At 43.0% G+C, this 128,928-nt stretch overlaps 3 protein-coding genes across 3 annotated transcripts; 1 reads left to right on the top strand and 2 right to left on the bottom strand.

Annotated features, from left to right (window-relative positions):
• The first annotated feature begins 14,108 nt into the window (after nt 1-14,108).
• LOC147893399 (RNA polymerase sigma factor sigE, chloroplastic/mitochondrial-like) lies at nt 14,109-17,098 on the top strand. Its single transcript, XM_087386513.1, has 5 exons — nt 14,109-15,014; nt 15,092-15,238; nt 15,332-15,568; nt 15,674-15,976; nt 16,586-17,098. The coding sequence occupies exons 1-5, from the start codon at nt 14,301-14,303 to the stop codon at nt 16,811-16,813; spliced, it is 1,629 nt and encodes a 542-aa protein (XP_087242639.1). The 5' UTR covers nt 14,109-14,300; the 3' UTR covers nt 16,814-17,098.
• Nucleotides 17,099-24,341: 7,243 nt separating this feature from the next.
• On the bottom strand, nt 24,342-98,372 carry LOC147893398 (NADP-dependent malic enzyme 1-like). Its single transcript, XM_087385529.1, has 18 exons — nt 98,097-98,372; nt 88,910-89,030; nt 71,665-71,739; nt 71,099-71,356; nt 70,949-71,014; nt 70,735-70,830; nt 70,576-70,647; nt 70,295-70,378; nt 70,050-70,148; nt 63,558-63,605; nt 49,129-49,182; nt 33,513-33,611; nt 33,252-33,341; nt 25,787-25,861; nt 25,589-25,663; nt 25,409-25,499; nt 25,160-25,288; nt 24,342-24,801 (listed from the first exon to the last, which is right to left on the bottom strand). The coding sequence occupies exons 1-18, from the start codon at nt 98,273-98,275 to the stop codon at nt 24,713-24,715; spliced, it is 1,800 nt and encodes a 599-aa protein (XP_087241655.1). The 5' UTR covers nt 98,276-98,372; the 3' UTR covers nt 24,342-24,712.
• A 25,873-nt stretch (nt 98,373-124,245) lies between these two features.
• On the bottom strand, nt 124,246-125,666 carry LOC147893397 (uncharacterized). Its single transcript, XM_087386464.1, has 2 exons — nt 124,696-125,666; nt 124,246-124,292 (listed from the first exon to the last, which is right to left on the bottom strand). Exon 1 carries the CDS (start codon nt 125,599-125,601, stop codon nt 124,969-124,971), a length of 633 nt encoding a protein of 210 aa, XP_087242590.1. The 5' UTR covers nt 125,602-125,666; the 3' UTR covers nt 124,246-124,292; nt 124,696-124,968.
• Between the last annotated feature and the right edge of the window lie 3,262 nt (nt 125,667-128,928).

Below are 128,928 nucleotides of genomic sequence, written 5' to 3'. Positions count from 1 at the left end.
AGCTAGCAACATGCTCTTATTTCCATCAAATAGCTAGATTGTTGGTCTATCACATTTCACTTTTATGCATGTCTTACTTTTTGTGTGACATGGAATTCGTAAGGCACCATATATTTTTAGTCCATATATTCCTATGTAAAATTTCAATATTGAGTTACACACCATGAAGTCCAATCAACAAGTTCATCGATAAAGTTCACAACACATTGATTCATGCTAGGTGTCAAAATTCAATTACCAAGCTATCAAAAATTTATGAAATGTCTTACCAACATTAAGTTATGGGTCCAAGCTAATTTGACAACCAATGAGCTGACCTTTTTTTTATAAAAAGTTTGGACCAATTGATTTACCCACTAAGGGGATTTTCTTTTGCCACTATAGGAAAATTTGCCATGCCAGAATAGTGGAAATCTATGTAGTAACTCCCAAGTATTTGGACAAAATTACTTTTTTAAAGGGGGGGCAAATAAAATTTGATTATATTCTGATCATATGATTTGTACAATGTTGTCAAAACTTGACAAAATGTTCCCCTCTATAGAGGGAAATCTGCATACAAAATGTCCTCTTTCTTGTAGTAAGAGAAAGCAAAACCAGTAATATATACTTAAAACGAGGAGGCTATGCCTTATAATGTGATCCCAAGTTGACTCCTTGCCTAACCAAGAGAGAGACAGTGTGCTATAATTAACACAGAGATCCAAAAGAGAGTTGCTGATCTGGCATCTTTCAAGGTAGCAATATTCAATAGTATCCTGTGCACAGAGGATCAGTAGCAGAGAAACAGTAGCTAGTTGAGGTACTCTAGTCTCTAGGTTCTTCTTTGACTGGAAAGAGTAAAGGGAGGAGTTGGGCCTGCATGTCCACTTTTGAATTAGAACCTATAAATTGGAAGGCCATTCTATTGGGGGATGCTCTCAAAATACCTTATGCCACATGGACACATATCATAGCATATGCACTATGGTTTATATGGATTTCTAGGAATGCTTTTTAATTCAGTGATGAGATCATGCATGTTGATCAGCTCTTTATTAATTGGTATGAATGCTTTATGCTTACTAATAACTGATCATTCTCTACTGTGCCCCAGGCTAAGTTCCTTTTGGACCAAGAATACCATAACTACAATGACCAAGTATCCCAAGTGCAAACAGAATTGGAAGAGCACATCCAAGTGACAAGATTACTTCTTGTGCATGAATAGTTAATACAAAGATTAATAATAGATTCACAGTCCATTGTCAACATTTATAGGCATTTAATTTTAAGCCACTAGTGTAGGGCATATGCAATAACTCCTAGCTAGCTAGACTCATGCATGAATGTTCTCAAGACTTAGTAGATCCACAAGAAAATCCTTTGTATACATCTTGCATTCAATTTTGAGAACCTATGCCAACCATTGGTGCTCATTAAGCTCTTTCTACTACTCAACTAACTCACATGTTTTTAGCATCCCTTGAGAAGGCTCCCAAAGCTGGTTCTTCTAAGAACCATTCAACAAGACATGCTTAGTGGGGAGGGAAAAATCTACCAAATCACATTTTTATTGGTCCTTTTTAGTTCTCTTACTATACACAAGCACTTGATTGAAGAGGTAGCCTCAGGTTTAATTTTTCTTATTGCTATGTACAAGTAAGAGCACAATGGTAGACTAGTCATGGCATTCCTTGATAGGTCCCCATATTTTTTTAAAGAATCGGTGGAAGAAATAGGATCCACTTGGAACATATGGAGAAACCTTTCCTATTATATAGCCTAATTCCTATTGTGGTTTTGTTACCCTTTTGTTACAATGATGTAAAATATTTGTTACATACTTTTTGTGCAAAATTCGTAGCATAATTTCCATATTATGTTAATCTGATATTAATTAGATCAAGTAATGAATTAGACATGCATGGGTCTCACTTTTGAATGTAATTATTAATTGTTATTCCCTCAAAGGTTATCCTACACATTTTGATCCAAGCTAGTTGGTTCATATATTATTATACACTTTATATATGCATCTTGGCCCCCCAATCATATTGCAATTTCCAATGATGTCACTTTATGTTTAAGCTGTATAAGTCTTATTTCCAGCTTAATTGCAAACTCTTAAGTTCAAGTATATGTGTTTGGCAACTCGCAATCATTTCATTCAAACGCCTCTACAAAATCCATTGTCTTAATTGATAGAAAGCACCGAGCAATGTCTTCTGGCAATACCAACTAATTAGCTTGTTTGATTTTGTGGATATGTGAACATTATATTTTTAATGGTAAGTATATAACAAAATACATTGATCCAAAATTTTTCCCACAAATATGTATAAAGGGTGCATAACTACAATGCAAACTATAGAAAAAACCTAAACAAAGAACACAAATTCTAGCCATGGAATCCTAAGAACAAAATTGTAAGGATAATTTACAATTCATGGCATGATGAATATCCTTATAAATTTTGTCGATTCCATCCAACCTTAGTTATGTTATTCGCAATCAAAAGCCAAGGGAAAGCTTGAAGCTCTCGTTATCTTCCTCATGATCCTACAAGCGTATCTATCCCATGTGTCAATAGGTGTGATCCAATTTGTATATACAGATGAGTCGATCACCATATTGTAGACTTGCAAATTTTGTTACTATCTAGGGAAATTTATTCTCACAAATTTACACAAGGTATCTATCACTCATCATTTCTCACATGGGGGATGGTACAAGTAAACTTTTCTTCCAAGGTCATGACACTTTTCCTAGCACTAACATGTATGCTAGACCATCCATGACACTTTGAATTGAGTAATCATATGTAGGGATCGAGGAGGATGGAAGGAGTAGGTTGGAAACGATTCACCAACACTCCTTTATACTTGGAGAAGGTAAGCATTGATTTCAACTAGGTGTGACACTTTTAAGCTCTATGGAACAAAAACTATAGTGATAATTCAAACAAATGGAGGTGTTTGAGTAAAATCATTGTGTGTATCTCTCCATCATTCGTCCTCCTCCCTAAATTGTAAAATGGAGAGTGCAAGTAGTTTGACCCATGTCTTGTTCAATAGAAGTGCCATCATGGAAGAATCTCGTCCAAAGTATGAGGCCAAAATACAAGAAGATAAAAAGGTAGTCCATCATTTCAATGCACAAGGGTGATACCAACAAGTACAATATTGTTTCTAGGCTCAAGATGTGATATTAGCAAGCTAGAGCAACAAGTTATGGATATGGCCTCCAGTCACCTAAGTAGACACTCATGGGATAAAATATAGTCAATTAAACACCATGTAAACTCCTTGTCAATTTTGTACACTAAATTTCACACACACTAATTTTCTTGTGGAGGGCATTCCCAACTTGTTGGAGTAAATTACACTTGTGCATGAGTGAATATTCGAAAGACTAAGGTAATTGGTGATTGCAAGCCTTTAAAATAATTTATAAGCCTTTGATTCTTGTAGGGAACATGTACTAACTTCCAACTGCTTCAAATGATACTTGCAATACTTAGAGGACTTACTATGATCTACATAAAAATTAATATTCAATTCCCTTCCTAATCACGAATACCCAGACTTGTAAAGCTCACAACACCTAGTGGCTCCTCTTTGTCCTCTCTATAATGCCTTATGTATTCTTTCTCAATTCTTTTTGTTAGCAAATTTACTTGAGGCACACAAGACTAAGGATGTTCTTGGCATCCATCAACAATACTACCAGTCAGCTTTTAAGAATCCATGGAACAATTAAGATGTACTCATTCAAAGAAGAATAATGTTTATTATGGTTTTATGATAGTGACATAAAATTTGAAATCTTCATAATATTTCTATGCATTGTGCTTTGGTATAGTATCATGATGTTACAAACCCATGTAAATTGTAGATTCCTTTGAATGCAAAGTCTTGTTCACAAATACTATTATGATATCAAGAAATATGCTTCTATCATGGGGGAGTCACTATACGTAAAGCCTATATGTCACATGTATTCAAGGCCTATTTTTTAAACCCCTTATTTGTGATATTATATGATTAAAAGAATCATTTTTCTATAAAAATATGCAAATTTTTTCCAAAATGTTTTTTGATACCCTTTTGCAATTGTATTTCTATTAAAAATATGATTAAAAAATGTCTTTCTATTGAACACACATGATAGTTACATTTTTTCTATGTGCCCCTCGAGGCTTCTATGTTCTTTCTATGTAGGCTCAAAGCAATCAAACTGGTCTAGTTGTAACTATTATTAGGACTATCCTACTTTTTTGGCATATGTAGAGAAGTGATACTATATTTATCCACCAATGAAGACTATATATATCCACCAATGAAGAGTAATACTAATGATTAATGACATGAATGGAACCCACTTTACCACCCTAATAGTCTTTCCTTTATTCATATAAACATTAGATTCTCTCTTCTTTTAGTCTGGACTCTTTTCATGCTACCATCTAGCCTTGTCATGCTTTAGAGGAGACTCAAAGATAACGACATTTTTGTTGGATCCATGACTACAAGGCTTTCCTCTTTAAAATCTTTACTCCAAACATGAGTATGCATTAGGCAACAACTCTACCATTTCCCCAAGAGTTGCAAGGCAAACAGATTATACTCTATAAGTTGAGAAATGACTAATGCAATGTGACTGAGTGGCACTTGGAGTGCATAGTGTGGATCAACTATCTAAAAAGAAGGAAACATTAGCTATGGTTTCCTCCTTTGGAACAAATAAAAATTGCACAACATCAATGATGTCCATCAGAAGGACCAATGTGACTCTTGCAATTGGCCATAGAGTGGAAATTATGTCGTTAAATGCAAGAGTCCTTGGGGAATCATAGAATGCACAAAAAAAAGGAATAGATCGAGTGACAAATGTTGAGGATGGTGTAAATTGCACCATGCCTCTAAGGGCATTAGGGGCAAACCCTAGTCGCAACCCTAATAGTTTCACATGTATATCTTCAAGTTCATGTTCAATACAACTTATTGTACAAGTAGCCATATAGTGTGCACTCCTCTCTCTCTCTCTCTCTCCCTCTCTCACTTTTGCTATTTATGATGCACAACCTTTTACACTATTCTCATGGGTAGACACTCTCACTAGTACACAGGTAATCCTCTTGCATAGAGCACTAGATCGTCTCCATCATGGAGTTATCCACATCACACAGTTGATGATACACCAATCATGACTTTGGATGAGATCCATGAGTGGAAAGAGAACCTTCTTTGACCATTCATTGTCATAGGGTATGTACCAGTTTACGATGTAGACGATATGTGGTGTGGAATATGCACATGCAATCATCCTACAAATGAGTTCCCTTATCTATGAGCAAGGCTAGTACTTCACTATGCCCATTGTTCTAGATGGGGAAACCATGACACTTCACAATGTAGATACCACAAGTCAATGCCTCCGCCCATGTACCAGCAAAGGCGAATTGAGCCTCATTGGTCTTGCAAGATTGGATGCAAATGTTCAATTGCTAGCATGGATTAGCCTACACATTTTGATCAGGCACATTTCTCGGTAAGCCCTTAGCATGAGGCAAATTTGATGGTAAGTCCTCAGCATGAGGTAGTCTCATCAACATCAGCACAGTTTGATTCTAGTGATGTACATCCATCACTTTCATGCATGGATTTGACTCCATCTACTATCACATCACATGCATATACTCAGCAGGAGTTCAGTTATGATCATGTAGTTATTCAGCAGGTAAGTCCTTAGTATGAGGCACTCACATCTCCAGCCGCATGTGAAGATACATGCAACAGTGCATTTAGCTCTTTAGATGATTCCATTCCAGCATTCATCATCACTGATGCTTTCACCTCTAACAAAGAGCATACCTTGGACACAGTTCCCTTCAATTCAGATCAGGACATCAGTCTACAAGACATTATAGCATTGGCTCAATTATGCCGCATTGCACTGTCCTTGGATCCAGTTATCACCACCATTGATCAACAAATCATTCCTCAGTATGAGGAAATTTATGCATCAGTGCAGTCCTGCCCCAGTGTAGTGGACCTCATCAAGTTCAGCCATAGTGCAACCCGGGGAGACTCAGTGTTTCAGCATGGACTTATGGCTGTAGAAATACAATCCTTACTTGATGCATATTAGTGCTTGGATCTAAGACTACAAATCGATGCCTTCATCAGCATTCGACACCTCATATGCCTTGGGCACATCTTATGCATTCTTAGTAGTATTTCAGGCTTTTAGGCCTTTATACTATTAGCTCCTTCTTGACGAGCCTACAACAGATGCTACATCCCATGCCGATGGATGTTTAACCATGCACACATCAGATCACCTTTAGCTCAAACCTTCAGCTCAAGACAATTGAGCGTACAGGTTTGATAGTCCACCATGCCTTGTCAATTTTACGAGGCTCTTCATCAACAAAGCAGTGTATCATACTTGCACCTTTGGCCCTGGATTTTCAGCCCTTGGATCACTCTGTCCATACTGACTATGCAGTCTTCTTTGATCCCGCATCATTTGATAGAGATGATTTTACTGCATCATACCTTTGCCATTACTGTCAGTTCTTTTTGGTCGGTGACACCCTTGTATGTCACAACCTATCGGATCCATCGCTACATCGACTAGCCTGACATTCAGATGCCTCTTCTATAGAGTAGTTGCATAGTCCACGGTGACTTATGACATGTTCAGCCTTGACATGTTGAACACGCAGCCATACACATAGTTCTACATGCAGTCATCTTTCAATCAACCAATCTTTGATCCAGGTGGACTTTACTTTTTGCATAATTCCTTCCTCTTCCATTCGGTCTTTCGTTTGGGCTTTGTTCCCAAAGTGAAGGATGACCCACAACTTAAGAGGGGGAAATGCACGATATGTACAGGATCATATGTTGTACTCATTGTACATGCTTCCGCTTCATAGTAGTCACTGTGCTCACATACACACACTCTGATTTCTTTCAATTTTCTTTTTACTTTTGGATGCTATCATATGCATCAAACAAAATCCACAAAAAGATATTGTACATGTACCATGTACTCACCCAATGCAATTTAAGAGGGGGTGTCGAGGGTGGCGTAGATTGCACCACACCTCTAAGGGCATTAGGGGCAAACCCTAACCCTAACCCTAACCCTAAGGGGTTCACATGTATATCTTCACGTTCATGTTCAATACAACTTAGTATGCAGGTAGCTATATCGTGTGCACTCCTTGCTCTCTCCCTCTTTCACTTCCGCTACTATCAACAAAGTCATCATAACAATGAATTTATTTTGGTGCAATACCATGCGACTTTATCCATATTATTTTAGAACAATGCTATGAGAGTTTCTAAGGACATATGTAAGTTATGGATGGATGCAAGTAACATCATATAGATTCTTGGCACACATAGGCTAAGTGAAATACTCATGCCTGGAGTCACCACCGAGGGAACAGTCTATAAAAACCTCAACTCAGCTCTATCTCTCTCAAGTGTAATAGGGTCTATTGTGAGAAGGTAAGCATAGTGATCAGTGGAAAACGTGCATGATAGTCTGTGGATAGTATTAGTGAAAATCATGGATGTTCGATATGGAGATCTCTTTTTGAGATATCCACCTATTTCACATGCCCATGTAAGATATATTCATAATCCTAAAGTCTACAGATTATTCAGCTTAAATTGAAGAAAATGCAATCAATGCAATTTGATAGTAAGCATACCTCACAATACCACTGACCTTGAATATAGCATTTCTAACATCTTCTTGTAAGCACCCTTTTACTATAATTGGGAGGATGAACTATCAAAGCAACAAAGAAGTCATGTCAATAATAGAACATAATCATAATTACACTAATGCATCATGATTATCAGTACACTAATCCTACACCTTAGAATACATGTAAGACCTTGTGCCAATCATGGGACTTGAGCCCACTAAGCTTATTGTCCTTTGAAAATGCTCCTTTCAAGGAACACATGTACCCTGTGAGTGTTCGAATCCGCCTTGACCGCTGCTGCCTCCTCTCTCTTGGAGAGGATCCATGTTGCTTTCGGGAAGACAACTTTTCCCGAAGCACACACTTGAGGCCACAAACGAGACATCCTATTCATAGCACGCAAGTCTTCTTGCACTCCTCTTGAGTCTTTGGAACCAACCAAGTGTGCCCAAATAGTAGCGCCCACATTCTTGAAGATATGCATGGGATCCAAGAGATGATTGATTTGTAACTAACCCCAATAAGGAAGCTCATGAAAGATGGATAGCCTCTTCATACCACGAGGAGGTTCCTCTCCATTCACCCTCCAAGCATGAATCCAGTCACTTGCTTTCAAATATGGTGGTGGTGGATTAAGCTAACCTCCACGCGCGAGATGGTCCAGCGGAAGCTATCAAGCATGACCTTCATAAACATTTTTCCTCATATGTTTGGAGTATCGTGCAAGCGGTTTCAAACCCGGTCCACAAACATGACAAGCATAGTACCCACTTGTAACAAGTCTTGCACGTGTGCATGAATGTGTTAGTATAAGACATGCATGCAAAAGAGAGTCATAAAAGCATAATCCTATATTATACATGTAAAGACACAACCACATACCTGGGTAGTCATGCATGGTCCACATCAAGACACTCCTGACCAAAATATCATTGGTATGTCTAGGAGCTCTGGAAATATCAAAGACCCGCACTCCTCTCCATAAAATATGTAACTCCTCTATCAAAGGTGCCATGTACACACCCAGATTTGCTTTTTGCCATCATCACAAGACCTCTTCTATAGTTGATTGAATTTCATGTGCAAAGTGGATTTCTGTAAGGGCTAAAATTACCTGACAATTCCCAATTTGTTTCACAATTCTTAATGTTGCAATTCTTGAAGTTGAACAGTCAAATGTTGACAAAATACTGGGAATCTTTTTTGCCTTTGCCATGGCATTTGATTATTTGATCAATGTGTCCAAAACTATAGTGCTCAGTTTCGGTGGGGGATTGCCGCTCAAGTTGTTCAACCATTACCAATTCAAGTAGATCCCTCATGGTATCATCTCTAGATACCTTGGCTGCTTGGTTGGTCACAAGGTGTCTAGGACACAACGTCTAGGCTAGTGTCTCTCTAAGGTGTGTGCTACATCTCATAAATGGAAGGAGAAGCCCTTATCTTTGTTGGGAAATCTTATAGACCTCAAGCATTTTATATACCTAGCCATGGTTTATGTTTCTTCAGTGTTGCCTTTCTCTTAGTGGATAAAATGGCATGAGATTTCATTTAGAAGGATAAATGGCACACCTTCCTGTGGGATTTTGTCATGATGGTCAAGTATCGCTTTAACACTTACCATGGATACGGTCACATCCCATTCTCCATACTTTGAGATGTGACTAAGTGTAATTCTACATGCACAATACATGTTTCTCCTTGACATCGATCACACAAACATTTGATTTTTTTCTCCAACCACATTTCTTGACGGTGGATATGAAGGGATTCATCCTCACTAGAGGTACTTGTTGAAGATGAAGACATCCTACAAATAAACAACCCAAAAAATGTGTTTGTGCTTGCAAATTTAATGAAAAAACTGTGTAGCGCATCTAAAAGTGCATCTATAGGTGTGCTTGTACTGTGAAACGCATCTATAGATGCATCTAAAACATAGTGTAGATGTGCTGTTAGATGCATGGACTTGTTTTAAACCTACATTTCACTCATTTCCTCACTCCGCCGTGCTTGCTTTCCTTTTAACACACTCATCTCCAGGCATACACACTCATCTCCAGGCATACACACTCATCCCCAAGCATACAAGAGAAGAGGGTGAAGAAGAAAGCCACAAGAGAAAAAGGAGAGGAAGCTTTGAAGAAAGACAAGAAGCTTTCCATACCTCTATCCAAGGTAAGTCTCTTGTCAGTTGCTCTTCTTACTCAATCTATGATGCTTCTTGTACACTCAGAAAGTTGTCCTCTTTAGATTCATCCTTTGTCGCATGTAAGAAAGAATGTTTTTGGGTACTTTTGTTCTTTTTGGGGTCTGGCCTTTGTTGTTGTCAAACTTGTTGTCTAGATTCTTTGATCGGAGCGCGTCTAAAAGCACATCTAACAACGTGTCAAATGTTTTTTAAAACTATGCAGTCGTGCCTATAGACACACTGTTAGCCATGTTTATAGATGTGCTACAACAATTTTGCATATAGCTCATGCATACCTTCTCCTTGTCCTTGTCCTTGTCCTTCCCCTTCCCCTTCCCCTTCCCATCTCCCTTCTCCTTAATCCATTCTCCCTTCTCCTTCCATTCTCCCATCTCCCTTCTCCTTCCATTCTTCCTTCTCTTTCTCCTCTCTTTCTTAATCCTTCCTTTCTCCTTTCCCTTGCATGCATGTTTAAGTCGATTTTTCAATGCCTTAAGCATTCATGAGGAAATAAGGGATTGCATGAATGATGGAAACAAGGGATTGCATGAGGGAAATTGGACTGCAACATGAGGGCCGGATAAAGAAAGAGGGCATGCATGATGGAAATCATGGGATTGCATGAGGAAAATTGGAAAATTGGCATAACTCTTCTATATATGCATATGGATGATGGGCATCTTCTTCACTTCTTCTCTTCTTTTCTTCTCTTCTCCTTTCATTCTTCCTTCTCTTTCTCTTCTCTTTCTTGATCCTTTCCTTCTTCTTTCCCTTGCATGCATGTTTAAGTCGAAATTTCAATGCCTTAAGCATTCATGAGGAAATATGGGATTGCATGCATGATGAGGGAAATTGGACTGCATCATGAGGGCGGGATAAAGAAAGAGGGCATGCATGATGGAAATCACGCGATTGCATGAGGAAATTGGGAAATTGGCATAATTCTTTTTATATATGCATATGGAAAGAGGGCATGCATGATGTAAATCTTCTTCTCTTCTTTTCTGTAGTTCATCATGTGGCCAAGAAGCTCTTCTCATGAGCCGAGCCTGACCCTCAAGATGCCTTATTACAACATTTGTATAACATTTTAGAGCACCCTCCCACTTCATAGGAGTTATACACATACATGAAGAGCACTCAAAGCACCCCCCATGAGTTAAGAGTACAGACTCCAAACCACCCCACACCCACACCAGCTGAGATTACTCATGTGGAGTCGAGACATCCCAGTAGGTGGCGAAGGCGCCAGCCTTCTCCCCAATCATCAGAAGTCCCTTCTCCCCTACAGTTTGGAGTCTCTTCTCCCCTATGGTCAAGAGGCACTTCTAGATTGTAGAGCCACTAGCGTACTCCCGTGCAGTCAGGAGTCCCTTCTCCAAAGGTGAGTGACCATCGTAGTAGCTCATCAGCAAGCATAGTAGTAGGGAGAGCTCTGACACAGGATGCATGGCACAGTGCTTTGGGGGTAATGATGGGGGCAGGGAGGATTCAGATGATGCAGACATGCCAGAGGGTGATGGTACGATCTTCTGTGACATCATTGAGACGGGCGACATCTTGTATACGGGGGAAGGACATCATGGCCTTCATGCGCTCTGTAGTTCATAACAACTACAAAGATCGTTTTATTCCATTCAAAGAGTAGAAAAAAAGTTTGGCTGATGATACCATCAATGCTATATGCTCTAGGTATCCCAATCCATCCAATGTTGAGTTCACAGACAAATGGGCAAAGTCAAAGATTACCATTATTCTTGCCAATAAGAGATCTTTGCTTAAGAGGCGAGCACTAGCCAAGATTGCCAGGAGAGAGGGAGGTCAACTACCAAGGGGCTAGCCCCACACCATTGATAAGTGCGAGTGGAAGAAGGTGATGAAGGCAGCAAAGGTGGACCCCAGTCTACCCCAGTATGTAGCACGGGGAGGCACGAAGGATCCAGATGGAGCAATATGGAAACATGCATTTTGGAGCAGGGGGTATTGCATCATGGGAGGCCCAATTTGTAAGTATCGATCTCAAATTAAATTGTATTTATATGGTTTATTAGGAGGTTGTTCCTTTGCACTAACCCCTCTGCAAATTGTGTCATCTTGCGGCTTGATATTGTGGGGAGATACCCTACTCCTGCTGAGATAGCCTACCATCATGGGGGACATCGCTAAGGGGTTGATTATTGAGGAGTAGTATATTCGGGCTACTGGAGCGCCCTTGCATGTATTTAAAAGTGCTTAAAAAATGTCAATGCTGTAAATAAAGATTTGATTTTTTATACATTGATACATGTTGTCCCTCATTTACAGGCCCCCAGGGATATTGAGGAGGCAGAAGGCGAGGATACTGAGGAGGAAGAAGGCGATGAAAGAAAGCGATGAAGAAGGCAATAAAGATGGGAGCGAGGATGTGGATGACTTAGATTAGTCATAGAAGTAGTGCTAGCTACTCTTTTTTGTACTTGAAGCCATTGGCTTGGCTTCGTGCCTCTCTTGTATATACACTCCTCTTATTTTTTGTACTTGAAGCCACAAGTGCCTTGGCTTCGTGCTATATGTACATACAAGCACTTTTCGGGCTATGAATTAATATACACTCCTCTTATTTTTTTGGCATTCAATTTCCTTGTGCAATGTTCTATCAATGAATGCCTTGTGATCTAAACATTTTGGAGTTATAATGTTTTATACAGAATTGTAATCATCAATTATAGACATGCGTGGAATTGTGCAAATTAAAATGCGGTTAGCTGTAAGAATTGAATTACACACTGTAGAAATGGGATTCTTGCAACCACACAGCATACACAACATTCTATTCAACCACACATATTTCTGTTTTTTTTTTAAATTCTGGCGCATCTTTTTGTTTTTTTTTTTAAATTTTGAAGAGCATCTAATAATGCGTCTATAGGCGTGTCTCTCTGATATATAAATACACCTATAGATGCGGGTCTATAGACGCACAAATAGACATGCCCATTACTTTTTTTTAAAATTCAAGAAACGTCTCTGTACACTCGTCTATGGATGCTTTGTGTTGTTGTGCTTGCAAATGTACACTCCATGGTAGATGATATAGTAGCATATCAAGAATGACGAATGATAGAATAGGCTCGTGAATTCAATTCTAGTGACACACATACACACATGATTTGAATAACTTGCAAAATCTTTAATGAGTTGCTCCAATCGGTTTGCTTGTTGCTTCACATTTGGTGGGTGTTGAAATGGGTTTGCTTGTTGCACAATTAGGTGTAGCTTTAAGATAGCATTTTAAGAGTTAGAACTTGAAATATGTTGTGAGAGCAAACGTGAAGTTTGGAGTGGATGACTGTTGGTGTGTGACGTTCACACAAGGTGGCACAATAATATAGCCATTTATTGCCAAGCACTTTTCATAGCCCTATTGTGTGCCTTCTTGGTTATGTGAAAATGTTATTGGATGTTCTTAAGCCACATAGGTTCCAAGCTTGACCAGTCTTTTTGATTGGATAGAGAGAGGATGGATGGTGCTTGGGCAAAGGGGATAGTGCCAGACACACCTTGGCCATGTTTACGAACCGATCACCCTGGTAAGTAGTGCCCCTTTTGGATGGTGTTGATGCAGAAGGACGTGTGATTGCACAAGTCGCTCAGTCCTCAAGCAATTGCTCATGTTACTCAGGGCAATTACACACCTACCAACTATTTTTTGGTTGGCGGTGGGTAGGGTTCACATGGCCATGGGCTTGGTAGGAGGTCACGTGTTCCAAGCCCACCAAGAGCAAGGTATAAGAAATGTTGCTGAGAACAAATCCCTTGCTCCAACTTGTGCTTGAGCAGGGAGTCTCACTCACCCGAACCCCACCCAAGCCATGGGGTAGGGTTCACATGGCCATGGGCTTGGTGGACATGTCTCGTGTTATGTGGCAGGAGGTCACGTGTTCCAAGCCCACCAAGAGCAAGGTATAAGAAATGTTGCCGAGAAGAAATCCCTCGCCCCAAGTTGTGCTTGAGCAGCGAAAGTAGCGGTCCGAATGGGGATGCTCCACGTGGCTCTACTACAATGGTGGTGGCCGTAGGTGAGCATCTAGTGGTGGCCGTAGGCTAATATGCCAAGGTGGTCAAAGAGGTGACCATGGAGTCGAGAGAGGAGGGTATCTAACCTTTTTGCCAAGTGGCAAGAGTATTATGTGGAGGGGGTTAGAGGATGGGTGGAAGGCACAAAGACACACAAAACTTAACTTGTCACTTTGCTCCAAAGCCTATCTACTTTTCGTGGTGCTCGCTCGTGCCCCTTCTACTTCCTCATTGCTCTTCCTGTGCCAATTTTCAAAGCTGCCATTAGCATCCTTCTCCTCTCAACCTTGCTATTCGCACCTCCACATCTCTTAGCTTCTTCTTCCTTCACGTAATTTGGGCATGGGCGTCGTCGTGATCGCAGATCCAAAATGCATTCCTGCCTCCCTCTCCTTGAATAGCCGTCCTTGGATTGTAAACTCTAAAGCTTCTGGTCAGCCTCCCCTACTCCCCGGTCCTCCCATTCGCAGCCTTTTGCAGCTTGAACAGAAACCAGGAGATGTGCAGCTGACCGCAGAATCTGCGCGATCGTCGAGGAATGGAACGGTGCAAAAATCGGATCAAAAAGCGCCCAGGAAGAAGCGCACTGCTAGCTCTAAGGGTTCAGAACTAGACTACGGAGAAGCTGCTGTTGTTCTTGAACAAATCTTCACAAGACGTCCATCTCTTAGTCCCGCGGTTCTGGCCTCCAACGACTCCGATTTCCAGGTGGCGCCTGCTGATCTGTCTCCCCGAGTTGAAGGTCGTCTCGACCTCGCAACAAGTATTGCAGGTGAAACAAGTACTGCAGGTGAAAGGTGTAGGCGACGGAAAGACTTGAAGATGCGAGTATCCTTGCGAAGGAAGAGATTTGACAAGATTGGCATCGAGTCTCAATATCATGTGATGGGTGAGAGTGATCCGCCAGATCTGTTCTCAGCCTGTGTAAGTCAATTGGTGCGTCAATACGGTGGAACCTCGGCCAATCTCATGGCACAGAATTGGAACAAGCTCCGGAGGGAGTTGCTGAGCGCAGAGGAAGAACGATGGTTAGCCTCCATCATGAAACCATTTAAGGTGAGTTAGAACTTTTCTGTTACAATGGAATTAGTTGAGTCGCCTTTCAGTCGTGTTGACCACTTCTTCAATCACAGGCGTTGCAGAGGCTTAAGGTGCGTATGCAGGAGCAGCTCGTGAGAGAACCTACGGATGATCAGTTTGCGCGAGCAGCCAGGATGGACTTGCGTACGTTGAGAAGGCATATAGCCGTGGGCGAAGCCGCACGAAACAAGCTTGTTCAGGTTTCGTGTTACCCTCCAATCCTGATCTATTTAACACTGTAATATGATACGTTATGATCAAGTAGTATATTAACTAGCTGGTTTCACCTACAGCTCAATCTGAGGCTGGTGCTCTACCTAGCGCGTCGATATCACTGGGAAAGAAGCAGCTTGTCGATCTCCGACCTTTGCCAGGAAGGTGTGAAAGGTCTGATCGTTGCAGTGGAGAGATTCGAACCTAACAAAGGTGTCCGTTTTTCTACCTATGCGATCTTTTGGATCCGCAACTCAATGTTGCGTGCACAAACGAGGTCGGGGCATCCCGTGAGGTCCCCTTTTAATGTAGCTGAGGTGAGTAGCGGCTATGAATTCTTCGTTGACAGTGCTGAACTTAGCTAGTTTCAAGCATGCATTCGTGCAGTCTACAGATTCCAATCGTGATATTATGTCGCGCAGCTCAAGTTGAACATTAAAAGAATGACGTTGGAATTGCTGTGGGAACTGGGAAGAGCTCCGGCTGCAGAGGAAATTATGGAACGTGTCGGCATAGATAAGCAGAGGTACATGACAGTAATGCGGTCGGGCCAGAAACTGACTTCGCTGCATGCGAGAGATCGAGTGACTGGCTCAGAGATGATTCACAATTTAGAGGATCCGCAGCAGCTTCAGGATGTGTCTCTACAATTTCCCAGGTTGTTGTTGGGCGGAACTCATGCGGCCATAGCAGATATGATGCTGCGGCTTGGCCTGGACGACGTGGTAAGCACAAGTAGTGAATCTAATAGATTGGCTTGGTGAGGAGATAGAGATAGAGATGGATGAATGGAATTGTTGTGTCCACTCTGAATGGATGATTTCTTGTGACTAGATTGGATTGCTGAGGAGATATGGATGAATGGAATTGTGTGCATGGATGATTTCTTAATTAGTGATGTAGGTGTGATTGGATTGGAAATTGGGATGAATGGAATTTTTCTCTCCAATCGAATCTCTTCATGTTACTTTCGTTACAAGTAAAACTTTTTATTTTGGTGTGAGTTTGTATTCCCCAATCAACATGCATGCAATCTCTCCACACCAATATAAAAGCTACTAAACTTATGTGGCAATAGTAGTGTTAGGGCTTGGACTGCACGACATGGTAGCCATGTAGGTGAGTAGGTCGGATTGGTGAGGAGATAGAGATATAGAGATGGATGAATGGAATTGTTGTGTGCACTTTGCATGGATGATTTCTTTCAAAATTTGATAGAAAATATGTAAAACCATTGCTATATTTTGTCATTTAGCTTGGCTAACTTTCCACAGTATTTTATATAATTATATAAGTATACCTTTTCTAAAAACATCCATTGTGCCACTGTGCAGCTTGATTCGCTTAAGCCCAAGGAGAGTCTGGTGCTGAGGCAGCGGTTCGGATTGGATGGCAAGGGTGAACGGTCACTAGGGGAAGTAGGGCGCAATTTAAGGATGTCAAGGGAGATGGCTCGCAAGTATGAAGCTCTAGGCTTGCTAAAGCTCAAGCACCCCGCTCGACTTGCCTACCTTCGCTCTTACCTCACGTCTCCCTCTGCTCTTAGCCCAATCCCCATTTGATTTCTATCTTCTTGAGCAAATATTCTCTGTTAGATAATATGTTAGATATCCATTGAAAATTATTTTTAAGAGTCTATGGCAAGGAGCTAGTATTGTTGGGAGCCTCTTGCATGATTATAAAAGAATGAAACAACAATCGGTTGATGTTATAGGATGTAGTGGGAAAATTGGACCAATGACTCAATTTGTAAATGGTGAATAAAGCAAACTTGCATAGACATCCACATGAGGAAATATGTGGGGTCTATATAAGACTTTTTTTTCCCTTGCTAAGGGCCAGCATTCATCATATCAATAAAAATTTTATGGTGGAGATTGTGCAACCTAGTACAAATTTTTGGACCCACTTTTAGGAGAATATGCACATTTATTACCGACATCACCTCTCTTTCCCCCCCCCAAGCCCACCACACAACTCCGTTCAAATTTATATTCTAGAGAGTAAGGCCTACGAGGGCATGTTTATCTTTTTAAAGAGCATAAAAGGGTTTGTCCTCCTCCTCCAAAGGGACTCATAGGCACTTGTCAAAGGCCTTAGAGCCATATTTCACTCATGTGGCCATATTGTCATGCAAATCACAGAATAGAAAGCTAACGTGCTTGAGAGATGATACTCACTTTACACATGAAAGATGATTACTCATTCACACTTACATCAAACACTAAGACCTGGACATATGAATTGTAGACAATTAGATGTGGATGTTTGTTTTGGGATTCTACTTTGATTGTTGTTGACATAATGAAAGTTGGTGCTCTTCAAATTCTCCCTAGGAACTATAGAGCAAAGCACCACTATTTCAGCTAAGGGAGGAAATTTTAGAGATTTTAAAGTCATTCATCATTTAATATAGTAGAAAGTAAAGAGTTTTGATTACTCATTGTACATATTAGTTTATGTGCTAAGTAAATGAAGACATGCATTCACAATAATAACACCAACGAAACAAACAGGTGCTCTCAATAGAAAATAATTTAAATTTGCATAAATTAGTGGAATATTAGGAGGGGAGGGGTGTAAATGCAAGTGTGAAAGGTAAAGAAGAGAAAAATGAACTTGGACATCTCTCTATTTTTGAAGGAAGAGGCTCACTCCAGTCTTATTCATGAGGGTGGGACTTTGAAATTCTCATACTCTACTTTTACATCTCTTCTTCAAGTAGCCTAATAGTAAGACCTTGTGCTTGGATTATTGATATATCTTCAGTACCAATCCCCCCTTAGGGTGAAATTTTGAATCTTATTGGAGTATCTCATCTTTTCACCTGAGGATTTTTCAATTATCTTTCTACTTTCTAGGTTACGTTATTTACATAGAATATTGCCTTTGTACGTAAACAAAGAAGTCGAGAACCCAATGGGGATATAACTACTATAGGCATGTCATGCCACAAAAGTCCCTTTGGTTATAGGTCTTTGCATTATCGCAAAATGAGATTGGGTATGTGGTGGTAACACGATCTCTCTTTGTATTGAACGGACTTTTTGCTAGTAAATTTAGTTAACCCATCCTTTTTATGGATAAGTTTCTTTCTATGGATAAGTTTCTTTCTAGTATTGCACTCCATTGGCTTATAATAAAAAATTTAGCGCTTAGCTCTAAAAGAATGTATGCATGCAATAACAAGCCGTTTATGTAATTGACTTCCAATAAACATCTGAAAATCAATAAGGTTTTCCCTCCAAAGTTTTCAAAAATTGAGAAGTAGAAAGAAATTACAATCTAATGTTATTGTCATGTTGTGTTCATACTACAATTTCTAATGATCCCCATCTCCCATTTATTTCAACATTAAACAAGAAGTACATTTCTTAACAAACTAAGGGGAGCTCAATCAAAATATTATGCTCACATTATCAATATTAATGCATTTGAGAGCAAAATATTAATGAATTTGAGAGAAAATTTTGAGAGAAACTCTGCGAAAATGTACATAAATTTTGAGTCTCATATGTGGTAAAACATTAGTGAGAGCAACATGTATGATACCTAAAAGTACAATGAGAATACACCAGCAATATTTTCATGCTCCTCCATTGTTCAGTAGAAGACAAAAGTAGGCTATGGGTCAGGATCACCCTTTTTGTGCCTCTACAAAGGCTCAACTAGTATATGAGGTGATGCACGAGGGGTTTGAAGATACTTGAACAAAAGCTGGAAAGATCCGGTTCCCACCACAAGCATCATGGTGGAAGTGGATGATATTTTTTATCCAATCAAAGAATATGCCAAGCATGCCATCATTATCTTTTTTCCAGGACGTATGCCTGCTGCTGCAGATGTTGGTAACTGGTTGATTAGAACCCTGGGTGGTTGCTATGTCAAAAAAATTCACTATGTAGCAAGAGACTTTTTTGAAGTGATCATGGTAGATGAAGAGCACAGGTAGATTTTATTGGAGCACTCTCCTCTTTTCTATGGACAGCAAATGGTTCATGTGTTGCCCTGGTCTTCCAGTAGAGATTATCAGGCTTTGATTCGACACAGATGCCCTGTCTGGGTGAAAGTGGTGGACTTTCCTCAATGTTTAGCTTCTCTTTTACCAGAAATTGCAGCATCTCTTGGCAAAGTGGTTTGTCCACCATGGGCTAATGGCAATTCAAACAAATTTTGTATTTTGTGGGACACAGATAATCCAACCCCAGACTCTTATTCGAATACAGTGAATAATGTTTCGATGGGCAGTGCCTTCTATAAACTGAAATGGGGTCTCTTTGCAGGTGCTTGCTTTGAATGCAAGAAGTTTGGGAATATGGCTTCGCAATGCCCCTCACATACTCCAAAAATGCCAGTGTAGGCTGATTTGTCACCGCCTCCGAGCAAGACTTCTACTGCCCCCTCTTTGATGAAGACTAAGGGGGTGAAACAATTTTTTGCTGTCCAGGACAAAGGGAAAGCATTAGTTGCTTTGAATGGTGAAGTTCCTCCTTCTGTGCCTTCAGTCTCTCATCCTCCAGCAAAGGAAAAAACTTTGAATGATGCTTGGCAAATCCCAAGAGAAGTCTTCTCACCTAGGAGACCTTTGCCCTCACGGACTTGTAATGGTGCTTCCTCTCAGGGCAAAACACCGGCTAAATATTTTGGTATTGGCTTGACTTGGGCTAAGGTGACTACTAATCGTACCCTCTTTTCAGAAGAGGAAGTTGCTGCATTATTGTCTTCTCCTGAGGTTGAGTTTTCTTCTCAGGGCCGAGGCCCGAATACTGAGGTGGAAATGTAGACATAGAAAGCATTTTTGCTGTTGTACATACCTGTCCTATATCTGTAAATATGCTTGATCATCTCAAATGTGTCACTTTGAATGTACAGGGTTTGTGTGATGCTCGAAAATGAAAAATGGTATGGTTGTATATAAACCGATTGCAGCCTGATATAGTGGCTCTACAAGAGCATAATCAGCATATGTATGTTGGAAGAAATCAACCAAAACTACAGTTCTTGCATGTTGCTTTGGTAAACAAAGAGAATCGACATTTCGCTGGTTATGAAATTTTTTATGCTAGAGAGCACTCTTTCTTCGCGATAGCTTTTTTGGTTAAGCATGATCTTCACCCTATTGTGGCCTTCAATGATAACCATGGTCGATGGATGATCATACAATGCCTTGTTCAAGGCGACATCTTTGAATTTGCATTAGTATATGCTTCTCAATCTTTCAGGAATCGAGCTTTGATTTGGGATGCTATGCATAAATATCCCTGGCGGCATTATGCTTTTATCTGTGGTGATTTCAATAATGCCCCACAACCGAGAGATAATACCTCAGGCCACACTCACATCTTGGCTTCTGAAAAGTAGGCATGGTCTAATTTTTTGCTTCAGTTGTCTCACGTTGATCTCTGGAAGGAATTGCATCCCATGCTTCCAAGCTATACCTTTCAGCATAATTCTCAATCTTCATATCAGGCACACTTCTCAACGGATGGCATCGGGTTGATCTCCGCAACATTCTGATGCCTTCACTTGTCAGCTTTGGATAGACCATGCTTTCACATACTTTGATCATGCTCCTCTTTGGCTGAGGCTCTCTTTGCATGACTTTCCAGATGATAGATTGGCTTGCAAATGCCTTTTACTGATAAATAATGGTTACCTTGACCATGCTGATTTTAAAGCCATGGTTTCTCATGCCATTCAGCCTCTTTCTCACCACATGCACATTGATCTGGATTATGCATGGTAGGCTTTTGTTGCAAGAATGCAAGCTGTTATTTGAGATTATGGTAAATCTTACATGCAAGCCACACGGTAGACCGTAAAGCATGCCAAACACACTTGCCAGATTCTGATTGACCTTAGTCATCTTCGGCCCTTGTCTTGAGAAGAAAGCATGCTTTTACGTCAGGCTAAATTTTGTCTCCAATTGAATGATCGAAGAAAGCTTGCTAAATGGGAGACTCGATCTCGGCAAAGGGCTTTTTTGGATAAAGGTTACTCTTCCAAGCAATTCTTTAAAAGTTTGCATTACAAAAGACAGGCTACCAATATTTATCGGATCCAGATGCCTCATGGTTCTTAGTCCTCATCCTGCTCAAAGCTTGCTGCTTTTTGTGTGCATCACTTTTCATCTCACTTTGGGCATATGGTCATTCTTTCTTCTCAGGTTGTCTCTGCCCATCAACTTCTTTTACAGCATGTTCATCCCATCCTGTCTGATGCCCAGGCTTTGGAATTGGAAATTCCTTTCACTGAAAGAGAATTGTCAGATGCTGTTAAATCCTGTGGTAGATGGAAATCTCCAGGATGGGATGGTCTCACTGTGGAATTTTTTCTTGCCTTCTGGGATATCCTCAAGCAAACTTTGCTACAAATGCTTAATTCAGCTTGGGAAAATCAGCAAATGCTTGTCATGGAAAAAAGGACTTGTCAAGCTCCTTCCCAAAAATAGCTATGTGATTCGCTCACTGATTGGAGACCAATAATGCTCATGTCAGTCAATTATAAGACGTCCTACTACTACAAAAGCCAGTCTCGCCTCTACGACCACCTTGCGCTTAGCTTACATTCCCTTCTCGGCCTCTTTGCTTTGCACTATATATATATATATATAGAGAGAGAGAGAGAGAGAGAGAGAGAGAGAGAGAGAGAGAGAGAGAGAGTGAAACCACACACACCTTTATATAGTGAAATAATTACAAACGTGCATTTGTTTATATGATATAATTTAGTTAAATGTGATTTTTTAGGTGCTATGTATTTTTATTGAGCTACTATTTCTTTAAATATAAGTTCCTTCTTTCTATTGTTTACTTCTTTCCTTCTGTAGCTTTCTTTAAAGAAATTTCTTGGAATTTTCTTTATATATATATGATTTGTTGCTTGCTTATGGTGCAGGCCGATGCGACACCTGACTAGGGCAGGGATACCCCTCAGCTGTGCTGCCAAGACCAGAGGGCTACTCGCCTAGAAAGAGCGCAAGGGGGCCAGATCAGCGGATGAAGTCCCAGACACACTCATCCCACATCTTGAATTTCTAATTGGCCGAGATGAAGTAGGCTGCAATATTTTCCTTTAGTTCTTTCCAATCTCGAAGATTGTTGCATGCATCCTTTGAGATGAACCATGAGTGTGCTTGTCATTGGCGAGCTCCTTTGATTTTTTCTTGAGGGGGGGGGCTTAGTCATTACAAACAAGTCCCTCCATGCCTTAGATCCACTCTCTACAACAACCAAGTCCCTCTGCCTTGTGTACCTGACTGATTTAAACTTACCGTACTCGTTCGAGGGCTTGCAAGATGATGCCTCTCTTCTCCCTCTCCGTTTTACCTGTCTTAATCAAGACCTCGTACAATTTGCCAACATAGTACTCCTTGATTTGAGCTCCACTTGAAACTTGTTTCATGCCACGTTCAATTTTCTTGTTCATGAGCTCCCACATGGCCCGCCTTCTTTCTTTTTCTTTGACCTTTGTGAAAGCCTTTTGGAAGACCGCTTCCATCTCGGGCTTGTCCATCACTATATCGTAGTGCTTACCATCCTAGTTGCCTCCCGATTGAGCATGCTTTGCTTCGGCAATTTTTCTTTTGTGGAGGATGCTATTGGTAACGTGCACTCCATGAAACATACATACGTACATACACACTTTTTTTTGGGGGGTGAGAACTTTGAATGATCTTTATTACCCGAGAGCTAACCCATGAAAATGGAAAGCTTAAAATATACATCAGCAAAAGATTTCTATGTATATACATCATGCTCTATGAAACCAGTCTGCTACAGAGAATGTCGAAAGAATATCCCAATTGAGAAAGTAGGATCACCAAAGACTTTGTGGTTGCGAGCTTTCCAAAGAACCCATAGTGCCCAGTAGCAAACCCAGGTGAAGAAGAGGCCAAAATTAGATTTGGCGCTTACAGCCCCCTGCGCTAAATGGTGGACTCAGCGACTAACCATCGTTTGGCATTTCAAGGTCCCTCTTTGACAACAAGTTTTCTTTTGGCAGATTTTATTAGGGGTTTTTTCGTCCGTGCAGTTTTTATTAACCAGACGCATTGCTCCAGCTGTCTTTCACCGGTGTTTGGTTCTAAGGGAGCCTATATCACATCTTTTTTGGGGTGCACTAATACTCGAGACTTCCTCGGTTTTCTTCATCAATGCTTACAGATGAGATTTCCTCGAGCAACTTTTGGAAGATATTTTTGGATTTTTGGTACACATTTTTTTTAAAAGTGAACTTTTATTCGATTATATTACAAGAGTAGCGACCTCAAATACGAGGTAGCCAAAAGTACATCAACTGAAAATCTCAGTATATGCTAGATATACATCATGATCTATGCAGTGCATTTGCAAGCAATCAAAGAAAGATAGTTGCAGAGAACGCATAAAAAACCCAAACAGGAAAAATTTGGGATCACCAAAGACTTTACAGTTCCTGTCTGTCCATAAAGTTGAGAGTGCCCAATAGCAAACCCAAACAAAGAAAAGATGAAACTCCGATCTGGGTGGATGAAAATCAAAGAGCCAGAAAAACTTCTTAAAAGGAACAGTCGGGAATCTCACTCGCAGGCACTGTTGAAGAAGATCAATGAACTCACGAGAACATGGACAAAACCAGAATAAATGAGGCACAGTCTCCTGAGAACTCTGGCAACGAGCAAAAGCAATATGTCTACAAGCCAACATCTGTCCAGATGGAAAAATGCCCAAAAGCACTCGCCAGAAGAAAACCTATGGTATTCAACAAGAGGATCCAACATCCAATGTCTTCTAACAGGCAACAGGCTCATGGCAGTCACAGGTGGATGTACTAGTGTTAGTGCTCACTCCACAACCTTGACAGACGTGTCTTCAAAGGGTACACTCAAGGTTCACGGATGGGGTCGGGTCAAGTTAGGGCACGCACGTTGGGCAAGTCGTCATTGTGACAGAGGAGACTTGCTTCGGACAACTTCTACTCGAGACAAAAGAATCATGGTTGTAATCGAACGGTATCTCATACACGTTCTTAATAGGGATACAAGTCGCTAAAATGAGTGGTCGGTGATTAATGATTTCAGAGAAGCCATTTCAGAAAGTATACCTCAAAGTTTGAGCAATCACTCCAAGTGATTGATTGGTGATCAATTATTTCAGAGAAGCCATTTAAGTACGTATGCCTCAACACAACTTATCAAATACCACCCAATAAATAATCCAGAAATAAAAGTTTAGGCTAGCAAAGAAGTACGGTGCCTCTGCTTTGGGCCCCCATGATGAGACTTCAACAGTTTGTCTTATCTCTATTCTTGCATGAATTTTCAAGTTCTAAGGTGTTCTTTTTGAAACCTCTAACTCTGTAAAGTGCATAATAAGATGGATTTTAAAGGACCATCAACAAACCATTTCAAGAACAAGTTAATACAATGAATTCAGCATGCTTATTATAGCTCTTAGAACAAGTCCCCTGGTGGTATGGCATCAACTATAGCATCGATATGATGGACTCCACATTTGTACTTTTGCAACTTTCAGCAAATCATGCGGTTTGGGCAAATTGGTGGCAAGTCCTGCATAGACATTACCAATGTCACCATTAATTGTGGTTAGAATCCTGCTTCTGACATTAACAATGTCAAAGCACGTAAATGCCTGTACAGACAAGAGGTTTCACACAAATTTCTTTCCAGATTTAAACAATATCAAACTGGATCCCCCCACTTTTTTATTATATACATGCTTTTCTACCGCTTCAGCACAGTCATGGTTAAGTAAAACATTTCTGCATGAACAGGCAGCAACAAATGATTTTAAGAAAGTCAGATTGCTAGTTGGGTCTAAAGACGCAGAGCTCCACATTGTCATCTAGTCAGCAATCATTTGAATGGTCGAGGTTTCTTTTTCTTTTTTGGTGACAACAATAATTACCAAGCTTATAAGCCATGTTTGCGACAGCCTTGGCAACATGGGCAGAAGTTTCACGAATCCTGTACAATGGGGGGTAGACGAGTCCCAAATCCCGGTCTTTCTCAGTGACTTGAGATGCTAGAGCTTCAGCTGCAAAAACACCTTAATGAGATACAGCTTTGTCTTGCTTTCATTATCTTTCACTGGTTTACAAACCTAGAATGCATATCCTACACAACTATGTGAAGAATAAACTAATTGTAACAGAACCTGCTGCTAGAAACATCTCATCTCGTATGCGAGTTGCTCCAGCCACAACACAACCTAAGCCAATCCCAGGGAATATGAAAGCACTGTTGCCCTGAACAATCACCAAAATTTGTGCTATTATGGTTATTGCCTGACATGAAAACATAATAAGATAAGGCAGTAATTTGCTGATGAATGCACCTGTCCTGCGTGAAATGATTTCCCATGGACCTCAACTGGTTGACTATGACTGCCACTTGCAAAAATACAGCATCCCTGAATTTTGATTACCTGGTTAGTGAGCACTGAGCACATATAGAATGATTTTCTATTTTTCTGTTTAGATTCTAGAAATTCAGCTGTCAATTCACACAGAAGAGCTCTACAGGTAATGTATACCTGGGTCCAAGTGTATGCCTGCTCTGCTGTACACTCCGGTGTAGTAGGATGTGAAAGAGCAAATATGATTGGCCTCTAAAAGCACATGAATCAAGTAAGAATGCAACCCGACACACTTGGACACAAATTTTTTATTAGATACCTGCTTGAGGGCCAAGATTAGGCCTGCAGATACAAAATGGCAATAGCACTACACTTTCTCTGAAAAACCCCCATTGCTGGTTCTTTCTTTGTACTGGTCCTAGAAATTGAATCTTATGGAAGTTTGATGCCAAAAACCCAGAATTAAAATGGAGAAAATATATCTTTCAGGAAAGAAAAGCACTAGAACAACCCCAAATAATCCACCTGCTATAAGAAAGATTTGCATGGCAAAAAGGAATTGAACATTGTGAAATCCCGAGAGAGAGAGAGAGAGAGAGATTACCATCTTCAGGAGGCCTCATGCGCCTATGAGACGAAAGCACAATCCAATGATAACTCATACAAGCCACTTTGGGCTGAAGAAAAGGGCTCGCTAAAGCCCTTGCTGACTGATATGCTGCGAAAATTCAAAAGCTCAAAAAACTAGTACTCAAAGCTAGTTACTCAACACACATAGCCGGGTGCCATGGTGGCTATCCTGGTGGCTGCAAAGATATCTCGTATCTGCGGAGAGAGAGAGAGAGAGAGAGAGAGAGAGAGAGAGAGAGAGAGAGGGAGGGGGGGGGGATTAAATGCTCTAATAATTCCTTGTGACCAGCATGATGTATGGGAAGAACTAGACAAACCAATTCATATAATCACCAGCTGCAGCTCTAAATAGCTACACCACTCTTATCATGGGTCACACATTCTTCATGAAAATAAGTGAAAATCTACATTCATAATATTTGTTTTCTAATCTTAAAAAGGGTGTCCAACAAATTCTTCCTGTGCTACCAAACAATGTAGCTGTCAGTCTCCTTAGGTTCAATTCAGAAATATTGTGAGAAGAAGCTGCAGCTTAGTCAAAACTCCTTATCGCATGGTTAAAATTTTTAATAGAGGCATGCATGAGCTTGCTCCTCTGCAATTTCTCTTAAGCAGGCTTCTGCTTGGCTTGTGGATCTCCATTGGCCACTTTCCATCTCACGAAATTGTACTTCTCCCATAAAATAAGAGCTTCTTATCGACTTTGGTAAAAGACAGCTGTCTTTGGTTGACTAGAGCAAGTTTATTTTCCTTTGTTATACATTGGTTAGTCAGCATTGTAGGGACTAGGATTAGTCCAAGAACTAGAGTGCATGCATTAACTAACCTCTAATGGGTTAAAGTGTTGCATATTGCTTATTGGTTGTGTAGGACCTTAGAAATTGCTAAAACTGTTGGGTGGATAGCAGACTCCTAGTAGAGTCCATCAAACACGTGTTGCATGAAATTACTTTGCGATCTGTAGGCAGCTCCTCAGCAAAGGTTTTGGAGCTCATTTCTCCCTTGAATTCTGGCAAGGTCTACTCGGCCGAGTGTCTCCTGTCCGTCATTGATGCTCGTGGGTATTTCGTGCTCTTTATCTTCGGCACATTGTTGTAAGCTGAGATGCGTGAAGTTTTCAAGATGTAGTCATTATTCCTTTTTTTGCAGCACAGTTCTCTTTTCTATGTATTCTTTCCGCATACTCTTGTGCAATTTCTTTTGAGTGAGAATTTATTAGTTTATGTAATACTGATTCTGGATTCAATAGTAGGTATTAGAGCAGGTGACACCATGGAATCAAACGGAGAGTCTGTAGAGTCTGTGAAGCTCGTGAATTTCAATGGTGTGAACTTCCCTGCATGGCAGTCATGTCTTCGTCTCTACTAAGGGGAGAAGGCTTGTCGTCCATTATTTTAGGGACAGAGAAGAAACCGTCCAGCAAAGCTACGCAAGTCATCTCAATAAGACAAGCCAGTGGGAGACTAAACATGAAAGAGCTCTCAGAATTTGGCAACGCATTGGGGGGCAAGTATCATCATCATTTGGACTCTGCAAAATCAGTTTATGAGAATTAGGTCAAATTGAAACACTATTCGGCTCTCGATTGAAGAACTTGAAGGTATTATTGAAGCAGGAGTTCTTCAGTCTTAAGATGACTGACAATCATTGCTAGGTGAACACTTAAACAAGATGCGTTTAATTTTAAGACAACTGGTTGATCTTGGAGTTCGTGTGGAAGATGACGATTCAAAGGCCGTGCTTCTTTCCAGCTTAACTCCAGCCTTTGATAATATAGTATAAAATCTTACGGGTCAACAGTGAGATCACCCTGGCCGAGATGATTGCCACCCTGATGGATGAAGAACATTGGCTGGTATGGAGTGTTGGTGTGGAGCAAGCATATGCATGCAAAACTGCAAAAGAAAAAGGAAGGCAACTGGCATGTGGCTATCGGGGGAAGCCAAGGCACATGGATTAGTTCTACTTCAAAAAGAAGACGACATAAAAAAAAAGAACGAGGAAGCCGACAAACCAAAAGAAGATGCTCGTGTTGCTGTGACTCAAGAGTTCGCTGAGCTGTGTGTTGTAGCAGATGAGTCGACTTACGTTGAGGCTCAAAATAATGTTGTTTTTGATAGCTAAGGTCCAAATAACGGTTTGTCTATTCAACTCTGATCGACTATGAGTCTTGTTGGCAAGATATCTTTGATGTCTCTCATTTTCTCACTTATGTTTTTGCGTCAACTTTTAAAGCAATGCTCTTTGTCTTGGGCATTAGTCGGTTTGTTGACAGCAGGTCCTTTCTCATAGGAGATCTTAAGACAACACCCCATCCTCCATTTGAGGGGGATGTTGGGTGGATAGCAAATTGTAGATAGGGTCCCCTAGTAGATCCATCAAACTGGCCAATTGCATGGAAATGCCACATTAAGTGTTGCATGGAATTAGGTGGTGATGCAAGGCGAATCTGTAGGCAGCTCCTTGGCAACAATTTTGGAGATCCTTAAATTCTGGCGAGATCTACTCAACTGTATGCTGCCTGTCCGTGATTGATGCTCGTGGCATTTACGTGCTCTTTATCTATGGCACGTTGTTGTAAGCAGATATGTGTGAATTTTTCAAGATGTAGTCAGTTCTCTTTCTCTGTTATCGTTCCACGTATTCTTGTGGTTTGAGTGAGACTTTATTATTTTATGTAGTTCTAGTTATGGATTCAAGTGCGCCAGGGAGTAAAAGCACCAACTACAGCTTATGGGCGTATTTTTCCAAAAGACTAGCTCAGCCAGCTTTCCCTAAATGAAAAGCTCCCAGCTCTTAGGGGCAAAATGGCTGCCCCTAATTCTATAAATAAGAGAGTTTCCAAGCTCCTGGAACCAAAATTCGAGGCTTCTTGCTCCTCTGTGAGCTAGTTGTAAAAGAGTTCGTGGTGCAATAAAGACCTTCGGGGGAGGCGAGCCCTTATTTCTAGTGCTGTGTTTTCTCTCTCTCCTCCCTTCTTCCACGCCTTTACTCTTTTGTGATGATGCATCTAGTTGGATCGCTGCCTTCCCTTCTCCTTTTTCAATTGCACATGATTTAACGTTGCTGCCCACAGCCAGTTTGAGGTTTTCAGACAGCTTGTGACGTTGTCTCTTTTATCGCATGTGTCCTAGACCCAGTTTGGCACGTCTGTTGGAGACTTGCAGGTCATGTGCTGTTGTTTATTGTGAATTCTATGTAGTCTATCATTATGCTTTTTAGACCTCAAGAGGACATCCGAGAAGAAGTGATGACAATCTCTACAACCACTCACTCTCTCCTTTACACCAATATTTCCCTGTCAATGCTTCTAGAGCCTTTAGTGGTCGCCTATTTGCCCGCGGCCAATATTCTTTAACCAAGCAGAGCGACGCCAAGAGAGTCGATGGTTGCTGCAGATTTTTAATACACAGGTTGACTGTGGTGGGAGAGGCAGTTCTAATAGACACCACAAAGAAGAAACACCTCCTGGAAGCTTCAAGAGACTGCAACTCGAAATAAGACTGCAAGGCGTCAACCGGTCAAGCCGAGAGTCGACAAGTACCTCCTTCTAACATAGAATCTCTTTTAGCAATAGAAGACAACGATATAGTGCTGCTGGATACAAATCTGAAGAATAAGCCAGCTCTGTACACTGAACGAGCTGCTGTAATGAAGAATACTACATAAAAGCAATGAATCATCTCTCAAGCACTTAACCGGTACTGTATTGTTAAAGAAGCGCCCCAAAGAAAGAGATTGAACTACGATGATAAATCCTAGCAATGAAACCTCTCCGTGGGAAAAAAACTAGCAGCCATTATAGACATCAATTAAATCGGTGCTGCTTTCAACACGCAGAGCTGCCTCTTAAAAAGAGTGGTGACTTGTCAATTGTCTTTGATACAGAGGCGCCTCATATATACTTAGCCAGTAGCATAGATAGAAACCCAAATCAACGTTTAGAGGCAACCAGTCTCAGATATTGAATTCACAATGCTTAGAACAGTAGTCGACCAACTTCAGCAACAATGACACTCCTTCCATTAAGGACTAATGGGCAGCAAGAGAGTACTGCAATAGTAAAGTCACGCAACAAGGAAGATGACCAACTAGATGAAGGAAGAGGACTGCATAGGATGGCAAGTGAAAGTGAAGAAAGAAGAACCTAGAGCTCTAATACCATGTCAAGAAATGGACGAAGGAGGAGAGAGCTAGAACCACACGTGGGATGAGGGATAAGAGAAGAATGAAGAACCACAAGATTAGAGCCAAAGCTTTGTAAGTGACTGCATTGACTATCAGCTTCACATACAAAGATCCTTGTGATCCACACCTAGAGCCACAAGGTACCACCTATCATATAGGCACCCAAGCCTCCATCGTCCAATCCAAATCCTATCCAAGATCTACAACAGCCAATCAAGCTGATGGAGACTACTACCCCTCTAGACACCATGATGGAATAATCTCAACATAGTCTGGGCTTCCAATCTTCACGTTAGGGTCTACTTGCCCCCATATCCCCCACTCCGGGCTTGTTTAGACAGCCACTCGGCCTGCTAATCGCAGCCCATCTTCAGGGTCAGTGACACCACGTCCAAGCCTTAAGGGTTGGCGCAATCTGACCATATGCAAAGCAAAGAGGCTTGCCAAAAGCCCCCCCTCCCCCCCCGCCGGGGCGCGAAAACAGATAATAAGGGCAAGGCAAACACACAACTTCATAAGGAGCAATTTTTTTGAAAAAAAGGCATTACAAAATTCTGTCCATGAAACTGACAGGAGTCAATGACTTCGTTGACAATGAACACTGAGCCGAAAAATAACATAATGCATTTTGCTTTGGGTTGCTTTTATGCACATTGGGGATCATTATTTTCACCTATAAGATGACACGCAATGGTGAACTTGAAGAGGTTCAAGACAATGCCCAAACCGGATGACATTGGTCAGAGCAAAAGAATGCATTATCTTGTGAATGGATAAAATGGCTAGCTTCATAGATTTGCATGGGAAAGAAACTTCAATCCCTCAGGAAGATGATAAAAAAGCAAGACTCTTACGATCACATCAGTTAGAGGTGCAAGAACTCCACAAAGAAGGGGCGGAACTCCCCACAATAAGCATTGCATGTCTTGATGCAAGAGAGTGCTACCTTGAAGAAAAGCTTTGGAAGGTGATGGAAGAATCCAAGCAGATGGAAACTAAAATAGGATCCAAGCTGAAAGCATATGCCAAGGAAGCACAAACAATGTTTGAAGAAGAGAGTACAAGAAAGAATAAAGCTCTCAACCTTAAAATGCTAGGGCGAAAGAGGATGCAATCAGCCCATTGGATACAACAAGCAATTTCACGCATAAGAAATTCGAATGGATAAAGGGCAGATTGAAGAGTACATGGAGAGTTGGAAGAGATTGCTACTTGGGAAAAACCCTTGATCAATTCAGAGATGCTAAGATAAGACAAGAAGTCCTAACAAAAAGGCTAATTTGAAGGGTAAACCCATTTTTCATAACAAAATTTTCTTGTTCAAGAAAGGAACTGCAATAGATTGCTATGGTTTTGATCCAACATTCTGCAGCCAAGGTGCATGGTTGAGTAAAAATAATGTTATAAAGTCCTATTCTGAATATACCAAGGTGTATGTTAGCTTGAATCAGCGCTTTAAGCATAATAAAGAGCACTATCTAGTAGGACTGATAGGTTTAGTTGAAGAGTTGGTCGACTCCACTACATTGGCCAGATGGCATCTGGCATTGAATTGGATCCATCAACCAATGTATTCCTACCTTTCTTATGGAGTATTTGGAACATCAACTTACATCAAAATTTGGATCCATCAACCCTGAATTTGGATCCAAGGCTTTGGCCTTTGAAAGACCTATACCAACAACCTACATGATGTCCCCAACCAGTCCCGACCAAAGGTCTCAAGTATATCGGCTGTCCCACTAGTTTTCAGCTCTTCAACACCTCCTGATTGAAGGAAGCAATAAAATGGCAAGTCCAAGGATCATAAAGGTTTGCAAGACTCATGGTTGGGAGATACTTGCACCAATCCAATTTAACAAAGCCGACTTTAAGATATTCCTTCCCTAGAGCGTCAACACCATCAATCTACAAAGTGGGAGAGACACTAGTAAATGTCAAACTATCATTGTTGGTCATCTGATGGCCAAGGTGTATGGATCAGCGCTTTAGATACATTGAGCAAACTCGGTGGGCAGGCATGCATGTAGAGGATTAGGTTGGGTTTAGGCAGGACCAAGTTACTTTGGACCATATCTTCATGCTTGTGCAAATAATGATCCTCTATGGATGCCTAACTTAGGCACCCGGGATCTCTAGAACTTACTGGAGAAGAATAGAGACACTATGTAAACGCTTTCTCATAGGAGAACTATGGGGTCAAAGTACAAACACGATGGCCACCAATCCCATAGATCCTGAAGGGTCTCAAGAGGACTTTAATACAATCATATCATCTCTCTCTCTCTCTCTCTCTCTCTCTCTCTCTCTCTCTCTCCATCCATCCATCCATCCATGAACTCAACAAATCATTTAGTCTATATGTTACCCTTTCTGTATTTATGTTAGCAGCATTTTATTTTATTTCATCAAAATTTTAAGCATCATGGAACACCCAATCTCTTCAGCCACAGAAATGGGCATTCTTCTCAAGATTGAGATATATTGTGCCTTCCCATGGTTACTTATGCGTGAATGATTCTAACTAGCCTACAAGGATAGTACTTTGAACTGTAGTTTTTGCATTGTGTTTCTAAACTGTGGTTTTTACATACGTTTGTTTGATTAGGAATCAATAATGTGGAAAATCTTTTACAATGTTTGAAGCCTTGGGTGCAGAAAAGGCAATTGCCTCTGGAAAGAATTGTATGTATATCAAGTTTGAATGAAACATGACCTCCTAAACAAGATTCATTGAAGGGCACTGATATTCATCAATGGTCAATGATTGAAGATTGATTATCGAAGAAACATGGTGAAAAACCCTGACATCTTGACAACTCACCTTGTTGAAACTCGTCATTGTCTGACATACTTCCTGTGTGAAGCAATTCGCTTGACCTGAAAACCCTAAAAGAGCAGTAGGGCGAACAGCCTGCAAGAAACGTCTAATCTTCAACTATGAGCTACATAAAATTAAGTCTACCATACCCACCAAGCATGCCCATACCTCTCCGCTTTCGCTATCCATAATAATATAAGACAAGCTAGGAACCAAAGAATGGAATTTGATTGAAGGAATGATAATGGGAGAATAAATGTTTACCTTTACTGAACTGATCAGGTCACATTGCTGAGGAAAATCTTTAGCAAAGGGTAGCTTATGATTTTCCAAAGAATCCATTCGTGATTTGACAACAAGACCCTATCACAGAATTTGTCAAGTTGCCTACTTGAGACAAGAAACTTCAATTTAATTTTCAAAACATGTCATCGAAACTGTAAAAAGAAATGACATGCATTCTTCAAAAGATTTACGCCAAATTATTTCTTCCAACACATACAACATAACAACTAGAGTTCTGATTGTGCTCGTTGCTCATCAAGAACTCATTTCCTTTGTTCTTGTCTCTTGTCTTTTTGTTATAATTTTTAGAGTAGTTCTTATATGGACTTTTCATTATTGTCATTTTTCTTGCCCTTGCTGTACCTGCAATCCTCTAAGAGGCTATGAACTTGCATTTGATATCAAATGTATAAATCGTTTGACTAGCCAATCAATCATGTTTGTGTGCAGCCTTCTGTACAGCTACAGCTGCAATTGGGCACTGGGGTTGCAGATCTACAGCTACGGCAGTCCAGCTCAGCTGCAACTAGTTGCATTGCAATTGAAGTTGTAGCTCAGAACTTGGGTTGCGACTACAGCATTGAAGTTGTGGGTGTGACTGGTTGTGGCTACATCAGTGAGCTTGCAGCTGCAACATGAGATGACACAGTGGCAACTTGGCAGTACAACTTGGATCCACACATGCACCTTTCCACAATGTTTGAATACATTCAAGTGTTGGCGGTGTCATATCTGATAGGGCCTCGCCAAGCAAGGCACAGATGGATAACTTATTGGTGATGGTACCAGGTTAGGAAGAAAAGGTAGTAGAGAAGGGGAGGATTCAAGGGAGAAAGTCAATAAAAGTACACCAAGCCACCATCCCCCAGGTGTAGTCTCTATGAAGACTCTGCATACATGGCATGATCATGAGGGCTCAGATCCAGATCCTCGCTGCGCTACGACAGCTCCACAGGCAATGCGGGATAGTCTCCAGGGCACCATCGGAGCAACAATGGCACTGCCTGTCCACTCGCATCTGCTCCAACCACGGTCCGATGGGCAAGCCTCCGTGGGCGGCCAGCCAGAAGAAATAAGAGTGATCGGCCTCCACTGTCGGATGTTTGACCTATCTCCCCCTTTCCACCCCCTGCTGAAAGACTGAGGGGGAAGGCCTGTGTCAAAAATCTCCTAGCAAGCTAGATGGAAAGGGGTGGAGATAATCTCCCAGAAGTTCCGGAAGAAGGCCCGAGTCAAGCCATGCACTTCTAGGTCGGGAGAGCCTTGAGGGCTTCCCAGAGCTCCTTATCTGTGAAAGGCTCCTCAAGTCTGTTGCATTAGTCCTGCGAGACTACTGGCGGACGTGATCCCAAACTAGCTCTCGGGCCACAAGACCAGCTAGGATCATCCTCTCCATCTGAAAGAGCTGGCTGTAGAAACCCGTGGTCATGTCCAGAATCTCCTGCGGGTCAATGTGCATGATGCCCTGCGAGTCCCGGAGATGTTGTAGCTGTGTGCCTGCCGAACGGGACCCAATGGTCTAAAAAAACTGCTTCGTCATCCTGTCCCCCTGCTGCACCCATCGGGCCCGAGAGAAATGATAGGAGAACTCAACCCTCCGCACCTCCGTGTCCTCGAGCTCGTGACGAGCGCTCTCAAATCTATCACTAAGCCACTAAGACACTGGGTCCTACTCCCTGAGCCTCTCGATGGATGCGAGGTCTCTCCTCAAAGCCCGCTCTCGCTCTTGAAGGGTACTCCTCTGCTGAAGGGTGTGAGCCTGCAGCTCCTCACAGCTCCTCTGAATCGCATCGGCCACCCACGTAGCCCAACCCTCACAGGGTGCCATCTCCTACTGCTCCCAAATCCCTGCCATGACCTGCTAAATCTCCTCGTCCTGCAGGAGGTCCTCTGGAATGCGGACCTCCTTCTGGGGGAGACCTCGGCGGGACTGATCCAAGTGAAGTACCATTAGAGAGTTGTCTGACATTGTGGTACCTTCGTGAATCCCAGTAGATCCGCCTCTATGTAGTGTCCAGTCCCCAACATAGATACGGTCTAGTCTCTCTAGCAATCCATCATGTCTCCTCTGTCCAAAGGAGAAGAGAAGGCTGCCACGTGTCCTGCTGAAATCTGGCTCTCTCCACGGGTCTCTGCCACTGACCATGAAAATGAACAGCTCCCAAGTGCTACGCTCTGTTGCTGGCAACTCAGAAAAAGAGGCTCCGCCCTGCTTGTCTTCCCCAAACTCCAGGTTGTTGAAGTCACCTCCAACAATCCAGGAGTCTACATCCGAACGACACTCTGACGGCCTCCTCCAAAAGGCCGGGCGGTGCTGTCTGCACACTGGGGCATACACGTTCAGGATCCCGCTGGACTCTCCCGTCCGAACTCCCATCCAAACTGCACGTCCTGGAATGAGCTCGCCCTGGTCGTAGACTTCTGGGGAAAAAGTCTGTGAGACTGAGATGCAGACCTCTCCACTCCCTCCTACCGCAGGGGACCACTCCTCTTGACCTCTCCCTGGGAGAAGGTGATGGCATCGTCTGATGTCTGAAGTTGAAAACATGTGTTCCTGAATCATAAGGATGTCCACTGCCCGTCCTACCACTGCCCTTTGCAACTCCTGTCGGAGTATTAGGTACTCCGACTAGCTACGAGCATAGTCGTGGAGCCCGTGTACGTTCCAACTCACTATGTTCCAGCTCATGAGGGTGGGGGAGTTGGGAACAAGGCTCTCTTGTGAGTGGGTGCCTGTCCCAGAAAGACTGCTTTGTGTGATTTTGTTGGGGGTTTAGAGGGCGAGTAGTCAGTATCTGTGTGTCGTCGTACTAGTGTGGATACCGGCTCAATACCGATCTTCCATGCCCACTTCATCATGAAGGAGGCTTCCACCCCAAACAGCTCCACACACTTCTGGAGGGGCCAGAAGTGTGCCTGCTCCACCTTTGCCTTCAGCGGCAATCTGATAACTCCTACCGCCAAAAACCACACCGGCTCCTCGCACGTGAAGCTCAACTAAAAGTTCACCTCCGCACCATGGACGTACCAAAGGTCTAGTCCACGTGGCCCCATCCACTCATCCATCATGAGTGTAATTTGATTCCCCAAAATAGCATCGAACACCTCCGAGGACCATTTCTCCACCCCTGTGGAGGCAAACGGAAATCCCCAAACGGGGTGTGTCAGAGATTTCACTGCACTGATCAAACCCCCCTTTCGGGGCTGAAGGACCATCAGCATTACCTCCAAAGGTAGAGGATAAGAGTCCAAAACCTCCAATCCAAAACCTCCAAGTAGTTACAGGGTCCTAACCTCTAGAAGTCCCACGGTAAGGGATGCCCAGGCTGGAGGTTAAGGGCCGCTGATTGGGAAGACGAGCCTCGTCCCTCAAGATCCCTCCTTAAACAGGCATGTTGCTGCGATGAGGAGGCAGAAGGGGGCATCATTGTTCCCTTGCCAACTGGTAGGTGTTTCGAAGCGGAAGAACCTGCTGCTGAAGTGGAGAGGGGGACAGTAGGAGAGGGAGCGGTGGGGACGCGGGGGATAGAGGGAGGGGGGCGGGTGGTGAGGGTGACTATAGGAGGAGGGGCTGAGGGTAGGGGGAGGGGGCAAGGGGAACCCTAGAGGGGGAGGGGGAAGTGAAGAAGAAGAGGGGGAAGGGTCTGGGGGGGGAGGGAGAGGAGGGGGAGGAGGAGGGACAAGGACCACAGGGCCCCTCTGCTGGTCAGGCTCGTCGGGCTCTGGATCAGCTCCTCTGCGGCCCCCATCGGGCTAGCGTATGTGGCTTCCGCCATCACAGCATCTGGAGCTCCTGGGGCTCGCTGCTACTGCAAGGGTGGAATCAGAGACTGAACCTCCGAAGCTGAGCACCGTCAGGACGGGCGGTGGCCCCTGCCGCTGGAGGAGGTGGCTCCTGCTATTCCTCCTTCGGGGCCTCTTGGTCAATCCTGTCCCTCTCTCTACAATTGGCCCTCTGCTTGCGGCGCTCGCGGGCCTACTTGCTTGGGTTCTTTTTCTTTTTAACTTAGGTCCAGTCCCCTTCTGAGGGGGTAACACAAGGGGTCTGAGACTCCTGTTGCTTCTGCCTGAGAGGACACTGGGCCCGAGCCTGCTGACTCTATGTACTCTGCGGATGGGGGAGGGAGGTGCACGAGGGAGGCCACGAGGGCAATCTCTGGCGAGGTGGCCCATTTGTCTGCACTGAAGACACTGGCCTGGTAACCCAAAAATATCCACCCTCTAGCGAAGTGTGCCTCCTTCAAGGGTCTCGAGAAGAATCAACTCTGGGAGGGACTCTAGGCTCTCAACCACCAGTCTGATCCTAGGGACTCCATCATCTACTAAAACTAAGGCGGCCAACTCTGGCGGGGACTCAAGCACTGTGCCAAATGCCCGACCAATGGAAGGGAGGATGGCTCGATACTCCTTGGGGAGCCCTGGAAAGCGAAGTGTAACCGAGAAACGTGGAACATGGTGTGTCTTATCCATGTCCTCCACTATAAACCCATGATACCAAGGAAAGAGGTGAACAAGATGTGGGCCAAGGAAGATGGGGCTCTGCTCCACAAGTGTCGAGGCAGTGTCGGGGGAGCTCAGTTGAATGAGGAAAACGCCTCATCCATAGATGGTGACCTCCTGGATGTAGTCTCCTTCTAATGCCAAGCTCACCTGGATCCACTCTCACACTTGTCTCCATGTAGGCATGAGGCCCACAATTCTACCTACAAGCGCCTTGTCCTGGGGGGAGTGAACTGCCTGTTGTACCTGTTGCTTGTCAGCTGGGGAAAGAAGAATCTTAACGGCCATGGGGTTCGAGGGTGCTGCCATAAAGCCCCTCTGGCCAGACCAAGGGTCACCACCAAGGTTTTCTTTCGCCTTAACAAGCGCAAATGCTCCTGCTACAAGGAGGAAGAAGAAAAGGGAGAAAAACGTCAGAGGGGGAGGCGGAGATGAGGCGGCATGAGGGGGGTTAAGAATGGAAGAGGAAGGAGGGAGGCAAGGAGGGCGGAAGGCAGAGAAGGAGGGGGGGAGGAGAAGGCGAGGAGGGAGAGAAGACGAAGGCAAGAGACGAAGAGGAGGCGGAGGGGAGGTGGTAGAGGGGAGAAGGCGGGGAAGGCGGCGAGGGGGGAGGAGGTAGGGGCGGCAGGTTGCAGGAGAAGGCGGCGGGGGGAGGAGGTAGAGGTGGAGGCGAAAGGCGGCGGGGGGTAGAGGCGGGGGGAGGCAGGAGGGGAGGTGGTAGAGGCGGGGGGAGGCGGCAGGAGGCGGAGAAGGCAACAGGGCGAGGAGGTAGAGGCGGCAGAAGGAGGCAGGCAGGGGCAACAGGGGAGGCGGAAGAAGCAGCGGCGAGGGGGAGGAGGAGGGGGAGCGGGGAAGCGGAGAGGGGAGGCGGGAGGGGGCAGCGCGGGGAGGCGGGGAAGGTAGGCGAGGGGAGACGGGGAGGGGGGAGCAGAGAGGTAGCGGAGGACATAGAGGGAAGAGGCAGAGAGGGGGAGCAGGAAGGAGGAGTCGGGAGGGGGGCAGCGGGAGCAGCCTGGTTCAGCTCGCTCTCAGTTCCCACACTCGAGGAGGCAGATGGCACACTCTAAGCACTAGCAGTCCACTTTCCTCTGAGGAGTCTTACTAATTAGAGTCTACGATCATCTGGAAGGTTTTTAAAATCCTTCCAAGAGTCCACAAGGGAAGCGAGACCTCTCTCTCATTTAGACCATTGCATATAATGAGAAGTGCCAAGAGCTCATAAAGTATACTTTCATTCCACCTGATATGCTGCCTATCAATCTCTCTTGAGAGAAGTGGTAAACTCTCCAAAGAGTACTCTTGAAGCTAACCCAAGCTTTTAGAATGGCTACTGTGAAGAGAGCCCTGAGGTAAAAATCCACCTAGTTCTGTCCATCCAATCCTCACCCATGAAAGGAGATCAAGATTGAATGCATCGCATGAAACAAATCCTTGTCTTGGCAGAAGCCCCTTGACGGCAACCTTGCCTAATAAGGCCATGCTCCGCAAGTCTCGTTCTATGATATTGAGACCCCCTTCCCTCATGGGGAGGATCAAGGTCTCCCAAGCCACCCTAGCTCTAGTGTCTGCCGAACCATCTAGTCCACTTCAAGGAAAATATCTTATCAGCCTTTTGAGCTATCTGATGCGATCCCTAGAATGGCACCAACAAGAGCAAACAAACCATGTCGTGGCCAAAGTACCTAGTTGACCATAACCACCCTGGAAGCAAGGTTACGCTTGGCTGAACTCCAAAAAAGGAGGTTTCTCCTAATACTTTCCAACAAAAGAGTAAATTCCTGCAAAGGGGAGGTGCCCACGCCAACCTAGCGGCCTAAGTACCTGACAGAAACACCTCTCAAAATCTAAGTGAAATTGAAGTAAACCCCCCAATCTAGAGTGTCTTTGTCCTTAATCCAAAAGCGATTGGATTTATGCCAATTAATATGTGCACCTACTACAAAGTAAAATAAATCCAAGGCATCCAAAAAAAATAGCAGTGTCATCCACCAACTCACTGTCCAAAATCTCCTCATTCTATCTCAGGGGGAGTCTTAGCCCAATAATGTATGCCTGAGATCTCAAGAAAATACTCATTGCTTCAGTCACAATAAATACAAGAAGGAGCAGGAGGGCATCCTTGTCGGACTGATGTAGAGATCTGAAACCTCTCTTTCCTATCTCCTCTCATAAGCACCTAGCTGAGGGTTGCTAGGTGCTTATCTTTTCTTTTGAGAAACCCCTATGATCCAAGCTTCTAAAAATCTAAAGCATAGAAGCGTACCCTCCAAAAAACCCCAATCTAATCTGTCATAAGCTTTCTTGAAATCCAATAATAAAATGGCAAGCCATTGGCCACTCTGCACATCCTAATGTACAGCCTCCTAAAATGAGAAGATATTATCAAAGATGCTTTGGCCATGCATGAAGCCCATTTATTTATCATGGATGAGATCTAGAAGAATGGGCTGCAAGCGAAGACTAATAGCTTTGGCCAAAATCTTATAAAATGTGCCCAAAAGAATATTGGCCTGCATTGAGAAATCAAATTCTACAACCCTTTTTGGGATAAGATAAATGACACCCTTTGTTAGTGAATTAGGCATAACACCACAATCCCCAACAGCCTACATGACTGAGGTAACATGGTCCCCAATTATGTCCCAAAAAGCAATAAAAAACGAGGATGTCAACCCATCCGAGCCCACATACTTGCCTTTGTGAAGGGAAAGAGTGCAGTCCTATATTCTAGATTGCTAAAAGGAGAATGCAGAATGTAGAAAGAGCATGAGAGAAAGATGTCACCAAGCAACACAATTTTTTAATCACCAAGAGGATACAAGATTGGCTTCATGGTTGGACGATGATTAAGCACCTTGTCTCGTTGCTTCTTGCGAGAGTCCTTAATGACATGCCCAGGTCACTTGCAATAGTAGCATATGCGTGGCTTCATCACAAGGAGAGCTTGCTCACCCGGACATTTACTTTCTTCGTCTTTTCAAGAGGTTGCATCTTTCTCGTGATCACTTCCTGAGAGTTTTGGAGAACTAAGTGATTATCAAACCCCTAGTATTTGCAGGATAGAGAGTCTCACATGCTCTGAGGATCACCATCGGATAGATGCGGGTCTAGTCCCATCAGCCGAGGATTGAGGCAGGGAGAGCCACCGGTACGCCCAGAGAGCAGTAAATTTGTAGACTATGCACACTAGAGGTGGAGATAAAGAAGCACGTCCTATGTACTTGCCCCGTTTACTATGAGATCGGAGGGCAATACCATTTGCCTGTTCAAGAGGGATTTGGTTTTGGGCCTCTCTCCCGTCTGATCCACTTCCAAGACCAAGTCTATGTTGGTCTCTATCTTGATGGAGATGCGATACTATGTTGCACCAGATCAGAGAGCAAGAGGAGGCACTGACACATGAGATTGTCATAGATTGAGCTTAGAGACAGAGACACAGCCAGAGATGCAGAGACGGACTGGGACACGCATGATGAAGGTTCAACCCATCACAACTCTACTTGGAGGGGATAAGGAGGCTTTGTCCTCCTACTTCTGATCATCATGTCATTAATATCATGTAGTGACGATGGAGAAGCTTTGTTGGAACAATAGCAAATAGGATTGAGAATAATAAGGATATCGTAGCAACCTTGAATGAAGGAGCTATGAGTGGGAGAAGGAGGCTTTGTCCTCCTACTTCTGATCATCATGTCATTAATATAATGTAGTGACGATGGAGAGGATTTGTTGGCATCCAAAAGTAGAGACCCTCCTCCAACTAAGCTTATTTTAAATGGAGAAAATGCAGGTTTTTCCTATGATATCCTTTGACATTGTCCATGTTTGTGTAATGACTTTGTAGTGAAAACAGCCCAGATATCCCATCAATGCTTCCTCTATGTGAGCACACTGCTTCCTAGGAACTTCTCAATCTTCATCAAAATGTTGGAATTTTCCTATTTCAATACAATGGTTCTTGTGAGGTATTTGAATGCTTGTAAGCTTCCACACGCTTCTTTGCATGCTTCCCCTTTCCCTTTCCTTGTCGTTAAGATGAAATGCCCATAGAAAGCTCGCTCCCACTCACCAGAGACATCACTCTCAACATGGCCCACCAAATATAGAGATCACGGAGACTGTGTCCCCTGCCACAGAGAGAAATAACCAAGCAGACACTTTGTGCATGGGCAAGAGATCTTGACTTCGATCCTAGCACAGTTGTTCAACCATGTCGTATGCCATGGCTTCCTGCCTACCTAGAGCACCACCACCATAGTACCGATATGCAAGGCAGGTGATCCCATGGACACAGGGAACTATTGCACTCTTTTGATTGGACACACTTTGGCTAAGATATATGGGTCAGTACTAGAGAGGGCGATTAGCAGCCACACAGAGGGTCACGAACAGCTAGCTCTTGGGTAGGCAGGTTTTCGAAGACAACACTCCAACCCATTTTCACCTTGAGGGCTATTATTGAGGAGGCAAATCGAGGCATCAAAAAATCTACACTTGCTTAATAGACTTTCATAGGGCATTTGATACTATCCCACGTTCTTGCCTGATCAGGAGTTTATAGGAGCTGCAACTCCCAGAGATCATGATTTGTGGGGTCATGAGTCTATATGAATCCGTCAAAGGGAAGGTATGTGCCTCAAGAGGCCTATCAGATTGGGTTAAGAGCACTATCGGAGTGAAACAAGGCTGCTCCCTCTCACCGACTATTTTCAGGCTCTATATCGACGAGATCACTTCTTTTGACGATCGCCTAGGTAGAGAGGGTTCACTTCTTGCTAACCTGATGGTGCAGATATTGCTGTACGCAGATGACATAGTCCTCATACTATCCTCAACAGAGGGACTATAGAAACATCTAGAGGCTCTAGAGATGTTCTGCAGAGAGAGAGATTTGACAGCTGACCTTGGGAAAACCAAGGTTATGATCTTCAACACCTCACAAGCAGTGTTCCGTCGCCATAGCTTCACATACCGTGACGAGCTTGTGGAGATAGTGCAGTCTTACACATATTTGGGGATAGTGTTTACCAAACCAAGTTTCACGATGACCCATGCAGGTATGGCACAACTCACACGAGGACGGGGTGCTCTAGCCTGACTAGAGAGGTGATGCTTCCAAGAACACTTCTAGGATCCTCCGACGAAGGGTTGGCTTTTTGACATACTGGTGAGACCGACTGCCATGTATGCAGCACCATTCTGGGGAAGTGATATTTCAGCGACATAGTGGAGGAGATTTGAGAGGCTACAGGTGATTATGGGATCCAGGATGATTTGGAGTAAGCCCTTAGTCCCCCATCGAATTATACAGGTAGAGTTCGGCATGACCCCTCTCCAAGTTGATGCCATCTTTAAGACAGTGACGCTCCTCCACAGAGTCTAGGCCTTACCCCAGTGGAGATTACCGAGGTTAGCATTGGAGTCCTCCAGATGACTAGTAGAGAGCGGTGTTGATATAGCATGATATGCACAAGTATCCACATGGTTTGTTAGTCACGGCATTTAGATGGACAGACTTCCCCCCTTTCAGTACAATTTGGATGCACCACCTAAGATGATCCCACGAGATGAGATCAACCGTATCGTACGATTGGACCTCCTCCAACTCCATACATCTAGGGTTTGGGGGGAAGAGGAGTTCTCCACCAAGATCCAATTCTACCATGACCACTTCATGAGGGTCTCGGAGCACGGTCTTGTCATCAGACCTCAGTATCTTGAGGATAGGAGAGTCTCACATGCATTGAGAATTGCCATCGATCAGTTGCGAGTCTTGTCACATCAATTGAGGATTGAGGCAGGGAGAGCTGCGGGTATACCCCGAGAGCAAAGGACTTGCACACTATTCCAGATGGAGGAGATTGAGACAGAGGAGCACTTTCTATGTGTCTGCCCAGTCTATTATGAGATCCGAGGATGATATCGATGCCTCTTTCAGGAGGGGCATGGCTTGTGTTTCTCAATCAACAAATGCTAAATCAGGTCCCGATTAGGATTGTGTTGGGCTCTATCTGATTGAGATGCAAGGATAGAGAGATATACTGATGCGACAGACCAGAGAGCAGCAGGGACTAATGCCACAGGTAACCGAGATCAACAGAGCACAGACACTTGTTACAGACTTCTATGCATATGAGTTAGCTGTCGGTGAGGCTCAGGACGAGGATCTTGATGAGATGAGAGCATCATGGATTAACAGTGGGAGTGTCCACCACGATGCTGCCAGATGAGAGACACACTCCACGTGCGACACGGGGAGGGACCAGAGCACGCACGATCGAGGTTCGGTCTATTTCAGCCCTCCTCAGAGGTGACCGCCAGAGATGAGGCATCACCCTTGACATAGCCCACCGGATCCAGAGACCGAGGAGACCACGCCCTCCACCGAATCGAGAGACAGCTCAACAGAGACAAATATGAGAGCTCCTCACATCTCATCAGAGAACCACCAGGTAACCTAGATATATCGAACCTGAGCATATACTAGGAGTGCTAGCTCTGAGCACCCGATACTCTTCTGTTATTTTGCTACTCTGGTATTTTGTTCACTAGTTTAGCACTTTAGCTTTCAGCAAGGGTCTTAGTGAACCCTTTGCTTCAGCACTCAGTGGCTTGTATGAGTTACCTTTTGGTTTTGCACTTTGTCTCATAGGCCTGCGAGGCCTCTTGCACACGTTAATACATCTTTCTTTTCTTTCTTTTTCTCTCTATCTTGTCTCATAGGCCCACGAGGCCTCCCAAAAACGGTAAAGCATCTCTCTCTCTCTCTCTCTCTCTCTCTCTCTCCCCTCAGCATCTTCACCCCCTTATCAGCCTCGTTGACCCCTCCCTTACTGTCACGATCGCCAACCAGCTCCCCTTGGAGGGTCCCTTGCTGTCGCGTCTGCGAACCAGCCCCCCTCTACATAGTCGATGGGACTCTCTTGCCGCAGTGTCTTCCAACTCCCAATCGAGGAGCCTCGTGCCACAGGCCCACCTCTACAAGGCAGAGCTTTTCTCCCCCTCCCTCAGCACTGTGTGGGGCTATAGTTGCCCCCGCCTCCACTTGTGGGATGCTCACATACCCCCTGCCAATATGTGGGCTGTGTTGACCCGTACCACTGCTCTATGGGGGCTCTATAGCCACCCACCTCTATTCTGGGTACTGCCAGCACTACCCCCAGTGCCAACTATCACCTCCTCAACACTTAGGCTCAAATTGCCCAAGTGAACTGCCTCTCACACCTGCAAACAGCAAGGACAGAAGAAAATCAGTCAAGAAAGCTAGAAAAGCTGGAGCATTGCAATCCACAGCCACCAGTATTGCTATAGTTCTCTAAGGACTTGTCAAAGATGTAAGTACAGTGCATACAGCTTCAGTTTCAGTTTCGCAGAGTTCTCTCACATACAACAATAATAACCTTGGATCCCAAGTTTGAAGATGGAAAACTCACCGGGAGAAACAACAAAAATATAGTGTCATTGGGGCAAACATATAGAAGGTCAATGATGCAAATGCCAAGACTTGTGTATCAGCAACTAAGGACATTCTTAAAATGCAAGATGCAGAAAATTGAGTCATTACCAATGAAATTATGCACAAGTTAAGAAATCATATGCAGAGGATTTGAACAAGTGGAAAGAGGAAATGTAAACAGAATGGAAAGATCAGCTAAAACAAATGCAAGAAGATATGGCTCAGGTTAATTGAGGAAAAAGCCAGCTACCATGCCTCACTCATCAAGGATTTAGAAGGACAAGTTACCATCCTCAAAACAGAAAATGACGCATTGAAAGTGACACGTGCAGACAACAGGAAGAAGGTGAATTCTAGCCACCTCTAAATGAAGAGTTGAAAACCATCAAGGAGAAGACCCTCAAGACACAAGAAGAAGAGACAAACAAAGCATTGGAAGAGCTCAAATCCGCAAATGAAACTTTTAGAAAGGAAATGATGGCTACTATTCAAGGCAATATACAGGGCAAACACCAGAGTTCACACAGCAAATAAAAGAGGGAAAAGAAAAAATCCTAGAATGGAAAGAAGTAGTCAAGAAAAGTACATCAGCCCAAGAAGGCCTTTATCTCCGATGTGCTAGAGGAGGAGAAAAGATGACGCAACAAAGCCCTTAATGTGTTGGTAAGAGGTTTGGCAATGGGTGATTCCCCAATGGCAGATACAAAGGCGCTTGTGACCAAGATGAATGTCAACCTCACCTCTGAGGCTGCATGGCAAGTAGGAAGGAATGAAGCACCCACGAGGCTGCTCATTATTAAATTCAAGACTGTCACAGATAGATCCACTTTCATGAGTATGAGAACCACGTTGAAAGGGACCAGGACGTACTTGGATGATAATCTTACCCTTTTGCAGCAGCAGGAGCATGGAAAAGAGGGTATGATTCGTGTAATGGCATCTAGAGGAGGAAAATGGGCTGTCTATAGAGATGGAAAAGTGATAATCGGAGAAAGGAAAGAAAAAAGAGAGGAAATAGGTAGAGACAGCACATGGCGGTGTCCACGCCTTGGGGTGAGGGGTCAACATGGATTTAAGATAGCAATATGGAATTGTAAGGCAACCTATGGTCAAACCCACGGGGCTTCTCAGAGACTAACACCAGTAGAGAGATGATATTCTACACTGAGACGCATGAGAATCCCAAAAGAGGACTACCCACAATCACAGGATATACCTAGAAGTTAGACTTTAGACAAGAGACGAGGAGGGATAGTGGGATATGAGGCTCTGGAGGGATAGCACTCATGTTTAGATCACATCTGAGGTCACTTATATCTGTGATGCGGAAGGAGGAGCATGCAGGGCATATGTAGGTCCGATTCCAACCACCTGACACACAACCGCTCTTTATCACAGTGTGCTATTTTCCTCCAGACACATTATCCTACGCATGTGGGGTCACTAAAAATGGTCATACGATCTATGAGGATACCGTAAAGATTTTTCCAAGCAGGGAGAGGTACTCCTTGAGAAATAGACAGGTGGAGCTACTTGATTTTGAGTCAGACCTCCTCGAGTGGCAGAGGTAGTCCCAGTTGAGAGCTTGGGATAGAGAGACATTCAGAGGATGCACCACATGTGACAAGGTATGGGAGACACTTACTGGAGATGGGAGCGATACATGACCTAATCGTATACAATAATCTTAAGCGATGGCCGTTCCCACATGGAGGGGGCAGCAGCATCATTGACTACTTGATGGACTCCCCACTTGTATTAGATGTGCCATCAGAAGTACACAATAAGTGGTGGATGGGGACTTAATATAGTCCCTCCACATTCTCACCTAAAGGGTCACTAAAGTAGCCCTTTTCCCCCTTCATTACAGTAATGACACATTGTTGGTGGTGAGCCTAATCAATCAGTCTAGGTCTCTCCCTCCTCCTCTATAATCTCCAAGAGGTAGCCTCGAATGGCTTGTTGTTTCACAAGTGCAATCGTCACCCAAATGGTTTGTCTGCCCAAGTCAAATAGTATAGAGATATCAAATAGTGCTATCGCGTTGATTCTCCTTGAGGAAAGTAACCATGCATTGCTCGTGCAATTGGGACAAGAAATCTCTAAGTGGACCAAAATTGTTCTTGACTATACGATGGTATTGTCCACAAATCTCATAGTACACATAGTGCAGATCCATCTGTCACTATAGTGCCCTCTGCCCATCCTGTCCAATATGTAGCCAATGAGAAGATACTCGGAACTGACCAATGCATGTGGAAGACGGAACTGAGTATAGCCCGGGGGTTCAATAAAACCTTATTTGAGATCCGCACACAATGATCTCTATAGAAGCTGCATTTTACCAAAAGCTCATGAGGTGCTAGCCAAGTCCTGTATGTGCGGAGTATGATTATAGAGATAAACCGACACTTCTTTTGGTCAATTCCATATTTTTTTATCTTACAAGAAGTAGTTTCCAAAGAGGGAACATGCCATTATAAACATCAGAAGATTTCAACATAAGACAAGTACATAGAGGAATCTATCTGACGAGCACTGAGGCAATCATAAAGAGATTGCCTTAGTGATATCCGCAAATAGGAAAACTTGCAAAAAGTGGAATCTCCAAACACTATGATTTCTGTCCTTCCATAGAGTCTAGAGGCCCTCAAACCCATGTGAACAAAATATGAAACTCCAGCCTCAGTGGATAAATGCCAAACAACCAGGAAGAGCTTGCCAAAGAAAGCAGTACGAAATCTAGCTCAGAGAACCTACTGTAAAAGAAGCAAGAAGTCACAAGTGACAGGGTACTGCCAAAAAAGACGGATCAAAGATTCCCCTAGGAGCCAGAGATCTGTAACAAACAACACGAGCAATATGTCGTCATGCTAGGAGTTGACCAAATGGAATAACCCCTAACATCACCCGCAATAGAAACACTTGTTGCAATTTACAGCACCAAAGCTGTCGAATCTTTTGTGCCACCACTTGGTACGATGATTCATAGACCAAATCCGCAATCTGAAATCCAAGGTGGGGGCATCAAAACCCTAAACAAATTGGCCACTGTTACATTAGCCCATAGCAGAGGATGAGTGCCTGGATCCTGGCAATGCAGAGCCCGATCCGTGAGATGATAAGAGAGCTCTAACTTTGGTACTGGTAAGAAATATTGAAGCATCTGAGAAAGAGAATGCGAAAACTGTCTATAATGTAGCCCTAAACCATACTGTCACCGCCAATGGAAAAGAGATCAATGTAGAGAGAGAGAGAGACACACACACACAGGGGAAAGGGGGGGGCGGGCGGGCAGCACGGAAGATGCCAATATTAACTCTTCACATTTCCATTCTCTAGACTCAAAGAAGTTTACACATGATCTCACCAAGCATCAAGACATATAACAAGAAGGGGATGTAGTTACTGTTGTTGCCACTTTCTGATTTTGATCCCATAGGTTTCTATTTATAAAGCTATACATAGACATGCATGAGAGTTGAACTGTTATGCTTTCTACATTTGTAAACTTGACAAATCATCATGTATCAGCCTTTTGTTTGACCATTAACAAAGCTAGTTTAAAGTAGATTCATGCTCCCTCACACTAATTAAATAATAAAATTTCATCATAATGCATACAGCCAAGTTATGTACCTTGGAGTCAACAAGCCATATGCGTTCGCGTGCCTCTTGAATTGATATATTTCCCTGCAAGCACAGACTGTAGATTATTTTCTCATATGCTTCGAAAAACAAAGTAATCCAACAATAAGTGCTAATTGAAACCCATGCCAGCTATATTACAAAAGAACACACTTTTACACCAGTAGAGATTTAAAGGATAGAATGCAACAGAAACAATAGATGATTAAATTGGTTTTGGTGCATAATAAAATATATATCAGTCCTTTCTCCGCAAAAATTCAAAAGAAGATGTGGGCAAATGATCATGACAATATCAAATGAAGCCTAAACAGTGTATAGAACAAAAACAATGGACTGTCAAGCAAACTCACAGCACAGATTATAATTCACAAAGCATGAACTCAGAAACCTCACCAACAAGATAGAAAAAAATTTAGCTCTATTAGAAAAAAAAACAGTGGATCAGGTTGGGTGGTTAGAGATAACTAACGAATATTTTTGGTAATACCGCCCATATACTGACAGAGATCTGATGTACAAGTAGAGTTTTTTGTATGGCAAGCAAACAACCTGTCTAATATACTGTTGTTTAATACATTTTGAAAATGATGGTAAGGAAAACCCCGTACAAGATACAACAGTAATAGGGTCAAAATGAAAGCAAGGTAATTTAATTTTAAAAACAAGTTCCTATTGTACAAGCAGAATAGCACCGATAGAATCAAAGCTGAGCCAAATGCCACGATATACAGAACTAAGTAAGATCCTTGGTATCATAATGGAGAACAGCCTCCATCCTATGACTTTAACGAAATTTTACTTGCTTGCACCAGTATGGTCAAGGCAACCTTTAAGAAAACACTATGAAAGATAGAACTTGATTGCACAAAACTCTATAGGCCAAAGCAACCTATGGAAGTAAAAAACAGCCAGAGGTCTCAAAAAGCTCCGACCATTTCTACAAGATCCGTGACTAAGAGTTCACAACCTAAGGATCAGGCATTAGGGCCATTGACCCACAGAACGTTGAGTTATACTCACGCTGAGGGTTTAGGGTTACCTAGAGCATCGAATAGGAAGCCACAGCGTCCCATAGGACCATGACACAGCCAAGGGTGTCTTGTTGAAGTCTTGGTTGTGTCGAGTTGAAGTCTATTTGAATGGGCTAACAGTAAGGAGATCGACAGCCAAAAAATGAGGGTCAAACCACCCAAAATAGCTTCAGCCCATACGGACTATATTTAATAGCTTCCCTAAAGCTTGCCTTATATGTTGGTTGACTGATGCTTAACCTCAGGGGTTATTCACCTTGACAATGATTGATAGCCAAATAGAGAGGTCAAGCCACTCAAAATAGCCTCAACTCCTCTCCTATGGCTATATTTAGCGAGGCTTTAATAACTTCTCTAAACCTTCCTCTAGACGCTTATTAACCCAATCCTTACCAAAGGGTTATTCACCTTAACAATTACCCATTGCGCCTACGTGAATATGTCACCTATGCGGTACAAGTTTACTAGGGTTAGCTCAAGACAAAATTATTCCCCCCTTAAAAGTATTAGATTAGCAGTTGAGAAGAGAACATCAAAATGTGGAGCTGTATTGAGAATGCAAGGTTGTGTTACAAAGAATAGCCAAAATGAGGAATATAGCCTCTACAAGGGAGCTAACCCTAACACTAACCCTACGAAAAAAAAAATCCAACCAAAGAAAAAGAGCCCAAAGGCTGAGTTCACACCACACTACTCATAATCTAACAAATCCTCCTTGTAGGCCAACATGTACAGAGACATGAATCAATCATCAAAAGGAAATAAGCCTAAAAAGCTTTGTGGAAAACTTCGAACTTTTCTCTAGGTATTGTCTTGGTAAACAAATCAGCAGCACGGTCTGGTGTAGAGCAGAAGATCAATGTGATCTCCCCTGCACGAAGCCTCTCTCTAGAATAATGATATTGAATTTCAATGTATTTGGTATGGGCATGAAAAACTGGATTCCTTGCCACAGCCATAGTACTCTGACTGTCAATGAGAATGGTAGTAGATGTCTGCTGACACTCACAAGATTAACCTCCTTGGCCATGCACGATCTACCTTTCCAGGGGAGGCTACCTTGTACTCAGCCTCATAGGTAGACGTGACAACAATAGGTAGACGTGCTTGGCCTTGATCGAAAAGGTCGATAGCCTCGAGACCACTAATGTGGCATTGATGGCTGAAAAGACACATATTGACAAGACCCTAAATGAGATCAAGAAGCAAGGGGGGCATATGCAAGAAGAATGGCAGAAGGAGAAAGGGAAAAAGGACGAATGGGAAAAGGAGAAGGAGACATGGGAAGATGAGAAGGTCAACCTCAAGGACAAAATGCAGGCCATGGGGACAAAATCACAGCAATTGAGGGATATGCAGAGGGTACTAGAAGGTACGTGCAAGGGAGAGCCGAGAATGAGATGCTTAAGAAGGAGATCGCAGCGTTACAGACAACCATACAAGGAAAGCATGCTGAGTTCACACAACAAATCACTAAAGGTAATACAGATATACTAGAATGGAAGAATGTGGTTAAGAAGGGTACTGCGGCCCCCAAGAAAGAGATCACCTCCAAAGCCCTTGAGGAAGAGAAAAGGAGCAGCAGCAAGGCCTTGAATGTCTTGGTAAGAGGCCTAACAGTTGGACACACCCCTATGTCCGATGCCAAGACCTTGTTCACCAAAATGGGAGTCAACCTCACATGCGAGACAGCATGGAGGGTTGGTAAAGCTGAAGCTCCAACAAGACCACTTGTAATGAAACTGCGAACAGCTATGGACAGGTCCACTCTCATGAGCATGAGGGCAGCCCTGAAAGGGACCAGAGTATTTTTGGATGACGATCTTACGCTGTTGCAGCAGGAGCATCGGAGAGAAGGGATGATACAGGTTATGGCAGCAAGAGAGGCAGGGAAATGCGCTGCCTACAGAGATGGCAAAGTGATTATTCAAGAAAGAGTCGACAGAGGAGACAAGGGAGAAGGGGAGAAGGAAGAGGGTGAACTATGACGGTGCTGGAGCCGGGAGAAGAGTGTACAAAACAAGCTGAGTATGGCTGTATGGAACTGTAATGGCACACTTTGGTCCGACCCAGGTGGCTTCTCGGAGACATACACAGGCAGAGACATCATCTTCTACACTGAGACACATGAGAGCCCAGAGAGGCCTGCCCACAGTGACAAGCTACACCTGGGAGTCTGCTCATAGGAAAGAAATGAGGAGAGATAGTGGGGTGTGAGGCTCTGGAGGAGTAGCTGTCCTTACACTTGAGAGCACTTGTATCTGTGGTATGGAGAGAGGAACATGCACGTCACATGTGGATACGAGTGCAGCCACTAGATGCCCGACCTATCTTCATTGCAGTATGCTATTTCCCCCCACACACGTCATCATATGCCCATGATGTCACTTCAGAGGGGCACAGCCCTTATGAGACGATACATGAGGATATCATAGAGTTCTCCAGACAGGGGGACACCCTCCTTTTGGGGGATTTCAATGCAAGGACGAGGGACAGGCAAGTGGGCTTACTTGACTTCACATATGAGAGAGATCCCCACATGATGCCAAAGTTAGATGCAGTAGAACTTGGGATTCAGACTCTTTGCACATACTTCACATGTGACAGCATATGGGCGACACCTGCTTGAGTTGGGAGCTGTCCACAACCTCATCATCTACAATGGCCTTCAGACATGGCCATCATCTGAGGGATTCAGATGCTTCCCACATGGAGGCGGGACTAGCACAATGGACTACTTACTGGGCCCACTGGCTTTTGTCTCATGGATACATGACCTCACTGTACCCCCCCCTCCACTTGGTGCCGACCACTCATATCTGGCCTTCGATGTTCTTGCTACTACACCAGGCACAGGGAGAGTCCCTATCGCTAAACGTACCCAGATCCACTTTGATCGTGCCCTGGATCCAATGTGTATGTGTGTCACTTAGCCAGAGAGCTTCCGGCCTTATTGGAGGTTGATCTAGACCTTGCCCATGCCTCAGCTACCCTTGTCACAGTGATACAAGATGCTACCACCAGATCCTTTCCTACGACCCGATCTTCACGGGTACGAGATGGGAAGATGCCTCAAAACCCCTGGTTTGATGATGAGTGCAGAGAAATGCGAGCCCACCTCACACGGGAGCGAGTCTTGGGTCAGTTGACGCCACACGAGGCACACATGATCTTTCAGCGGCGACTGACAGGCTGCAAGAGACGAGCCTTCCTCACACAGGATGGATGACATCATCAGATCATTCTGCAGAGGAGACCCAACCACTGGGTGGGGATTCCTCGCGGAGGGAAAGCCACCATCCCCATCACCGATACGGGCGTGTGGCACACTTACGCATGCTCCTTATATGATGTACTGAGGCAGACACTGCCAGATATGTCCACTATGCCCAGACCCACTACTTGTCATCTATTCACTACGCAAAATGTGCGGGCTGCACTTTGCCGGCCCCACAACCGGAAAGCATTGAATCACGAAGGCCTTCGGAAAAGAGCACTTCACACATGGGCAAGAGGTTCTAGCACCGATCCTTGCACATATGTTTAACCTTGCAGTTTGCCACGGCTTCCCACCGGCGTGGAGCACCACTACTATCATACCGATACACAAAGCACGAGACCCCATGGACACCAAGAACTATCGTACCCTCATGATTGGCCACACACTGGCCAAGATCTATGGATCAGTACTAGAGAGAGAGATCAGCATTCATACAAAGGCATGGGGGCAATGAGCACTAGGGCAGGCAAGATTCAGGAGGCAGCACTCTACTCTAGACCACATTTTCACTTTGAGGGCTATCATTGAGGAGGCGAGGTCCGGACATCAGAAAGTCTACACATGCTTCGTAGACTTTCGAAAGGCCTTCGACACTGTTCCATGATACCACATGATCAGGAGACTACAAGAGATGCAGATACCAGAGATGCTAATTTGGGGTGTGATGAGCTTATATGAGCTAGTCAGAGGCAGGGTCCGTGCCCCAGCAGGCGGCCTATCAGATTGGGTTGAGAGCACCATTGGGGTGAAGCAGGGATGCCCTCTCTCACCGACTCTTTTTGGACTCTACATTGATGAGATCACATCTTTCATAGATCGCCTAGGTGGCGAGGGCTCATCACTAGGGGATCTCCTCATATAGATACTCTTATATGCTGATGATATAGTCCTTATATCCTCTTCAGCGGAGGGATTACAGAGAGATCTGGAGGCTTTAGAGGTATTTTGCAAAGAGAGAGATCTGACGATCAACCTTGGAAAAACTAAGGTTATGGTCTTCAGCATCTCACGAGCAGTGACTAACCGACTCACTTTCCCCTATAGTGGTGAACCAGTGGAGATAGTGCACTCATACACATATTTGGGAGCAGTCTTCACAGGATCCATCTTCATGATGAAGCATGCAGCCCAGGCACGATTCACACGAGGGCGTAGTGCTTTGGCTAGGCTAGAGCGGCAGTGTTTCCAGGCGCACTTCCAGGATCCAACAACAAAGGGCTGGCCTTTCGAGACACTAGTGCAACCGACTGTCATGGATGCAGCACCTTTCTGGTGGTGCGATCTCCCGAGGACAGATTGGAGGAGCTTTGAGCGGCTACAGGTGACAATGGGATTTAGGATGATCCGATGTAAGCCCTCAGTTCCACATGAGATAGTACAAGCAGAGTTCGCCATGACACCTCTCCAGGTTGATGCCATCATTCAGACGGTGACTTTCATCCACAAGGTGTGGGACTCACCCCATTGGAGACGTCTGAGGTTGGCCCTAGAGTCATCCAAATGACTCGTAGAGAGCGGGGCAGAGACACATGGTATGCATGTATATCTACATGGCTTGCCAGGCACGGTATCCAAATGGATAGGCTTCCTCCCTTTCAGTACAGCATGGATGCACCCCCTAAGTTGATCCCACGAGATAAGATCAACCGTATTATACGGTTAGACCTCCTCCAACTTCACACATCCCGGACTTGGGGGGAGGACCAAGAACTCCCCACCAAGACCCAGTTCTACCACGACCACTTCTTGACAATATCAGAAAAGGGATTCATTATCAGACCCCAGTATCTCGAGGATAGAGGAGTATCTCATGCACTGAGGATTGCCATTGGTCAGATGTGGGTTTCATCCCATCAGCTGAGGATTGAGGCAGGGAGAGCAGCGGGTATACCTAGAGAGTAGCGGATCTGCACACTATGTACGCTAGGGGCGGTTGAGATAGAGGAGCATCTTCTCTGTGTTTGCCTAGCCTACTACAAGATTCGAGGACGCTACCACTGCCTCTACCTAGAGGGGAATGGCTTCGGTCCGGCTTTGGTCCTTTGTCACGACTGATCCATTTCCATGACCAGGTCTGTATTAGACTCTATCTAATGGAGATGCGGCGACACAGGGAGGCACTTCTACGATAGATCAGAGAGCAGCAGGGGGTGGTCAGACCACTACAGGACATAGAGGATGATCGGACACAATGGCACGTCACAGACTTCTATACATTTGAGTCAGCCCCCGGACACAGTGGAGTGGAGGTAGAGGAGCTAGCCGGTATGAGAGCAGTCTGGATGAGCAGCCGACACAGTACCGCCGAGAGAGGGACGCAAAGGCCACATGTGCGACAAAGAGTCCCCAGAGCACACTCTATTGAGATCCGACCTATCACAACTTTCCTCAAAGGAGACCGACAGAGACGAGGGATCACTCTAGACATAGCCTAGAGAGTCCAGAGAGCGAGGAGACCGCGCCCCCCACCGCAACGCGAGATAGCTCGACAAACGCAGATACGAGATATTTTCGCAGCCCACCAGAGAGCCATCACTGTACCAGGCTTCGGTTTCATCTCAACGCCTGGATAGATTGATTGATATGATATGATATGATTATGGTTATGGTTATGATTATGATTCTATTAGCATAGATTAGTACTCACCAAGGGTCCTAGGGTACCCTTTGCTCCAGCCCACTGAGGCTTGCATGAGTTCGCTTTTCTGTGTACTTTGTCCCATAGGCCCGCGAGGTCTCCCGTGGACGTTAATATATCTTTCTTTCTTTCTGTCTTTCTCACTTAATCATGATATCCATGACTTGCCATGAAGAAAACAATTCCCACTAGTGGACTGTCAAGTATTGTAATCACTTGCCCAGTCTAAATCATTGAAAGCATATAACTGCATGCTGTCCACCTTGAATAAAACACTCTAAGATCCTGTGTATCTGGTCTTTGATGAGTCTTTGAGGACAAACTGGTCCGATTGGTGGATCGAACCATCTATATTCCATTAGAATGCAAATTTGTTCTATGATTTAAGACAACACCATCTTTATGATACGACATCTTTATAACTAAATACTTGATCTGATGGAAAGATAGGTTGGATGACGATGGATAGTCTCAAGAATGTTGACACTTGCCCTGGTATGGCCTTGTAGGCTAGTTAGGGCGCTTATTCCAAGGACACTTAATCCTATTCAGACACATAATACACTTAGGACATTTTAGCCCTAGCTTGACTTTGGTTGACTTTGGGCCTTATATTGGCCATCTCTTGTACTTTCACATTATCCAATTGCAAGTACACCTCCATTGCTTGCTTGCATTCTAGCCTTGTTCGATTGCTCCCGCATCCAAGAGTGGTATCAGAGTATGATCTCTTGCTCCTACTTGCCTCCCTGTGCTCATTGCTCAGCCCACCTTCCTCTCAAGGAATTGAATACTCGGGTGAAGATGGGAGCCAACCCGATGCACAAAAGAGTAAGCGTGTCAGTGCTTCTAGTTATATTGTTCAAGAATCAGTCCAAGGTCAAGAATGTAAAATATCAAGCTCACAAGCAACTACATTAGTCCAGGGTTGGGAACGAAAAATATAGAGCTCACAAGAAACTCGACCACTTCCCACGACTCGTTGCCTACCTGCCGCACCTACCGCAACCTTCTCTGCATAGCCATTGTCCCTGTTCTTCCAGTTCTTGCTATCACCATTTAGTACTTCTCCCAAGAAAAAGTATAATCTTTATTACTTCGGTCAAAGAATCAACTTTGGTTAACTAAGAATAATTGTTTTCTTTGCATTGGTAAAAGAGAACAGGAGGGACGCCCACAAGGGACTAGGATTAGTCCAAGAACTAGAAATGCATGCATTTCGCTAACCAAGTGTTGGAATTTGTTTGTGCAATGTGTAGGACCCAAGAGAGGGCAAAAAGGACCCAAGATTGGGGAGAAAAGCACAAAAAGCAGGTCCCACGAGGCTCTAAAGAAAGAACAAGGGGGCTCCTCTTTAAAAAGAGGGCCCAAAAGACTAAAAACGCGCCTAAAGCCTCCACTTTAGGAAGAAAAGCCTAAAATCTTGTCTTTTATGTAGAAGGAGCTTTTAGAAGCAAGCCCTCGCTTTTTGCTAGGTCTAGTGTATAAAAGAAAGGCCCCAAGCCTCCCAGATGTATTCAGAATTATACTCATCTTCATGCTCTCCTCAGAGCCAGTTGTACAAAGTATTTTCTATTGCAATAAAGACCTTCGGGGGGATCCAGCCCTTATTTATGTGCCCTAGTGCTATGTTTTGTTCTCTATCTCCCCCTTCCAAAGCTCTTTCTATTGTGTCTTCTCCTTCTAGATCAAATTGTGCTTTGTTCCAACTTCATAGTCTTGCAAGGATCGCATGTGTGAGTGTCCACAGAGAGAGAGAGAGAGATTCTGCTGCAATTTCTGTTCTGGCCACCTGAATCTACTGCGATGAGGGTTTCCAGGCCTTCTGGGAGCCCTAGAGTACAAACAATTTGCTCTAGATGGCTGATCTTGGTATTGATAAAGGTTTCAGTGGTATCAGAGCGCGGTTTTGCTACTTTCCTTGGTGGCAACGGTCCAAAGACTTTCCTGGGAAGAGACCTTGGTAGAGACTTCCGTCAGGCGCATGATAGCTGCGTGGGATAGCAGCGAGCTTGAAGGCACATGATAGCTGCATGGGATAGTAGCGAGCCTGAAGAAGCCACATCGGGCAAAATCGGGGCCATACTCTGGACTAGTGGTTGAACCATACAACCAAAAGCCACACCCACCCATACTTTATCGCGCAACGGGCCAGCTCCCATCTTCACCCGTAAGCGTTTATTTCCTTGGAAGGAATAGGGGCTTTGCAGTTGATTGCTTTAGGCCTAGTCAAGTTTATTTCAGTGGGTTCAATTTTCCATCTCTCACATCATGGTTTCACAACAAGGCAGCTCAGCTACAAGACAACCTGGTAAGAGACACCCTATTGCGCCCAATGATGATCTAGATGAAGAATTCATAAGGGAAGAATCGAAGAGTTCCAGCCCCTGAGAAAGATACCTAGATTTCAGCAATTGTTCGAAAAGATGATGTTTCAGCACGTTCCACCTTCCCACAGAGAAGGAATTAATCGAATATCTCCCTTAGTTTCTAAAGAATCTCCTAGACAACATCGTGCCTCAAGAAAGCATTCCCGAAGTTATCCTTCAGTTCAAAGGTATTCAGATTCGAGGGAAAGAGGAAGGAGTCTAAAGCCTCACGGAAGACGAAGCAGAAAGCACCGACAGAGATCTCCCAGCTCTAGCCCATCTTCATCCAGTTCCTCTTCTTCTTCTTCTTCCCTAGAGCATTCATCTTTTGGGTGCAAAAGGAGAAAGACTAGATCAAGACGAAAGGAATTCAAAGGAGGTAAGTCTATCATATTTTCTACTTTTGATGGAAAGTACGGTGCAAGTGAGAAAGCTCTGGACTTCCTAGAGTTCGACATAGCTTTCCAAACAGGAAATTATCATGAGAAGTCAAAATTGAAGATTGTAAGTCTCCATCTTACAAGCAATGCCAGAGCATGGCGGAGAGCTCTTTTAGTGGCCAATGAAGCACCCAAGAAGTGGAAGAGTTTCAAGAAGCAAATTTTTTAGCAATTTTTGCCAAATAATTTTTATGATGATGTTCATACAACTTGGGAGAGTATATCCATGACAGCTATGGATACCGTCGAGACTTATAATCACAAGTTCTTTTCAGCATTCCAACAGATTACTCCCTTCAAGGAAATTTCAGAGAAGACAAAGAGTATCGGGCTGGTTTGCATCCAAGTATTTGCACCTAAGTGAGCATTGAACGCAAGACAAAGCTGCGAGATCTGATGCACTCAGCCTAGTGGTTGAGGAAATGAAGAAAGATTTGCTACGGACAATGGCTGCCTCAAAAGGCAAAGATGGAGACACCTACAAAAGGAACATAACCCCGACAGTTCAGGGACAAAGACAACTCTAGTTTTAGAAGCCAAGGGGTCCATAGTTTTCACTAGAGCAAATAGAGGCCTTCCGAAAGGAGGGAAAGTGTTTCCATTGTGGAAAAGAGGGGCATTTGGCTGCCCATTGCCCCGATAATACTCCCGGTTTGAGGGAGCAAAAAACGCCAAAAGATCTGTCAAAGCCTTTGCTGGGAGGAATCCTTGATATGTTGGGAAGAGCTATTAATCCAGAAGCTCAAGAACTTTGCTTCTCATGGAGTAAAGTAAGAGACCAGAATGCTTTGATCTTCTTCGATCTAGGAGCTACAGATAATTTCATCTCAGAAGACCTAGCTTCAAGCCTAGGAATCAAGGCTGAAGAGTTGGGACTAGCTTTAGATACAAAACAAGTTTTTGAAGGAAACCCAGTTAAAGTTACTCCATTGATTGGAAAACTCAGACTTCATATTCAGGACTATGTGGACCATGAGGAATTCTATGTTTCACCCCTCAAACATCATGATGTCATTTTGGGTATGCCATGGTTCCATAGAAAGGAAGTAAATTTAGACACCAAGGCAAGAACACTTAGTTTCAAGCACAAAATCAAAGAGCATAAAATTTTTGCCAAAGAAAGAGGCAAGACAATCCCAATTGTATCTAATGTTTCTATTGCTAAGTCAATAAAATCAGCTATTTCTGCATACTTAGTTTTCGTAGGGTGAACCCCAAGTAAAAGTGAATCCTATGGAGAAAGACAAATTTCAGTTTCTTGATTCTTTCAAAGATTGTTTTCTAGATTCTCTTCCAGGAGACCTTCCTCCTGAGCGACCGGAAGATCATGCCATAGAGCTTCTTCTAGAAACTGAGCCTCTAAATCAATCACCTTATCGCGTGAGTGCAGCACAGACCGAAGAAATTATGACACGGGTACAAGATCTACTTGCTAAGGGACTTATCAAACCCAGTTCCTCACCCTTCTGTTAACCCGTGCTCCTAGTTCAAAAGAAAGATGCCTTCTATCGTATGTGTGTGGATTATAGAGCTCTCAACAAAATGACGGTCAAAAATAGGTTTTTGATCCCTCGCATAGATGATATCTTGGACAGATTAAAAGGAGCCACAATCTTTAGTCGCATTGATTTGAAAAGTAGGTACCATCAGATAAGAATCCATCCTCAGGATGTTCATAAGACAGCTTTTCGGGCCACTTTCGGATTGTACGAGTTCTTGGTGATGCCCTTCGGTTTAACCAATGCACCAGCCACTTTTAATTGCAAGATGGACAGGATTTTCAGACCATACAGGCATTTCACATGTACTTTCTTCGATGACATGCTGGTCTTTTCATAGACAGAAGGAGAACATAAGGAGCACTTGGCCATCGTGTTCCAGGACCTTCAAAATCACAAGCTTTTTGTAAATGGTTTTTCCTTGATGAGATTCATTACCTTGGGCACATTATCGGATGGATCCCACAAAGATAAAAGCTATACAAGAATGGCAGAGCTTACCTCGGTACATGACATATGTAGCTTCCTCGGTCTTTGCTCCTAATACAAACACTTCATCAGACACTTTGCTGATAAAGCAGCCCCATTACATGATTTGACCACGAAATCGGTAGTTTTCACATGGGGAGAATGGCAAAGAACAGCTTTTAATACTCTTAAAGAGAAGTTAACAACCGAGCCGATTCTAGTTTTTCCAAATCTACACAAGTAGTTTGATGTGGATTGTGATGCATGTGGAGAGTGTGTAGGAGCTGCCCTTCACCAGGATGGTCAAGTGATAGCTTATGAGAGTAGAAGGCTGCGTGCCATAGAAAGATTTATGGGTGTGTACGAAAAAGAGATGCTAGCAGTCATTCATGCTTTAACCATCTGGAAGCATTATCTTCTTGGAGCTGACTTTACAGTCCCGACCGACCATCAAAGCTTTAGGTATTTCTTGACCCAAACAGATCTTTGAAAAGCAAATGAAGTGGACAAATTTCTTGTCCATGTTCCATTTCTACTCTAGGAGCCAGGAACAGCGTAGCAGATGCATTATCGAGAAGGCCCCATGTGAACAATGCTACCATAGCTCATCACAGGGATCTCGAGGCCGTGAAAGAATTCTATCTTCAAGATCTAGATTTCGGAGAAATTGTGAGGAATATTCAATAGGGGCAATCATCTAGTCAGTACTCATTGAAAGATGGTTTCCTCATGAAGCATGATCACCTTTGTGTGACTCAAGATATGAGAGCAAAAGTATTGGAAAAATGTCTTCCCCCTCCTTATGCAGGACATCGAGGTATCTCTTCTACTACGCAAACCATTGAAAGATATTTCTTTTGGCCAAGAACATGGAATGATATACACAAGTTTGTGACAGAATGTCTCATGTGCCAAAAGGTGAAGTATGATCAGCACACAAGACCCCAAGACTTCTTATGCCATTGCCCATACCACTTGGACCATGGGAGAGTATTACTATGGATTTCATCTTTGATCTTCCCAGATTCAGATATAGGAATGATGAGATATGGACCATAATTGACACATTCAGTAGGCAGGCCCACTTCATAATCATTAAGGCAAACACCATGGCAAGATTGTTTCTAGTACAGATCTTCAAGCATCATGGGATGCCTAAGTCGATTGTCAACGATCTCGAGACCCCAGGATGAGCGAGCATTGTTTGAAAGCATGGGTACAAAGTTGGATTTCTCATCTTCTTTTCACCCTTAGACAGACGAACAAAGTGAAAATGCCAATTCTACGGAATTAAATCTGCTTTCCTCTTGGGGATACAATCATCACGTTCAACAACAGGCATCCTTTTCTACCATCCATTTGAAATAATTATGCATCCTATGTTATGTAAGAGCTGAAAAATACCATGCGTGATGTGATCTTTCTACTTCGCATATTCCTTGTCTAGTATGTATAGTTGTATCGAAGGCATTACAACTAGAGGTCTGAAACCTACACCGTACTGCACAATGCAATTCCATCCATCTTGCTTGTCAACATTATTAACCATGATACTGAATGGATAACCAATGTAAAATTAATTGAGTAAGAATGATTGAGCCATCATCCAAGTGTTATGTGTCCGAACAAAAGGCCGAATGGGAAAGGTATCTTCCTCTTGTGAGATTTGCATACAATAATACTATACACAGCTCAACAGGAAAGGCCCCATTCGAAGTCATTTATGGAAAGGTGATTTTGCCACCTATCCTCAGAACTAAGGACGAGATATTTGCAGATCAGTATATTCGAGACTTGGATACAGCCTTTTCCCAGTTCGGATAGCAATTGAAAGATCTCAAGAAGCAAAAGAAGGCTGCAGATAAGCATAGGAGAGAGATGAACCTCCAAAAGGAGACTAGGTGTTACTTAAGTTTGAAAAAGCACATTTAAGAAAGATGAAAGGCAAGGAAAAAGTATACCCAAAGCTGTCTCCTAGATATTATGGGCCTTTCTGAGTTACTGAGCCCATAAATGAAGTCAAGTATCGACTAGAATTACCTGAGACTTGGAAGATTCAGAATGCTTTTCATGTGAGTCTTCTTAAGAAGTACCAAGAACCAAAGCCCACGGAACGAGTACAAGAAGAGCCACCAAAGGTGGAAGAGACGGAGGAGATGATGCAGGAGAAGTACGACAGATACAGCTTTAAAATAATTTCAAAATCTATCCCTACAACTTTAAACTACTCCAAAATTCAAGATCTATCCCTACAAACTTACTCCAAATGACGCACACAAATAAAAATTAATCACTCCCACATAAGCTTGGAAAGTATAGAAAAGAAGAGTGCCAAACTTCTGGTAATATGCACAACATTGAAAAAATATCCTCTTTCATCTAATTTCCTAGGAGGGCTTCTCAGTATATACAACCGGATTCATCACAGTTCGTTCACCCACTTTAAAGGCAGAGGACTCATCATAGCACTCAGACAAATCATCTGCCTTTTATACCTGACAATTCAGTTTATGTGAGACAACAAGCTCTATACAAACTGTAGAAATCGTTGTAAAGCAACAACTTCAACCACACAGGCAAATGGTTAGATACAACAGCCTTGCAAGATCTATATTTAATTTATCTTACAAAATTTCAAGCCATGAAACAAGGAAACATGCATGAGATATCTTTGTAATAGAAAGCTGCAAACCTCTTTGCTGATGTACATAGCCAACAATTCAGCTATTCCTATGGCTGTCTGCATCAAACACCCAACCAAGAGAATGATCAGTTTGATCTAGGGCTGGACAGAAAATTTTAGCACTCCAAAGCAATAACTAATCAGATCTGTCGAACAAACACGAGCTCCTTAAAGCCCCCTTGGTGATCCTGCCTCCTGATTTCAACCCTACTCTCTGTACCTGCCATGCAGAAACATGCATGCCCGACACCCCCCAAGTGCACTCTCAATTGAAACCACCTTTTCCCCCCACTTCCCTCTATTAGGTCTCAGCACCTCTCTCTCGACCCTCCACCCTCTGCTACAAATTAACATATACCCCTCCCCTCACATCAACCTCCCAACTCTCCCTTGTGTAGCTCTTCCCAGTCCCTGTACGCTCCCCACCTTCCGCACTCTATCCTATCTGCCAATACTCCTTTGTAAATACCCTTCCTCCACAATGACACAAAGGAGAAAAAAGAAAACAAAAATAGAAACATCTCAACTACCCGCCGCCATGCCATTCTTTTGCCTCATTTCCACTGTCAACAACAATTTAGTGCGCAGAATCTGATCAAGAACTCTTCTTCCCTCCTCTCCTCCTCACCCCATGTATGCTTTCCCCATCCTTTCTACTGCCTTTCATCCACTGTGCAGAAAGATCTTTCTTCTGCAGATATCCATTTGCTAGCACGCATGAAACATATTACATTTTACAAAATATATCTGAATGTGGGAGGATTGAGGCAAGGGGTCCAGACTTATTCAGCCTGTTTAAGACCAGAAACTACCTAAACATACATACAGCAAAACAAGAATCATGGTAAATTAGGTGGTAGGACAAGAAAAACACAAATCTTAAGCTTCGGATACTGCAATCCGGGTGATATCTCCACTCTATCTCCGGCCACACGGAGTCGCTTGACCACATATCCTGCTGGCTCCTTGGGGTGTGGATGATCTGCAACCAAATATGTGACCACTGACAAGGTCTCCCTATTTCAGAGTGGGTATAGATTATGTATATTCTCCAAAGGGTGATATTAGAGATGGCCTTAGGGTAGGTAATGGTGGTCCACTATGATGATACCAATAGACAATCTCTTCTATGGATGTAATAATCTATCCAATAAGAAAGACTATTGGGATTGTTGTTAAAATATATTTTGAACTCTTGAATCCAGAGAGCTGAGCAGCATTCCTAAGGAACTCTGCACGTCCATCTCCACTATAATGGATCTGCAAGAGAGTCTTTCTTCGTCCATCTTTAAGCTTGATTCTCTTTAAGCTGCCTCTATGGTGGAACAGTTCTTCGGAGCTTCCCTAAACAGTTACATACCCTAGCTTCGTGCCATTGAATGAGATAAACATCCACAAATACACATGTGATGATACGGTATTTGATCCCTTGGCTTCGAAAACATCACAGCTTGAGGCGAAGTCTAATAAATGTAGGTAAAATGGGAAGGTAGTAGACTAAGCAGGATGATTGTCTTGAGCAAAAAGCATCTGTTGATAAGTGGAATGAATCCGTCTAAGAAGTGTGCAGGAAAGGGATAGCTCATAATCATGACAGATGATGCAGTTTGGAACAGCCCCCCAGCATAGAAAATCTTCATTAGAAACAGCAATGCATCTATCCATTGAGCCCATCCCTTAGTAGCCAAGTGGCCACCAAAAAAATGTGGAGGCCCCTGCCTCAATATTTCAGTCCTACTATGAATGCAAACAGATTAGCATCATCCTCATCTGCTTTCAATGGAAGCACAAAGCCATGGAGATCCTGGTGAGCAAGGATTTACATAGTAATGCCATAAAGGAGGAATGCTTCCAAAAAAAAATCTTTATAGGAAACCTCTACCTACAAGCTTGCTCGGCAAAGCCTTACTTTATTGTTCGGAATCCACAAAGCCTTACTTTGTTGTTCGAATCCAACATAGAAACCCTCATGACTTGAGATCCCTATACAAGGCATGAACCCCAACCAAACTGCTTGGCCCATAATCAGCTCACTCTAGTCAGATACGTCTGCAGCCAAGGCTTGGCTAACCAAGATGCAAATGCCCCCACGACTACATGCATACACCACAGGCAGCTCTAGAGTCCCAAAGGGGCACATGCAGGAGGAAGGAGGGGCAAAAACAAAGCCCAAGAGGCTGAATAAGTGGGGGAAGAAGCTAGCCCTAGGAAGAGGACAATCTGGACTCTTCAAGGATCCCGCAGTTTGTTCTAGAGCTTGTAGAAAGGGCCAAATCAAGCAAAAGAAGAAAACCAATCCCAAGGGACTAGGAGAAGGGGGCTGTAGAGCAGACCTATAGGTGAGGAAAAGGGTCTGTGACCTTGAGGTCGGTAAAAGGGCCAAGTAGGTATGGGTGAGGAAATGGGGGACACAAAAATATGACTGGGGTGTTGTGTATGTATTGGGAAGTGGGTGAGTAACCATGATCCACTTCTTCCACAACTGAGGCTTCATTATTCATAGCTATATTGTTAATGGCCTGAATGATCAAAACTCAGATTTGAGTGCTTCAGACACATCTTCCCAATCTGCTCTCTTCCAATTTAGCCCATATTATATCAATCATATTATGTTGTACTAGTTCCCTTATTGATAGTTCTTCATCCAATATATCATGTACATCCATTCATCATTTCTCCAACCATTTGCACCCCATCCTCTCCCTCGTGACTCAGAGAGAGAGAAAGAAAGAAAGAAAGAAAGTTTATTAAAATCTTTGGAAGACCGATGGGTTTATGAGACTGTGAAAAACCTGATACAATGAGCTGTGGTAGTGGAGCTACTAAACGAGCATCCATACCAATGCAAAATGCAAAAAATGCAGAATGGCAGTACTAAGTCCTAAGTACAACATAGTCATGTCGATGGTCAACTATATATCAATCTCAGCATCATCATCAACATCATCAACAGTAGGACATCAGGATGGATGAGGTAGTGGAGGCATGAAGTCGGCAATAGAGTGCTATCGGCCACTCAAGGGTGCAGTCCTAGCACGTCTCCTGGTCGTAGCTCTGCGTCTAACCAGGGCTACTATGACCCCCGTCGGTCGGGCTCCAACTCTAAACAAGGAGGGGATGTCCCCAAGTGTGATCTGTGTGTCAACCCTCTGTCTGAGCTGTCGGGTCACAGGCTCCAGGTCAAGGTCATGTCGAGGCCTCGTCTCGTGGGGGTCCATGTGATCTGTCTGAAAGAACTCTGTGATAAAGCTCCGAGAGGGATCAACAGAGGAAGAAGGCTGCTCCTGTCTCCGTGCTCGGAGTATCCTCTCACGGTGTCTAAGTACCTCATGAATGAAACCTGCCAAACACCGCTGGTCTAGGTAGAAGAGGAAACGGGCCAAAATCCCATAGCTATCTCTGAAGAGGCAGTAGAAACGCCCTCGGATCTCATAGTAAACAGAAAATTTGAAGATGAAATGCTCCTCTGTCTCAACCTCCTGCATGTCACATAGTGTGCATATGCGTCTCTCCCTGGGTAGTCGCTCTGCTCTGCCGCTCTCAATATGAAGTCTGTTTGAAGAGACTTGAAACTGCCCAAGAGAGATCCTCAGTGGGTAGGTGAATTTGCGTGTATCCTGGTGGGTCAATGAAAGCCTCCGCTGTGATATGTAAGAAGTGATCTCTGTAGAAGCTAAGCTTCACTAGGAGTTCACTCGATCCCAACCAGGTCCAAAATGTGTGTAGTTGTAATAGATCCTCACAGATAACTTGGTTGACCTCATGTGGTAGGAGGGGAGAAAACGGAGCATCCATGCTGTACTGGAAGGGAGGTAGTCTATCCATGAGAGAGAGAGAGAGAAAGAGAGAGATGATATGAAATGATCGTATGATAGTCCGCTTGAGAACCTTCGAGATCTATGGGACTGGCAGTGATTCTTTTACATCCGAAAATTCAACAAGAATCTTTACAAAGCTTGTTGTTGTGAGTAGTTGCATGGCTAACTAGTGTGCCAGCCCAAGAGCTTTGTTGTGATGTCTATTTGGCTGGTTATGCCAAAAGGGTATTTAGGTTGTCACTGTTGCTGCTCTTTTTTTCCTGATGTGTGCATAGGCTCGACACTGTAGGAGCACATGTTGCTCTCTTGGAATCCTAGGTACTGCCCACTTGCTCTTTTCCACCTCTAGGTCATGGGAGCTAGTACTTATTTTGCAGATTAAATGGCTTTTGAACAGTGATATATCCACCCCAAGGTATTTTTGCATTTCACATCTGTCTATCCGAACGGCTCTCTTTGTTGGCAAAGAGTTGAGATTGCAAGCAAGCAGGATCAGTGTCAGATTTGCAGGGCCTTTGAGCAGTTTGTTAAGTTTGTCCAAGGAAGAAGAAAAGTCCCACGATGCCTTTTGGTGCAGCTCCCTCTCGTCAGAGCACTTCTCCAGCACCTATTGCCGCCCATTTGGGTTGCGATTAGAGTTGTGTTACTCCACCATCTGCAGATCAAGAGGCCCCTTCTCTTGTTCTTGACCCTGTTTTGGTTTGCGGCCATTGATGGCGTTCTTTCAGCTCCTTCTCCGGAGTCCGGATACAGGCCCTTCTTCTCCTTCCAAGCAGCCCCCTTCTACTTCAAGTAATTATTCGAGAAAGGGATGTGGCCCCTAGCTTTGCTGCTCGCATACAAGCAGGGATTTTGCGAACTCCGGCAGTGTGTTTGGTTAAGACGAACTCTGGCTGCTTTTAGAGAGGCAGTGTTTGTGCCCTCCACTTTTGGTGATATTATTCTTCCATTCCTACCAATAGAGCGTCCACTTACATAGGTGTGGGGGTCCTTTCCCTCGTGGACTTTCCTCCTCTCCATTACTCCAAGAGATCTTCATCACAAGAGAGAGGTACTTCTGCACCAAATCGAGTAAGGTTTTCTACTCTACTTCCTCCCATCGATGAGGATTGTTAGCTCGAATATTAAAGGCCTTGTGGTGTTACTCATCCCCACCAAAGGCCGCTGATCTGTAATCATCTCCATGTGCACATACTTTCTCACTAGGCAATGGCCGGAATAGATGGAACGTTGGAGAATAGGCACGTTAGACTCTTTGACAAAGGCATTGTCATCAGAGAGCTAGTGGCATAATAATTTGTAAAGAAGCTGTAAAGAAGCTATGGCATGAACCGAAGGAGAAGGTGGACTTCTCTGAAAGAGTAATATTGACTTGTGAAAGATAATAATATCTCATTGAGAACACCTCTCTTTTCAAGAGATCGCTAATAAAATGCCGGTAGCATGTTGGCATCCACACAAACACACACACTTTTCTTTGTGAAGATGTTGATGTGTTGATGCTTTATATTACATAGTAGCTTCGCCTGAATGGGGAGCTCAAAAGTACATCAGCTGAAAATCTCATTATATGACAAGTATACATTATAGTCTATGTAATGAGTCTGCAAACAATCAAAAAAAGATTGCTGCAGAGAGAGTCTGAAAAAAGGAGAAGTGGAAAAAGTAGGATCACCAAAGACTCTATGATTTCGATCCTTCCATAGAGTCCAAAGTGCCCGGTAACAAACCCAAAAGAAAAATAACTCAAACCCTGTGGGTGAATCCCAAAAAGCCAGAAATGCTTGCCAAAGGTTGCAATAGAAAATCTAGCTCTCATATGCTGCCAAAGAAGACCCAAAAATCTTAAAGTTACAAACTCCCCTATGCACCATCTTTTCCTCTTTTACACAGTTTCAGATGCCATCTTTGCACTCACCCTTTGGTCCCGTGAGACACCTATACATATTCTATTTTCTCTTGCAACGTGTTTCAAACTGACAAATGGCTGCTGCATCATTCATAGTAAGCCCTTGTTTCCACATCAAATTGTCCAGTTAAGGGACGTGGCTTTCTAGACCACATACATACATACATACATACATGCATGCATATGTGTGTGTGTGTGTGCGCACACTAAGAAAGCTTATCATCTTTTACTACCACAACCATAAATTCAAGAGCATGCACATTGTTTATGCTTCCCTTGCTTTGGAAGGATTGTCTTCGACAGATCTGGGCCAGTAAGCTTCCTTTTAAGCAGGGGGCTGTGTAGGGAGACTAAGAGGAGAGTTGCATAAGGGATTTTGTACAGCTGTATAGCCTGCGCCCAGGGTTTGGCTTGGAATATTAGAGGCTGCAAAGGGGTCTGCATAGGGAGGTTTTAGGGACTGTATGAAGCAATAAAGGAAGCCAAAGGGTGCCTAAAGATCCTCTTTACAAGGGACGACAGAAAGGAGGCTGTTTCCCTATCTTATTTCCCATCTCTTCTTCAGCTTGTGATGGACTGCAGGCTGAAAGAAAACACACATCTCAATGAGACGCTGAGTGCACTGTCGACGAATGACTACAATACAAAATCAGTTTGCTGTTCAGGACCACCAATTTGATTACAAATGGATGCACAAAAAGGAATGCATATATAATGAGAAAAATTCCATGGAATATAAAGTATAATTATGATAAGGAAATTTCAAGAACTCACCTCACCGGCCCCTCTGAAAAGGAATGTATGATCTGATACTCTACCCCCAGTCAAGGGCAAGGAAGCAATAATACCTCCTAAGGCAACTGCTCCAACTGCCTAAAGAAAAAGATGGCATAATCAAACTCCTCAACAACTAAAACTGAGCACTTCGACAGCAATCCTGATGAACGAAGAAGATTTCCAGTTGCATTAATTCAGAAAGATTCCAGTAAGTAAAAACATTCTAACTAAAGAATGCTGACCTGAATGTCACCATTAAAAACGAGATGAGTACCACGGTACTGGAGAAGTAAACGGAAAGCATTCTTGTTGGCAAAGTCCTCAAACTGTCCAAATGGCCCAAATCAAATCAAAAAAGCACAAAATTTCAAAGATGTAGAAAAATGATTATGAAAAGAGACAAAAAAGTAAGCAAATTTAATACCACACCGATGAAATGTTTCAGACTTCTTAACAATTTGTCATAAAACTACATTGTAGAATGAAGTAACAATTCCAAAATAATTTTATTTTGGACAACCACCTGAACAAGAACTTTGTCACCGTACCGTGTCTTGACAGCATCCATGAATTCATCAATCAGTTCATTATACATCTGTACAAAGAAAAGACCATCCAAGTTCATATCTATTTGACTTGTCTATCTGCTAATATGACGGGCATTCTTTCTGAACAGGATCACCTCTTCTTCAACTCGCCGCCGACGAATGCCAGGATAATACGGATCTTTCATCAATGCATCATTATTTGTTCCCATATCTATCATCACTGGCAAGCACTAAAAGAGAATAACCCTTTATAGAGATAACCTTAGACAAGATCCAGCACAACCAAAACATTTAAAGTCTGATTATAGAAGCTGATGATAGGAGATATCAATTAGATACACAATATACCTCCTCAGGAGGAATACCACCGCAAGCCGTATATAAAGTTATTTTGCCCACAGGAATCCCCATTCCCTGTGATGATTAAAGCAGAGTGATGGTCAGCAGGAACATCAAAGACAATAAAATCACCATCCACACTACAAGCCCATTATCTACCTGGACACCAACATCACCCAGCCCAAGAACACGCTCTCCATCAGTAACAACAATGACACGAAGGTGTCTCTCAGGCCAATTCTTTAGAAGCTCAAGCACTTGTCCTTTGTCATTAATGCTTATAAAGAGACCCCTTGGTCTTCGGAATAAAAGCCCATATTTTTGGCATACGATACCGACAGTCGGAGTGTAAACAATGGGAAGAAGCTCTTCAATATTGCCCAAAAGAACCCTGAAAAACAGCTTTTCATTCCGTTCCTGTAGGAAAAGGGCCCCAGTATTTGTGAGTATGTCTGCACAACTTCATTCTAGTCCTGAAGGCTATTCCTTTAAGATTCATTTTCCAGTCTCTTTTATACTTCTTTAGTGTCAGAGAAAAATAGTTAAAACAGCTTTCAGACAGATGTGTATCTCTTCAGGTTTTGATAAGAGTTGTCAGGTTCTAAATCAGCTGACACCATAAAGGACAGTAATCTGAAAGAATATTATGACTATGTACAGCAATGCAGCAATTCACAAGACAAGCACAAGGATTGTCATTAGCATTTATTATAAATAAGTTTCACCTGTAGACCCATCAGGAAAATGTATTTCTGCAGATTTGTCTCAGTGTCCCTTATATTTGACATGACACGTTCCACCTGCATCAATAAATAATCAGATTGTCAGATATGAATTATTTAAACTGCCTCATAAGATGTTTGGTATCATATTTCTTATGATTTGCATTTCTTAAACCTCTTTCACAACTTTTCGGCTAAGCCAATATGGTAGATCTTTCCTCACTGGCTTACATGTTCCCCTAGCAATCTTGCCAGTTGTCATTTGCATCTTTTGAACCCAACATGGACAACCTTAAACAATACCAGATACTTCAGATATGATCTTGCCAAGAATATGGATTGGTCAAGGATTTAGCTGTGGACTCTTTGACGACCAGAGTCCGACACAACTAGAAGGCTCTAGGACATCCATGCAAATAATACGGGTTAATTAGTTATCCATGCACCTAGGGGTAAGTGCTAAGTCCCATGATGACATGTGGTACTCACACATGACTCACACACATAGACTAGTACTAGATCACCTAGTACCACACACCAACACTTCACACCAACACTCTTTGGCTATGATATCTCCAACAGTATCAGCCTTGAAGAATGAGCCCAAGCAGTCTGTGCAGCAGCAGCAGCAACAAAATCATCCATACAGCAAAAGACTTGCCTCAAAAAAGGTGCCAACAAAGTCCGTACAACAGCCTAGAGGCCTTAAAATGCATGTAGAAATACCAGTACAGCAAAGGAATCAGTCCGTACTGCAGGTAATCAAGCCCATACAGCAGCAAAGGGTTCGTACAATCCTCACGGGGTACCTTGGGAGTCGCTCTCAGCCCGTACAGCCAGCAATTAATGCTTCCGTACAGCTGTACGGAAGCCTTGGAGAATGAGCCTTAGAGAGAGAGGACCTCGGGATGAGTGACAAATGCGAGCAAGAAGAAGGAAACGTCAAAAATCCGTACCTTTTGCCTTGGAAGAAAAGAAAGGGATAAGTGAGTATGCACGAGGGGTCGCCACGTGGCCCCTTCATTAAAGCTCTACCCCACCCAAACCAATGAAACATTGGTTTTCCCCCCACATTAAAATCCTAACCCTCTACACCAATGAAACATTGGTTTCTCTTGGGCCTAACATTTAGACCCCTCAACCCCTAGCATTTGGGGCTAGTAGGTGCACTGAAAATTGGACTAGGGACTTCTAGGAAGTGGGTGCTTCCTCTAGGCCAGCCCCCTAGGCCAAAGTGACCACGGAAGTTGCCACGGGGTTAGCTACACATGAAATTCACGTCCCCGTGACACTGATTTGAGAAATGGATGATCATAGCATCCATCTCTATGTGTGACTAGGTGAAGTGGGCTGTCTAAGGTTCTAGGTGTGCAAGGCTATTGACATGTCAATGCATAGGTGGCCATGTTGTGTGGCAATCAGCCGTAATCACCTCCTTGATTTGAGGCACTGATTTAGGAATGGTGGATTTCAGCTAGGAAAAGTGGAGTTAATTAATTGAAAGGTCAGTGGATTTCTCTCCTTGGCTGTGAGTAGGCCCGCAGCTTTGCATTTGTATTCTCTTAGTGATTAATAGAAGCTTGGTTTACTATGTGATATCTTGTCTCTCTCATTCCACATGCTTGCTGCTGTGCCTTGAGTGCTTTTCTCCAGCTACTAGATTTCTACGTTTTAACAAGGTATCAGAGCCCCTTCATTGGGCTGAGGGCTGGGCTGGTTCTCCTCTTAATTGAGATCTTCCACTATAAATAGATAGATAGATAAAGAGAGAGAGAGAGACTTAGAGAGGCTCCATTCTCTGCTGTGATCAATTGCAAAGGCAAACTCAGTGTGGCACGTCCAAAGTAGACAATGTGAATCACTACGTGGCACTTTCTTTGGTTCACTGACAAAAAGCGACATTGAAGAGTTAATTTCATTTGTTGGTTCGCAAAAGTTTTCACGTCGCCTTATTCAGTGTTTTTTCAGTGAAGTTAAGTAAATGCCTGCTGCTGCCAGCAGCTCTCTGAGAACCCAAATGAGTCTACTGAAAGTCTATTCAAGGCAGCTACCCCTACATGGTTGCAATCGTTACATTTAAGACTCGTGGCCTAATCCTGAGAGATCTTCCTTCTCTTTCATTAAACATATGTTACTATGTGGTGCACAAATTACAGAGAAAAGAAAGACCTCCCAATCACCTTCTCTTATAATTCACCCCGGTACTATTGCAAGTCATTCTGAACCTTTGCATCTAAGGACGTCTTGTTGGAATTGAGTCCCTACACCTGAGAAGACCTTATTCTCGTGTGAAGACTTGCTTCTGGACTTCTACAAGCTCTCAACGCTCCGCTCAGCTCTCCCGATCACCTCTCTACTCACTAGAGGGGCATAGACAGTAGGACCGCCAGGCTCCATCCGGTCCTTATTTGAAGAGAGCACCCCTAGCTAGGTTCAACCCCCAGCCCAACTAGGGGGTAGCACAACGAGGGGGTAGCAAGAGAATGGCCAGCAAAGAGTGGCCCAGCCTCACTTCCTCTTCCTCAAAAACCCCCTCAACCCTAGCAGAGCCAGATATGCCACAATTGCAACTTGAACACTCTCTGTATGCATAGGTCTATGAATGAGTAGGTCTTTTTGACCGACCCATCATTGGGTATCATGAACATATTTTGTTCCTACAAGATCAGGTGAGAGTTGAGGATGCATGCAATAACTAGAATCCACGTGCTTGAAGGACATGGTAAGCAAGAAGTAATAGGTGAGGTTGTAAAGTCTTGCAAAGCTCCCCCCCCCTTTCCATCAAGTTAGTCTCCACAGTCAAAGATTCAGTTCATACTGAAGTACAGACAGCCAAGCAGGAGGTCATTGTGGAGTTTGAAGCAAAGGCAAACAAAGTTGATATTCAAGAAGAGACCAAAGAACATGAAGCCAGACAATATAATGCATTAAAAATCAGAATTGGGGGACTTCCAAATGGATGGTACAATGAGGAGGACTCATTAGAGGATACCTTAGCACATGTCAAAGTAGCCATGCCTAACATCGACTAGACAGCAAACGAGGACGACAAGCCTGACAACCCTAATGAAGATGGGGAAGCTAGAGCAGTCCGTATTGGTCAATGTAAAGGACATGCTGTCATTACATTCAATTCACAAGATTTACGATTCAAAGCTCTACGACAGCCTTACAAGCTGAAAGGGACCAAGTTATGGATAGCCGAGGAACTCACAATAGCTCAGCTGCAAGCTAAAGCAACAGAATTTACCAAAGTTAAGGCTGCCAAGAAGGATGGAAAGTGGGCAGTGTATCGTGGAGGAATATTAGGGAGTTCAAATCTAAACCAAAAGACTCTCAGTCTTAAAATAATGTATGGCCGATTATATCTCAGTCTTAAAATAATGTATGGCCGATTATATTTCTTTTAGGATTTAACCTAGGTACTCTAATTGGAGTTGCTTTCTGCACTACTTGGAAGCTGCCATGTGCCGTCCCTAAGCTGATGTACTAGATGGTTTTTCTATTGTCTCATAGACCTTTGGTCTCCCATGGACGTTGATAGACTTTCTTTCTTTCTTTCTTTCTTTCTCTTGATACTGCTTCAACTCGGCGGTGGTCCTCTTGGTCGTTCCTTGAATCGATGGCTGGGTTTCTATTATTTGGTTAGTACAATAATGCCCTCTCCATAAGGCGAAACTTCCTGAGCGCATTTTGGGCTGAATATATGTTCCTTGGTCGATAAAACGAGTTCTATCATAATCTTGCAACAAATGGATAGTGTTGCCGCTTTGTCAAAGTCTTTCAGGGAACCATTTACGTCAATCATGCATCTCTATGTGATGCCTCTCTGTGTCAAGTTTGCGCTATGATACCTGCAAAATGTGGTTTCATATGTGGTTATACTTTACTTATGTTCACTCTGAGATCGGTGTTTCTATTGTGACAACTCCAAGGCAATTTAGTGGAGCATGAAAACATTCAAGTGGGGTTAAGGTTCATGGCTCTAGAAGGGAATACTTTGATAGAAGGATCCGTGAGTACCATAAATGGTCTGTGAAGATGTAGATGGGCTTGATCGAGCGAGATATGTGGGCGATAGTATCCAGAGTTGACAAAAAGCCATCACCATGTCAAAAAAAATTATATCATCTTGAAATGAATGAAGAAACAAAGGTAGCAGAACATCTTGGCAACCTTCATGCCTTGGTGGATCAACTTGCTAGTATATACCTAGATGAATCCAGGAACATTCCCAAACTCATCCTCTAAAAACACAACATAGTGCAGTTTCAATCTCATGATAGTCACTCACAAGGTTGAAAACCATAAACTCCATCATGCATAGCAGGGACTAGCTACTATGACATCCCCACTGACGTCATCAGCGCCCAACAGTGGGTGTAGACCATAGTATAAAAATATGCTCTCACACATACAAATCCACACACCCACACATACTTGAGCATCCATTTATACAAAGTCTTCGTACTGAGTTTCTATCGGCACTCCGGAGGTGAAGGGCAGACTCAGCCATAATGAAGGCTAGCACTAAAGGAGAAGGCTAATCAAAAGGTAGTCCAAAATCTCTTCATTCAAGCTACAACTGCCTGTGAAGTCTAAACATTTTCATTTTAGTCTCTCCCCAACGAGCATCTAAATCTAAATCTAGCTGATAGGGCAACGCACCATTTAAGATAGAAAGAATTATCACAATACCAGCAGGCCGCAACTTGGACGAAAACTTCACAAGGTGAAATTTGCATGTCCGCTAATACGGCAGAAGCATATACCTAGATGAATCCAGGAACATTCCCAAACTCATCCTCTAAAAACACAACATAGTGCAGTTTCAATCTCATGATAGTCACTCACAAGGTTGAAAACCATAAACTCCATCATGCATAGCAGGGACTAGCTACTATGACATCCCCACTGATGTCATCAGCGCCCAACAGTGGGTGTAGACCATAGTATAAAAATATGCTCTCACACATACAAATCCACACACCCACACATACTTGAGCATCCATTTATACAAAGTCTTCGTATTGAGTTTCTGTCGGCACTCCGGAGGTGAAGGGCAGACTCAGCCATGATGAAGGCTAGCACTAAAGGAGAAGGCTAATCAAAAGGAGAAGGCTAAAGGATCAACTTGCTAGTGTTGGGGTGACTATAAGTGAAGAAAAAGATGTGTTTGTTCATCTCAGCAGCATGCCCAAATCATATGAGGCGTGTGTATTCTCTCTAGTGAATCAATCCACCTTAACTCTTAGTGATACTGTTGCTGCCGTTGTGTTGGAGGAGACACAGACAACTTCAAGGAAGGAGAATGTCAAAGAGAAAGAGAAAAGTGCATACTCTTTAAAGGATGAAGAGAGTAAATATACAACTTAACAAGCTCTCTTTCTAGAAAAGCCTCACATTTGCTACAACTGCAAACGACCTGGACATGTCATCAAGGACTATCGAAAGAAGCAAGGAGACAAGAAGCTCAATCATGAAGATGCTAAATCATCAGCCAAGCATGAAGCCAATCTCGCTGGTGGTAAAAGTATACTCTAAACTATGTGGTTCTACACGCCTTTGTGATCAAAAAAATTCTTGGTGGTTTACTTCATTGACCTAGCATGAGTGGCAGCATGCTAAATGTATTGTATCTAAATTTGATAAGCTTTGTATCAACAGTATGCCAGTGGGTACTTTGGTCTTAATGTGAGTTCTTAGTGGTTCTTTGGTCAAAGCACACCCTGTGTGGTATGGATTCTTGACCAAGGCAGTGTTTGGGAGCTCGTGATCGTAGCATTCAACCTCAATCGGTCTATGTGTGAGTAGGTGAAGTGGGTGTCTAAGGTTCTAGTTGTGTGCTAGGCTACTGACATGTGAATGCGTAGGCGGTCACACTGTGTGGCAATCAGCCGTAATCACCTCCTTATTTTGAGGCACTAATTTAGGGACACTTGAGTTGATCTAGGGACGGAGAAGGTGGAGTAATTAAGTGAAAGGTCGGTGGATTCCTCTCCTTGTTTTCTATTTAGGAGCCTTGTGTATCTCATTGTGTGGGTATGTGAGATGATTGAGTAATCCCGCATCTTTGCATTTGTATTCTCTTCGTGCTTAATATAAGCTCGGTGTTACTATGTGATATCTAGTCTCTCTCATTCCACATGCTTGTTCTGTGTCTTGATTGCTGTTCTTAAATTTCCAACTCTTAGATTTCTAAGCAGTCACATCTGAGAGGTAGACCCTCTTGAGAGAAAAAAGTAAAAGGAATGATGGAACCAAGTTCAGTATTTATACAATAATGCAAACTATAAGCCTAAGAAATATGCTAGTAGATTGGCTGATAGAAACTCAAATATCATTGAGGCATGGGTTCACAAATGGGACGAGGCAAAAGATAATGTGGCTCCAATCACTTGGAAAACCTTTAAACTTGAGTTCGAAAAACAATTTCAACCCACTGATGAAGCTTCTAGAGTGTGGGATGATTATCCGTAGTAGCAAAATGTACTAAAAATTTTTGGGAAATGGTGATGAAAATCCCTAAGCCTTTACTGCAATTTGTTTAAGTCAAAGATTAAATATTTAGCTTGAACAATAGAATCAAAATGCAAGTCATAGGAAATCATGCCAAAATGTTGGATGACACAATAGCAATCATGTTGAGCTGTTAGGATCCAAGGAGCAAGACAAGTGGCTTTACACACCTTGGAACACAGTATGAGTTTTTGAAAAAGCTGACTTTTAAAAATGTTTGTGAGAAAAGGTACAGTGGAGCAAGCTAATAATCAAGCCAAGTAGGATAACTGGTAGTACATTGCAAACCAAGTACCACCATAGGGGTGCAGAGAAAAGGATCCCCTACGGCAGCCTAGACTTGTTGGTCGAAGTCCTCCTTGACTCCTTAGCAGAGGGAAAAGCAAGTAAAGAGAGATTGTGTTTTGGATGCCTTCAGTCACATTTATGAAAGGATCGTCCCCAGTCCCCAAAGATGAGATGGGAAGTTTGCTTGCCATGACGAGGATGTGAAAGGATTAGGAACGGGTCAGAGCGTCTTGTTTGTGCTGAAAACACAATTTCGTCTTGAAATGGGGTCCCCTTTCTTGGTAGGGGCTTCTTCCTTCAAGGCTGAGGGGTAGCAAAGGAATTGCAGACAAGGCTCTGATATGATGTCAAAATTTCAGGAGCTATGGCTTGCCCCTGTGCACAATTGAATATATACTCACAGCACACACAATGCACGATTGAATAAATAGTAGATAAAGAATTTAAAAAATGCACCAGCTAGCAGTCAATAAATTCATCCACAAAGTGTGGGAAAACCGGCTCTGGATGGAGGCCCAAACATCGCCGACTCTGCTCATGCAGATCTACTTATTTTGAGAAAGATGGTGAAGGCAGCTTGCTGTTGTTCTCCCTGTTCATGTGTGCCTTTAAGAAGGAGGTCTTTAGTGGGAGCAAGAACCCTCCTTTTACAATCTGAGTCTTTGAATTTCATCAACAAGCAGGATAAACTAGAAGGGCCAAATTATTCCATTTGGAGTTTTTTGGTTAAAAATATCCTTGTAGCAAAAGACTTTGGGATATTGTTGAGGGCAGTGATCGTGCCCCTAATCTTCCTCAAGACACCTCTGCTGGAGTGCGTCTGGAATATTCCCAGTGGAAAGCTAGAGATGCTCAAGCCATGGCCATTATCTCCTTGACCGTTAAAAGGACAGTTATCCCATACAAAGGAAGTACAACTTTTGATGCCGAAGAGGACTACACTCAAGACGGATCATGACTTTTAGAGAAGCCAACCAAGCATTTAGAGAAGAATATGAAATGGGCAAATTTGTGTCCATTTCATTTTCAGATTTCGCATAGACCATGAGCACAGAATAGAGTGGCAGATGTCTTGTATAGAAGACCTCGAGTAGTAATGTCAATATTGCCTATCATAAGGATCTGGTAGACATGAAAGAGCAATATTTACATGATCCGGATACTAGAGGAATCGTGAAGAACCTACAAGAAGGACAATCTTCCAGTCAGTATTCTCTTAGGGAAGGATCTCTTATGAAAGATGTGTTAGAATTATTATTATATTCTAGACAGTGGCCAATGTAATGTAATAAGTGGGTTAGGGGCACTTTTCCCTCTTAGAGGTTTTTCCCCCTAAGTTCTAACCACCGTCTAATCCCTAACTACGGTTAGTGAAGATAGGGTTTTGTCACTTAGACAAAGCCCCTCATCTCTCTTTTTCTACTTCACTTCATTCAGTCCACTATTGAGTGACCTACGTTCAGCTCACTCTCTTGCTCACTCTTGCTCTCCTTCTTTCTCACATTTGGTATTAGAGCAGTTCTCCTTCCCGGAACTGCTCCCAGCTCCCGCATCTGCTCTCTTGCCCAAGCTCCTATGCTCTTCGCTCCCGAACCTGCTTCTTACCCACCATTCCGTACAGCCCATACGACTGTACGGATTCCGTACCTACATCCGTACTATTCATCGCCAAGCATTCCGTACAAGCTCCTGGTGCAGCTTCTGTTCCGTACACCTCGATGTCCGCACAACATACGGACTATCTGTCCGTACAACGTACAGACTATCTATCCGTGCAACTGCAACTTGCCGTACATTTGCACCGCCTTCTGTACAAAGTACAGTTCCAGTACTGCATTCCGTACTACAGCACCGTACAAGTCGCCGTACAGCAGGCGTCATTCCATTCGTACTATTGCTAATCGTCCGTACTCCCACAACACCACAGCCTGCAGCTATACTGCCCCCGTCAGACAACGTCCGTACAACTGCTGACTATCTGTAGAATCTCGTGGGAGTTCATACAGCAGCTGCATCAGCGTCATCCGTATCATCGTATCTGCTCCGTACACTCTGCAAGCTTTTACCTTGCAGGTGTTTTTTGGCAGGCACATTTATGCATTGAGCCATTGTTTGGTTGTGATTTGGGGCATTTTGTATTCGTGGGCAGACATTGCAGTTAGTTTGTAGGTGTTGAAGAAATTTGGGGCTTTTGCTATTACACTGCATTTGCAATGAACTTTGGGGCTTTTGCAGGCAGAGTGCAAATTTTGCAACATTTGGGGCTTTCAGACCATTTGCCCTCTTTTGTATGCAATTTCCCACAAGAAATTAGGGCTTTTGAATTTGGGTTGCAATTTTGCAGTTGAAAGAGAATTTTGGAGGTTTGCAAGCAGTTTTGAACTCAGAGTGAGTCAATTTGCAGACTTTTGCCATCTTTTGCAGATTTTTTGGTAATTAGCAGAGCGTTGTGGTGCAATTTGAGCCTTTGATAGGCTGTGACAGTATTTGTCACTGAGGGCAGATTTTCTTTGTCAGATTTTACTTGTGCATTTTGCATCCCAGGAAGGGATTTTACTTGTTCATTTTGCTGTATTTTTTAGTTTATTTGGCAAAAATGGCTCAAAACAACCCCAATGAGGTGTTTGGAGTCCTCACACAAGAGGATAAGTTGGATGGCACCAGAGTTTTATGGTTCGCAAAATCTTGGTTGGCAAACATCTTTGGAATTATGTCAATGGAGACGAAGCAAGGCCAGATTCTGTGGCTACACCTGTCACTCCTACACCTTGAGGCAGGGGTAGAGGTCAAAATGCAGCACAAGTAGTTGGAACTGCTCCTCCAAGGGCTCCCACAGTAGAGCGGAAAAGATAGGATTCTAGGGATGCACAAGCTCTATCAGTGATTTCTCTCTGTGTCAAGGGGTTCATTATTCCTCACATTCGGTCATGTAAGACCTCAAAGGCAGCTTGGGAGATATTGGAGAGTATGTTTGCAGCAAGAAATGATGCCAGAGTTTCCCTTCTGAAGAGAGAGCTTTCTCATACACATATGGATGAGGGAGATTCCATGAATACTCACCTCACAAAGCTTTAGGATTTGAGGGAGCAACTGTTGAATATTGATTAAGGCATTCCAGATTCGAAGATGATTACCACCACTCTGAATTCTCTTCCTAAGTCTTATCTTGGTTTTCGCACCTCTCTGAATTTGTCATTGAGGGGGGACAGCAATCCTCTCTCTTTTCACGAGTTGGTAGGACTTCTGTTGCAAGAGGAATAGACATGAAGAAATATGGCAACACAGGCTGGCGAGCATACCATGTTTTCTAAGTTTAAGCCCAAGGGAAAAGGGCAGCAAAAGCAACATGCCAATCAACCCGCACATCAGCATAAAGCTGATTCAGGACAGCCCTCTTATAAGGCTAAGGGTGATGTAGATAAGCCTAGAAAGAAGGGCATTTGTCACTACTGCAAGAAACCAGGTCATTATATTGGTGAATGCAAGAAGCGCTTAGCTAAAGAAAAGAAAAGAGATTCAGATGGCTGTGTCAGATGCATCAGCTCCTCATTCACATGATGGGGGAGATGTTACAGCCAACTTTGTGCAAGAGCACTATGCCTTTCTGTCTTGCACGTCAAATTTTTCAGTGGGTAGTTCAGATGCTACAGCTACTATTGAGGATGACCCTTATGCTTTCTTGACTTGCAGTTATGATCCTTCAAAGGATGCATGCTCTCTCAGTGTCAATGAGACACTGAATACTTGGTATTTTGATAGTGATGCTTCAAAGCACATCACTTCTAAGAAGAGCCTTTTTGCATCTCTGCATTCTCCACCTACTAAAAAGAAGGTGACTTGTGCAGATAATTATTCTTATTCAGTGTGTGGAGTGAGGGACATTATTCTCACATCCACTAGAATTTCATATGTTCTCTATGTGCCAGGTATAAAGAAGAATTTGCTTTTAGTGTCCTCTCTTAATAGAGAGGGATTTCAGGTTGTATTCGATGATGTTAAGTGTGTAGTCCGAGCCGTATGTGAGCCATCACCTTTTCTAGAGGAGTGTTTTGTTTGTCATTGAATTTTATGTAGTTCTCGATGATCATTCTTACCGTTTGATTAGGCATAGTGCCCATGATGAGCTGTATTGCCTTGTCATCTTTCTTTGACCAAAGCTGCTATATCTTTCTGGTGCCTGTGTTGTGCATGTTAGTTGGCAAAACGTCTCGTTGTGTGTAGTTTAAGAGAATGACTATGCTTTGATGTTGTCTAGCACTTTGTATTGGGGTCTTTTTTAGCTTGATATATATGATAAAAGATCCGATCTTGCATTTTCAGTGAGCACTCCCATTGCTGCGATGCAAAATACGGAGTTATGGCATGCCACGTATGGACACACATGAGCTATGGCAGCTTAATGACACTTCAGAAGCATGCTATGGTTGATGCATTGCCTCCTTTAGAGTCATCTCCTCCTCATGCATGTGAGGGTTGTATCCTTGGCAAGATGCATAGATTTCCTTTTAAGAAGGATGGTGCAATGAGGGCTACACGCAAATTACAGCTCATTCACAGTCAATGTCTGCGATCCCATGAGGACACCTGCTTTTGGGGGTTACCTCTATTATGTTACATTCATAGATGACTTCACCAACTACACTTAGGTCTATGGTCTAAGGCAAAATCAGAAGTGTTTATGCATTTCAAACACTTTGTGGCTATGGTTGAGAATGAGACCAGACTCAAGGTGCAGACACTTCACACAGATAGAGCGGGGGAGTATATGTCTCATGAGTTTGAGGCATTTTTGAAGGAGAAAGGCATCACGCATCAACTTACAGTGAGGCTTATACCTCAGCAAAATGGTAAAGATGAGCGCAAGAATCGCACTCTTATGGACATGGATAGATGCATGCTTACCAGTAAAAAGTTGCCTCACAGGTTTTGGCTTGAAGGCCTCATGTGTGCAAACTATATTTTGAATCGGGCTCCCACAAAGGCTTTGAAGACAATCACTCCCTATGAGGCATGGCATGGGAGAAAGCCTTCAGTGGATCACTTTAGAGATTTTGGTTGTGTTGCATATGCCCACGTGCCTGTGGAGTTTCGACACAAGTCAGATAAGGCATTTAAATACATTTTTGTTGGGTATAGTGCACAAAGCAAAGGCAATTCTGCTTCTTGCAAGATTTTTGTTAGTAGAGAATCGAGATGGTATATTTTCTGAAAATTCAGCACATACACATGCTGAATTTACAATTCCAGCTTCTTTGCTGGAGATCAAAATTTACAGCAACCTCCTCCTGATCCACATGCCCCGATTCAGCCACAGGTTCATTTTGTACCTCCACAGGGTGTGGATGAAGTTGTCAGGCAAGAAATTCAAGAGATACACGCAGCCAAAACAGTCCCAAATTGATTGCTACAGACTCTTAGGGAGAGTAGGCTTGAGGCCCCATTGCCTGGCACGACTCGTTGTGCAGTAAGGCACGCAGGGGGGGCTCTTTCAGTTGAGACGGCATATGCACGGACTCTTCTTGATGAAGAAGAACCTGACTCTTTTGAAGAAGCAAAGGATAATGTGCATTGGATGCATGCCATGCACAATGAATTGCAGTCCAATGAAAAAAATCAGACTTGGGATGTTGTGGATTTGCCACCAGGTAAGCATGCCATCGGTACCAAGTGGGTTTTCAAGGTGAAAAGGAAGCAAGATGGGTCCATTGACACGTACAAGGCAAGGTTGGTTGCCAAAGGCTATGCACAGAAGAAGGGCATAGATTATGAGGAGACTTTTGCTCCTACATCCCAGATGACCACCATACGGTCACTTATTGCCATGGCTGCAAATTTTGTTTGGAATGTCCATCAGTTGGACATAAAAACAGCTTTCCCTAATGGGGACTTGCAGGAAGAGGTCTATGTCAAACAACCTCCTAGATTTGAACTTCCTCGCAATGCACTTCAGGTTTGCAAGCTTAACAAAGCTTTATATGGGCTGAAACAAGCCCCACGTGCATGGTATGCCAAGATCGATGCATTCCTGGCAAGTAAGGGGTTACATAATAGTCCCACGGAAAGCACCCTCTACATCAAGAAGGATGGGGGGGATATTTTGGTCATCATTCTTTATGTAGATGACATGCTACTCACACGGTCAAATGAGGAAATAATTGCAGATTTTAAAGCTGAGTTGAAAGCTGAATTTGACATGACAGATTTGGGCATGTTAAATTTTTATTTGGGGATCCAGTTCATACAAGACAAGCGTGGCATCGTTATGTCTCAATCCAAGTATGTGCAGAAGCTCTTGGATAGGTTCAACATGCATGATTGTAAGCCTATAGCCACTCCCATGGAGCCGGGGCTGAAGCTTACTATGTATGATGCAGGTGAATCAGTGGATGTCACACTTTACAGCGAGGCTGTTGGATGCCTCATCTACTTGTGCAATACACGGCCCGATATTCAGTATGCAGTATCTCAGGTGAGCAGATATATGCACAGCCCAAAGACAACACATTGGCAGGCTGTAAAACGCATCTTCCGTTATTTGCAAGACACAAAGTCTTATGGCTTGATGTTTCCCAGGGGAGTGACTTGTAGATGCATGCTTACAGTGATTCAGATTGGGCTGGAGACTATGGTACCAAGCAGTCCACTAGTGGTAATTGTTTCTTTTTGGGTAAAGCTTGCATTTCTTGCCTGAGCAAGAAGCAATCTACAGTGGCAACTTCCTCATGTGAAGCTGAGTTTAGGGCAAGAGCCTGGAGTCCCACGCTCCCAGGTGGACCGTAGAGTGTAACTGATATCCTGCCAGATGGCAACCAAGGTAGCCGAGGGTGGAACCGGGTGCTCTCCCATCACAAGACTGCACTGAGCCACCCAAATGTTCCAAGCCGTAATGTTGGCTACCACCTCCCAAACACTGTCCTCCCTAGGAGGAGGAGGAGCTAGGGTGTCCGGGGGGACTGCCTCATGGAGTGCAATCCTCTGAATGCTCTGACCCTGTATCGAGTAGGCTGGGGAGATCTCATCGATCGCAAATGCGTGCCCTCCCTCTGTCAACCAAGCCACCATCCCCCAGGTGTAGTCTCTGTGTAGACTTTGCATGCATGTCATGATCCTGCGGGCTCTCATCCAGATCCTCGCTGTGCTACGACGGCTCCATAGGCAGTGCGGGACAGTCTCCAGGACACCATCTGAGCAACAGTGGCACTACCCCTCCACTCACATCTGCTCCAACCACGGGCCGATGGGCAAGCCTCCGTGGGCTGCCAGCTAGAAGAAGTATGAAATCTTCCTCGACCGCAAGCTGGACCACAACCACGTCCAGCCAATGTGAGTCCAGCTGCCCAAGCATACATCCCTCCTTATCTCTGACCTTTGGGTGCCACATAAGGGGCTGGCACTCAAACTCCTCTCTGCATCTAGGCGGAACACGGATGAGACCCCCTGCTAGTCTCTGCCAAACCCTGTGCAGACTCCTCATCAGGGGGGAGCCCTTCCCCATAAGGGGGGCCTCTGAGAAGATCCATCTATGTGAAGGCTGCCACTGTCCCCCAGTGCGTGGGGTGTCCTCAAAAGCCCTCTCTGTAAGAGGAGCTTCCAAGGCTTGGCACCTAGGGTGAGGCCACGAACCACCAACTTGCCTAGAAGGGCCTTGCTCTGCATCTCCGGATCAATGATACCCAAGCCTCCCAGTGCCAGCAAGCATGATCACCGTCTGCCAAGCTACTCGGGCCCTAGTGTTCCTCATGCCGTCTGAACCTACCCAGAGGAAGTTCCGTACCAACCGTCGAAGCTGCCCAATACATCCTCTGTGAAAGCACCAATAGGAGGCAATATACCAAGCGATGGCAAGAAGGACCTGGTTTGCCACTAAGGCGCGATCTACAAGGGAGAGTTTGGTCGAGCTCCAATAGAGAAGCTCGCGCCGAACACTCTTAAGGACCGGGGCAATCTACTGCTCTGCTATGATGTCAATACCCACCTAGCATCCGAGGTATCTTGCTGTCTGGCCCCACGGTATCCATCTGAAACCAAAGTCACTCCCCCACTCACGGATCTCCTGTAGGTTGTGTCTCCTCAAAGCCCGTAAAGAAGCCTATGGATTTCGTCTAGTTGATTCGTGCCCCCGAGGCCTCACAATAGATAGCCAAGGCGCCTCTGACTCTCTCTAGACTCGCTGTGGTGCCCTCAACATAAAGGCCATGTCATTTGCAAACTCCGAGTCAAGGAGCTCCTCCTCTTGCCTGATTGGGAGCCTCAACCCTGAGAGACCCGCCACCTGTGATCTCAAATAGTAGCCCAAAGCCTATGCTACAAACAAGAAGAGGAAGGGAGCTAGTGGGCAGCCCTGGCGAACCGAGCGAGAGAGAGGAAGGGCTAGCAACTGTAGCTTCCGCCAACACCGCCTCTAGAGCTCCAAGGGCTCTCTGCTATTGCAAGGGTGGATGCGGAGGAGGCTCGACTTCCGAAGCGGAGGATCGGCTAGATGGGCAGAGGCCCCTGCTACTGGGGAAGGCTCCTGTTGTTCCTCTTTCGAGGCCTCTCGGTCAACCATGTCCCTCTCCCTACAGTTGGCCCTCTGCCTACAGCATTTGCAGGCTTGCTTGCTTGTTTTCTTTTTCTTTTTAACTTGTGTCCAATTCCCTTCAGAGGGGGTAACCCATGGGGTCTGAGACTCCTACTGCTCCTGCCTGAGAGGGCGTTGAACTCGAGCATGCTGACTCTGCCTACTCTGTGGAGGAGGGGGAGGAGGCGCACGATGGAGGCAATCTCTAGAGAGGTGACCCATCTGTCTGCATCGAAGACACTGGCCTGGTAGCCCGGAGATCTCCACCCTCTCGTGAAGTGTGCCCCCTTCCAAGGTCTCGAGAAAGATCAACTCTGAAAGGGAATCCAAGATCTCCACCACCAATCTAATCTTGGGGACTCCATCATCTGCTAGAACGGAGGCAGTCGTCTCTGATGGGGACTCAAGCACCGTGCCAAATGCCCGACCAATGGAAGGGAGGATGGCTCGATACTCCTTGGGGAGCCCTGGGGTTCGGAGTGTAACCGAAAACCGTGGAACATGGTGTGTCGTGTCCATGTCCTCCACTGTGAACCCATGATACCAAGGAAAGAGGTAGATAAGGTGCGGACCAAGGAGTATGGGGCTCTACTCCACAAGTGTCGAGGCGATGTCATGGGAGCTCAGCTGGATGAGGAAAACGCCTCGTCCATGGATGGTGACCTCCTCGATGTGGTCGCCCTCTAATGTCAAGCTCGCCTCGATCCACTCTCGCACCTGTCTCCGTGTAGGCGTGAGGCCCACAATTCTGCCCACAAGCACCTTGTCTTAGAGGGATTGAACTGCCTGTTGTACCTGTTGCTTGTCAGCTGGGGAAAGAAGAACCTTGACGGCTGTGGGAGTCGAGGGTGCTACCATAGAGCCCCTTGCCAGATCAAAGGTCGCCACCAAGATTTTCTTTCACCGTAACAAACATGAATGCTCCCACTGCAGGGAGGCAAATGAAAAAGGGAAAAGAAAGAACGGCGAGGCGAGGCGAGGCGAAAAGGCGGAGGGGAGAGAAGGAAAGGGCGACAAAGAAAGTAGAGGGGAGGAGAGAAAGGAGGAAGGAATGAAGAGGAGGAAGGAGGGCGGGAGAGGCAGGAGAGCACAAATGCAATTTATACTGAGCAGCAAAACTAGCAAGTTTTGATGCCCTTTAGGAATCCCTAGCTCACCAACTCATACACTTACAACTAAGGAGAAGGCTGTAGAGCTCCATCATAGCTTGCATTAAAGACTTCGATAACACACTTGGTAGGGACTTTCACTACGTTACTCCTAGCTGGGAATATTTAAATCTAAAAACCAAAGTTAGCAAGCCCTAGAAGAGTTCCATAAAAGGCATTGCCAATTTTTTAAGAACCAAATGTGCATGCCAAGGAAATGTGACTCCGTACTAGAGGTACGTATGCCCTATCCTAGAATGTGCCCATTTTGGACCCATATCCCACTTACAAACGTCAAGAAATTATGTGTACCATTCAAGCCTTGATTCATCCACATAAGTGCACCATCCCTCATGGCAGTCTTTTAGGCTGCACTCCATCTTCAAATTGAAGCCCTCCTCTACACACAACTTCCAAGCGCCATTGCACGTTTTTGTAATGGCAAACAGCTACAGAGAAAGATATAATCCAGTTATTCTAAAGCCTCAATTCGAAGGCCTAAGTATTATGACAATGAGGGTTATTAAATCCTCAGGAAGATGTTAGGTATTGCAAAACTTACCTCCAAGGTTTGACAATCACGTTAGATTAAAAAGCCTTATGTAAAAGGGAGAACCATTGACTTCATTTGATAATCGGATATTATAACAAAAGCAAGCCAAACAGGAGATCCTTTAAAGAAAAAGTAATTTCAACCTTGCAACGGTGCTTTTGAGGGAAGGCCAAAAGAAACCTGCAAATCCTGGCTCATGTATGCTGGTGGAAGCAAACCATGAAGATGATTCCTGTCACGCTCCGATTTTGTAAAAGCCATTCCCTTATTGAACTTTGGATTTCGCAAGAGATCGATACCACTGAGAGGGAAAACAATGTTAAAACCTGCATTAAACAAGCCCACACAAACTCACCAAAACAAAACTCATGTAATGCTAACAGCAGTCCTCTTTTAAAGGTCAAAATGACAGCACAACTACATGTTTGAATATGCTCAATTCCTTCATTACATGGAATGGAAGATTATATCTATATTGATAAAAATCCCAATTTAGCATCTTCAGCATAGACAGGGCAGGTGGCAGCCTGTCTGCTGCCCACGTGGCAGTCTCTCCCAGACCCACTTCACATGCTAGTATGGCACAATGATTACCCATATTACTACAGGTATCAAGCCCCTGTTGCACTTCTCAAATGGGAGCTAGCAGGTGGGGCATTAACTCTATTTATCCAATAATTGGATGACTCCGTCAGTGAGTACAATAAGAACAAAGAAAACATGGTTGTAGATGCCTTGCCAAGGTTGTGGGCATGCACGTAATCTCCTCTGTCTACAATCCATCAGGCCTGTTCCTTAGGAGTTTTTGATAGAAACTCAGCTTGTGGTATTTGTGTAAATTTATGAAAATTCAAAAGGACATATCTTTTAGAACATAATCTGGTCCCAATTCGCAAACATGAAAACACGTAGGTGTCATAGCATATAGTCCCAATATGATTGGTAAAGTCTATGGTTGGAAGCTTCATAGATGGACTATTTGGAAGCAAAGAGTAACCAACAGACCTTTCTTCTTGGGTTAAGTTTAGGGCATCCCATGGGGCCACCCTTCTCAGTATCATTGGCTGACTGTGGGGCTGCTAAATAGTCCAGCCATGAGCCTATATCCAGGGTGAATGGGCTAGGGATTACGCAGCACATCCAGTGGGCAGAGGTGCATGTCTATACGCCTGTAGGTCTCAGGAGAGCTGACAGCCAGTCGGCAGCGCCATGAACTAGGACAGGTCAACAATAGTAGGAACAGTAAATAGAGTCTGAGCCTGGTGCCCTACCCCAGCTGATGTTTGCTGAAGGTGATGGTATAGATTTGACAAGATTTTGTACTTGGATCTGTTATATATAGATGAGATTGTTTATCTGTGTGTACGCTCTCTTTATCTGAAGTGTTTTCATTCTATAAATAAAAGCACATAGAATGAGTTAGCAATGCCGATGGGCTTGTAGGTTTGCCTCAATGCTCATGGTTCCTTGCTTCACCTTAGGTGAGATTTTCACAAGCTTTTTATTTTTTGGTGAAAAACTACCGTTATGGAGGAAGAAACCTGAGCTGAAGGAAGGTTAAAGTTTCATCATTTCCGATGCTCCTCATTTTGTTCCTTGAATCTCCTTTAAAATACTCATGAATATCATGTAAATCACTCAAGGAGAAATTTCGTTTTTGAAAGAGGATTTTCAAAGACCCAGAATTTCACTTAAGCTTTTCCATCACCCTCTCCTTTCAGTCTGTTCCCTAAATCTTCGTGAGAGAGAAGGCTTGAGGATGATCTTCCGTCACTGTGACTTCTTTTTTGCAAGCGAATGGGTGCAACAGCTGTAAAGCCTCCCTTAGGTCACTTTTTCTTTTTCAACCTGTGAAAAATGGTTGAGAAAGCTTCCTTACGCTCTCCCTTAGGTCATTCTGTTTCAACTAATGGGGGTATGAATTGGAGAAGCCTTGGAGGATTCTTGGGGATGGAATATGGCTGTGTGCTCTTGGTTGCCCAACAAAAGGTCAGAAAAGCGAGGTTTTACACTCTCTTTCTTGACTATGTAGGCAGATCCTAGCCACAACCTCTACCTCATCTCGATAACCACCATCTCGTGCCACAGCTCTCCTAGTGCCACAGTACAGCCACGACCTCGTGGTCCTCATCCACTGCCTCTACATGTGCCTCTACCCTCTCCTGCGTCCCTCTTTGTCTATCTCAAGCTCTCTATGTAGCTGTGCTTATGTCGATGCTTGTAGGATCCACCTGCAAAATTTTAGAAGCATGTGTTGTGATTCTGGATATGTTAGATGTTGGAATGGTCACCTCCCCATCTGTAAGCCCCCATATGAGGAGAGCGTGGGGGAGGGAGACCTAGGGCAGGAAATGCCCAGAGAAGAGAGAGAGAGGGGGCTGTTACATGGGCAGCACACAGACTGTCATGTGGGCAGCCAGCTAAGGGGACACACCTGTAGTCAAGGTGGCTGCAACAGATGGCGCCAACAACAGGAGCAGATGCGGAGGCATTCAGCATCAGGATCTGGCCCGGAAGCGGTGGATCTGGAACAGCAGACATGGCGGGGTGTCCCACGTAAAAGGCGCGATGACATCAGCAATAGTATGGACATGTACGGGAAGGACACAGTAGCCAGCACAAGGGACCCAGAATAGGAGGCGATCACATGGCACTGACATCTGCAGGGTGTACGGCTCTGTACACTGCTGGAGAAGAGCCTGGCAGAGGCACAATGATGGCAGGATGTGCAGGATGGATAAGCACAGACGTGGAGCAGGTTTTGGGACTGTTTGGAGGCCCCGGTTTAGGGCTGGAGAGTGGGCACCCAGGTGTCCAGAAGCAGCAGCAAGGAGGGCTGCAAGAGACTGACCCTGGGGGGCATATTTATAGCCTACACAGATTGGCCAGGCAGGCTTATATAGGGCTGGGCCCTCGCCTAGATTGGAGGGCCAAAGGCCCTAGAAGTGTGGGGCCAAAAGCCCCAGGTTGTGAGCCCTTAAAGGGCTGGACCAGCCACAGTCTGGTTGGCTAGATTAGGGCAGGCTAGTCGGTTTTTTGACAGGCCCCTAGGCCTATAAAAGGAGAGGCTTGATGCCTCACAATTCATCCAGCATAGCCAGCAGTTCCAGGGCAGAAAGGAGCAGCAGGAAGCCTACTCTCTGGGCCTATCTACAGGAGGTGAGAGAGTGCAACAAGTGCTGCAAACTTAGCTCCAGGAGGAGGCTGAACCTAGACTGTCTTCTAGGGCAGAAGGTTGCTGAGATCATCATCTTCTGGAGCAGCCATTCACAAGCAGGTTGGAGCAGTGGAACAGCTATCTTGGGGCCTACATTCAGGAGGACCAAGGGGACCTGTGTGCTGCAGACAAAGCTTGGCAGGGGCTGCCCACCTAGGCTGATTCACAGGCAGTAAGGTGGAGAAGAACACACTAGACGGAAAGTCTACAGACGCTCGAGGTGGAGCACGCGGACTCGAGTCTAGAGATAACTGGCTGATAGGAGAAGGACCTTGTGGTAAGATCAGAGGACCACACCATTGGTGGGACTCTGGATCTATATCTTTTGTATTGTGTCCATAGTTTTGGACGGAAATATATTTTTCGTGGTTTCTCTATCTGGCTGGTTCATTGTCCATTGATGAGTCTGCACATCTAATCTATGTGACGCACATTAAGTAAAGAAGTTTGTGATTGATTCCACACCCCACACGCACACTATGTGCGCTCCTGGGCATTACCTAAGAATTAAAAAAGAAAATAGGCTATAGAACCATCTGATTTCAGCTTATATACCCAATAAGCTCCAAGAAATAGAACATACCTAAGAATTAAAAAAGAAAATAGGCTATAGAACCATCTGATTGCAGCTTATATACCCAATAAGTTCCAATTGCTTTCTTGCCTGCCATGTAAGAACACTCTATGTATGTGGTACTCCCACTGCTCTTCACTCAGACGAGATGATCTGCAGGCTGGGTGCACTCCTAGGCTCCTCCTGGCTGCTCTGGATGCAGCCCATCCAACCTCTCTGAAGTGATTTTGGCCCCTACCTGGGGCCTTTTATATAGGGGAGTAAGCCCTCCAAACAGGCTGACTGGCCCTGATCTGGCCAACCAGATCACCTGACCTAACTCGCATCTCCATGGAAATAGGCCGACCACAAACTGGCCTTTGGCGAACCGTTTGTTCCTGCTGTCTGGACCTCTGCAGGCTCCCTTGCTGCTGTTTGTCTGCTTCTGCATCAACCTGTACCTGCTGGTGTACCCGTTGTACAGCCCCCCTTCCTAACATACAGACTTGCTGCTTGAGATATGCACCTGCTGTTGCTGCTGATCAGGTACTGTCACAGCCCTTTTCTTGGTACTTTCCTTGCTGCGCACTGCAGCAGTTCCGTGCCCACTGCTTCAGGTCATGGCTCGGCTCTTTCCAGCCCCACAGCCAGCCCACATAGGCAATCTTTGGTGGCCCTTTGAGACGCCCCAAGTAAACCCTAAGAAGGATTCTGATCTACTGCCCATGTGGCAGCCTGAACCCTTCCCCCTACAGTCCCACATCCCCATGTCCCCCTAAGCTATCCTCATTTAGGGATTCACAAGTGGGGCATTGACCCAATATCTCCGAAAAGGTAGCTATTCAGTTATAGAAGGATGATGGTGCCAAGTTTGTCCATTTCCTTCATGGCCTTCAACCAAGCATCCAGTGGTATGTTTGTGGCTATGCACCAAATTCATATGATCCGGCATTCACATTGGCTTACAATTTTTGGCTGATGCATAAGGGCTTACAGCAGAAAGACCATTCTTTTATCATTTATAAACAAGGGAGGTGGTGGTGGCAATCACCAAAAGAAGCCTGGCAACAACAAGGGAGGTAATGGTTTCCAGTTTCAGGAGAAGAAGAAAGATGGTACCATGGGCAGCTATCTCAGTTTGGAGGAAATTCTGAGCAGAAGGGGAAGTTGGAGACAGTGGAGCGGTTGAAGTGTTCTACCCAAGATTGGCAATCAAAATGTTTGGTACTTTTTGACAGTGGAAGCACAGAGGACATTGTCTCACCACAGGTAGTTAAGAGGGCTACGCTCTCACCAAGTCTTACCATGCAGTAGACCTTGGTGGAGCTTTTACAGGGCAGATGGTGCATCCTTTCACAAGAGGTTCCACATGTGGAGATGCACATTCAAGGTGACATCATTCAAAAGAATTTTGCGCGTCACTTCGGTTCAGGTTGCCAATGTGATTTTGGGAGTTTTCGAGCCCAGGATGACTACGACAACAATGCATTACAGATCACCGTTCCAGGAAAACAGCCCATGACAATCTGCAGTCTTAAGTGCACTCCAAATAACCTTCTCATTTCAGCCATATAACGCAAGAGGGAGACATGTCGTGGCTTGCAAGTGTTTTTCATTTATGTCAATCGGAAGGCTGATCTAGCTCAACTAATCCACAAAAGGTACCCTTATTGAACAAATGTAATTCTATTTTCCCTCACCTCATGTTTACCTCTTGCTTTGCCACCTAGCAAGCTTTGAAGACCATGCCATAGCGCTTTTGCTCCATACCAAGAGGAGGAGGCCACAGTGGATTGCTTCTTGCTCAACCAAGATACGCATGAGCTGCCAAGAAAGAAATAGTTTCAACTTGTGGACTGCCTACCATCATAATCACCAGCTGAATCACTGAATGCATGAAACAGAAAGTCACCCCCCTGGCATAGTACAATCCAGGATGTTGGATGCCCAGCAATTATCTGAAAATGCACTTAATTGCATACTAGTGCATGGTCTTGAGGCTGTGCATGGATCTGCTCACATTTACTGAATGTCAGGAGATGTGTTCAGGGGTAAATGAGGCAGCCAACAGCCTTGCTGTATAGAGTGGCATCAACAGATTCAATTCCATCATACATTGACAACTTAAGCCTAAGTTCGATTGGTGTTAAAACTGGCTTACAATTTTGCATTCTGAACCTCTGTAGCAACCCTTGTATATACTTGGACTCTTTCATGACAATGCCATCTTCTGACTGCATAAACTGAATTCCCAAGTAATAATGCAATAGTCCCAAAACTGACATCTCAAATGAGGCTTCAAGTTTGGTCCCGAATTCTACAATTCGGTCCTCATTGATGCTTGTGAGCTGCATCTCAGGTACTTTCAGTTGGGCTGTTCTTCAAACCCTGGGTGGTTAAATAAGTGTGCATCTTCTCATACCAAGCCCGTGGAGCTTGTTTGAGACCATACAATGTTTTATGCATCTTACACTCTTTACCTTCCTGTCCAATCATCAGAAATCAAATGGGCCGACTCACATAGACTTCATCCCGCGAGTCCCCATTAAGGAAAGCAGTAATAATGTCCAGTTGTTGCACTTTCCCACTGAAATGAATAGCCAAATGCCTAACATAAGGTTAGGCATTTTAGGATCATTAGAGAACAACCTATGGGACATGGGATGAGGTAGTTGGAGGCATTTGGTACCAAAAAGATCCACGTATGGCCACAGTCCGGACTGTTGTATAAAAGTCCATAAGCCTTTACTCTCATTTTCTAGAGCTATTAAATTTTCGATGCAAGTTGTGCCTAGAGAAAAGAAGGGTAATAGGGTCTTCAAAATGGATGTAGACACTCATGAGGACATCATGGGGTGTCTTGGAGTCATGGAGGACTGAGCTAGCTCTAATGAAACCAACAAGCTGGGTGCATTAACTAAACAACGATTAATTTATCCATATAAATTTTGTAGCAAGGAATGTACGTTTATTCAATAACTGACATTTAGCAACTACCTTGAACGTGTCAATGGTGCCATCAGATTTTCTTTTCATCTTGTAAAGAGCCACTGTCCCAATAGCCTTTTTGCCTATGAGCAACTCCACGTTGGAGTTGTTTTTGTGGATTGAATCCAATTCGGCCCGCATGGCTCTCATCTAATGCTCATTCTGTTGAGCATCCTCAAAGCTGCCAAGTTGATCGTCATCACGTAAGTTTCTCATCCAAGCAACATAAATCCAAGCAGCATCCACAAAATGTGCATCACCAAAACATCAAGAATCAGCCCTTGTCTTGTTAGTAAGAGAAGCTGTAAGCTCACTAACCTAGAGAGTTTGAACTAGCCACCTACGGACTGATCTCTTCCTTGATGATTTGTTCCAACTTCCACATCATCCTGAATATTAGGCTAATCATGGAGCCATCTTTCTACATTGGCACAAACACCCACCATACATCTCATCAATGTCTATTCTTATCCCTTGCACCTCCACTCATTTCTTCACACTGCATCTCATGGATGTCTGCTGGGTGTTTGTTTTGACCTATTGTGCTTGGTATTGCTTTGTTTATGTTTCATAAGTGTGTGAGGATCAAGCCGTAGCCTAGTGGCTATCACTTTATTTTTATTTTCTAAGATATTGTAAGGGATCGGGAGGATGATTAGAATGGATCGTTGTAAATACCATGTGTATGAATGATAAGTACCTTCGTATGGTGAGAGTTATTTGTGGATGAGACACTTCCCTCAGGCATATGCTTTCTTCAGAATGTCCCTCAAGCAATCTTTATATGATAGTTATGCTGTGAGTGATTTGGATGCTACTAGCCTTGAAGTGTTTTCTCACTGTTTTTGAGTGCTTCCATTAGGCTCTCTTTTGGAGTCTAATGTCATGTACATTGATTTTATGTTAATTTTATAGTCACTGGTTTCACCAAAAAAAAAAAAAGAAAGTTATTTGTGAATGAGTTAGTATGGGGGTTTTAGAAAATAGGAACAATGAGTCATATAGGCATCCACATGCTGCTGTCCATGTTGCATTCGCTGATTTCCAATGGTTATTTTGAACTATTGTCCTCTGTCTATGGGAGCAACCTATCAAACACATCATGTGCACCTGTCTCTAGTTGTTTTTTAAACTTGATCATGGAATGATCTTAGGTTTTCGGTAAACAAGACATCTCTACTAACAAAAGTTCTTTTTGTCAAAGGATTTTAGGGGTGACAACCTTTACTCTCATTGCTATAGCTAACAAAAATGCACTTGATTTCGTCAAATTTGCCTCTCATCTATTGAGGCACATGTGCATAGATTGAGCATCAAAACGCCCTAATTAGTCCACTTTGGGTTTCTTGCCATACCAAAAGATGCAATGGCCTTTAACACGTTTGTGGGGCAGCTGTTCAAAACATATGTAGCAGCCCCTTTGCTTTGATCATGCATGTCGCCATCTTCACCAAATCCGAGGGGAAGAAGGGGGTATGCTCCCCCCTAAGCAGCTAAGACCTGAGTGAAAAGGAAGGGGAGGATGAGCAAAGGCTGAGCGGAAGCTAAGCGGCAGGTTGGGGGATGAGGGAGGGGCGGGGGGGCGGGGGATCTGAGGAGAAGGTTAGCGGGTGCACACACACACACACACACACAGGGGAGGGGCAGGGTAAACAGGTCTACAAGTCATCAATGCAGGGGCATAGACTCAATGTCTAAGGTTTCAATATTGAGTTCTGAATTCTGGAGAAGGAACGCTGAACAGGCTGAATCTGGAAGCCTTATCAGACAAAGGAATGCTAGACAGAATCCTTCATTGTCCATAGATCCCTCGTCAGACCAATGTGTCTGGCAATGTGTGGATAGCCAATTCAAGAAGAAACTGATCAAAATGAGACATCTCGTACAAATGTAGGGCTTGACACCACAGGTTGTAATAACGCATGATAATACGCAGAGACTCTAAGCAAAGTCTCCCCACATATCATGTAGACAAAGCAAAGATGGTATGTACTTTTGAACTCCACCTCATCCATGTGATAAAGTTTACGACATTTGAGCTTGTGTGGTGTAAGAAACTTGCCCTTTCATATCGCCAAGGCAATACCCGATTGGAAGAAGAAACCATCAAAAGACAATTATCCTTGTAAGGGCTGTTCCACCTATTACATTGTAGAGCTTCAAGAGGTATCATCTCATAAATTATTATACATTCATTTATTATTTAAAAACTCTCGGCATGGAAGTGTAGGAGTTTGTCCACACAAAGGTCCATGACCAAAATCACTTGAAATAGGCTCGTAACAATGAGGGCACTCACCCTTGATCCTTATTGGGGGCCGATTGCGATTGATAAGCAAAGATCAGACCATACAATATTGCTATAGTCTTTAAAGGTCGGATAAGAAAAGCGGGAGGAGAGGGGTTACAGCTATAAGGACACATTGCTAGTCATAGAGCTAGTAGGTGTAGAGACGGTAGTTATTCAAAAACGCTTTGCATCAACGTCGTCAGCAATGATAAGTGCAGACAATTGTCATGTGGAGCACGAGCTGAAGAAAAGAATAGGGAGCGATAACACATACGAGACGCCATGTATTAATAAAGTATTGTCTTCGAGGCAACGTTACCTTTGAACTGTACGCACCCACGGTGTGCTAGACTTCTCGGTATCTCCTTCTTCCAATGTGCTAGCGTCGTCGAGGTAGCCTCTTACTATTCGGGCCAATAACTTCGGCTGCAACTCGTATGATCGATGAAGCCAACAGGCGGAGCTTTTCACACTCCAAGGCCGTGTTGATTGCAACATACTTACAGAAATGCAATCAGAAATCGTAGAAATCCTGAAGAGCTCTCAATTTGAAGCTGCAGGCGTTCAGTCAAGTAAGAAAACGATGTTTCCTTAACTTCACTGAACACCAATCTGTCCAGTGAGCGGCGACCTTAACAGTCCCCAAGTTGGCAGGGCTTAACTATAGTTAGATAGACTAACCTGGGTTCGCTCCGCTTTCTCTCAAGACTTAGGAGAAGTAGAAGAATAATAAGAATTTTTTTCACGTCACGCCACAAGGCAAGGCGCTTACGGGGGTCACCAAACGTCAATCTTGTGGATCGAATGCAACACACCCAACTAGAGCTTTCGAGCTTTTCGATCTACGGTAGAGGAGCCCGCCCAATTCATTATGCATCTTGAAATAGTTTTCATGGACTCTCTCTTAGTGCAACATACCTCCCCTACTTGGAAAATATATAAAAACTAGATTAATTGAGGGTAGAGGAGGGAAGTAACCTCATAGGGTTTCTTTCTTGTTTCTGTCATGGTGTAGACTAACACTGGGTGCTTCACTACAATTGCCTAGTCTTGGAGCATTTCTTGCATAGTTTTTTTATCCATTCCATGAAAATGCTTTCCATGTAGGCTTGGAAGCCCCTTTATCCTAACCTTAAGTGTAGTCACTAATGCCGATTTGGCAATTCTTTTGCCCATCTATATGAAATCATCACTAAACTTGCAAAAATATGACTTTACCTACATGGCGAGTTTCCATGATGGGCATGGCATGGCTTGCATGGTCCCAAGATTCATCTCCTCCTAAAATTGGTATGACAAGGGAGCTCTAGGAAAAATATCTATGGGCCTTATTTGTTAGCTCAATTATTGTGTACTCCTTGATAGCCACCTTTTGTATCCACAACTTTCTCTCTTGCCATAGTTGATTCTAGTATTCTAATTGGGACATGTCTACCTGTTGTCAGGTAAAGGTCAAAAGTTTCTAATCATATACTTCTAAAAGCCCACCAATGTAGGCACTTAATGTGTCTGTTCCCTCTTTATCCCAATTCAAAGTGAGCAAAACATCACATCTTTGCATGTCATTAATCTTCTTTCGAACTTTTGCGGCCATATCTAACATGTAGTAATAAATGGTAAGATCACTTTGTGTGATCCTCTCCACCATCTTATTGGAAGACAAAGCATTTTATAAATCTAACTTACACTAATAATTGGCCATACCTTACTTTCATTGATTCATTGCAAGATCATGTTGTGTGTTCCTCTCCATATCATTATGAGACAAAGCACTTAAAAAGATTGCCAGGAAATCCCTAATGACTTTGTTTAGGAATACTCTACCCTCTTTCTAAAGGTAGCTCTCACTCTTAGTATTTTTCTTCTTTTCCCTACATATCTCAGTCATAAGATCCATTCTTACAAATGATTAATTTTAAGTAAGCATATGTCAACAAGTATCGCATGCCAACATTTTCAAAAGGCATGCGATCAATTAAATGTATTCAAGAAAAATCCAATCAAACAAACTCCATATCTTCTAGATTGGTTAATCTAGTAGTTTGTTACTTTGTTTAATGTAGATTGGGATGTTACATGCTTTGTTTCTTGTTTCAATTAATCTCTCTCTAGGCACTGTCTCCACTCTGCATGTGCACATATGTTCCACCTCAGCACAGTGCTTCATAGGCACACCTCTTGCCAGGCAGAATTTTCACTCTACTTGTATCCCCTCTTGCTAGATCATCATTTCTCCTTTTTTCCCCTCCGCCTAGATCAAGTTGTATCTCTTGAACTAGGAAGAATCTAAGGGTACTCCAAAAAGAAAAAAAGCTCGATTTTTCATGCTCTACATGCTCGTCACATCATGCACACATTTGGAAACTTGTGTGACACACTTTTAGCCTTGGAATCAAATCCACTTATTGCACATGTTCAAGCCTCTTTATCGACACATTTGACCGCACACCTAAAATGAATAAAAGAAAAAGAAACTATTTGTTGATTTTCATCACTTGATGGTTGGTCTAGCTCTAGATTAGTGCAGATTAGTTTACCATCGTGGAGACAATTGCAAAGCAACCAACCAAAGCCATGCACAATTCCCAAACTAGTTCCTACTTGAAGTCAGTCCCTATGCTCACATGCTATTTCATATCATGAAATATCTTTAGACTTAACCGTCTACACATTAGTGAGCATACTTTACAATGCTTAGAGGTATTGGCTAATTGTTTAGCGGGCAGATTGCACATCATTTCATTTTACACTCACATGCCTTCATTGTAAAGGCTTATTGCCTATTTTTTGGCATTTGTGCACATCATTTGAGCCTTTGTAAAGCCTCTTGGCTATTCTTGGCATCATTTGCCACATAAGCCTTGTAATAGATTGGAATATATTGTAGTTCTATCTTCACCGACAATTCAATTACAATTGATTTAGATAGTATTTTTGTAGACACTCTGAGTATATTCTTGCATCTTATCTACCACTAGAAACCTCAATTTTGAGGCATGTTCTAAGTTGGACAACTCCAATTATGGCACATGGAAATATTAAATGGAGACCATTCTTATTCTTCAAGACAAATGGGAGTATGTAGATAGGTCTACACCTAGACCATCTATAGTACCAGCAACAACTCCCACGATTGCCATAGCACAAGTAGAAGGGTCTACAGATACACGTGTCCACACCACAACAGTAGATCCTACCATTGTTTGAGCACAGGTAGAATGGGACAAGCAAGACAAATATACATATCGTTTGATTGAGCAAAATGTGTAAGATGTCATGTTTGGATAGATCAGCACAGTGAAGACATCCAAAGAAGCATGGGATATGTTTGCGGCACTTTATGAGCCCAAGAAGACATCCAAGATTCTCACATTGAGAAACTAGATCAACTATAGTTTTTGCAATAGCAATGAAGCTGGTCATGCTTATGTACTTAGAATCACGGATTACAACAATCGACTAGCATCACAAGAGAGACTATGAGGCCCATAGAAATGGTTCAAGTCATCTTGAATGGTCTAGGAAAGGAATATGGGAGTCTAGAGTATTGCCAAATTTCAACACTAGAAGAGTTGTAGTCAGTGTTACTTGGTGAAGAAATCAAGACTCAGGCTATTCAAGCATGCAAAGGTCATTCTAATGATCAAGAATTCATAGCCTCACATAGAGGTAGAGGCAGAGGCAAAGCTAGAGGAAGATTATCTCTAAGAAGTGGCCATTAGCATCAACAACAACATCAGCATTAGCATCCGAAGTAGCAGCGTCAGCATCCAAGAGGAAATCATTTTAATTAAGAAAGATTTCAAGGAAGAGGGAATGCATCCATCAATATGTTAAACAATCGCGAATGTGCTAGAAATGGTGCCACCAGGTACTCCCATAGGTACATGATCAAGGGCAAATAATGGATCATCTATTGATCGATGAAGGATTGAGCATTACATTCCATCACACCCCTTTAATGGGAATGTCCTTTCTCAAAGTCAAACCAAGAGCTTTTTGGTGTTTCTCAAAAAGCTCTTTCTCAAGTGGCTTGGTAAAGATATCTGCAACATTCTCTTTGCTATCACAATCTTTCAATGTGATGTCACCAAGTAATACTCTTTCTCTAATGGAGTTCTCTTTGACATCAAATGTGTTTTGTCCTGGAATGATATGTTGGATTCTTGGCTAATGCTTGAGCTGATTGATTATCATAGTATATTGTTGTTGGATTTGACTCATCACAGCAGTCTATTTCTGACAATAGTCTTCTAAACCATATAGCCATACATGCACCTGTTGTGAGTACTCTTGCTCTATACTATGCTTCTGCTAAAGACAAAGAAATAATAGGTTGCTTGTTTGACAACCATGATATAGCACCTTGACCAAGGAAAAATGCTTATCTTTGTATGGATCTCCTGGTCTCATGATCTCCTGCAGAGTCATTGGCATAGTATCCATGCAACCTTGGAAGGTGTGGAGGATTCATTTCAGTATCACGTTTGATATTGTGCATAACACTAACCAAAAGAGTGCTAAAACGCACAAGGGTTGGAAACCCTAACCCTAATCCTAAAGTAGTTTGTATGTAGGGACTATGTGCCATGTGGTAGTGATGATGTGTGTAAGAGGTGTGCCTGTTAAGCACTGTGCTGAGGTGGAACCTATGTGCACATGTAGAGTGGAGACTGTGCCTCTAGGAGGTACCATGTGCCATGTGGTAGTGATGATGTCGTAGATGACATGGTAGCTAAGGTGGCTAAGTGATGTGGAATTTGGGGTGATGTGGTAATGCTAGGTTGGTAAGATGATGTGGCAATGTCACGTGTTTGCTGAGCTGGCAGCAGATAGGATGTTGATGTGGCATTGTGATGACATGGCAAGAGGGTCAGCACTGCTGTTGATGTGGCGAATAAGGCGATAAGGACGTCAGTGTGCCATGTTACTATGTCTCACAGGGGTGCCACATGTCCAAGACAAGATTCATCAGAATCTTTTTAAGATTTTGGCAAATATTTAGAGATTCTTCAAAATCTAAGGAGATTTCATTGATGGAGCCGTAGCTCGTTGAATCTCGTTGGTCATGTGGATTGTCGATGGTGTTGATGGCATTGGAGCATCATTGTTTGTCGATGGCATTGTTGTGTACACAATGTTGAAGCTGTGCATAGAAAGTCATTGAAGTTGGACTAATAGAGTTTGAGGTCACGGGGTTTTGCAAAGGTCGATGGAAGGTGCTATGTTGCAAGTGTATGCCTTGATTGTCTATTAGCTGTAGTAGTTGATGGTCGAAAGGTTGAATAGCTTTAGCACTATCATGAGCCACACTTGTTGTGAGCTGCACTTGATGTAGAGTAGAGTTGCTTGATGTTGTTGCTTACTCAGAGGATGCTTTGAGGCTGATGTTGTTGAAGATGTGGGTAGCCATGGGTGTTTCTTACATAGGTTACCATTTGTTGAGCACTTGTTGTAGTCATTAGTCGAGTGCCATTGATAGGAGTGGTTGTAGCATTGTGTGTGGCCGTTGATATGGTTGTAGAAGTGTGGCTGCTTATTGTTTGTGATGGTGCTTTGAGAGTTAGCTTAGGCGTTGGTGGTGTTTGTCTACTGAGTAGTTGAGGCCAACCATGGATTGAGACTCGTAGGAGGGCATTGATTTCCTAATTCAATGATGTGCTTAGTTGCTTGCATGAAGTTTGCTATAGGTGCACCTTAGGAGCCACTACTTGAGAGTTGCTACCTTTTGTTTTGTTGTAGGGATGGCATAGATAGTAGCTACTACGGCTCTTTAGTTGCTTGCTATTCTAGATAGGGCCTCAAGGCTTGTAATCGAGGCTTGTAGAATAGGATCGAAAATGAGTATTGAGTCTTTCTTTAGAGTCAATGGAGGCTAGTAGAGTCTCTCTTTCTCTCTCTCAAAACATCAATAGAATGAAAGAATGGAAATCTCTCAATCTCAATCTCTCTCACACAAGATCGCAATGCCTCAACGGAAGGCAAGTATGCTTTGATACCATGAACAAATATGGAGAGGGAGATGAGGAGAGAGGGCACAACTATAGAGCACACCCCAAATGACTAACTGTACAATAGATTTACTTGAAAATAATATATACAAACTCCTTTAGGGTTGAGGTTAGGGTTAGAATTTCCAACCCTTGTGCCTTTTAGCACTATTTAGGTTAGTGCTATGCACAATATCAAACATGATCTTGAGATGAATCCTCAACAACCATCTATTTCACCTCCAAATTTATCAGTGGATTCTTGTATAGGAGCCTGTTTTGAATGCATTTCCTTGCTCAAAATGGAAGTTACAAGACTATAAGGACATTCAAGTTTCCATTTTGTATCAAAAGAATAGTATGGCGATCGCATTACTAGTTTTTAATCCTCTAAAAAGAAGCAAAAGTAATGTGGATGGCTATGATCTTTCAATGAATAAGTAAGTCCATGATGATACTTGCACTTTGTCTTTTATAATTCCCTCTCCTCTAGACTAGGCACACTCTTAATTACCTATTTCAAGTCATTACAATCGTTGCATTTTGACTTTTTTCCCTTTTTGGGGATTTTAACATGTGCAAAGTCCTTTTGCCAAAGAGTATGCAAATTATAAGATGAATCCATGGCATGCCCTCTTTCCTTCACCTTTCTTAAATAGATTCAAATACTTTTTTTAACCTTGAGCCCATTGGAAGGTGCTTTTTGGTCATCTCTTCACCGTTAGGAAGTTTATGAGACAAATGGGGTTGAGGTAAATCATTTTCATCTATGACATCATTTAAAAGTGCTTATGTCTGTAAAGTTGTGTCTCTTGTTTTCGACTTCCCTGTGTTACCATGAATGCTGAATTTTTATTCCTCCTTTGTCCTTCCCAACTAAATCCTGACATGTTCCATGTGGTATTCCCATAGTATGTTAATGTGCATTATTGCAAAGCCTCTTCCCATTTAAAAGAGGATTAATCTTTTGTAATTAAGGTCTTTTATGTGATTTTGAAGGAATTAAGAAAATCTTATGAGGAGATATACATTGCTTTTGCTCCCTGTCCTTTGCCATGCATATTCTCTACATGCCTTAATATCAAAGAAGTCAATGAAATGCATACATCTACGTTTACAGCACCTAAATTCCAATGCATTGACCATATGCTCCCTCTTATCCTCTTTGATTACTTATGTGGATTTGCCAGGGACCACTTCCTCTTCATGCATTGTATGCCCATTTTAATTCCTCCTGCACATGTATTTGCACTGTTTTCCTCCTCACAATTGTTTGTCACATTACATCCATTGCATGTGCATCCTTGGTGATCTCTATGTCGAATCCAAATGCTGAGTAATCCTTTGTTGATGAAATCAAAACCTATTTTAAATATATGGATAGGAAGTTAGAAAGTTTCTATTAATTTGGTAACTACATCCTTTCCATTAAATGAGCTATGAGAGTGGTGTGAGAGCTTCAAACTCATCTACTCCAGAGAGCATCACTCATTCACACACCTTACATGGTTTTCACAATACCACACTTCTTTTACCAAGTTTGTCAATATCCACGAACTCATGCATGCTTGATAAGGCATTGTTAATGAAACCTTTTCCTTTATCAATGTGCATGAATTCATCCACTCTAAATAAGAGATCACTTCTAGAACCTTTTAGTTCCTCAATGTGAAGGAGCTTCTCCACTCATAATAGGATATTACTTTTATAGTTGAGTACAAAAGATTCAACATAGAAATCATCCATGTCTAATAGGGTAGATATTGACATGTGCTCAAGTTAGTTTTGTCCTTCCATATTGTAATATACCTTTTCCTTGTCATTGAAAACCACATGCCTCAATTCAATGTTATCATAAGGACCATCCAAGGACCATAACCTTGCCTAGATCATAGGGACAATCCAAGGAGGTCTGTAACCATCCATACCATCATCAATGGCTTTCATGATTCTCATCTTTGCAAATGACAAATACTTCACTTGTTCAAAACCCAATACTTTTCCTTGTGCTACATCCTTATTTGTAAATGGCTTTATTTGTAAAATATATCCTACTCTAAGACCCAAATAGATGTGCTTTGTATTCTTGATTGGGGACGGGTAGAGAGGGGGTTTTCCCTCCCCTCCGCAATCGTGTGTAGGGAGGGGGAGGGGCAAGAGGGATGGAGGGGAGGGGGGGTATGAGGGGGAGAAGGAGCTCAACGGTGATACTAGTTCTAGCAATGAGTCAGATGATGCTACTATGTTGAGTGCAGCCATATTTGAGGCAGCAACCTGAATATTTTGGTACAGATTCTATCTTTGATGCTATGTTGATTTCACCGCCAATTGGGCATAGAAAGCAAGCCATGTATGAAAATGTGGGAATGCAGCCAGGCATGCAAGTCACAACATATGCTCCCATGCCTAATGTTCAGCCAAGCATGGCTCTCCCTAGTGAAGGGAATGCTACAATCAGCTTGCAATCATATGAGGTAAAAAGGATGCAAATGCATTGCAGTGGTGGACGAATCTTTTGTTGCCCAGTCCTGGTATCTCTTCTAGATCTGAGTCACATGTCACATGAGATGATGATGCTACATCAGACAAGGATTTCATTCTAGGAAGAGCAAAAAGAGTTGTTTGTCTTTGAGTCATGGTTGGGCGTAAATCTGTAAAATATTGCATTGCAATGAGTACTTAGATGCTTGCAAAATTTTGGTCAAACAACAAGCAGCTGAAAGTTGAATCAATAATTCTACATTTATTATTTAGCATAAAGTTCATGCAGGTCAAAGAATAGATTCAAGCTCTCAAAAAAAATTAGTTTCAAAGTAAATCTAGTCTATAGTTAGTCATTTGTGGTCATGCTCTCTAGCTATTCCCTCTCTCCTCATCTCCACTCTTCTCCTCTCCCCAATAGCTTACAATATTTTATTGCATACCAAGAGTAAATGATGGTGATATATCCTTCTTGGTAGGAACACAATGTGTTTGTACTTCAAAAAGACACATAAATTGATAGAATACCTCAAGAAGATGCAAAAAGATAGCGTTGAGGAAGAATGCCCTCTCTTTTGGCCAGATGTTGCCAACATGAAACTAGAAACTTGAATGCAAAATATAGAAAAGCAATTAGGGATGAGTAACCAATAAATGCAATGATCTAAATATATAAATAAAAAGTTCCATAAGAATATAAAATTTTTTTAATTAAAAAAGCAAGACTAGAAGAAACTATTAAAAGAGCATACAAGTAAGCCTAAGTAAAAGCAAGCTAAGGTACAAAGAAAAAATATATAGCCTTAAATAAAAGTTCCTATTAGTAATTTAAAGGTAGGATATATATGTATGTATGTATGTTACACACACACACACACACACACACACACACACACACATGCACGCACACACGCACACAAATCTTTTCCCAAATCTTTCCTATTCCCTACTTATGCAATAGTAATGCCAATGCTGTTAAGGCTTTTCTAGAAATGGTCAGTTTTATGACCAACAATGGTTTCAAAAAGCAAAAATTAATTACACCTCATGCGATAATTCCTAATGTCCTCAGAGTTTCCTGGAGCGCTACTTAAAGTACCATAATTTCTCCTGGAAGGTATGATTTTATATGAAAAACTATATATGGTTGTGGAGAATGGTAGGCACTTCCATATTGGGGTGTCTACCATCACTCCAATTATGGTGTTGTGCCCACCATGGGAAGAGGGCGGGTACACACACACACACACACACACATACCATTTCCTGATAGTCTTAATCTAGAATTAATGTTCCTTATAGAATGATTTGGTCAATGAATGATGCCCTTTATAGCCAGTTCCAAAAATATTTTTTTACATGACATTCAATTAGTCACTTAAAAAAATGTGGACAAAAGCGTTGAAGTATTCTCATAAAATTCATGGCATATAGCACATGACCATAAAAGGTTGCTATTTGGTCAATAATATATAATTGACCTTTGCTTATTGATAAGGGAATAAAAGTATGCACAAAAATGATGGGATATTTGAAATTAACAACAACTGACCATTAATTTTTGGGCATAAGGAATTTGCAATGGCATAAGGTAATTGAAAAGAAGAATGACCCTTCATTTCGTGGAAAAAAGATTTTGTGCTAAAGTCACTAGGCCACAAGGTATAGCTAATTTTTCAATAATATAACCTTGCATATAGATCAAAAAATAAAAATATGCACATGGGTTGTGGGATATAAGAAATTAGTAAGAGACCCTTGGTTTTTACGGCAAAGGAATGGGTAATGAAAAGGCAAAGTGACCCTTCATCTCCATGGTGACCCTTCATTTATGGGGAGGACACCTCTATAAATACCACCTATTCTTCCATTGAAAACACCGTAAATAGTTGGATGGAGGAAAAGAAGTCTTGGCTATCACTATTGTGTGGTGGCGGAAAAGAAGTCTTGGCTATCACTATAGCTTGGTGGTGTTGTGATAAGGTAAGAACATACCTTCATGGTTCGTTTGTTAATCCAAGTAATGCTTGCAAGTTAATTTGGACAAGGTGTAACGGCTTTAATGGAACTGCCACTGTGCAGCCGCGTCGCATCCTCTGAGCCTTCCTCCCAATGCAATAACTTTGGAATCAGGGAGAGATAGTTTGCAGATGTCTGCTATAGTAGCAATAGTTCTCATAGTACATACTACGTAGTACGTTCATAGAAGAGGAGCCACGGTGGGGAGTCAAAGATGTGGGCCTTATTGCATAGGGGAATGAAGTAAGAGACAAGATTCGCGATGATAGTCTCACGTGAATCCTATTCCCTTACTCCCTTTGAGGCATTAATGTAGGAGGTAGCCCAATAATATGATACAAAAGCTCATGGAGCTGCACATTGCACAGTACCAACCGCGTCGTCATGCACGAGAACAATGACACAGTCTTGGCCCATGGGTACCTAGTTCACAAAGTCTACAAAGTATAGTGACATAAACTATTTAAAGCACCTTAGCACACGCCTACACATGGAGGTTCATATACTGGAATTAAGAACCTTAGGATCATGAGACCTTTAATTGGGACCTCATGACCTTCCAATAAGATGTTTTTAGGCCTCGAGCCATACTAATAGAAAGGACCTTAGGACCTTTTCACCGTGGTCCACTTATTCCTTTTCTATGCCTTATAGATGCTATATGCATATATTCATTTTTGTGCCTTAGGCCTTTTTCACCTTGGTCCACATATTCCTGTTTTGGGCTGGTAGTTGCTTTGTGCATTAGGCTTCTTGCAAAAGCCTTATTAACATATTTTTTTTCAATATAAGTTAGGCAATATAAGGAAGGTTTTTTTATGGAATGAGAAGTTTCTTAAAAAGGAAAAGCCCTAACAGTTTTTTGTGCAAAGTACAATTATAGGCCTTTACTTTTTCAAATGGCTTCCTTTTCTTTATATGGCTATTTATAAAAGATTTTTGTACATGTGTAAGGATAATTTTTTGTGTGAAAGGATAGAATAAAATTTCAATCCTGATATTTGTGTGTTTATGGATTATGGAGTTTTCCAAATCCATTTAATTTTTGCCATGGATTAATCTTTTACTTTTCTTTGTACATCGATAACAAGTCCAGCTATGCTATGACACCTGTCTTCCCTAGTGGTTTAAGCTAGACTCCTAACTTAAGCTAGTTGGATGGTGGTAGGTATCAGCGTGGCTGATTGAAGTGTAGTACAAAGGTTTTGTCATGGAAAATTTCTTTATAATCCTAGAAATATTCTCTTTTTAGGATTCAACCATATTTTTATCTTTAGTAATACCTTCTTCATATATCATTTGATGTAGAATTGTTGTTCATATATTCTTGGACCTTCTTGAGGGGTTATTATCTAAATCTTAAACATACACACACATTCTTAACCTTCAAGGAAGATATATAATTAAATAGGTCAAGCAAAGAAGGAGCAGTCAAGCAAAAATGCCAAAAATCAAAGGGAAGAAACAAACTATGAGCATGACTTTTATGCTTCAAGATAGTGACTCGTGTCTAGATGGTCCTATCCAGCTTCCTTACTCCACCTTTTCTCTTCTTGGTACTGAATTTGATCACTCGACTAGGATCCTTTGCATTTGAGTGGTCAGATTGTAGAAGCAAAATTGAAACATACAGATGCTGATTCTAGAACGGGAAACATTCTGCAAGCTAATGGCAATGTAGACTGCATCATTGTAGCTGATTCTCTTGCATGACAAAATAGCTTCTAGTTATTAAAACTGCGTAAGGGAAAGCTCCACCAAACTATAAGCTACCAACAAGGAAACCAAAGAGACGTGTGAGGCAAAGCATAAAGTCGACAATAACTAGCACAAAAACCATAGTTTATCACATGTATAAGAGCCTCTAAGTAAGGAATGGGGAAGTACATAAGGCAAGGGAATATTGTTTATATGTTTCATAGGGATTTGCAACCAACGAAACTGGTAGGACAACACATCATCAATGGGCATACATGGTGCAACTTTGTACGAGAGTTGTGCCACTAGCAATGAGTGAATGTAGTAAAACCTTAGAGGAAGGAAGGCAAAATTGCCAAAAGACAGCCACGAGCAAAGTAACTACAAAATGGAGTTGCAGGTGACACTTTTAATGCTAGGAAGGGAGTCCTTATGTGTGACCACTAAGTCTATTGCTACAATGAAGGATAATGGGGTATAGTGGGGGAAAGTGGGGCGGTGGCCAATTGTAGTGGCCCATCATAGTGGCTAGTAAGGAAGGGGAATAAGGTTAGGCTAGGATAAGTTTGGGGGATAGTTTTACGTGAGAGTAGCTTAGGGGGTAAGTACTTTTAAGTAAATATATAACTATCAAAAGGGTGTGGAGATTAAGTAGGAGCGCTAGGGGGTATAAGGATCTATTAAAGTTAAAACGAGAAAGTGTTAAAAGATTAGGGTGGTTTACCGCCCACACTAATTAATGCTTATGCCCATAATTAAAGTAAATGTATCTAAAGATTAAGGAAAAAAAGGGGAGATTATACAAAATATATAAAGGTGGTTAGTGCATACAGGGGGCCAAAATGAAGGGGAGGAAGGGGGAAAAAAATGAAGGGAAGGAAGGAAAAAAAAGGGGGCAGGGGGGGGGGGGCAATCAAACTAAAGAAGAAAATTAAGGAAAATACATAATATATAAACTACCACAAATAAATTATGCATGTCATAAACAAAATTATGAAAATGAAGAGTGCAATGATAGGAAGGGGAAGTTTAATTATTATGGCCCATAACTGAACCAAAATCATGTGGAATTTTCTAGCAGAAGGGAAGTAAGTGTGTAAAGGATGATGTGCATGTGTGTGTGCATGCGTGCGTGCGTGCGCGTGTGTGTGTGTGATTTAGTCGGTGGGCCGTGTGTGTGTAGAGTAGGAATATACTTTTTTGTGTGTGTGTGTGTGTGTGTGTGTGTGTGTGTGTACATTAAAAAGTCCCATCAATAATTGAGCCATACAATTAATTCCATCAATTGGATAAAAAGTAAAAAAAGGAAAATATATAAGGAAAAAATATTTGAGGCATCTATAAATACCTCTGTAAGACTAGAATTTAATACATCTAAGTTGAGAAATGCAACATCTAGAGTTTGCAAAAGTTTCCACCAAAATTAAGAATTTTTAGTAATATTGAATTTGACAAACAAAATATTGAAAATAAATGTCGAATCCTAAGCCAGTCCAAGTTTTGAGGTCAAGGTCCACTTATCTACCACCATCCAAACAAACTAGGTGTTAAAACATCATAGTTAGTTTTGGGTAGATAGGTAATGCCTGTTTTCCCCAATTTGTTATAACTTTACCTAGGAATATAGACAACCATCTGGATTCTTAGATTTTTTTAAAAAAAAAGGGAGGTATGGGAGGATTAGTGTGCTTGTTGTGTTGCATGTTAAAAGAGTGTAAATGGGAGATTTCACGAGGGTACATAAAATAATAATTCATAGTTTGGGAAATATACATGTGTGTGTGTGTGTAAAGAAATAAGTGTTTATGTGTGTGATACATTTACTAATCAAAATTATTGTGTTTGTGTTGTGCATGTGTGCACACGCGTGCGTGCGCGTGTGTTTTGAAAAAGTTTCTTAAAATAAAATGAAAATACATAGTAGTAGAAATAAACAAAGGGTTAAGGAGGGTTAGAAGTAGTTAGAAATAAAGGTTGAAGGGGAGAGAGAATGGATAAAAGGACAAAACTTAGGAAAGGGGAACGTAGGAAGGAGATAAGTAAATAATTATTAAAGAAAGCTGGGAAAAAAAGGGTAGCTTAATTATAATAATAGTAAACAAGAGTGTGTTAAAACATGGGGGGGAAGTATCTAAGTTTTAGAACTAACAAAGAAGGTTACAAAGAACTAATAAAAAAGGTTTAAATAAAAAAGATTAGGTTAGGGAATGAGGTTAAGAAGGGAGACAAGTCATAATAGAGAGGCCAATCAAAAGAAAAGCAGTGAAAAATAAATAAAGGGATTAGAAGTAGATAGAGAAATGAGCAATTGCATTGAAGAAATAAAATATAGCTTAAAAAAGGTTTTAAGAGAAGGGAGAATTACGTGTATAGGGGGGGAATAAGTAGAATAAGTTGGTAAGAGAGTATGAACAAATAAAGGGGTGGTTAGGAGACATAAGGATTAAAGAGTTAGGAGAGGTGTAAAAGGGGAGGGGGAGCATAGGGAGATATACAAGGGGGTGTATAGAGGGGGGTTTTGTAAATGAAAAAGAAGGGACGAGAGGCACCTTTAAGCCATCGCGTGGGCCGACAAGCAAGTGACAAAGGTGGTGCGAGTGCTCGTGCATCGCAGTTACTACATAAGGGCAGGGAGTGTCCCTATGGTAAGTGATGGTGGTGTACAACAGAGGGGGTGTCAGCAGGGGTAGGAGCTGCAATCGGGTAGTAGGCAGTGTAAAGACTAGAGGTAGGAGATAGAGGTAGCGTCAGAACTCTCGAGTGCTAGAAGTTTTGAGTGTAGAGCAGGGGGAGTACGAGGGCTCCACAGTAGCAGTGTCTAGTGGGAAGCATAGAATGCAAGGGAGCGAAAGAGGCGGTGCCAACATGGGAATGGGGGAGCAACATAATGAGGATTTAGCATATGCAAAGATGTGAGATGTAAGGTGATCAAGGGGGGAGTAATGACTGCTAGGATGGGGAGTAGGGTAGGTAGGTAGTCGGTAGCCAGGTAGTCAGTCTAGGGGGGTGGGGGGTAGTTAGAGTAAAAGGGGTTTGAGAGTGTAATTAGAGGGGTTGAGAGAGAGGAGTAGAAATTAGAGAAAATTAGGGAAAAAAATTAGAGAAAATAGAGAAAAAGGTAAGTTAGGGAGAGTAGTTAGGTAAGTTTTTGAGTGCAAATGAATAGACCACATCAAGGCTAGTCTCATTCTTGTTGATATTTCTGAATATGGCCAGTTGCTCTATAGTAAGCATGCTTGAACTCATCTAGCATTAAGAGCCTGGAGACCTTGTTCAAGTTTGCATCTGGTCACTCTACCTAATCCTCTCTTACATCCCCTCTATTTCCATCTAATACTCTCTCTCTCTCTCTCTCTCTCTCTCTCTCTCTCTCTCTCTCTCTCTCTCTCTCTCTCTCTCTCTCTCTCTCTCTCTCTCTCTAAATTCTCCCTAAATGCCCTCACAAACTACCCTAAACTACACTCCTAAATTACTCTCCCTAACCAAACTACAATCCTTTCACTACACCCCCCCCTCACCCACCCAACTAGTTGACACCCTACGCATCTACCTCTATGCCTCTGGACTATTCATTTCCCTCCCCGCCCTCCTGACTATTTATGTGTACTCCCCAACTAACCTAACTAATCTTTCTCTTTATTTTTTCTAAATTTTTTTCCCCTATTTCCCCTAATTCTCGCTCCCCTTTCTCTCAACCCCTCTCACTACACTTCCCAACCCCTTTTACTCCAACTCCCCCCCCCCCAATCTGACTACCCACCTACCCTACTCCCCATCCTACCACTCATTACTCCCCCTCACCTCATTGCTCACACCTTTGCCTACGCTAAATCCCCATCACCTTGCACCTCGCTCCCACGCCAGCACTGCCTTTTTTGCTTCCTTGCATCCCATGCTACCCACTGGGCAGTGGTTACTATGGAGAAATCCCCATACTCCCCCTACTCTACACTCAAAATTTCTGGCACCCAAAAATTTTGATGCCACCTTCACCTCCTGCTTGTAGTCTTGTAGGTTGCCTACTACCCGACTGCAGCTCCTACCCGTTACCCCTCCATTGTACAATTGCCGTTACCCCTTAGTTGTACAATCCTGTAGGTTGCCTACTGCCCGACACCCCCTCCATTGTAGAATCGCTATCACTTACCCTTTGTATACAGGAATGAGAGCGACGAGCTCATCTCCCCTGGCAATACATCAAACTCTTATTTCATGGAGTGCCACATATGCAACTTAATTCGAAAAGAAGATACCTAGAGCTCCTCATTGCAAACTATTGCAAGCTCCACATGACGTTGGTAGATGAGAATCGACAACAACTAACATCCATGATACTCCAAATTTAGAACCGGATCCATGCAATTCAAGGAGGATCCACTAGACAATAATGACCATCGAGAGGGTAAAAGGCAAAAAAAAAAGTCTGAACGCAAAAGGACAAAGGGATTGTATGTGTGTGTGTGCATGCACATGCTTGTACACGTGCTAATAGTTGGAAAGAATCTTATTCATAAACTAGAAAGCATGAGGACATTGTGCTCTAGGTTAAAAGAATTTAGATCTCAAATTAGATATTCCATTTCAAGGTCAAGGTCTATACCATAAAACGTGTGGCAAAAAGCAACATCATTACCTTTCTTGCTTTGGAGTCTATAGAAGTAGGCTTGATTATTGCTAGACAAAGACAATATTTGTTCATACCCATAGAACCCAATCTACATAAGAAGAACATGTTTTAATTGTGTAATTCCAATTCTTGGGGATCACTTGGTTTGATCTCCCAAGAAAGAGGTTTATTCAAATTGTTGCCTCCCTAATTTGTATAGTCAATCGACAATACCTCTAATGCGAGGCCAAAGTGTGAGGGAAGGTAGGGTTGTGGAGCTCCCCTAGATGCTCCTACTGCCACACCAGCTCCTCCTTCCATTAGTCACTTTTTGGGCTTGAGCCTTGCCTTGTGGGGTATGGGATTGATCCTTTTAAAAACATATATACCACATGCAAGCAAGCACATATTTAAAAGAACCCACTATTTAAAAATTAATGCTTTTTACATCATTTTTTATACCCCTCCATATGTATACATGTTTGGATGTTGAATTAAAATCTCCCCTATGTATATCTACACAAAGTCAATGTACATAAATGTAAACATAGATGTTTATACCCTACCATATGTCTACATGTTTAGACATTGGACTCCACTATCTATATTTACATATACTAAATGTAGATAAATGTATAGATTAATGTGTAATATATGCCCCAAGAATATGGAAACATGTTTGAATGTTGAATAAAAATCTTCCCTACTTTAGTGTTTTTTTTGTTTTACCCTTCCTCATCCAAAAGCTCCCCCCCCCCCTTGGCATCACATATTATGAAAAATATGTACAAATCTTAAAAACTTGCACATTTTTCAAGGTATATGCCTTATATTTTGTGGGAGGGGGGACATGATATTTTCATATTTTTCCCTTGCATATTTGAAATCTTTTTAGGAAATCCATGCATATTCTATATGGACCTTGTGCCCCCGTACTCTAGATTTTGGACAAGGGTAGTAACATAACACATATTGAGTTGGCCCCCCAGGGCCATAGTCCTCCATGGAAAGTAGAAACTTATGTGCATGATGGCTCCTTTATCTTAGTAACAACTCACTTGAGAAGGATTCTGCTCTCTTTCGTAACTCTGCATATGGTCCTATGATAGAGCCTTCGAATCTTCCCGCCACCTTCCTTTCTCATCCATTAGTTGAAACATCCTGAGAGGTATGATCACCTCTTTGAAACCTCAATCAAGTCTTTTGATATCTCATAAATGTGGCCTATCAAGTGATAAGCAATTTTGTGTGAACTCCAGTATATCATATGCGGCAATCTGCTGCAGAGAATAGATGATTCTATCCACATGCGAATCATAGTTATTCTCCTTGTAATTTCATGTACTTGATCTCTACATAATCCACATTATTTTTTGCAAAACTATGTTCTCCACAATCTGAGAGTACTTGACTCTTTGCTTTATGATTTTCTTCCTGGACAGATTTGCCTAGCCTACTTTAGATAATGGATTTTGACTTGCTTCATCCTTTTCAAGGACTCGTTCTTCTTTCTAGTCAGTGAGCTAATCCTTCATGTTAAGCATTGGTTTTGTCCAAGGATTGCTTGCGCTCTTGGTCTGCCTTTTTCTCATGTCTAGAGTCATAGTGGCTGTCCAATGCGCTTGGGGATAGATTTTGGGGTGTTTGGTTTGTCGTATCCTTAGGTTTGAATAGCCTAGGACCCACACCTCGAGTCGCTAAAAAAAATGAATGCACAGAAGTGCAAAAGGTTATGGACGTTTGGGGATTGAACCTAAGATCTCGGTTGGAACGTTGATAAGCTTTAGCCACCACGCTACGCACATGCTTGTGGCATGCTTATAAACGTATGTCTATAAGAGTGTTTATAAACATCTCGGCATCGAAAAAGAGATTCGGCGATCTTGGGGCCCGTCGCATCCACTAACGATAAACCAAACACCTCGAAATCTATCATTAGGCATCCAATGCGTCCTTTAGGCATGCATGTGGATGCACACTACAGATGCTAGTCTACTCAAACATTTCTACACTAGTTTAGCACCAAATAGATTATGCATACAATAGAGATAATTGTTTTTTTCAATTCCCTCCACTAGGACAAATAAGCTTACGAAAATGAAACTTTTGTAATCTGATTGACAAATTACAACAAAGATCTGAATCTCTCGCCAAATTGCATTAGGGGATATATTTGATCTCTCGCCCATTTTTGCAATTCTCTCCACTACTGACAAACACCTACTTGTGTATCCTGGTGCCTAAGGTGATCCCCGTATTCTACTAATCAAACTAACTCCATGGTTCCAATTGGTGGAAGGGAGAGAGATGTAACCAATTTCAATCCATGGCTACTTTGATCGAGGCTCCTAACACCTTGCTTTCTTGTAGAGACTTCTTGAATCATGAATTGAATCTTTCTTTCTTAGTTATGAAATGTGTTTCTCCAGGTAGAATCAAATTGATGAGGTCGATTAAATGATGATGAATTGGACTGACTACAAAGCAAAGGTGAAATCTTGAATCAAGTCAATGAGTAGAAAAGTTTATAGGTGCACATGATCGAGAATTGTACGGGTCAAAAATTCAACACTTCGCAGTGTAAATTCTAATATAGATGATCAAGAACCCCATGGTGCAAATCGAGATGTGCAGAGGATTGATCGTGGATAGCTGAAATCAAAGCCTTTTCAGAAGCTCGTTGTCCACTATCTAAGCTCAGAGAAATCGCACCACCTCAAGACCTCTTGGCTTGGTAGCTTGTGAAGATCCATCGAACCCAGCTTGCATATCTTGAAAACATGAAGGAATTCATGAATAGTGCCTTGACTTGGTGCACAAGTCTTTTGATTCAACAAATAAAATCAATTCCCAATCATCCAACGAATGATATTGCTTCAATCATCGTCCCAATGTTCCTCGTTAATAGATGGAGTTAGTGTAACTCGCAAGGAGCACTCCTTCCTCTCTTGGAACCCTTAAAATTTATGGAATTCTTCTTGTCTCTATGCTCTAGCTTGTCAACTCTATCAAGGACTCAATACCTGCATCGCCTCCCCTTCCAAATCCTACCGAGGGGTGCACTCACGTGGCTCTTTCACTAATATCCCAATCTTCGGTCAATAGGTCTTCTCCATCCTTGGCCAAGAGGTTCTTTGCAATCCTACCAATGCCTGTGCAATCCCTCTACTTCCACCATTGCAACTCCCTCTAATTTTCTGCCTATTGTGGGGTCTTCTGAGATAGCCCTTCGATAGTAGATGCACCCCTCTCCTTATGGTTAGAAGTCATGCTCTCAATGGTTGGCTTGCAAAAGAAATGGTGAGCAGATGCAATCCCCTCCACAATGGTTGTCCACGTGGTTAGTTTGCAAAAGAAATGGCGTTTGGGTTTGGGGCCCAACCAGATGCTAGTACACTCATGTTTGACTGCTGAGAAGGCAATACCAACCCTTTCATTTTGGAATGTTCGGTTGCCACTTACTTTTCTAAGTTGGAAACTATGCTTAAATATATCCAAGGCATATAATCTATGGCTTGGTAAAGTGAGGATTTTCACACCTCCAAGGTCCCTCTCTAGCCTTCTCCACCATGCTTGGGTGTTAGATGTCGATTTGTGGGTGACACACCATTCGGCACAACAAACTTGGCAAGCAATTGGCCAATCATTGCTACATGGACGTGAAAGTCCTCGGTCAACCTAGATCTGACAGTAGCCGTCAGACCTTGGCATATTAGGAATGTCTCCCAATGACTAACCACACCACAATTAACCTCTTAGTTCATTTACAGAACAATTTTACCTTGGGTTACCCTCCCAAAGGCCTTTCACATGGGGGAATGACTTTCATGGGAGGAAAGTCCTTGTAATTAAGCTCATGGCCTTTGGCCACTCCTCCCACGAAAGTGACCATGGCCCATTCCCCTATTTGTTGCACGTGATTTGTCAAGCCCTTCACCAACGTGATGAAAAGAATCCCACCAACTTTACACAAGACCCCCATTGTGAAGAGTGCGTGCCCCAAAAAATTTATGCTAGCTTCAACCTCAATTATGGCAAAGAGATGCCTTGGCCAACCACTTGTATTTCAAAACACCTTTGCAGTAGCGCCGCTTCTCAAGTTAGTGCTAGGACCATGTTTTTCTTATAGGTCCTGCCCACCATCCACATTTTGATAGTTCATGTTGTCGACCAATACTCTCTCTGTCAAGAGCACACCATTGTCAGCATCAAAACTTGCATCTGCCAGGGTAGGCAAGATCATCTAGATGTTGGTGAGAACCTTTGTGTTTTGGATGCCTTCTTGATGCTATGGGGCATTGAATGAACATACCTCTTTGTGCTCTTGCTTTGCATCGTGCCTCTCTTGGCAATATGGGCTCTCGCCAGGTTTGGAAAGATTGATGGCAGTAATGAGAGGAGCTATTATACGTGATGGTGGTAGTGTGGACACAGATGGTGGACACAGATGGCAGCAATGATAAGAGAGAAATGGGCAACAGTGAAAGCAACAAGGAATGGGCAAGATGAAATCAAGAGAGGGCATCAGGAGAGAATAGAAATGCATGTGAAGAGGGGGCTGATGCAAACCTCAGTGATGTTAAATGTTGAACAAATATACTTTCTCGTTCAAGGAGTTGAAAGCATAGCCTTCATCTCCTATTGGGACCCTAGCAGGTTGTAGTGATGAGGTTGGCAGCAAGGGAATCAAGATGAGGGATGAAGGCTGGTCCTCTGAAGACGTGAATAATTTATCTTGGAGGAGTAGTTTCAGGACTTGGGCTGATAGGTGGGATGTTATTCTTGGCAATACAGAGCAAGAGGAGCTGATACATTGATGCCTAAACATGTAATACCTCCGTCCCCTCGAGTCTAAAAGCATCAAAGTGCAAAAAACATGGGCTACAAAGAGTGGCTGAACAATATGCAATCCCTACCCTCACATACATTTTTTGCCATTGCAGCTGCATGAGGCCAAGCGGAAAAGGAAGGGGTGTGTGAAGAAAGTTGGTGCGAGGCAATGTGCAAAGGCTTCAGAACTATGGCTTGGGGATTTCCATCTTTCTGAATGTGCTCTTATAGGATGCATGGACCCAAGCACGGGTATGGGCATTACAATCTAGAAACTAGGAATACAAAATTTAAACACAAAGTATCCCCAATGATTGACACAAACCTGGACATCCCCCACAATCAAGAGCTTGCACCACACTTCCTCCAAAATCCATGGCATGTGGGCATTCTGTGTTACAAGAAAGGTCATTGTGATTGCTGGGTTTGTCTCATATTGCTTCATGGTGGATAAGGGAATGTTTTCATTTTTGGATATGGCTTAGTGCTAATGCTGAGACATGTGAGGTCTATTTGTGTATGTCAAGTTCTTATGGTGGCACCGTGGAGTGGATTGTGTGGCTGGCAAAGATGTGGTCAGACAAGTCGACAAGTGGTGTGGTTACTATTGTTGCTCCAATGTGTTGAACTAAGGGGCTATCAAGATGCGCTAAAAAGTTGTGAGTAAAGTAGCCCTTGTGCACTTTCGGCGAAGATTGTCCTTATCGTGGGATTTGTTGGGGTTCTCAAGTCCAAGTCCTTATACAAGCATAACTAATCTTTTTGGGAGCAGCATTTCTTAATTCCTAGGGACAAAATGGCAGTTTAAGTTATTATTAGCACTCACTAATCTTGTACTTTTTTTACGCACTCACCGCACACATAAGAAAGGGAGGGGTGTAAACAACTCTAGCTAGGACATCCTCTGAGGGTTGTGCTCTTAGAAGCTTACTTGTGCGCTTGGGATTCTGAAGGAGGGAAAATTTGGAAAATGTGACAACAAGGTTGCTTTCACTCCCATTCGAGCAACAACATAAATAAGATAGACAAGCAATAAAATCGTACACAAAAATGGATAAGCAATAAAATCCATAGCCAATCTAATCCCCTAGCAAGATTACAAACATCAATTCTTCGATGCTTCACCTTTATTGAAGGTTCAGCCACTAGAGTGAGACCGCTCCCATAATTTTGACTAGCATACTCAACTTTGTCGTGATCCATGCTATTGCCACTCATTACATGCACTAAAGCAAGAGGAGGCGGCACTCTCAATATGTAAGTTCTTCCAAAAGGTCCATAGCAATGCAAGGATATTCCTCGTTTTGGGGCTTTGAAAGGATCAAGAAGTAACTATCGAACTCTGAGAAATGGCAATCCGGTCAATCTTGTCCATCATGCTTTATGGAAGAAATGTGCTACGATGAGCTTTCTCTTCAAAAGTTCAATGTCTTGCAGCCACAAAAAATGCAATAAAAATGGGTCCTTTGCTTCTCAAATAGAAGCTCATCTTCTGCTCATCTCAATTTAATTGCAGCTTTATACAATTAGCTTGGGTTTTATTAATTTGACCTTCTAAACTACTCTAACCTTGCATGGGTCTATAGATCCATGACATATACTTGGAAGAACAAAGCACTCTTCTTGGGATCCTGCACTAGGACTTTTATCTAAGGATTGGGCAATTGATCCTAGAGAGGGGCCACGACCTCATTCGCACACGCAAGTCGTACATTGTGAGCAGGAATGCACGTGCATATGTGTTGGGCACAACATCACTGATGCATATTACAAAACCCCTTTTTGGCCTGCCATGGGTAGGCCTTAGTGAGGTTTGGTTTTGAGATGGGAAAAATAAAATTATTGTTATTATTTATGCTCTGTTACTTGTTAATTTGTGGTTGGTCCATGTGTTGGGTGCATCCATTGTTATTTTGGGTGTTTGAAATTCTCATTGGCTGCTCCCAACCTTGGCAAAGAGTATTGATGATTCAGGGTCCCCTTTTACAACTTTTGGGACCTCCAATTTTATGCTCTTTGAGCATGTCACTCACTCAGAGGCAGGCCTAATGAATGATAAATATATCATTCACCTTGTTACTCCATGGAAGATTGGTTGGCTGACCAGTCACTTGCATAATGATGGTTGGCTAGCCGCCAGTCAAATGTACCTTGCCCAGAGAAGGTACAATGCATCGGGATGCACAACAATCCACTTCTACTTCGTGATGGAAATTAGAGGTCACCTCCCCACCTGTGAACCCCTATATGAGGACACAGCCTGCAACAGGTATGGAGATCTTAGAGAGGCCCCATGGGCTGATCTGAGAGAGAGAGAGAGAGAGAGAGAGAGAGAGAGAGAGAGAGAGAGAGAGAGAGAGAGAGAGAGAGAGAGAGAGATGCATATGCAGATGGCCATGGACAAGCCTGCTGCATCTGGTCGGCAGGACTGCCAGTCTGCAGACTGGGGACGTCAGCACAGAGGAAGTAGGTCAACAGACAGCAATCTCAGGGTTGTATGGAAATTATATTTCTTGCTATGGAAATTGTATTTCCAATATTTCTTGCTATGGAAATTATTTTATTTTAGTCAAGTATGACTATGGCAAAGTATTCCATAGGAGCGCACCGGACGCGACGAGGGTCCTAGTGGATGCTTTGGGGGGTTAAGTTGGGGATGCCTAACTACCTGTGTTTTGCTAGGCTAGATGGTTAGTATTGTGGGTGATTCCATGTTAATACTAATGTCGCTAGTGTTACTGGTGTTATTGCAATTGGTCGCAAAGTATATATTTTGATGTTGTATATCAAGCGTACAATTGTGTTGGGATTAGTTGGTGTGATGATTCATCAATTGATTGTAACAATTAACACAATTGGTAGCTTGAGTACAGATGATGAGTTGGATAACGAGGAACGGAGATGGTGAAGGTGATTTGGATTGATCGAAGTATCTAATGGCTGTCAAACGCCATGGGTCATATTGTAAAGTAATGAATTTTAAGCCGTGGGCTAATTTATTTTATTAATTGTGGATGAAGGTATATTGAGCTATGTGAGCAATCACTCTAATTGTGGACAAGGGATGCTTTTAGATGTACTATTATTGGCTCTTTGCTTTTTGGAATTACAATTATAAATGGGAAGCAAGAGCCACCATCTAAGGGGGGTAAATTGGACCCCATGCAGTGTCGCTCTCTCTTTCTCTTCTCTCCCCCACTTGTTTCCTAGTTCTTGGTTTCTATGGGTTTTGGTAAATCTTGAATTTGTGAGCATGTTTGATTTCAGTTTTCGTAACACCTTTGGCTGCATAGAAGAGAAGCAGGGAGGCCTATGTAGCAGACCTTCCCAGGAAGGAGAGCAGCAAGGAGAGGTGTTGGTGCACCATCTTGGTAGCCCAATGAGGGTCCATTGGGAGCATGCAGGTAGATCAGGTTGGCTCTGTGGAGGTCAAAGTGGTATTTTGGAGGTGCTTACAGACCCCATGTACGCTGCACATAGGCTGCTAGATGCATCATGCAGGTATAGTGAGCACACCATTCTCTATCAGGATTTCCCTGTTTTGTGCAATAATACATGTGTGCACAAGAAACAGAGTGAGATTTGTTTTGGCTATTGTACTTCATCAGCCTCTGTAGTTTGTATCTGCGATTTACTTCAGTCATACTTGTGTGCACAAGAGACAGATAGAGATTTGTTTATGCATTGTGACAAGTCTTCTACTGTAGGAGTTGCCTACAGCAAGCAGCTCTCTATTTTTTAACAAAGTTCATAGAGATATTTAGTCGTGTTAACTAAAAAACAAGACGGGGCAGGTTGCAATGTCACAATTGCCATTGGAATGGTGATAGGAGCTGGGCAAAACCAGCAACTGAGGAGAGAGATGCTAAGGTTGCAATGCCATAATAAAAATCGTGGAGTACAAGCAGTGCTATCAAGATAAATTTGCGAAAACCAGTCCCACTATATTGCTGCTGCTTGTTATTTTTGGATGTTTTCAAAGACAGGAAACAATTCACGCAGCAACCCTTTGAGATGTTGCAGCTAGCCCAGCCAATTACAAAAGGCCAATCTAAAAGACAGCTCCCGTTCACAAACAGCCACGCTAGAGACAATAAATGCAAGGTTCAAAGCTTCTAGGATATTTAAAATTCAAGGCAATCAATCACAGTAAATTTCTTAAGTTATGAAGTCATCTTCTTAATACAGAACACGAGGTTGGGCCTGCGATTCTAACTGATTTGGGCGTAAAGAAGTCATCTCGTCAATGCAAAACACGAAGTCATGCCTGAGACTCTAACTGATTTTATGAAATTGCCATAGACTTTAGTCAGATACCTGCAAAATAAGACCCTGGCATGACATATGCACCCCTTCTTTCTAGCTTATTGTACATAAGAGGAAGAGGGAGAATACCTAGCCTAACATTTAAATAGCAGAACTCCAAAATTTAAATGCAGCTTCCGGATCCTGCAAACTTTTGAATCATGTATGTCGCAGCAGCACTCTGATAGCTTACATGTAAAAGGTCATGACTCATAATCCAACATAACCACCTTTTTTACAACGTAAATTCCCAGTGGAGAACCCATTTTCTAGTACTCAATGTTAAAAACTCAGTGATTCTCCAACAAGACAGGTTCCCTGAAAAAGGCTTGCCAGAAAATATTCATGTCCACAAATCAGTCATCCCCAAATTCGTTCACATTTACAATACGATGTACTGGAGCATGAGACATTTCCCCCACGACATGCATAACAAGGAGAATATGTGTTGGTAATAAGGACTTTGAAATGTTTATGCAGCAGGCGAAAGCTGGAACTTCCACATGAACAAACGTATACATATTGGAAAAGGAACTCGCCTCAAGTCTGATCTCCGATATGAAACAACTAGCGAGCGACATTCCTCCTGCACCCCTTCCCACGTTACACAAATATGAATGTTGCATGGCATATTCAAATCTGGCAAACAAAACGCTGAGTTCCAGTGCCTTTTAAATTCCAAAATACCCAGACAACATGAATAAGATTTGCATGTATGACAGTTTAAAAACCGCCTGCATTGCTTCGATCAATTGAAAGCAAACCGGTCACAGGGCAGTAAAACAATCTTTTAACTTGTTCTTCATACCAGCCATCCAAATCCCAAGACTGACATAGTCACGCTTGGAGCCCATACAAGAGCATTTTCTGACTCGAATTAAGCCTTCATATCATTCTTGGGGATGAATGCAAAAAATACACATCAATCGAGCAAGCTTAGCTTCTCGTGGTACAATGCTCAACACCATAACCCTAATGCGAAAAATTACCTAAGGTAGGATATTAGGGTCTTCTTAAGCAGCTGCATTGAATAGCATCCGAGTTATTGACTTTTGAGTATCTTGTGCCAAGTTGGGCGAAAGAGAAGAAGGCATAAACGTAAGAGTCTCGAACAAACTAGGGTGTTTCATGCTGATATGATCCAAAACAAATCGCCGATACTACAGAGAATAAATAGCTTGTTGAGTATAGTCCTGTTCAGTAACTGAGCCTTCCACGATAATGTATCCAACTTACAAACGTGCTCGCAAGTATCAGGCCAATCATTCCCTCTTCATAGATAAGCCGCCAAACCCCAAATGATCTGCTTCGAAATGTTTCAATAGCTTCTGACTGTCGAAACGCAAGACGTGTGGTAAAGGGTCCGGTCCCTCCGAAGGCTCTTTCTGAGAGCTGGATGTCGGCCTGGGGCCGTCCTGTCCTTGAACTAATTCCGTGGGCGATCTCTTAAGGCACAGCCGCTTTTTCCACCTCACAAGCGTTCTCCAGGCAACCGTGGAAGGAAGCTTAATGAAAGTAAGCGCCAGCAAATGAAGCAAAGCCAAAGGGCAGCAACAAACAGCGGCACAATCGGCCGTAAACCGGGCAACACATTGGCAGCAAGCTTTCTCCGGACAGCCAATTCGATGGGCGCGGGCCGTCTCTTCGGAAATGGGCTTGTCGGGAGGTCGTGGGGGCATGGATTTCCGACCATCCTGCTCTCCGTTGCGTCGGATGAGGCCACGGGCTTTCTTCTTGTGACTGCGGGAGAGAGATTCAGGGACAAAGAGGATTTCGGAGGGCAAAAATGAGGAGGAAGAAGAAGAAGCGGAAGCGGAAGCGGAAGCGGAGGAGGTGGAATTGAGGGAAGGAGGGCTATGGTGTTCCTCAGCTTGGAGCCGGGAAGAATCACCCATGTGTGCCCATAGAGAAAGCAAACTGCTGGACTAGTGACTACTACAAGCTCATGAGCATGTCATCAACCCACTCTGATTTGAAAGGCGGGTGTGATTTTGAGGTTTGTCACATGTCTGTACGTTGGAACTTGAAAGCATATTTGAGATTCGTAATGGGTTCGTTACAAATCCATGGCGTCCGTCTTTGCACAATTAGTTCTATACATATATATATATATATATATATATATATCCCCTCCCTTCATTAGGACTTTCCTTTAGAACCTCGCCCTTCGCCTCCTGATCAAGACTTCCGCGTGCCGCAATTTTCGCCACCCACCCGCCAAAACGAACCGGTTGCACTGTAAAACAAAAGCCAGCCTCTCCTCACTCGCACTTGACGATCCTCCATGCCCTGTAGTAGCAGAACCTCCACTCTCAAGCAATCTTCATCCCATGGATTGTGAAGACCTTGTAGGCATTGCTGCTACATCTATGGCAATCGGACTTTGCATAAAGTAGTGGCTTCACCTCATGCGCAATCTCCATGCTCAGGCCACATAACCTGCAACACCTTTGCTCGGGGCAAACGCTCTCGCAGACTACACGGACAAGGAAGATGAGTCAAACAAGGAGGAGTCGAAATTGTACCTACAAGCATTCATGCTTTTCACAACAGGTGCAATGGTGGACGAGTTCTTGAGAATTAAGAATATTCGCAAGAGAAATGCATATGGACTTTGGTACATCACAAGTCACTTCACTTGTGGTTCCACTTATTCACACAATACCGCTCAATCTCGCAGGCTATGTGGGGTAGAAGCTCTTCAGCGGGCATGCCGATCTTGCCAGGGGGGAGGCTGAGGCTATAGGAACGACATTTATAGACTCTCACTACTGAAGGCAGAAGAGGGAGGTGTAGGTGGAAGAGGGATGGGTGGCGAGGTGGAGGGGTTGTGACGCTGGAGAACCACATGGGTGTCATTGCAAGATTGCGTGGGGAAAGGGATAATCTAAGGAGGTGTTGTTGCTGCAAGACTACGTGGTGGAAAGGCTGCTCCAAGGAGGGAGTATCGTAGAGCTGCAGAGAATCGATTGCATAGAATGTTCTATGCATACAGAAGGGAGTCAGAGGCGGAGGGGAAGGGACACGGTGGAGGGTTAGTTTAGATTAGAGGGTTAGTTTAGATTAATTTACATTAAGGGGTTTTAGCTTAGGCTAATGATTTAATTAGATCATCAATTAATTTTTCTGATGAATCCTGCAAAATTTTTAAGTCTTGCTAATGCAATGCAATTTTCGAATACCAAGACAATTGAAACAAAAAATTACAAACCTAATGCACAAAATTTGATGCAAATCCGATGCTGGAGCACAAAGTTATTGAATTTTGTGAATTCATAGACCCATTATAGTTGGCTGGGGAGTGTTTAAAGTGTTCACCACCCACCATTTCATTTATTCGTTGTCATTGATTAAAAATCTTGATCATGGCGAGCACATGCTCAATGTATAAAGGCCCTAGGAGTGTTCAGGAGCTTTGTAGTACAAGTTGCACTTTCCACCTCACAGTTTTTTCCTAATACTTATCACCCTAACAAACTTTTAGGCAAAAGTAAAATTAAATAGTCCCCTCCTCAATAGTGTGGATTAACTCGATCAACCTAAGTTGCTTGAATTAACTAGATTAGCCTAAGTTAAATACTCCCTCCCTCTTTCCATGAATTAACTAGATTAGCCTAAGTTGCCCTATTAACATAATGTACCCTGAGGTTCAATAAATTAATCTAAGTTGAGGAATGTAATGTCCCCTGAGGTTGCATAACGTTCAACAAATTTAGCTACCTTAACATCAAGTTCGTCGTGGCACCTACAAAATAAATGTAGATGCCCTTGAGCCTCACAACTGTGAGGCTCCAAATATGTGACTATCATTGCTTAATGACCATTTTTGGACTACTACACTTTTGCCAAATCAAGGAAAAGTTCAATACTACATTTTTGCCAAAGCGTCAAAAGTTCTAAAAAATTCTAAAAAATTGTATGCATAACCATAGAGGGAGAATATAAATTTTTTAAAAAAAAGGAGAAAAAATATTAGCTTGTGGAAAACCTAAGTACCCAATACCAAAGGCATTAGGGGGCTAGAACAGTGCCAATGTTGACTAACTCAACTTTTTATAAGAGCTTGACATGTAAGCATATTTTGCCTCTTCCACGTCTCTTTATTAGGTCTTCTCATGAAGGAAAAAGAGGGGGTTGCTAACACTTTAAAGGCACCCACTTCTTTACTAGCCCCTTTACCCTAGTTTGATAGTTGTCTGTGAACGCTTTAGTTGAGAATTCAATTCTCCCTTGTGAATTGCCACGTGTAGTTGTTGAAAAAAGTTAAATGAGTTGGATGTTTCAAACTTATTTTTTTTAAGATCATCCAACAAAGCCTTGATCTTTAAGCTAAAATACCTTTTAATAGCCCAACAGATGAAAAAAACCAGTCGCTTTCTCGTTTACATCCAAAAATGACTGCTATAGTAGGAGGCAGTGGCAGTGCCCATGCGCACTCTTGTTACTATGGGAAAGAAAGTGGTGTGTAGTAATTTGTTGTAAGAATCAAATAATTAGAATGGCTTATGATCTTTATTATGACCCTTGCTATGTGCTTTATTCAATCCATAATGGATAGGTTCAGATCTATTGAATGTAGCTTGAAAGTAGAGGAACAAAGATATGAAGACAACTATGGACATGAGATCATAGGGTGCATTATGACCTGATCCCCCCTGCACATGTTAGGGTTAATACTTTAGTTCTTAAGTTACTGATGGACCAAGAATCGTGCTTTAATTCTTAAGTTAGTAATGGCCAAAGACTTACGCTTTTTGGAATTTGGAGCCAAGCAAATACATGAATAATGGTAATGCCCCCTTGAGCTCTTAAGTTTTATCTCTGATAAAATAGAAGCGTAACTTTGGATATATTCTGACTAATTCTTAGAGCATCACTCTACTTAATTATAATGAAATTATACATACATACATAAAAATAAAAATAAATGTACATATATATATACATATAAATATAGATATAGATTAAATATAAATATACAAATAAGTATGACTCAAGTATGACTCTCTCTCTCTCTATGTGCGTGCACACACACACACACACACATGGGCACATGCACACACACACACATATACATATACATATACATACATACATACATACATACACATATACACATAATTGAGGCCTCGTAGTAGTAGGATCATCTGTAATGAGTTCATCGTAATGGGTCATAGTCATCCTAATGCAAAAGGTTCTTTTACATTATTGATCATGTTGCT

Source organism: Dipteris shenzhenensis, chromosome 15, assembly GCF_047967505.1.
Source record: "Dipteris shenzhenensis isolate YYH24624 ecotype China chromosome 15, Dip_SZ_1.0, whole genome shotgun sequence".
In the NCBI taxonomy this organism is placed as follows: domain Eukaryota; kingdom Viridiplantae; phylum Streptophyta; class Polypodiopsida; order Gleicheniales; family Dipteridaceae; genus Dipteris; species Dipteris shenzhenensis.
The sequence above is the reverse complement of the archived record's forward strand: the minus strand, read 5'-3'. Positions and strand labels throughout refer to the sequence as shown.

Bases quoted from the DNA above. Each gene is read 5' to 3' on its own strand.
- LOC147893399 (XM_087386513.1), top strand. From the start codon at position 14,301: ATGGGCGTCGTCGTGATCGCAGATCCAAAATGCATTCCTGCCTCCCTC. The intron at 15,015-15,091 runs GTGAGTTAGAAC...CTTCAATCACAG, and splicing joins CCATCATGAAACCATTTAAG to GCGTTGCAGAGGCTTAAGGT. The intron at 15,569-15,673 runs GTGAGTAGCGGC...TATGTCGCGCAG, and splicing joins CCCCTTTTAATGTAGCTGAG to CTCAAGTTGAACATTAAAAG.
- LOC147893398 (XM_087385529.1), bottom strand. From the start codon at position 98,275: ATGTTGCAATCAACACGGCCTTGGAGTGTGAAAAGCTCCGCCTGTTGG. The intron at 33,612-49,128 runs GTACATAACTTG...ATTCTGTGATAG, and splicing joins TATGGCTTGTTGACTCCAAG to GGTCTTGTTGTCAAATCACG. The intron at 25,289-25,408 runs GTTCTGTTACAA...GTGTTTTTGCAG, and splicing joins TGAGATGTTTCTAGCAGCAG to CTGAAGCTCTAGCATCTCAA.
- LOC147893397 (XM_087386464.1), bottom strand. From the start codon at position 125,601: ATGGGTGATTCTTCCCGGCTCCAAGCTGAGGAACACCATAGCCCTCCT.